General features: G+C 44.5%; 6 protein-coding genes across 15 annotated transcripts; 5 read left to right on the top strand and 1 right to left on the bottom strand.

Moving 5' to 3' along the window:
* Positions 1-26,190: 26,190 nt before the first annotated feature.
* On the bottom strand, positions 26,191-47,039 carry RASSF6 (Ras association domain family member 6). 5 transcript variants are annotated; one of them, XM_053940133.1, is made up of 13 exons: positions 46,617-47,039; positions 45,317-45,421; positions 39,839-40,022; positions 39,006-39,095; positions 34,877-34,955; positions 34,363-34,514; positions 32,469-32,560; positions 31,850-32,034; positions 31,645-31,746; positions 30,347-30,398; positions 29,699-29,817; positions 29,515-29,612; positions 26,191-28,786 (listed from the first exon to the last, which is right to left on the bottom strand). In XM_053940133.1, the coding sequence occupies exons 4-13, from the start codon at positions 39,074-39,076 to the stop codon at positions 28,711-28,713; spliced, it is 1,026 nt and encodes a 341-aa protein (XP_053796108.1). In that variant the 5' UTR covers positions 39,077-39,095; positions 39,839-40,022; positions 45,317-45,421; positions 46,617-47,039; the 3' UTR covers positions 26,191-28,710. The 5 variants fall into 5 exon arrangements, 3 of the variants coding, with proteins under 3 accessions (XP_053796108.1, XP_053796109.1, XP_053796107.1); XR_008430429.1 differs by lacking the exons at positions 39,839-40,022; positions 45,317-45,421; positions 46,617-47,039 and adding an exon at positions 43,471-43,624 and having other exon boundaries at positions 26,191-26,999; positions 27,086-28,786; XR_008430430.1 differs by lacking the exons at positions 39,839-40,022; positions 45,317-45,421; positions 46,617-47,039 and adding an exon at positions 43,471-43,624 and having other exon boundaries at positions 26,191-26,581; positions 27,086-28,786.
* A 17,041-nt stretch (positions 47,040-64,080) lies between these two features.
* Positions 64,081-66,180, top strand: LOC128786916 (interleukin-8-like). Its single transcript, XM_053940650.1, has 4 exons — positions 64,081-64,302; positions 64,478-64,613; positions 65,387-65,470; positions 66,067-66,180. Exons 1-4 carry the CDS (start codon positions 64,095-64,097, stop codon positions 66,095-66,097), a joined length of 459 nt encoding a protein of 152 aa, XP_053796625.1. The 5' UTR covers positions 64,081-64,094; the 3' UTR covers positions 66,098-66,180.
* Positions 66,181-69,098: 2,918 nt separating this feature from the next.
* LOC128786917 (interleukin-8-like) lies at positions 69,099-71,997 on the top strand. Its single transcript, XM_053940651.1, has 4 exons — positions 69,099-69,162; positions 69,814-69,952; positions 70,894-70,977; positions 71,552-71,997. The coding sequence occupies exons 1-4, from the start codon at positions 69,099-69,101 to the stop codon at positions 71,625-71,627; spliced, it is 363 nt and encodes a 120-aa protein (XP_053796626.1). The 3' UTR covers positions 71,628-71,997.
* Positions 71,998-77,596: 5,599 nt separating this feature from the next.
* On the top strand, positions 77,597-80,779 carry LOC128787004 (interleukin-8). 2 transcript variants are annotated; one of them, XM_053940831.1, is made up of 4 exons: positions 77,597-77,713; positions 78,482-78,617; positions 79,370-79,453; positions 80,002-80,779. In XM_053940831.1, the coding sequence occupies exons 1-4, from the start codon at positions 77,653-77,655 to the stop codon at positions 80,030-80,032; spliced, it is 312 nt and encodes a 103-aa protein (XP_053796806.1). In that variant the 5' UTR covers positions 77,597-77,652; the 3' UTR covers positions 80,033-80,779. The 2 variants fall into 2 exon arrangements, with proteins under 2 accessions (XP_053796806.1, XP_053796807.1); XM_053940832.1 differs by lacking the exon at positions 80,002-80,779 and having other exon boundaries at positions 79,370-79,457.
* A 9,606-nt stretch (positions 80,780-90,385) lies between these two features.
* LOC128787229 (alveolar macrophage chemotactic factor-like) lies at positions 90,386-92,242 on the top strand. Its single transcript, XM_053941227.1, has 4 exons — positions 90,386-90,458; positions 90,590-90,716; positions 90,799-90,882; positions 91,238-92,242. The coding sequence occupies exons 1-4, from the start codon at positions 90,404-90,406 to the stop codon at positions 91,254-91,256; spliced, it is 285 nt and encodes a 94-aa protein (XP_053797202.1). The 5' UTR covers positions 90,386-90,403; the 3' UTR covers positions 91,257-92,242.
* Positions 92,243-95,133: 2,891 nt separating this feature from the next.
* On the top strand, positions 95,134-133,303 carry LOC128786853 (bifunctional methylenetetrahydrofolate dehydrogenase/cyclohydrolase 2, mitochondrial). 5 transcript variants are annotated; one of them, XM_053940531.1, is made up of 11 exons: positions 97,654-97,910; positions 99,764-99,948; positions 100,263-100,385; positions 104,815-104,967; positions 105,686-105,793; positions 109,484-109,576; positions 113,572-113,697; positions 125,312-125,401; positions 130,437-130,557; positions 131,276-131,428; positions 131,724-133,303. In XM_053940531.1, exons 1-11 carry the CDS (start codon positions 97,771-97,773, stop codon positions 131,776-131,778), a joined length of 1,347 nt encoding a protein of 448 aa, XP_053796506.1. In that variant the 5' UTR covers positions 97,654-97,770; the 3' UTR covers positions 131,779-133,303. The 5 variants fall into 5 exon arrangements, with proteins under 5 accessions (XP_053796505.1, XP_053796503.1, XP_053796504.1 ...); XM_053940530.1 differs by lacking the exons at positions 97,654-97,910; positions 125,312-125,401; positions 130,437-130,557; positions 131,276-131,428; positions 131,724-133,303 and adding exons at positions 95,134-95,206; positions 120,982-122,640; XM_053940528.1 differs by lacking the exons at positions 97,654-97,910; positions 125,312-125,401; positions 130,437-130,557; positions 131,276-131,428; positions 131,724-133,303 and adding exons at positions 96,716-96,970; positions 120,982-122,640.
* Positions 133,304-140,829: the final 7,526 nt, after the last annotated feature.

The following is a 140,829-nucleotide window of genomic DNA, read 5'->3' as shown; positions in this document are numbered from 1 at the left end:
TTTTCACATGGGCTCTGCTCAGTCATCCTTTCTTTTGCTCAAGTAGGAAGTCTGAGGGCAATTGATAGCACCTTCCATATCAGGCTGCCAAGCCCTCAATATTTGTCAAAATTATATTTTTGACAGATGGCTTCTGTGACAGTAAAGCTCACAATGACCATCTCTAGGCATTAAGTGGCAACATCTCCAAGCTACAAAGGTAGATAGTATCTCCTAGTTTCAGCTGCTAAGCAGCTGAATTTAGAGGGAATAAAAAAAAAAAAAAAAGAGTAAAGCCTTCAAGCCTTCCAGTGGTTATCTGCCCATTAAATACTTCTTCCTGGGAGGGCTGTAACAAGCAAACAGATGTAAGGGCTCCTGCCTCCCGAAACCCCAAGATAAGCTTCCCTGTACTGAAAAGGTGCTTTGCTGAATTTCAGCTTAGTATAATGCAGGCAGGCAGCCCCAGAGCTGGCTCTTCTGTAGGAACTGAAGCAAGTGGATTCAGGATCTTGTTTACAAAGAACAGCCACTTGAGTTTGGAGATAGTGACATTGAACCTCAGAAGCTGGGAGGACTTGAAATATCTCCAAGGATGCAACACGTTGTGTGTATCCCAAGCCTTGGTTCCCTCTGCTTGTGTCTGCTGCTTTATGGGGGGGTTACAGTTCATAGTTTGCAACGTCATTTTAATTTTTTATTGTTCTAGGATTAAAGTCCCGTGAGACTTACTCACCTTAGGGAACCAAGGCCCATCGACTCAGTGTTTACACAACTAAAAATGTACCACTTGGCCAGCCTCTCAGAGACCTTATATCTGCATATCCTGATAAGATAAGGATACATCAAAGGTGTGATTGACTCTCCAATTGCCTCTCTCAGCTCCTTTAGCTTTGTCCCTGAAGCATTGTTACTTTGAAGTGCGAGTCATTTGCTCCCCACTTACACAAGTCCTTCAGGGAAATCTCTGCCTTGTGTTAGGTGCAGTCTGGCTGTCCCTCTGCCAAAGAAAAGTTACAGCAAAGCCCTACATGGAGCCTGGAGGGAACAGCATGCCATAATCTCTTCTAAGCATGAACAGCCACCCTGCTAGGAAGTACAAATCGCCCAGCCCACGTCACCTCGTGGTGCAGTGCGCCCCCAGCAGAGTTCTTCTCTGGAGAATAGCATTCTTTGTAATGGTTTAGAACAGATCTGAACTTAATCACATCACTGAGCCCCCCTAGTGCAACACACCTGTATAACTGGTAGTCCCAGCTGCTCTCATTCCTGGAGCTCTTGGCTCTCAGTACAAAATTGTTATCTTTCATCCCTTCATAGCAGTTTGTCGGATGTCCCAGGTGCTGTTGTGTACAGATTACTGGGTACAGAGTGCTTGGGCTAAAGAACAGGCAGCTGTAGCCAAAGTTAAGTGATTCCTCCCCAGAACTGGGGCTCTGTCCCATAGGTAGCCACCTTTCTTGAGCCATAGAGTTGATCAGAGCAGCAAAGCTTCTTTGTGACTGTGATACAGTCTTCCCTTCTAAGGTCTTGATATGCTTTCTGGACAGGGCATGGCTAAACAGTGACTAGCACAACCTCTGTGGCAGTGTCCTGGTCACACAGGTTAGCATGTTACATCTCATCCAGTGGTATTTTAACTTGTTCTAAAAGCCAAGTTGCACAGTTAAGCATGGGTGAAGGATGTTTCATGCTTTCTGAACTCAAAATCTCTCTGTACATGTGCACCAAGAGACAAAAACATCTGCTTGTCTCAGTGAGTCCTCTTCATAATTATACATTTCTCATATCTAATCAAATATCTGGAAAAAATGGCTTGACAACCAAATCTTAAAATCCACTGGAAGCCACACAAAAAATTTATTTTCATCCTTTGAAACCACCTTGATATTCAACCATGCAGAGAATTCAGTGTTTGAGAGAGGGTTTTTTTTTTGGGATGACAGAGAGGAAGTTGCATTTCCCTTCATGCACTGAGCACATGGGCACCAGAGGTGAAAAAAGCAAGATCCATTCAAGACAAGAAAGGGAAAGGAGGGGGCAGCGAGAAGCATGGAGACAGACCATGTAGGCAAAACAGGAAGTTCCAGCTGAAGAGGAAATGCTTCAATGCTATCTTAAAAACATTTTGCTATGAAACTCCATGCAGCTATCGAGAGGTGAAAGAAAAGCAGCTTTCTGCAGATTCAGCAGTCTGAAGCTCACATGCTGCCACACACGGGCTGTTCTCCCCCGTCCCTGAAGAGGGGCCGCAGCTTGTGCTGCCCCTGATACGAGCAGCTGGAGAGAGGAACCAGGCTCCTGACAAGCAGCCTGGACACAGACACTTCCATTTTGTGTGTGCAGGCTGCTTGTGTCCTTTCAGGTGGTTTCTAGAAGTAGATGAGGCACGCTTATAATCCTTCAGTAGCATGTGCTCTTCTACTTTAGAAGCAGGTTGTCCAGTAACCAGGCAGCTACATCACACAGCATCATTCCCAGTCTGTTTTAGGTTGTCAGGATCCCACACAGGGGAGTGTGGTTCAGCAGCAGCCTCAAAAGCCTCAGCAACACTTCACTTCGTCAGCAGGTTGGTTTACCCAGAACTCTCAGAAAGTCTTCTGTTGTATAGGTTTTAAGAGAAAATGGATTGACAGAATCACAGTGAACTTATCTGAACAGTCCCATTTACAAGTTATGTACTGCTCATCTGCTTTATCTTATTTTAGTGCCTGTGTAACTAGGGAGGAAGCAGACTCCTTTGTAAGGGCTAGGAGATGAAAAGTGTGAGCAGTAAGAAAAGGCCAGAAGTGGCAAGTGTCTAGAGACAAGAACAGTGCTTGTGTATCAGGTTGTGATGTCAGGTAAGTCACAGATATTACTAATGCCCTGCATGGTCGCAGCCACACAGCTCCTTCCTTCTGTGAATTATAATCATTATAGGCATTTATGCCTTCAGACAGCCTTTCTCTGAGCGTTCGAGGGTACTCCCCCATGAATGAATGACAGGGTGAGAATCAATGAGCACTGTTCTTCCTAATTCTGACATCTCAAGAAATAATTGAAACCTCATGGACCTCAGTTGTAACTTCCCATTGAGTTTGTTAAATGCCAGGACGCCTCTTGTGCAAAAGCAAGTCAGCCTCTTAAAGCCAATTTAGATAATCCCATGATCCATGGCACAACAAACAGGCAGAATTTCCGAGTACAAAGATAGCCCTGTAGTCAACATCTCTGAAGCTGAAAGACTCTTTGTGTTGTGCAACCAGCATAATCTCTGAGTTTTCTCAGAAGCCAGTGTAAAGAGGCTCCCTCCAGCCTCCGTTCTGTAGAGGGTAAAGCTTTCTTGCCTCCTGCACAGTGCTCCTCCAGCACAGAGGGCAGCTGCTGCAAGGCTCACACATGCCCAGACACACACGTACACTCACGCATCATCTACCCAAACTGCTTTTGTTGCTCTGGGGCTTCAGCAAAGCCTGTTATCCATTTTGCTGAGTAGTCTTCTTTTTCTTTCTAATAATGGTGAAAGGCAGTTTTCAGTTCGCTGTCAGCGGTGATCTCAAAATGACAGGCCAGCGAAACATTGCGTAGACCACAAAGGAGTGCTTTCTTTGGCAGCACGCCCACCTCTGTCATATTAATGCTCAGCCAAGAGCTATTGTCCTTGACAAGTGACTCTGCACTGGCAGAACAGGATCCACTGCAAAAGAGTTCTTCCCATGTGCTAGCTACACTGCTGGTGATTTCTGAGCCTTTAGGAAGGCTGAAATATCTGCCAGTGCTGGAAAACTCACATCCCCTAAACCCAGTTATTTATTTCACAGAGCTATGGGGCAGCGATTTGGTATTAGAGAAGAGAACCATTGCCAGAAGTTGGCTACAGAACAGCACTAAATGCACCCAGAAGACACCCAGGCCCAACAGAACCAAGCAGGCTGGGAGACAAGTGAGGAAAGGGCACTCACACTGCAAGAATAGACAGCCAAGGGAGCAGAGCAGGCAGTGCACAGCTGGCTTCTTTAGCAGCTGGCTTAGGGCAGGGGGTAAAAAGCACTTTGACGATTACTAAAACCCCATGTTTTATCAACACTGAAATATCCTGCCCATGCTCTGCTTTGTTAATGACCTCTCATTTGTGATCAAAGAAAGTGCAGGATCCCAAATACAAGATCGAAACACTTTCTTTTGGTGATGAACAAATCCTTCTCGTCACAGAGACTCTCCCACACAAAATTTTCCTTCCATTAATCTGTGACTACCTATTAATAAATGCTTTGTTGTAAAGTTGTCAGCCCTCCTGTGTGGAGCAGGGCACTATCAAACTGCTTAAATATTGACAGTAAGGATTTCCTTTTGAAAAAAGGAAATGAAAGAACACGATGTGAGTCACAGAAAACCTCCCCCATGTAAGAACAGATCTGAAGGAGATTCTGGGGAACCGGTGAGACCCAAGAGCACAGCACTGGCACCTTGGGCACTTAAATTTCAGATAGCTTTTAGCTTCTGTCCAGGGCCTGCATGTCAACAAGGCCTAGAGGAAGTCTGTACGCACTAACTTTCACCAAGAAACAGAACTACCTGAGTGTGCCCAGCTTGTGTTTAAAAGAGATTACTTTCCCCAGAAAAAGTTAGACCTTGGTTATGGCTGCTGCCTTTCAATACACTAAGCTGCTGAGCCCAAAAGAGAGGTGCCCCCAGCCAGCATGGTGCATAGAACCCCACTCACCCTTGGGTGGCCCTGTAGGCAGTTCCTGGAGCCACCTGGAAGATGTTCCCATCCTCAGGGAGTTATTTGTGCTCCCTGCTACTGAGAGTGTGGTTAGCTTTAGGTCATAACATGTTCTAGTCAGAGAAATGCAGGAGCTAAAAGGACACCCATCCATGCTATGCTGGCTGCTTCTGAGGGGAGAGATCTCAGGGCCTGAAAAGTCAAATCATTCCAGCCTCCACTTATTTGTCTTTCAGCTGAAAACTTTCTGGTGCCTTGTCTCATTCACAGGGGAATCTCACCCCTGTCACTTTCATTTTGCTTTTAAGACAGAAGAGGAAAGGAGACATTCTTTTCATTCTTTTTCATTCTGTAATTCTTGGAACAGAACACTGTGTGTCTGTTGTATTTAATTGTTGATATTATTATCACTTTTTTATTTGGGATATTAGGCAAACCTTCCTTTCCCTGGTGAAAAAGCGAGAACACCCACTTCATGTCTAAGGCGAGAATATAAAAGAGAAGCTCCATAAATGGTTTTGCTCTGTGTTTGAGACAGAATCTGAAGAGGAGGTTCATGAATGAAGTCTGAGCTGTATGGAAATGCATTACACTTGTGGACTTTAAAGAGAAATCTATGATTGCTGTGCTCTGCCACTTGTAGTTTTTTTGTATTCTTTACACAGACCTTTTCTCTTTTCATATTTAGATAAGGTTGTGCTTCCTTTGTCATCCCAGGGGATTGCCAGTGAGGTTTGAATAGAGTAATTTCTTTTCCTGTGTTCAGAAAGTGTTACCATTTCTTTAACTGAGTCACCTATGCATGATCGAAGCTTTAAAGACACAATTTTCAAAGGTGGCTGGGGATTTGACTACTCAATTAAACCAAGAGAAACTGTATCTCCCAATCCTCTGATGTGCTTTAGGAAAATCTCTTGCTAAATGTAGCAGCTTAATGATGATCTAAAGATACATAAAGATATTTTCATCTCTTTTTTACTGAAAAATGAAAAGGGCTACTCCCACACAGTGAAAACTTGACAGGCATTAAAGAACATCACAAACTCCACAGAGGCAAATATTACTCCATTCTTCTGGACTGCAGCTCAGTTAGTAACCCTGTTGTTTCTTTCCCGAAGCATGGCTAAATTATAGGGCTAGGGCAGTATATCTGCTGTACTTTGGGGCTGCCTTCCCACAGGAAACATAGAGGATGGCACATCAGAGGTCTGCAGCACAGTTAGGATGCAGGAAGTGCTCATCTGGGTCAGGTGGTTTGATTCAAGTTCACGTCTCCATATTTCCTTCCTATTCATAAGTAAAATGAGAATTGGCATTAGAACACTGACATGAAAGCTGTCAGAGCAATGAGGGCACCAGGTGCCCATAGTTGCCCTAACCACCCTCTGCCCATTGCTCCAGCAGTCCTGCTTTGGCTCAGGCATTGGCTTCTTCTGTAAGTGCTATGCAGTTTGTTCAGTTTTATTAGTTTATGTCCTGCTGTCCTGACTGTGTTTCTGGGTTGTCTTACTGCTGCAGAATGGCCTGGTGCAGTCTGGGTGCCGCAGTTGCCTTCATGAGGCCTGCTGTGCCCTGGGCCTGCTCTCTGGAAGCAGTGTGGGCTGTGCCCCGTGCCTGGGGGCACAGCCATGCCTGCAGATAGGGAGCTGGACATCCCAGCTCGCCTGCTCCTGCTGCTCCTTTGGGCAGGTATGCTGAGTGCTGACCTGCCACCCATCCCTGGCAAGGGTTAACAGTGGAAGGGCTTCAGTAAAACCCCTGATTTTCAGTAAAACCTACTGTATTTATGCAGCATACTGCAAGCTTAGGTGCAGCTCCAAGTGAGGTTTTTATTGCTCTGTAAATTGTCATCACACTTTGTTGACTGGTACGTCCAACATGAGTCTGTAATCACTCCAGAGGACTTAGCTATCCTATTGCTGCTTGCATATTGAAAGCTTTTTAGTTCCCAGTTCTGTTTGGTGCAATAAATTTTTTTCACTTAGTCCCTTGATTTATTTCATTTAAAGCTGTACACATGATCTTGATGAGTCATGTGATTGAGAAACATGGTGAGAATCAGAGCAGTAGCTGGTGGGTTGTTCTGTTTATTGACAGGCTATATTTCCCTTAGCGTGAGCTATAAACAACAGATGACTTATGGAAAGAAAATTTGTGGGAAATGATGGATAATATCTATGTAAAGATTGTCTGTGACATTCAGAAAACGTGATTTGCACAAATTCTGAAGCTGACACCATAGCAGAGGATTGCAAAACACGTCCATCTGGAAGCTCCCTTATGTTTTTCTAGGCTGAATCTGTGAAGTGGTTTGGCTTAAGTGGTAATACAATCCAGATGTTGGACTACAGGGAGCAAAAGTTTTACTAAGCAGAATAATTCCCCTTCTTTTTTCAGTGATAAATTCACTAGATTCCCCTCACCTTGTGAGAATAGAATGCACTATGCTGAACAGTAGCAGGAAGCTCTGCATCTTACTAAAGGGCTCACTTATACAAGTTGCTGACAGGCACCCAATAATGCCATCAAGCTTTGTTTTTGCCAAGTATTCATGGTATGGGAAAGGGGAAATTTGTATTCATTTTACCTTACAGGCCAAAGTTTCATGAAATCTGGTGTACTGACTAAGCAGGACACAAATTGGGGTGATTTGCTGTGACAGAGCATGCAATCTGTCAGCAGTCAAGTGCTTAAGGGAAGGGGGAAGATTTGGGATTTATTTGCTTGGAGAATATCATATCTAATTGTTAAGGAAGCTCCTTTTTCCCCCAGAGCGGACTAGCTAGCATGATTCTGCATCTGTAAGCTTTCTATAGCACTTGGCTTTTGCTCTAGGTCATTCCATGAGTGCATGCATTCTGCTGATGTTTACACAGTTGTAAGTGCTGTAACCCTGAGTATGTTCAGGAGTGAAACTGGGAGCTGCATCCTGGTGCCTCGATAATCCAGGTAACTGCTTCTTTGACAGTGGATTGCAATTGGTTGTAAGTGGAGCTTGCTATAGAAAATATGGAACTATATAGACCTGCGTTGCTGGAAGGACACTGCTAAAAAGACAGCTGCTGGCAAACATTTAGGGGGATAGGCAGTAAAGCAGCAGGAGTGGAAGGTTTTTTAAATAGTCTGCGACTTGCTGTAGACCTCTTGGTTTCTGTGCAGCTCAGTGCATACTGCCTTTCATGGCTCTTTTATGAGCATTGATATCTTGAATTCTGCAAGCTGAAGTTAATTGACAATACTGGTAGCCAAAGCTATTGCCCCAACAGAGAATGCAGAGAAATCCAAATCACACTCAAGTCGTGGAAAGGATATCCCTGTTGCTCTACAACCAACAAGTTGCCCCAGGAAAATGCAGGCAGTGTGTTAATCTGTCTTCCCAGCCTGTTGTTTACAGATTTCAGCCAGTTTCTAGCCAGTGGTTACTTTTAATCTATTCCCTGTATAGAAGGAAGGATTTTTGTCAAGGTGGAAGCCAGACCATTTTTCAAGAGGCTTATTTTGTTTTATTAAATCTTGTGCAGAGTTAAATACAGGTGGCTTGGTACAAGGAAAGGTAATAATTTCACCCACCTGGTCTGTAGGGAACTTAGTGGAGATGGCTTTTAATGAAACGCATCTGGAAGGATACCATGATTTAATTGAAAGGCTACCCCACCGAGCAAGGCACCTGCTGAAACAGGAGGGTGTGGATTAAGCCCTGCACTGGCCAGTGTGGCCATGACCATGTCATCCTGCGACAGCAGTTTTCTGGCCCAAATGGGTACCTGCCCCAGCAAGTCTTTCCCGGCTCCTGCTGGGAATATTTTCTGGAATGCTGTGAGGGGCTTCCCAGCTGTGTGCCTGCGGGCAGACCTGCCCTTCTATGAGCTCCACATATCTGAAATGAGACTCACTGCTGGTGCCTTGCTGCTCTTTATGTTCAAGAGGAGCTTACAGGACCTGCCAGCAGCACTCTGGGGGCACATCAGAGAAACCTGAGTAACATTAGTGTAATCCTGAGTACCCCAGCTCTGCTGGAAAACCACCAAAAGCAGGAAAACTCTGTTGCCTAGGTGGAGCTGGGAAGATGATGGAAGTTCCCTAAGCAGTCTTTCATTGAGAAAATGGCTAGACAAGCTTCTCCTGCCCTTGTTTCTAAGTAAGTGCTTTGGTTTGACATTGATGTAGGAGTCACAGCAATGCTGATCCCTTTCCTTATCTGGTGTGGTAGGCATGACTTCTGTAACTGACTTCCTATGGTCAACAGTGGGCACATGTTCGTGGCAGCAGCTCTCCTGGGAGAAACTGGAGCCTGGATCTAGGAGTATTGTGGAGCTTGGCAGACAGCTGTTTCTCCCAGTTCAATGTAGTGCCTCGTGTTCCATTCCCAGCATGTTTCTTCTAGGGAGGTGACACCACCTGGTGCCAGCCTGCAAAGCTGCCTCTTTCTCTCCCTGGATACAGCCACCTGCTAAGAGCCTGTGCTAAGAGTAGTGCACTAAATCTCGGGCAGGGAAATTCAGGCATCAAGGACTCGAGTTTCTCTTAGCAGTATTCCCATGGCTGGGTGGCAAGGCTGCACACAGGGTATGGGTTTATGTAGATATGCTGAGTGCCTTCATGAAATCCTGACCAGATTTGGCAACTGGGAGATGAGAAAGCAAGTAGTTCTCTGCTCTGCACCTGGTCTGGTATTTTGTAGAAGGTCATAAGATCACCAGCAAATGGGAGACAACTGTCTCCAAATCCCAGAGATACAAAATCATGCTGGGGGGGGCGGGGGAAAGAAAGTGGGAAAGTGTAGAGGACTTCATGACTTCTTATTGCAGCTGTAATAGATTTTAAAAAAATTAAATAAATCCCCCAAAACCAAACACAAACAAAAAACCAAACAGAAAAGCCCACTATCAAAAACAAAACAAAGCAAACAAAACAAGAAAAAACCCCATAACAAGACAAAACAACAACAAAAACCCCACAACTCTCATGCCCTCCCACCAAAGTAGCAGGTATTTCCCTTTTGTGGTAGCCTGGTAGATTTAGGGGTTTTCTGGAACACATTATTGGAAAGGGCTCCTTTACAGCCTACATCCTTAACTGCTGGAGAAAACAATCAGTGTAGCAGCAACTTAAATAACAGTGAGGCATAAAATCAGAAACAGACCCTCAAGTTTGCTATAAAAAGGGGCAACAAAGAAGCTCTGAAAAACTATCATTATTTCTAGAGAATTTTTGTGAGCATAAACACCCAAGCTGAAGTAGAAGTGACCATACAGAATCTTCAGCTGTGAGAGGACAGGTCCACATGAGAGAAACAAAAACCTGCTCTCATCATCAGCTGGGTCCTGGGGAGCTGCTCTGTGAGCAAGGACAGAATTGTGGGCAGTTTTACTTTATCTCCATGGTCTTTGATTTATGTTGGATAGAGCAATGCATTGCCATTTGCTTGCCAGTTTGTTATGACTTCTACCTGCAGTTTCACAATCTCTCTGTAAGGTTTTCCATCTGTTTTTGCTCTGATCATGATATTGGAACAATCTGGAAACTTGTCTTTAAATGTCCAGCTGGGTCTCCAGGACTGGTGAAATGTGACTGGCACTTCCTAGCATGAAGCAAACACATAAGCAAGCAGAAGCAAAATGTCATACTCAGGTATCAGTGGATTTATTGGAGAAGAATCCAAGCTCTAGGCAGTTTGCTGGCAAAACTCAGCTAGAAAATTGGGATTGGAGGAAGCTTTACCATTTCAGTGGCTCGAAAGTTGTCACATTTTGTTAATGCCATACAGCTGCTGTACGGCTGGTAGAGCTTTCAAAGATACTTTTACCTTGCAGGCAGCCACAGACTGTATTTGGCAGAGCCAGCCTCTGATAATATTTAAGCACAGACCACAGCATGTGGCAAAAGAACTGTTAGCAACTGCCTGAAGAAACCCATTAAAATAAGCAGCTGTTTATTCTGATGCTTAATGAGACAGCACTTAGAGTGTTGCAATTTTACACTTACTGAAACATTTAAGAGCTCTTCAAGGCAAATGACAGTAAACTGGGGTAATGTAAGTCTTGTGTTTATTTAAAGCTTGCCTTCAGGTACCTCCTTAGAGCTTCTCAGCACTGGGGCCATGTAGAGCTCAGAAGTGTGAGACTGCCCCAGAGGGAGAACAAGTGGAACACAAGACAGTAAAGTTTGGGGGGGTATCTCTGTCAGGTACTGGAACAACAGCTGTTGTTCTAAACATCAAGTTTTGCTGCTGTTAACCTGGTACCCCTCGGTTTTTGGATTTTTTTTGACCTAAAAATTGATGTGTGGAGGTAGAGATCCTTGCTTAAAAAAAACCCAACAAAGTTCTTGGGTTTGGGGGATGAGAGCTGGGTAGAAGATGATTGTAATTAGTTCAATGGAATTGGTAAAAATGAAAGATGGTGCTCTAGAATGAACCTGCTCAGACTCACCTATTGGAGGGTGGGTGGTTTTTTTTTGTTTTGTTTATTTGATTGTTAGGGTTTTTTTGTTTTGACTGTTTGTTTGTGTAGGGTTTTTTGGTTGTTTTTTGGGTTTTGTTTTGGTGGTTTTTTTTTTTTCTAATTTACTAAAGGACTAAATTTTTAGGAAGCTTGCTAGAGTTAATTGCTTGTTAGAAACTTAATGTCAGTGACCCCTGTTATGGTTTGATTGGCAGTGGTTTAAACAGATCCTAGCAAAATGAAGCAGTGCTTTAATTGTGGCTGATGCTTTTAAGTTTAAATGAAGCTTTGTTTCCTAAGGTCATTATGGTACCAAGTGCAATTTCTTTTCTAAGGAAGTCAGGTCCAGGGATATTTTAGATTACCCTGAAAAGATTCTCATTTAGACTACAGGAATGAAAACACATATCTGCCAAAGGGTTTGCCCCAGGCTACCTGAATTTAGCTTCATTATCTTAGCAGAGCCAGCTTCCTTAAGGAAACATGACTCATGATGGAGAGTTTCATTGGAGGATATATGTAGCTAACATAAAAGCTGCTTATGTACATATGTACATATATTTGTAGAATATCCAAATAAATCCTGATGTGAGGGTACAGCACTTGGAATAAATTGCAGTGATGCCAAACTCTTGAGTGAAGAAGGAGACTTGGAAGATCCCAGAGGATACTTCATCAGTGTATGAAGTGGGTCTGCAGCATCTGTGTATACGTGGGGACTACATCACTCTGTCTTGATCACAACAGTCAGTGAGCCAAGGCTGGAAACCAGCACCATTCTGAGCAGTTAATGGGAACATGAAAAGGAGTGAGGTGTAGGACACAGCCACAACAGATACCTGATCTTGCTGCTTCTTGAGGCCTCAGGTTAGCACCACTTGAGAGAACCCAGGCAGTGCGTGAGCTGTGACCATGACAGTGATGGCACTTGAGTACTTCTGAAGGGAAGGGTTGCATCCAGTGAAAATTTTGTATTGAGAGGCATCTTTTGGTCAGAATAGTGTGTTTTGAGCAGTGTTTTCATGAGCTGTGGTGGTGCCCAGCACAAATCCTGTTGCCTAGCCAGAGGTTTAGCCAGCATCTGGTCTGTAACGCTCTGTGTTGACACCACTGTGTTAGAACTGTGCTGCAATCCAGGGTGTCTTTGAGAATGAGGGGAAAAAAGCCTTGGCTGTGGGATTTGAGACCGGGCATCCAGTCTTTTCTCAGCAAAGGTGAAGAAGAGACCTATGCCATTCTATGGCGCATAGTAACTGTGAATTCAGAAGCACTCAGCTGGGGCAAATGTGCTCTGGAGCAATTATTTCAGTTTGCAGTTGTATTAAGGGCTTCCTTAAAGAAACTGATGTGGTGTCATCCATGTCATAAGTAATGGTCAAAATTTTAGGACTTAATATGAAAGGGTTTGAAATCTTCAAAAACTCAGACAGTGATGCCACAACAGTGTTCCTGCCTTTATCAGCTCATCTCTAGATTCAACACGTCACAAGAAGGTGTGCAGAAACATCTCAACAAAAATTTCACAAAGCAGTCTGAGTAAAAGTGTGCTTCATTTCAGATGTGCACCAGCACCACTCCCGCTGGCCTCTGTAGTGGGTTGGACAGAAGCTAACATTCCTTCTGGGAACGTGCTGATACCTGCTCAGGATGAAGCTGATACACCTAACTTACTGCCTGAAGTAAAAAATACTACCCAGAGTAATTACTCCAACAAATGTGTCAGAAATAGATACTTGGAAATAATAATTTTGTTACTTTAAACATTCTGTCACTCCCCCCAGAATTTTCCTAGCAAGGTAGGCCAGCCCAGGCTAGCCAGCCCCCTGCTGTATTGAACAGCAGCATAAGAAGAAGTGACAGCCACCGTTCCCTCCCACATTGTTCAGTATAGCAACACACCCAACGTGAGCTGGGAATATATATATTCACTGGATAATGTCTGTATCGCATTAACAGGCTTTGACACTAATGCTAATGCTTCCCTAGAAGAAACATGACAAGTAGGCTGGTTCAATGTGCATTTAGCACTGAAAGATTTCTAGCACACACAGTGAGACTTTTGTTGGTGCCCGACAGCTTTGGCTATCTCAAATCTCTGCTCAATCACAGGGGTGGAGCAGCTAGCAGTGCTGCCTTCCGTCCCTTGGCTGTACTGGGGTCCAGGTGCAGAGACCGATTCTTTGTGTACAAGCACGGACATTTAATCCTCAGGCCTGTTTCCTTCGGGCTCAGACGCTGCAGAGGAGCGCAGAAACGGGGGACTCTGGCTTTGCCGGGCTGTTGAATGGGACAACAAAGCCAACACTCCTGACGCTGCAGAGCTTGCGGGAGTTTGGAGCGGGGAAAGTTGTTGCCGTCTCGTACGTGGCAACCCGACCTAATGACCGAAACTTAGCATCACCGAGATGAAGCGGCGAGAGCACCGGTTTTAATAGCAGCAAAACCCGCCCGAGCCGGGGTGTCTCGGAGCGATGGCGCTTCGGGAGGGAGGGCGCGCTGCAGCCGGACGGACCCCTCCCACTGGGCGCAGGTGCTCGACAGCGAGCCGACAGCGAAGAACGGGAGCCGGCAGCGAAGGAAGGGAGCCGGCAGCGAAGAACGAGAGCCGGCACGGAAGGAAAGGGGTGAGCCGGAGACGGACACTTGTCCTTGGGCGGCGAAGCGGGGCTGCACGGAGCAGGGATCGCTGGGGACAGCGACTCCCCGGCCGCGGCGTGCGCAGGACTCGCGTGGCCAGCGGGACGGTCCTGCCGCGCTCCGGGGACTGAAATAAAGCTCAGGCTGGGGTCAGCAGGGAGCTCTTTTGTTGGTGCACCTTTGTGTTTTCAGAGCCTGGGGGAGCTGATGCAGACCTGGCTGATAGCTTACGGCACGCCCGGCCAGAAGATGCTTCTCAGCTCTCTGGCAGACTGGGAGAGGGGGAAACACAGACACCGCCCGCGGCCACTGGGCCTTGGCAGCTCCTTCCCAGCCTGTGCTTTCTGACTGCCAGAGATTTTAGGGACTGTCAGAGGATGGTCAGAGAAACAGAGATTTCCTGTGACTGGGTTCAACACACCACCTTGGAAAGACGAAAAAAACACCCTGGTTTCAGGAAACTGTGTCCAATTTCATATCGAGGTTTTTTAACATCAACAACAGCTTCTTGCCAACAAGTTCATAATATCCCTCAGCACTACATCCATCAGCCCAAACTGTTCCACAGCTGCAGCTGTCATTAGAAGAGTGGATTTCTGTTTTGTAGTGCCCGTGGTGAGTGGTGAGGAGGCTGGTGCTCCAGCTGATGCCCAGGCACAGGCCTCATTACCTATGGCAGGGATGTGGCAGGGATGTGTGCCTGCTTCCTGCGTCCAGCTGGACTCTGGGGCTGAGCCAGGGAGAAACACTCAGGTCTCAGCTACACAGAATACTAAAGCCTTATGTCCATAGCTGGAATTAAAGCACTTGCACAGTCCAGGACTGACTGGCTGTCCCTCAATCACATGACTGAGTTTCCTTTCTTTTTGAAGGGCCGGAATTGTGATATGTTCTCTCCTGTTTCTGATTTCTTTCCAGGCTGTGGAGATGCACATACAACCCCTGGCACATCCCCGCCGAGTTCCTTTCTGCTGCACTGGCTGGGAAGCTATCCAACAGAGCCACGGGTGCTCAGGCAGCTGATGAGTGGCTGTGACCTTCCTGGAGATGTGCGGGGCACACAGTCCTTCACAGAGGTAAAGGAGACTTTTTCCCTTTGGCTCTGAGCTTCCACTCTCAGTTGTTGCAGTGTACCATGGGCAGCTGCTGTGGACAGCAGGGCTTTGTCAGCCACGTTTGTATCTCTGTCTGTGGCACCGCCACTGCCAGGACAAACCCCGCTCCCTCCCATGACCGGGGCAGGAGTTGACACACACAGACTTCCCACTTGCTCCCCATTTCCCATGTGAGTGCCCACTCTTCCTTATCTCCTGGAGAAACAGATTGCTCTGGATTACTTCCATTTTTTTTCCAGAGAAACTTTGATCCTCCAGGAGGAAGGTGAAGGTTTTGCCCAGCTCATAACTGTTGCCTGCTGGGGCCTGGCTTCCCACATCTTCACAATGCCAAGTGCCCTGCCTGCCCCTCTCTCCAGGTGCCCGCTGCAGAAGGCTCCTTACAGGCGGCCCTGGCACACCGCCCTCCCTGTGAACCTGGGGAAGCTGGCACAGCCCGGGACACTGTGATGAGGGAAACTGTCTTGTCACTTTGGTCTGTGCCTGCCAGCAGATTTGGGGTTTCCTCCAGCCGTTTTTTATTTCGGTTTGGGTTTGTCTGTTTGCTTGTATTTCTAGGTTTGCTAGTGTTAGCTTGATGATTGCTTTGGTTTCTGTTGCAGTTTCTGCAGTGCAGGCCCCTAGGGGATCCCCATTCTGGGAATTTAGGGGAGGAGGTCCATCCTGGTGTCCCCAGACATGCTGTGGTCAAGCTCCCTCACCCCCGGGGCGTGACTGAGGCTTTGCCTGGGGTAATTCTTGTCCCCACAAGATATAACCACTCCGGTGTGGTGGTTCTTGCTCCTGGCACCCGATGACCATCTCAGGGGGACACTTCCTCATGAGGCTTTTTCCAAGGCTTGTGCCCGGCTGGTGCTCCATTCCCGGGGCAGCAGGGAAGAGCAGTGATGCCTCTCATAGGGAATTGTGAGTGAACCGAGCACAGCAGAACCGAACCGAATTCAGCCGAACCGAGCTTGGCCGAACCCGGCAAGTGGCACCGAGCTCGGCCGAACCCGGCCTGCTGCTCTCGTGCCCATTAATTAGTGCGTCTGCAGTCACTGCCTAATGAGCTCCTGCCCGACCCCGCGCTCCCGTTCGTGTCCGTGCGCTGGCCGGGCCGCCCGCGGGCCGCGGCAGCAGGAGAGCCCCGGGCTGCGCGTGTTCAACGTGAGGCGGCGCCGCTTTCCCGCGCGGCGCCTCGGCCCCGCCCGCGCCGCCCTCAGGGAGCCGAGCCGAGCCGAGCCGAGCCGAGCCTGAGTCGAGCTCGGCCGAACGCAGCGAGCGGCTCCGAGTTCAGCCGAACCGAGACCGGTTCCGCCGAACCTAGACGAAGTGAGCTGAACCTAGCAGAATCTAACCGAAAACAAAGCTTACGGGTCAGGGATGGTTTGTTTAAGTTAAGTTAAGGAATATAGCAAAGAGAGGGACATGAGAGAATTGGATTTACTGGAGGGTAAAGAGGAGCCAAGGCAGGTTTGGGGTATGAAGTTCAGCGGGCTGAGAGCACAGGAAAGGGAAGAGGGAAACAGAGGCAGGGAATTCAACAGGGAAAATGCTTTGGTCTAAAAGCCCATCATCAGACGCGCTCATTAATAGTCACGAGAGCAGGAGGCTGGGTTCGGCTGAACTCGAATCGGTTCGGCCGAGCTCGATTCGGTTCGGTCCGTTCGGCCGAGCAGGGCTCGATTCGGCTCAGCTTCGGACCACGAACTGGTCTCGTGTGAAATGCGACTCGGCCACCCCCTCTCCACGCCGGGCAGCTCTGACAGCAGCAGCCGTTCGGGAACGGGGAAGAGCCGGGATCGCTTCTCACCGGGAATGATCGGGGACCAAACCTGGCTGTCAGTGTGGGGTGACACGGGTCCCATTCCGGGAGCGGGCAGGGCCCTACAGGGACACGGGGGGTGGCAGGGGCTGTTTCACTCTGCCCGCGCAGTGTCGGGCCCGTCACAGGCACATGTGCCACGGGCAGCGAGCAGCAAGGAGCCGCCTGCAGCGGGGTGCAGGCGGGGCCGCGCCCGGCGTTTGAGCAGTGCAGCGAGCGCCAGAGCGATCCGGCACCGCTGGAACTCGGGAAGCGCCGCTGCGGGGCCGCAGCACCGGCTCGGCTCCGGCAGGGTGCGCGCTGGGGGCTCCCCGCAGTACCGGCGTGAGTCCCGCAGGGGGCGCCTCGGCGGGAGCCGCGCCGCGGGCGCGGGGGCGGAGCGCCGGGAAAGAGGCCCCGCCCGGGGCCTGCGCCGTGCGCGCCCCGCGGTCCTTTCTGGGGGGCCGGCAGGGCCCTGACGGGAGCTGCGGTTTAGCGGGGCCTCGGGAGAGACGGGCGCGGTCCTCGCGGCGGGGACTGGGCTGTAACGGGGAGCCGGACTCTGCCCGGCCGCGTGGTCGGGACTGGCTGCTGCTTGGGGCAAAGGGGCCGGGGTCCCCCGCCCTTCCAGGCTGCGCTGTGCGCGTGGAGAGGCCTTTGGATGTGTGCGGGGATGGACGAGGCGTTCCGGAGCTGGGATCCGAGGTGAGTACCTGTGCTCTCCCACCTCGGGGCTATCCCGGCCTGCGGTTCTCAGCCGGGGGCCAGGAGCAGCCGTGCCGAGGCTGTGCCGGGAGCTCAGGGCTGCCCCCGGCCTGGGGCCTCTCCCGCAGCAAAGTGTGACACGGTAGAGAAGGGAGCGAGGCGGTGCTCTGGAACTTGGAACCTACGCAAGTGTTTTCCATATTCGCAGAGATTCAGCTGCGGGGAAGCTGCAGAGAAGGCTGCCGGGCACTGCTCCCCAAAATGGGCCTCCCCCGACTGGGGTCTCGCAGAGGATGGGGCAATTGCAGCCACCGGGTCATTCCTGTGAAATTCGGTAAGTGTGGGGAAGGGTTTCCTGACTGTCCCTGTCTCCAAGCCAGCTGTGCCTTGTCCAGAGGCCCTGCCTGGGCAGCCCGGCTCGTCACGGCTGGGTCCCTGCTCCCAGGCTCGCCGGAGGGAGGCAGAGCCACCACAGTGCGGGTCAGGCTGGAGGGGGCAGGTGGGGCCTGCAGCCACGGCAGGGGGAAGGAGAGGAGGCAAAGCCTCTACAGCAGCCCTGGGCCCAGCCTGCCCAGCAGACGCCTCTGAGAGGCACCGGGGGCTCTTGTTTGCCCAGAAAACTGCAGCTCTCAGGGGGGGTGACCCGGCCCCTGCAGCACTGCAAGAAAAGGGGCAGGTAAGGGCCCACAGGGGTCGGCTGCAGTCCTTAGAAGCAGGGTCTGCTTTCACCAGTGCGTTTTGCTGCCTGCAGGGACCTGTGCTGTGGATTGGGAGCTCCTGCTGGGGCAAGAGCTTTGTCTTCCAAGAGGCAAAGCTGCAGCCTCTTTCTCACTAGGGACTGTCTCCATGCAGGAAACAGCACAGGGGACTGGCTGAGGGGCTCAGCCTTGGACACGGCCCCAACAGGAGCAGCCCTGGGCACACTGGCACGGGAGGATGAGCCCAGGTGAGGAGCACGGCCCCAGCATGGCACCAAGAGAGGCTGACATGGGAGGATGGGCCCAGGTGAGTGCTCTGACCCAGGCAGCTCTGGGGAAGGTGGCAGGATAAGGTAGGAGTGCCCCAGAGGCACATGACCTGAGGAAGTTGTGCCAGGCTATGGCTGAGGAGAACATGCTGTGCTGGTGGCTTCTGGTGCTGGCCCTGCTGCAGGCTGCTTTGGGGCTGGCAGCAGGCTGCAGCAGGGCCATGGTCGTGGCTGTGGCCTGCCTCTGCATTGTGCTTGGTTGTTCCTTGGGAAGAAAATGGTTGTGCTTGTGGTTTCTGGTTGTGTGGCCTATCCTGTTGTGGTGTGGTTTGGGGCTGCACTGGCAGTGCTCCTAGACAGGGCCCTGGCTGCAGGGGGGTCAGGACAGGAACTCGGGCTGGGATTCAGCTGTGCCCGTTGCTGTGAAGGGAGCTGAGAGCAGGTGCTGCACCACAGCTGCCCGAGGGTGGCTTCTCCCCACACCATCAGCAGCCACCCAGTGCTGCTGCTGGTTTGGCTTCTGGTCAGAGATGGGCTGGGACAATCCTGCCCTATTTCCCCTCCCAGGGGCCTTCTCATTGTTCTGGGCCCTTTGTGGCCTGTTTTGTTTGATTCTCCCAAGTGTTGGGCTTGGCTGAGCGTTTGGTGGCTGGTTCCCACAGTGCCCCTCACTGAGCAGAGGGCCTGCAGCAATCTGTGCCTCCTCCTCTGCTCTTCTGGGCAGAAACGTGCATTTTTTGGGCTGAGCCCTGAGCTCTCCCATTGTAATTTCTCCCTCCCCTCCCCATCCTCAGTGTGCAGCGCTGGGCAGTCTGTGCCCAAAGCGGGGGGCAGCAGGGAGGGAAGGGCTGCCCCTGCCTGGGAGGGGGCAGGCATCTCCTGTGGGTTTTGTGGGGCCGTGCTGTGCACCCTGGGATGCTGACTGACCCCCTTTTTGCAGAGACAGAAGACACGCTGCTGCACCACGTCCCCAGGAGAGCCCCTGCCTCGCTTCTGCTCTCAGCAATGGGACTGGGAGACACCTCCACACAGAGAGTGGGCCTGGCTTCACTGCCTGGTGGAAGAGGCTGGGCTTCCTGCTGCTCAGAGCTCCTGATTAGGGACATCCACGCCTGCACCTGGCTAGGAATCCGGGGTGCACTGATTCCAGATCCAACCTCGAGACGTTTGTGCTGCAGCTGCAGGTGAGCTCAGCTCTCCCTCAGGGACACCTATGCCTGTTACAGTTCCAGCTGATGCACACTCTGGGCAAGAGCTCTTCCTGGTGCTCCCAGCTCCTGCTGATGGACCCCTGCTGACTTATTGCTCAGGATATTTGAGGACCCAGGTGATTTCTGTTCCTTCTGCTTGTTTCACTTGCAGGTGTTACCCAGTCCAGCTTGCTGAACCTCCAGCTCTGGCTGTGGCGTGTTCTTCATGCCAGCTCTGGCTCTGAGATGCTGCAGTTGATGGCTGCTCCAGTTCCTTCCAGCTCTGGCTTAGTAACTGCAGCTTTTTGTTACAAGCAAATTTAAAGCTCCAGCTAATTGCAGTTACCTGGGCTTTTGCCAGGTAAGTTGTAAATCACTCACTGTCATCAATTGCACATAACTATTAACTGTCATGAAGTTATTGTTTAAATAGAAGTCATAACTTTTGTAGTGGTTGCACACAATAAACAGACGTGGAAAAGGGGCTGGAAAGTGCTTTTCTTTCCTGAGACTATCTCAGACCCTTGAAACAGCCTGGGGCATGCCAGCATCCCTACGTTTGGGGACCAAGGCAACAGGACCCTCTCCTCCAGAGTGGGTCCTCATCCCCAGCCCTCACACCCAAAGGCCCACCCCCAGCCTCTGTTCTGGGGGCTGAAAACAGCTGAGCTGCTGTTTCCAAGTCTCTGGGAAGTGGCACTTGAGTCATTTTTCTGAGTCCCAGAAACACTGGACTAGACCTGCATTTTCAAGAAAAGAAAATGCAGGACTTGGTGTTTTTCTGAGTTTCAGAAAGGCATTGCCCACCCTCTGCTTCTGAGCCCCAAAAGCACTGGGTGGGATAGGAATGACTGCTGCCAGTAAGGAATTTCTATATAAATGCAGCTCCTTTTCTTCTCTTAATGCTGCTTTACACACCAGCCCCTGCACTGGCTGTAGGGCAGAACTAGCTAGCACCTAATATGACAACACCAAACTCTTCCCCATAACCCTGATTTTTCTGCCCTTTCCAGGATTTACCCAACAGCTGTAAATGTGCTCATGCAATGTCCCTTTGCAGGGAGAAGGGAACAAAACAAGTCCTGAGGGTTACCTTGCTCCATGGCCAAAGTTCTGGAGAGTGGCAGGGGGCATTTCCTGCAGGTGAGTGTTGTCAGGTCAAAATAATGGTGGCTGCTGAGGCCAGGGCTGCTTTTCTGGCCCAGAGGCCTCAGTGTCTCCCTCTCGCTGCCAGCAATGTTCCTTGGTGTTCCCTCTGTGTGTCCCAGCTGGCTGGGAGCGCAGGGCAGGAGGTGGCCAGAAACCCCTGGAAGGGAAGCAGCAGCTCTCATCCTTGGGATCTGCAGGGGAGAAGCTGTGCCTGCACCGTGGCTCCTCAGCCAGGGGCTGCTCTGACCAGGCATGGGGAGATGCTTCAGCCTGGACAGAGGCCACCAACAGCCCAGGAGCCCAAGGAGCAGCTGGCATTACCTGGGAATGGCAGCAAGGGCCGTTTGCAGTGTGGCTCAGACAGCAATTCCTGGTTCAGAGATCCTACACAGCTGCCAGCTATGTCCTGGCCACCCTGAATCCCTTCCCTCCTCTCCAGCTTGAGGCCATCCTCCATCAGCAACATTAAAGCCAAGGCAATCTTCCCTCACAGATATTAAATCCCAAGCAATAGCCCTTGGAGATACCTTAAAGTCAGCGGTTAGAGTGGGATGAAGTTTGGAGTTTTCCAGGGAGCCAGCTGGAAGTCCAGAAGTGATGGAAAGCTTTCACAGGCGGGTCCCACTGGAGGTGGGGATGTGCATCCCTTTCCTGAGGGAAAAGAACATGTAGAGGCTACTGCTGAGGCTCAGAAAGGAGCTGAGCTTCTGCAGGGAGAGATGTCCTCCCATGGGCACAGGGGCTGCCTCAGCACAGGCCAGAAGTGCATCCAGCCACCGCCTTCTCCTACTTTAAAACATCAACTGGAGCCTGAGCTGAGGGGTGGGTGAGAATCAGCTGAATTCCAGGCAACTCTGTCAAGTGATCCCAGGGACATCATTGGTGTGAGGGTTATAAATAGCTATTTCCATGGAATACAAACCTGTCCTCATCCCAGTGCTGCTGAGCTTCCTTGGAAGCTCTGCCAGTTCCTGACACAGCTGGTGTCCAAGGCAGCAGCTCTGCATGGGAGTATCCACGCTCCATGAGGCACTGTGAGGTTACTGCAGCAGGAACTGAGCAGGGAATTCAGGGCTATGGGTATAATTCATCCGAACTAACAAAGCTGACAGAGAACCCCAAATCTGGGCACCACAAAGAGGACAATCTTTGTCCTGCCCTGTCAGCTCAAGCTCCTGGGCTGGAAAGTTTTGGGAATTAAATTATACAAATTGGAATTATACAAATCATAGCAAGTGGCATCACCCAGAGAGACAATCCAGGTCTCAGACAATTCCTCCACAATCCAGTCTGGGGGAAAACACCCTGTGCCTGCCAGGAGTTCTGACTCTACTTTTCCTACCAGCTCCTGAGCAGTGTCAGGGCTACCATGAGGGCTTTAAAATCCAAATAAACCCCATATCCCACAGAGTGAATAATCCAAATAAAGAAATGCATTGTTGTCATCAAAAGCTCAAAACTATGTTGAGTTCCATGACAGCAAGGTAATGGATTCCCAGGAATCTCATTAATGCTCTTGGTTTCATTTTTATGTATTTTTAATCCCTCAGTGGGCAGCCTGTAAAACTTATCGTGGCATTTAGAGGTTGAGCAGGGCTGGCTTTGGATTGACCTTCACCTCTGGCCCTAGTCTGTGCAAACACAACTTGTGCCAAGGTGGGTGAACTCATCACCTCAGCTTTTCCCTCCAAAATATCCCTACTTATTTCACTGGAGACTAACTCACATTTTGCCCCAAACCATCCACTCCTCACCTCCATTTGGCCTCCAAGTGTCCGTTCTGTTCCTCACAGGTGCCCTGGTGACACCACGGTGGTTCCTTTGCCCACAGGGAGGTCCCTTTGCCTTTCTCCAGCCTGAGGCCGCTCCTCTGCTCGCTCTCTCCAGTCTCATCCCACAGGAATCCTCTTCTCCCTTCCCTGCCAGCTGCTGCCAAGGAAGGAGGACACAGTGAGTCCCAAGGGATGACCCCTCAGTCCTGGAGAGCCCTGGCTGCAGTCCTGAAGTTCGGTTATTCCAATTCTGTTTTGGTAGTGTCACTTTGAGGACATACCAAAATCCACAGCAATACTTAAAAAAATGAAAAGCAACTTTCCTCCCCCATACCACTTTCAATTTTGCAGTTTCAGGGTCCTCTTAAGAACATGTTAAAGGAAAGAAGAAGAAAAGCCCAAGACTTAACTATCAGCTAGTGTACCAGCCACCTGTTTGCCATAGATCTTCATTACACCTGATGGCTTTTCTAAGAAAATTTCAGTTCAACCTTATAATAATCACCTATCAACACTAACTATTAACCCCGAAGTCCAGTGCATCACCTGTGTGCTACCTCAGGAAGTTCAGTCAGTCTGAACCTGTTTTGGGCCCAAGAGCTGACTTTAATCCCTGCTAGCTGAACTATCCAGCTGTAGGATCAATGTTCAAAATAAACAGTGGATCCTGAAGGGCAGAGTTTGTAACCCTCTGTAAAACCTCAGGGGAGAGCCGGGCTCAAAAGGTAGCCCTTGGTGCCTCCAGCAGCTGCTGCTGGAAATGCTGGCAGGACTTGGTAGAGATGGGATCAAACCTTCACACAGCTCTGTCCTGTGGGACCGAGGGTGTCAAAGACTGATGGAAATAAAACAAACACTTGATTTAAATGCACACTGATGAGACTGAAAGGCCTACCCCAGAACTGTTCCCTGCCCAGCACAGGAGCTGTAAGTGCTGTTGCAGGGCACAAGGTCTGAAGGAACACTGCAGCCATGACATTAAAGCCAGCAACAACAATTACCAAGCAGAAAGAGACCCTCGCCCGGTCCAACAACTGAACCTCTGTGGCTCATCCTCACAGCATGACCCTGCTCCAGGGAGGAATCTCCACACAGCTCCCGAGACCTAGGGTCAGACACTGCCCTATCAGCAGAAGACAAGGAGTTAATGAAGCTTTTGGGACACATTCTGTCCCCAGAGTGGTTTGACAAAACATCCATCAATGTGGATCTTTATTAAAGACAGCTTGTACCTATGCTTACAACAGACTTACATATGTTATTTCCTCAAAGTCTCTGTTTTAAAATATTTTGATATTAAAAGTGTTTAAACAAGATTTAACATGAGCTCTGCACCCTGCCACGCTCCAAGCCCTCAGGAAGAGCTGGATATCCTCACAGTCATCCAAGCTGAGGCAGCTCTCATGCAGGGAGGGAGCTGCTGCAGCATTTAAAATACTTAAAAACCACCCCTGCCTTGAGGGTGTCCAGACCTGGGAGGTGACTTGGTGCCAGCACAGCATTAGATATGGGACATCAGGAGACTGACCAGACAACATCCACTGCAGACTCTCCATTCTCAGCACTCCAGCTGCAGTATTCTCATTTCTCAGACCCTCAGTTCTGTTTCCAGATGCAAATCCCCAAAATCTCACTGGTCCCAACCACTGTTCCTATCTCTCCCCACCCTCTTGCTCCACCTTTTACCCCTTTTATAGCCAGGACCCCACCCAGGACACAAAAGGAGGTTCTCAGGTGCCTCCTGAGATCCAAATCATTCCACGTGGGTCAGGAAATAAATACAAATAAACTTTTCCCTTCTGGGATAACAAAATCTCTTTGTCACCAGCTCCTGTTTCCTAAGGCAAAACACCCGGATCAGGTGGGGTCAGGAGGACAACATCAAGTCCAAAACCAAACAAAACCTGTTTTCCCATCAGTTTCCATCAGGACTGTTCTGTTTTTCCCACTGACCCTCAGCTGTAGCCACAGGAGCAGCTTCTCTCTGTGACCCATGGGGGTGGGCACAGGGACACCCATCCCGCTGCCTCCCAGAAAACAGAGCTCAGCCCACCCCAGTACTGTAAATAACAAATATAGTTATTGCCTTTGGCATTTATGTATTAGCTCTGGCAAGTTATTACTGACCACAAGAATGCTGAGAGAGTACAATTTGTAATTACTGCTCTTGATCAAGCATAATCTGTCAGTTTATGTATGCACCGTATAGCTTCTATGAACAGTAGTGTCATATATACCATCCTACACCGTAGCACAATAAGAGACTAACGTTAAAATGCTTTTTACACGTAACTAACTCAGAAAATGGTGTAAAATAATTAGGTGATTTCCCACATTCGGGGACTGTCTTATCTGAAACACAAGATAACAAAAATAGAAACCAGAGCACCGAAAAGAAGAATTTATTGACCCTCGTTATCGGGGAGTGAAAATACAGCAGGATGGCATCACAGGAAGAAATAAAATGCATTGGTTTAATCTACAAGGTGGCACGAAGACAAGCCAAACCAAGCAAAAGAACATCTAAACTCAAAGGAATCTTTGGAATATGTATAAATTCTTATGAATATACATGCAAGCCTGCAATGTAACAGAATACAGAGAACACGTTTTAAGGTAACCGGGTGCTCTTGGCAAACAGCCAAGCACCCCAGCGCCGGCTTTTACCCCTTAACAAACTTTTAAAAATTCTGAAGAGTGAAGTCCCGGGACAAACTCGTCCCACGCAGCAGTTTTTTAGCACTTTTAGCAGTGCTAAAAGGACACACGTCCCCCTGTGGATCCCACCCGAGCCAGGTGACCCCTGCACACCTCCGTCCCCTCACCTGAAGGCACCATTCGCTCGTTCCCGCCGCTGCAGCCCGAGCCAAGGGGATTTTCCCCATCCCTGCCTCAGGGCAAATCGCTCCCGCCGCAGCTGCCGCTGGCACGGCAGGAACAGGGAGGCCGGAGGAGAGCGACGGCCGCGTTCTGCGCTGCAGGGCGCGCTCCGTGGGACGCGGGGGTGGGCAGGGACGGGGACACCCGGTGTGAGGCGGCTGTTCCAGCCCGCTGTCCCCTCACGGCGCTCAGGCTGGGGACCGGCGTCCCGCCAGCGGCCGCCATTGCACTGCGGAGCAACGTCGGGTTTGGCCGAGTGTAGCCGAAAGTGGCCGAGTGTGGCCGAGATTTGCCGAATCGACCCGAGTTGATCCAAAAAGCTGAATCGACCCGAGTTCAGCTGAGGTGAGCTGAACGGAACGGAGCCGCGTTCAGCCGAACCAACGCGAAATCAACCGAACCGAGGTGACCGTTACGAGGTCGGCCGAACCGAGCCGAACGCACGAGCAGCTCCGATTATGGCCTGGCCGAAGCGAGCCGAGCTTAGCCGAACGCAGAGAGCGGTTCCGAGTTCTACCGGACAGAGCCGAGCTCGGCCGAACCGATTCGAGTTCAGCCGAACCCAGCCTCCTGCTCTCGTGACTATTAATGAGCTCGTCTGATGATGGGCTTTTAGACCAAAGCATTTTCCCTGTTGAATTCCCTGTTTCCCTCTTCCCTTCCCTGTGCTGTCTCAGCCCGCTGAACTTCATACCCCAAACCTGCTTTGGCTCCTCTTTACCCTCCAGTAAATCCAATCTTCCCTACTTCTCTCATGTCCCTCTCTTTGCTATATTCCTTAACTTAACTTAAACAAACCATCCCTGACCCGTAAGCTTTTATTATCTCTTTTCCCAAATCTTGGCTTAAAATGTTACAATAGAAAGCACTCTCTTTTATTAATAAAAAAAAATTTCACCTCTGGAAATGCTTGAACAGCACGTCCCCAAAAGATTATACTGATTCTTCCTACCAGAACTGTATTTCAGTATTTTTTCTGACCAATACCAAGTGTAAGGCCAGCTCAGCTGAAGAACAAAACCAAATGTGCACTCACAGTGATAAATGTGTCCAAGTTGTGTACACCGTGCCAAGGTCACAGGACAGGTCCTGCTGCTGCCACCTCACTGATCATGTCACAAACACATCGGGCACCCTCCTGACACTATTGAGCCCAGAGATTTTCCTTTTTCCAGCGTCCAGAACTCATCAAAAGGAGTGAGAAAATGCTGTCCGCATAAGGCACTGTACAGTTCATGGGAAGGTCCTCGCTGGAAAAGTGACACAAGGGAGCATTTAAAGCAAAGCAAGTGACAAAAAGGCACATTTAGTTCAGAGGGAGGCTGAATCCCCCTATGGAAATCCACTGAAACAATAAGCTAAGTGACAGAAATTCAGGGTATGGCTGTGGTCACCATCTTCTGGTATGAAATATTATTATATTATCCCAAATAGTCACAGAACAAAACAAAGGAAGGCATTTTAAATCCTAAGCTTATGAAGTGAAAGTGCAAATGAGATCAAATGTACAAATTCAGGTAAGATATACACTGTAATCACTGTTTCTTTGGTTAATGGCTTTGTGTCCGAACCCGAGCGACCCCCATTTTCTCTATCACCTGTGTGTTCTTGCTGTGTTTCCTTGAATGTCCCAGAATACCTTGGAAGAAATTCTTCCCCTGCTCTTGCCTGTGTTTGTCAGAAATGGTTCATTTAGACAGCACAGCACTCACAAAGAACCAACCCCACAAGAGTCACAGCATGATTTCACTCACCCTGAAATCCTGGCCAACAGCATCAGGTCTGTGTCCTATCCCAGAACTGTCTTCCAGAGCTTTTCAGTCCCAATTCAGCAAGATAAGAGAATTGAAAAGGATTCAAGTCTTGAACATCAGATGGTGGCAAAAATGGCCTATTTTAGGAAGAGTGGACATACACAGGGGATTGGAGAACCTGCTGGGAAACACCTCTTTTCCACTCTGCTGTGCAATAAATTATTTAATATTCCAATACTTCCACTTGGAGGCACACCCTGCTGCTTCAAGGAACTTTCACATGCAGCTGCAAGCCAACTGTCATTTAATTCCTGCCTCTTAACTGTGAATTATTTTTATTATTATTCTTTTCTACCCTCTGGACTCCCTTGTCCCTAACCATTTTCCTGGGCAGGATTAGAAACTGTACTTTGAAATAACACACTTGCTCCAACCTGAGGAGCTTCATTCAGCACCTTCACTTTCACTTGCTGAATTCACATCTCAGTAACAGGATTTCAGGCAGCACAAAGTTTTACAATTTGATTTACTCCATCCAATTTCTAGGCAACAAGTTCTGCACATCCCTTTCTTCCCTCACAACTATTTGTTACCCACATGAGACAAAGGCAGCCGAGGTAAGGCGCAGACACCAGGTAAAAACAACCAGCTGCTGCAGGAGGACAATGAGCTGGGCACAGATTTGTTTTATTTACCTCTCTGCAACTGGAGCTCTAACACTGAACACAACTCAGCCAGGAAGGACCTGGCAGCTGTGCCCTGTGTGGGGCTGGGCTGGAGCCAAATTGCATCCCTGGGGAGGCCGTGGGCCCAGCCCCCCCGTGGCTGTAACACGCAGCCTCTCACTGAGCACTTCTCAATTCCCTTTCAAACAGAAAGCACAGGAAGGAACACAACCACTTATTCCAGCTACAAAAACCACTGAGATGCCTTTCAGGACCCAACAGTGTTTTGTCAGTTCTTACTTTGCAGTTCACGAGGTATTTCACCGATAAATTCCCTGTCATTGCTAAGAGCTGAGCAGCTCCTAAGTGGGAGGGTTTCCAGTTATGTTTTTCTAACAGTAGCTCCAAGCTTAAGCAGTTTCAGCATCCACCAGCTTGAAGCCAGTGGATTTCAGGCATCTTGCATGGATATTTTGTAACTTAAATGAAAATTCTACCTGCAGTCTTAAATACATAAATATCTTCTGCCACTTGGCTCTACTGAGAAGCTTTCTGCTAATATAATACAATATTTCTTTAACAGAGGGATAAACATATTCCTAGTTTGCATATTTTCTATCAGCACATTGGTTATTGCAGTATTTTTCTACGCCAGCCTCTTGATGGCAGGTCACACATCAGCAGGATTTAAAGCCTTGGGCTTTCCGGGGGAGTTTTTGCCTAAGTTCCAAGTCAGATCCAGCATCTGCTGTTTTGGTGATGTAGTGCATCTCCGTGGGTGCTTCCAGCCTGCACCCCGGCGCTGCAGGAGTTAATGGTGAGCAGAGACTGCTCCCACCTGGTGCTCTCCAAGGCTGAAGCACTCCTCAGTCCCAGCCCCAGAAGGCAGCAGTGAGGACTGCCCTTCAGCAGCCCAGGTGTTCCTGAGGGGCCGTTCCAGTGTTCCCCAGGGCCATCCCATCACACCGTGGTCTCTGTTTTTTTAACACTTCGACTGCGAAGGTGTTGCTGGATCAGCCTCTTCTCTCTTACGTACCTGAGAGGGAGAAGGCATTTAAATAACCTCTGCAAACTTTCAGCCCAAATTCCAACTAACTGTCACATGTGTGACATTCCCAATTTTTCATTCCATTCCCAGCTTTTGTCTCCGTGCCCAACTTTCCCAACGCAGGCAAAGTCTATTATTTTCTAAACGTTTCCTGGACACTTTGATTCAACATGATTATCAGCCCATCATCCAGTAACAGATCTGTGCTGCTGTAGCCTCTTAGTGCTCATGGACTCAGAGGCTCACAAATATGGGAGCTCCCCTGGCTTGTATCTGTGGAGCATTTTGAGCTACTGCCAGGGGGATTCCTGTCACTCACCTCCAGTTTTAAGGGGAACATCTGGCACTGATGTGGCCTAAATGCTACAGAACTGAAATAGTACCATGTGTGGAACTGCATTTACCCCTTCCAAGGGAATAGCAGCAAGTACAAACCAAGCCAGTCAAAGGCTCAGAGAGCAAACAGCAAACAAAATAAAGAGGAGTTACCCTGAGGGTCCAGATTTTCTGAAAACCCCTCTCTGTGTGTAGTCAGTATTAATTATGGAATCTTTAAGAGCAACAGGATAGGGAAAGGATTATAAGCCCTCCCAATCCCTTCAGCCTTCCCATCACAGTGTTCTACTCTGCTACATCCCCATGGTCTCCTCATGAGCCAGGCCACAATTGTACAGATTGCCCTGGACTCTCTGACACCTCCCTTTGTGTCTGTTTACCTTGCAGTGGTCTGTTGAATCTCCTGCTCCTCCTCTTCATTTATTCTGTGCAGAATGGATTCCAAAAAGGGAAGATGAAATGAAATGTACTGAGCAACCTAACAAGGAGAAGACAAGAAAGGCTCTACTAACTGTGCTCATTGAGAAAAACTCCATGAACTACGAGAAGTGAGGATATACATACATCGCTGCTGATCTCTTCCACATCCCCATCCATGAGAAAGAACTTGGCAACCTTCTCAGAGGGCCCCTGCAGCAGCCTGTGCAGCAAGGGAACATCTCTACTCCTCAACTGCTTCTTTTCTGGAATTTATAAACAGTGTCATAAAACACAGAACGTGCCGCAGGGGCTCCATCTACCACCCGCAGTCATGAGCCTTTTTTCCTGACACAGATCCCATACTGACTCGAGTGCAATTACCTGATACCTATCAGGTCTCTAATATTGTTCTATTTAAAATACCTACTCCCCCAGTTCCATCCTATTCTCTCAGGTGTTCCCATTAAATAATAAAGATCAAATCTCCCTTTTCCTGGAAAAGTAAGCTGCTATGGAAGTAAACTTTTCCCACTGAACATTGAGTACTTTGAACTCAGCATATGCAATCCAAAGCTGTCAGCAGAAAGGGCCCACAATACACTGATTCAGCTCTTCCTCTTCAGAGGAGACATCTCTGAAGGCTCCCTGAGAAGGCAAAATGCCACACCACACACACAGTGCACAAAAAAGGACAGGGGCCTGACATGAGTCCTGCTACTCCAAGGGACACATTCCATACATACACAGAGAATGATTAGAGCTGAAGTGATCAGGCAGCAGTGGCTGGCTTACCTCCAGACGCATGGATAACGTAAAGTGCAAACTCATGGGGGCTGTTTTCTATCTGGGAGAAAAAAAAAAAAAAGAAAATCCATTCAGACTCACAGATCTTCCCAGCACTTCCCTCTCAGCCCATTTTCCCTGTGTGTCTCAGCTCAGAGATTTGGATCAAAATCTGAGGCAGGGATCCTGTCTGTAGAAGAGTTAGAAGATACTGGATCTGGATAAGACAGAAAGCTGTGCTGCCATGTTCACTGTCCCTGTGCCAGCCCTAACCCTTGTGTTCCCATGCTGCCCAAATCAGTAACACACTGGGAACCCAGATCTTTCCTGCCTGCTGTCCCTGCAGCATCTTTAACTACTTCCTACAGCTTACTTCTCTTAGATCACACGTAGACCTGCTATCTGTGTTGCCATCAAGGTAAACCTCTGTGACCTACTCTCGTGCCTGACAGCCACATTCAGAAAACAGCAGAGCTTTTGAACACTTACTTTGCACACTTACTTAATTTATTCCCTACAACTGTACAACCTGCTCTCTAATTCCCTCCGTTATTACTCCTATAAGTTCTCCTTCCAAGACACTCACAAGTCTTACTAACCACACAAAGTAATTCTGCAATAGTGAAGTCTCTAGACAAGTTAAATGGGAAGTTTAAGACTATTAAAGTATAAATTAAACACTAAGCAGCCATGCAAAATAAAGATATTTGAGAAATATGCAGCAGTAAGGGCAAAGCTACTTCTGACCACACACAACGTTGTCGGTGGGAGATGGTTGCGAGGAAATTCCAAGGGGGGAAAAAAAAAGTTGCTTCAGACAGCATGGCACTGATGTTGAGCAGTGCTTTTAGCTCTAACCTTCCTCATCTTTCCATACGCCCGGCTCTAAGAGAAAGCCCGTCCCAGACAGACGCTGGGGATCATTGCTGCTGTTTTCCGCGAGCCGCAGTTCCCGGGGCTGTCCCGCGGGAGGGCAGCACCGCCAGCGATAACGCGCAGCCTTTGCCTGGGAATGCCGCAAGCAGGCGGCGTTCGCCCCACTGAGCGGGAGGTGACAGAAGCGCTTCTGCACTTCTCCGGTGGCCACACCCAGTCAAACCTTTCCGGCCTCTGAGAGTCATGAAACGCTGGTAAAATTAACCCAACCCATGCATTTAAAATTGTCCATCTGGGTTTTTTTTTTTTTCCACTCTGCTCCATGCACTATCCTCGCTCAGTTATTCCCCATCCTTCCCACAGTGCTGGAGTGCACATCGGAATGAATGTTTCCAGAACACGGCCACACTTCCTCCTGCCAGCAGACTTACCTTAAACTTACGAAGCAACTGTTCTATCACTTGTCTGGTCCTCATCTGGCTGTTGATTCTTATTTTGGTTTCTGACCCAAAAGCCGGAGTGAAAACTGATGTCTGGGGACAAGAACAGCCGCACCATGGTGTGAGCATGAGGCACAACTCACTGGACAGGGTTCCCCGTCCCTCAGGTGACAAAGCCAAGCCTAAAATTTCCTACCTCGTGGTTGTAGAAGTGGCCATTGATAGAGAACCTGTGAGTTTCTACTTCTGTCCTGGTTATCGTGGGGAGCTTGGTCCTCCTGCGCACGACCGTGGCATCGCTGCTGGCCCGGGGCAGGGTGGCACAGTCGAGCTCCTGCTCCCTCCTGGACTTAAGAGTGTGACTTTCATAGCATGGATAACCTGGACAGAATAGAACCACATGTCGTGTGCAGCTGCTTGCCACTCCCTGCCAGCACCCCCAGAGGAAGGAGGCTCTCGGTGAAGGGCTTCATTTACTATTTACTATTTATTATTTTCTGGGGGGGTGGAGCAGGAAAGGAACAAGGCATAGGCATATGATGAAGAACAGGCTGATTGCAGTGGTTGCAGTTTGCTGTTTTGCTCCCTTGGGAATGATTTCTTGGATAAAAGCACAGCTCATTCCTACTGGCTGTTCACCAAGTCACCTGCACAGCCTAACCAGCCCTAGGTCGGTGTTTCCCCAGCTTGCAGTACTTGTTACACAGAGCAAAGAGATTTCCCTTCACTGGTAGGGAAGGCCTGATGTGTGAGATGCCTTTTGCACTGTCACAGAACACAGAATTTTTGGTTAACCTGAGAGCACCGACACTAACTTTGCTCGAGGTCTGGCTGTTCCTCAGTAGATTTCAGTGTATCCCCGCTAATGTGATGGAGGTCATCAAATTCTCCCCAGCGAGTCATTCCCCTGAAAGACCAAACACGTAGTTATCATTGAGTGCTCCTTGTTAACTCAGTCATTTCAGTCTATCCTGTGGCCAGGGCTCATGTCATACATTCCTGTCCCTGCTCAACTTACAGACTTCAGCATGGTAATTTTAGTTTAAGTCATAACAAAATCAGGTATTAAAATATGGTATGACCAGAGATCCCAAATGTAACACATCCAATTTAAAATTTGTTGAACATCAATCAGGACATAACCTAAACAACTTGTAGTAATTCCTGATCTGTTTTACAGCAACACCCTGGATTAATCACACTCAGACTACCAGGCAGGCACACCAAACACACATGTTGTTGTTGAATAGTGACAGAACACAGGTCTGTTACACAGGTTAAATTACACACAGGCCCTCGTGCTGTCCAAACCGGCTGTGTATGAGAGCAGGAAGTTCCATCCAGCCTTTCAGAAAACCTGTATTATTCATGTCAATATTTCCATAAATCATTGCCCAAACTCTTCAGCATGAGGTCTTCAGCCAGTTACTGCTCTGAGAATAAACCAATTTGTAGTGCAATATTAAAAATGAATTTCATATGTGTATATATATATGTATTCCCAACAATATTCAGCTACCCCCAATTTACATCTACAAACAACATCTTGGTTGTATTCCACACATTTACCAAGTTCATTTAAGACCAGACAGCCAAGCTGCATACCTTAAAGCATGTCAGGGCAGCCCCACATTTCTGGGATCATGAGTGAATGTTTACTTTAGCATACAGATTTCCACCACTCAGAAGTTTTTTAAGAACTGCCCTGCAGGCCATGTGCACCCCACACCAGCAGACCTGGTCAACATAAACAGAAAGCCAGAGCTGCCTAAAACTCAGGTTCTTTCCTAGTTACTCCTGTCAAAATTCATCCCTGAATTTCAACAGCCAGAGATGGGGAAGAAGACTTTACTGGGACTCCACAGCTGTAAAGGTGGCATAATTAAATCCCCAGTTCTGTTCCAACATGTCCCACATACAACCTAAGACAATAAGTCATTAGAAAAATAAACTCTGCAATACTCAATTTATCAGGGAGTCATTCAGGGTGAACATTGGCTCTGCCTCTGTATTACAAGATTCAGATTCAGCTCATCAGATTCATCAACCAAGGCTGGGGAAACAGCGCTCAGAACGAAGAAAAAGTGCACTGAGTACCTGCATCAGCTGAGCACAACACACTGGGATATAAAATGCCATTGGCAGCAGCTGGAACAGCTGCTCTGTGGGCATTTTAAGAGGTTTTTACACCAAATGTTGCACAGACAAAGCCAGTATTCATTCCCTGACTTGAACTTCACCTGAGCAGCAATGGTTCCAGACCTCACATACCTGGGAATGTAAGCTGGGACAGACAATCCCTCAGCACTTACCTACCAGATTTTGGCTTCATGCTCTAGTGTGTGCACCAACACGAGGCCTTTCAGGGGCTACCAGTATCAGGTGTACATGGAAACATGGGGGGGGCAGGGGTTTGTTTGGGTCTTTTCTGATATTTTTATATACACCCATTTCCCAGTCCTTGTACAGGAATAGCCAGTTCCCATGTAAAAGAGCAGCCTCCTCCAGCTCCTCAGCCTGAGGGCCAAACACAGGTGCTACAAACACACACCTTCCTGCCCAGAAGAAGCTGTTGAAAGGCTCTGCTGTCCAGCAACCACCACAACCTATGGGGAATCTGGGATATCCAGTGCAGCCAGCCATATCCATTGAAGCCACAGCACGAGCTATCTTGCAATGCTAGCCTCCCTAGGGAAGTTCATACAGTACCTTTTACTAGGGAAAACCCCCACATTCTCTGTTGACTTCAGGGTTACAAAAGAGGGTATCTGCTTCTCATCCTGAATTTTTAATCGGATAGGATGTCGCACTCCCCAGAATATCGAGAGGATTCCTTCAATGAACGGCGTGCTTCCTTCTCGCTGGAGAAAAACAGGGAAATAGTTAGTGCTGCATAATAATAATAATATATAGTGCTGCTACTAATAATATATCTCCCCTCAAAGGAACAGGAATACAATGAAATCGCTGAGGCTGACACAGCCCTGGAACAGATTACTTGGAAGAACATGTAACCTCAGTTTTGAGCAATTTCCAAAACAGCCAAAGCTGCAGGCTGACCTGATCAGTTCAGGAAACCAGTTTTGGTTTATTGTATTAGATGGAACATGTTGTGCAATAAAAACACCACAGCAAGTGGAGCTGGAGTCCAGTGCAGTGAGGAGAAGAGAGCACTAATTTGTGATATCCATATTAGTGGAGTTTCTCACCCCTAAATCCTTACCTGATTATATGTCAGTTGCAGATTCTCTTGATCTGAATAGTAAGAGTTATAATTCTTCAGAAGAGAACTGAGCTGCTCTCTAGAATAAAGATCATAATGAAAAAAAAAAAAATTAACATCTCTGTAAAATGCAGGTGGTATGTTGCAGGGTAACACCCCATAACTGTGCTACCCACTGCATCCTTGTATAGGTTTATTAATGATCCATACATCATTTTCTGAGAGTAAAGTTTTGTCAAGTTACTGGGTTGCTCATAAGCTGCTTCTTTAAAGAAGAAATTAATTTAAAGAGGAAATTAATTAGTCAGTCTCACATGACCTTAATAACACTGTCCCAGCACAGCTCGTACTTTGCACCTCTGTAGCAGTCATGGGGAGGAAGCAAACAGAACAACATCCCCATGCACCAATGCTGCAGGTTACTTGAACTAGGCTACACTTGGCTTTCCCTGTGTGATGGCTTCCATTCAAGTTTTCATACTGCTTCAGATACTTTTTCTATCTCCAAACACCTATGGGATGTCTAACATTTCTATTTCCTTCAGCCTGAAACAAAACAGCTTTGCACCACATCTTTGCTGAGAGGAGAAAGGAAGGAGATGAAGAGAGAGAACCTCTGCCAACAAGCAAGGAGCCATGGAGACAAAGCCAGCTGTAGCTCAGGCTATGGAGGGCTGAACAATGACAGAATTAATTGAAATGCATTTCAAGGCCATCAAGAATGAAACACTCTTGCCCACACCATTTAAAGACAACTCAGACTGTAATTCAAGCAAGCAATTCCCACCAGCAGAGGTGGTTAACCATGGGGAACAACTGCATGGAAGTGTAGAAATTCTTCCTTGCGGACTAACGATTACAAAGGTTTCATGTCCTGCCTCGCGGTGATGTGCGAGGACACCGAGTTTGTTTCCAAACAGTGCCTGTTATTTCCACGTTTGGGGGAGCTGTTGGAACAGCGGGCGCACAGATCGAACACACGGCACCTGCAAGCTCTGCAGCACACGTTCCTCAGAGAGCTGCTGAAGCTACTCGGAACTCACGTACCATCAGAAACACTATTACAACTCCTCCACCTATTTTAAATAAAGAAGTGCCCCAGAGGAGCTGACAGCCTAACATGGGGACAGGCCCCAGGAACGTGGCTTTCCCCTGGGCCCAGGTGTCCACACACCAGACAGGAACCAGGGCCAGCCAGGAGGGCAGGTAACATGTCCAGGCTGAGCTTGGGGCAGAGGGCCGTGCAGAGTATGAACATGGAAAGCTTTCCCTGGCGTACCTATCCCTCCCTCTCCACTTAATGAACAGGACAGTGTCCTGTTGCTTTAGAGAGCCTCTTACTATGGTGAGAAGGGAGAAGATCAACTGGGTTTTTACCTAGGAGGTAACATGAGGACAGGGGCTGCAGCACTAAACTCAAGGTTCATTGCATTCCCTGCTAATTCTGTGGATGTAAATTATTTACTTTACATTACTGCAATCCCACACACAAAAAAATATTTTTAACTAGCTTTATCATCTGGATTCTAAACAAGGATTTTCAACATCTACTTCAACTTACTTTGGTCTTCAATCCTCAGAATACTGGTGGCAAAAGCACTGGGTTGAAATAACTCATTCCAGGTTCTTTGTGTCTCATGAGCTGTGAGGGACCGGATTCAGGTCATCCCACCAAAAGGGAATGCAAATAGATTTGGATATGAATCAGATGCAAGCCCAGTTCTGATCACGCTGGCTACAGGCAAGCAAGATGAAGCACGCCTTGGCCTCGTACACAGGCAAGCTCCAGATGCAACTCAGGATTACCAGGCAAGCAGGAGATAGGCAGTTCTGTCTGACAGATGTTGTGACAGACCTGCTGATCCTGCTCAAGAGGTGCTTCAAACTCAAGTCTCTGTACTTCACAGCATTTGGCAATCATTTTATTGACAGCTGTTATCTCACAAGGTTTTTCCAAGTAGGAAGTTGGGCAGGTGAGCTCCCTGAAGGTGGATTAGAAATACATAAGGACTTGGGTAACACTCTGAGGCCCACCTATTACTCTTAGTCCATGTTGACTGCAAAGGCAAATAAAATCACGGACTAACAGCAATAAGTGGTCTGGTAAGGGTCATCTCTGAAGCAGATTCTGTTTCTCAGAGCAATCTCTCAAGATTTCCACACAGTTTCTTGCCTTGTCTAGAAAAACTTGCCATTACCTTCCTCAGAAGTTTGCGTAAGTAAATCTTTCAGGTTTCAGCCTTGCATTAGTGCAACCAAGAGTGACAAACCACACAAGCAATTAGAAAAGCCCTGAGGGAGAGATTAACAGCAGCTCACTCTGACTTGTTTGTCCTTGTGTAGAAGAAACAGAAGAGGAAAAAACCATTTTCCTTTTTTTAGCTCCAGAAGGGAATATGTGCACCAGCCTAGTTCCAGGAGTAGTCTTACTGTAACACATCTTCCTGCTGCCCTAAGCTAGAGACAGATGCCATCTCTGCTGAGTTTGGCATCTGGAAAATCAGCAGCTGTTGTGACAACAGCCAAACACAGCCATTAACAAAAACCAAAGCCAAGTAACTGGCAGAACAACTCACCCCAAAAACATAACGTGCACTGCAGATTCACTACTTTGCTCAGTAGCAAAAGTGGGACACAAAGGAGCAGCAAGATCAGGTGCCCCAGTGGTAAACCACAACAGAGCCCAGGCTGCTCTCTGGAAGCACTAACCCAGGACAGCTCACCTGTGCTCTCTCCTGCCCAAGCCTGACACACAATCCCTGAATATTTATGGTGGTTATGCTGGAGACGCAGCAGTTCAGCCAGCCAAATCATCCCACAACCTTTGGTCAGCCTTTTGATCCAGCCATTGTGCAATTCCCAAACAGCAAGCTTGCCCCATCAGCAAGATTGCAGGATAGAACTGGAAGAAAAGTAGTGTAACAGCAGATTCAATGTACAGATGAGGGATGACAGAGGGAAATTGCATTGGAAGCAAGCCTGAGTGCATATGGAATGTCAGTGGTTCTTGAAACACTTATTTCCCTTGATGCAAGGTGAAGAAAGTTTAAACCATGGCTGTCATGCAGAAAGGTCTCAACTGGGATGCACATTTCACCACATGAACAGGCAAGTACATAGAGGAATAAAGCCCCAGAGACACTGGTTCACCTGGTACATTTCCAAATGCTCTTGCATGCCGAGTTCACACACATTAATTACCTCTGACACAAAAGCACTGCATCCCAAATTAGCAGCAGTAAAAAGGGAACAACTCTTGAAGAGAAAGGGAGTGATGCATCTGCTGCCTGGGTGCTCTGAGCAAAGCCCTGCCACCCTTCCTTGAAAAGGGAGAAAACAGCGTTGCCCAGGCCACACAGGAAAGTATCAGGAGTCAGGAACAAATCTCTCCTGCAGCACGATAAATTTCATTCCAGACCCATCCCTGGTTGAGTCCACAGGTAGTTTCTTTCCCATGGGAAGACCAAGAGCGATGGAGATGAAGAGAGAAGAGAGGCTCTCCTTCCAGCTCCTGCTCTCTTGTCAACAGTGGAAAAACAATCCCATAAGAAAGGAGATGGAGTTAAATGCCAGGTGGCTCAGAGTTTGGGGCAGCAGTAGGAAAAATTCCTCCCAAGGAGACTGAACTGTGGAAAAGCATCCCACAAATGACAGTTAGACTTCAATTCCAATCTTTTTCTACAAGTAGGTGAAAGAGACACTTCCTCTGTCCACAGCAGAGAGAGCTAGCAGCCCAAAAGTCTTTCTGCACAGATACCCTGCAATCTGGGGCTGCCAAACCCCAAGCTGCAGACAAGCTGAGCTCAACTCTGGAATTTATGGTCAATTCCAACTGATTTCCAAGACAGGAAGGTCTTCTTTCCTAACCTGTAATTTTATTTCAGAATCGTCTAGAAGGGTTGCTCTCCTTAAGGAACAAAAACCACAGACCCAAAGGCTTAATGCTCTGTTCTTTTAATTCCATGTCAAGGCCAACTCTGTTCTGTAGACAGGTTAAACTAACTAAGTCGTAGAGATTGCTGTGGCTACAGGCTCAGCTGTCTACAGAATCCCCTGTCAAGGAATAAAGGTGGAATAACTTGAGAGAAAGCAGCAAACTCATTAAATAGTCAGAGTTTTAATGATTTACCTGGTTACGAACTTCTCTTCATTGATGAAAACAGAAGGCAGATGCTGTGCCTTCATAGTCACTTTCTTCATTTACTCAGAAGAGATGAATCTAAGCAAAAGGTAAAAGAAGTAAATACATCTGCTACTGCTACTACAAAAGATGGAATAGTAATCAAGCACAAAGCTTAAGTTTGCTAAGTGACACAGGCTGGGACACTGAAGCTGAGGGCTCACTATACCATATTTTGACTACTTCATACTTGGCCTTAATACCCAAGTATTTCCCACTCCTAATAAAAAAAGCCATAAGCCATTCCCATAAAGTGTATAACAGTACCTTAAATCCTAAGCACTACATCTACCAGGATTTTCTCAAGCAGTTTTAGGACTACTTCAACTCCAGGATTATGCTCGAGCTGTTAGCAGTCTGAGACAGCAGCCCATGTACTGGCCAGGATCCCTGTGTCCACCATGGACACAGCATTACCTAGTGTCAGCTAAACACACTGTGACTCTGCCAACCCCCCTCATCCAGATTCCTAAAACTAGGCAAGGGAAGGAGTGGTGATGGTTAGCACTGTCCTGCAGCACACCCAGAAAGCAAGTAGAATAGCAAAGAGAGAACAAGATGGTAATTTCAGGGAGGTAGCAATACAATTGACAGATCTCCACATTGGGATTCAAGCCTATTATGCAGGCAATGAGCCAGAGCCACGAGACTTCAACAATGCATTCCTCAATAAACTTAATTATGGAGTCTAGGCTCTTGCCTTCACCTCCAGGTACTAGAATAAAAGGCAGACTGAGGAGTTAACTGAACAAGTGGCATCACACATGGCTGGGAAAAAATACCTCAAAGAATCCCATGAAAAGCAGTAACATCTCCAAAGACTGCACTGGAAGCTGATCATTCCACTTCCATTTCTCTTATGTGGGCATGATGACAGAGGAATTTGGCTCACAGCACTCAATGTCCATTGTCCCTTAATGCCAGGGGATTGACTTGAATCTGATTTCAGACTGCATTGGACAGGGCCTGGTCAAAGATATTTGCAAAGTAGTTGATTGTCTATAGTCCCCATGACAAGCAGCCTTCCAAAAACTGATTTAGGGAACATTCAACCTTGAACAGATCATGGCTGGGCAAAGAGTAAACGCCTCACCTCTGTGTACTGCACTACTGAGCTGCTTTTTTAGATGTCACCAATTTTCCATAATCATAGATAAATAGCTTCTAAAAAACAACATATGTGGACAAATGAGAAGTTTTGCATATAAAAACCATCATCTTCACCCTATAAAATATACAGGAAGTTATTTCATAACCCCTAAAACCAGAGTGCCCTACCAAAATGAACTTTACCCGAGCAGCTGGTGTTTCTAGCAGTGCTCTATCAGGAGCTCACTGAAAAGAGCAGCACTCCCTTTGTCCTTTGGGTGACATCCATCAGGACAAAAACATACCTGCAAGCCAAACAAGCCCAGGGGCTTCTGTACAGACAAGAGTTTGTGTGTGAAGAATACACTGCTGTATACCACTGCTTGGGTTTTCCCTCTGAAATGACTTCAGTAAACACTGGCCACACCTTGAAATCTGATTTTATGTGATTTACTTAGGACCTCTAAGTGAAGCAGCTGCCTGTGTCAGTGTAATTTCAAGCCATTTCTACGAGATGCAGAGGAGTTTATGTACTTTGGCACCTGAATAACTGAACGCACACTTCAGCTTCCTCGCACCTCTCAGGAAACAACATGTTAAGAGCAGTGGATAGCCAAGTCACCTCTATTAACTGTAGAGCAGCAACACTGGCAAGCTCCAGCACCGCTTCACTGCTTGTGGGTGCACTCTTTTCTACATTATTTGGCCTTAAAATTATTCATCTGAAAGAAAAAGCTGATCTCTGCACATGGAGAGAAGTGACCTTTACACACACACAAAAGAGATGAACACTGTGTTTTCATACGCAGTGGATGGCTCCTAGTAAATTATTTGCCTTAAACACTTTGAACGGATTTTAAATCAGCTGGGTGCCATGAAGATGCTGAAAATAAAGCTAACTGGAAGAGTGGGTGGTGATGGGGATAATTCTTCACCAACACCTTTCTCTTTCTCTCCCTCACAGCTGCACCATCCAGGACAAAGCCTTCTCTCCTATGGCTGGGGGAGAAGCACAGCTCTCACTGTGTTCTCCCCAGTTATGTGATCTGCTGTGCTTATCAGCCTTGTACCAAACACTTCCACACCACCAGCTCACTCCAGAGGTGATCCTCTTCTCCCTGGACCCTTCCCATGGGCACATTCTGGCTTATTTTTAGCCAAGACCTAAACCTGTGGGTTGCCACCACGCAGTGACTTCCCCAGCACCAGTACCTGACACAACAGATGCCAGGATGTTTGCACTGGCACTCCCTAAATCCACAAAGCTGTTAGATTTCCCGTCACCTCTTGCTATCTTGCTGCTTTCCATGCCACTTCCCTGTAGGCCTTTTGAGGAAGCAAACAGAAGTGAAATGCCTTTTCCACTGCTCCCTTTGATTTGAACTAACCAAACCATACTAATTTTCCAGCCACTCCAACCATATCTGCCTGTGTCATTTATTCAAAGCCATCTCCTGATTTACTTGGTATTGCACAGGTGTCTTTATCATTTTGTTAAACTGGACTAGAGGGGCAGAATTTCCTCAGATAGGTTTACACCTGGAAAGTGGGATCTTGGCTGGACTAAACTGCTGGCCTGAGACTTAACCAAGTAGAAACCTAATGCTTGGAGGAAGACTGACAGAAGCCTGAAATACATTGTGAAGGAAAGCAAAGGGAAAGTCAAGGGAAAGTCGTGAGGAAATGAAAACTGAGGGAGCTGCAAACTGAGCACTTCTAGAGGAAAAGTGCAACTATTGGAGGAGTCTAGGAAAAGCAAAGGGAAAACAGACCAGTGCACATTTCAAAGCTGCAAGAGCATCAACACGTCAGGGCACAAGACAAATTTCACAAAGGTAATGAGCTGTACTTGTCTGTAAGATTCATATCTTACCTGAAATGTGGGGTTTTTTTTCACAAAGAAAAAGTCCAAGTGTCCGTGCAGAGGCAGATAAGAGGACTTGCTCCCTTTTATTCAGGACAGTGATATTTAAGTCACTTACTTAAGGGGACAGACCAGAGTGCAGGAATGACAAAGCAGAAGTTAAGAGCAAATGGCTAAACAGATTTTTAGACAAGGACAGGCAGCTGCAGAGGAGGACTGGAAGGAGAGGGACACCTGGGATCCAGAACTGAGCCAAGCAGGAGCAGCAAGGCAGCACCTCAGTTCGTGTCACAGCCTGGATGTGCTCTCTGGTGCATCCATATATTAAGACTGGGCCCGCAGAGCGCAGTGTGCTACGCAGAGCTTCTGCCAGTGCTAGAGAAACTAAAACCCCAAACCTCAGCAAAGACCCCTAGGTATTTTAACCCAGCACCCCCCAAAGCTCTTCCAAACCCACAGAAAGTCAGGATAGGGCAAACCTCTTCCATTTCTTTTACAGAAAGCACAAGGCTCAGCTGCCTTTTAACTCAGCTATCAACTACACACACATGGAATATTTTGTACATAGGCACAATACCATGTCCAGCTGAGTCATCTTCTAAACTCACAAGTGTCTGGTATTTAGCAAATTTTTCGATCCTGATTGGTTTCTATAAAGATGAATTTAAGATTTATTCAAATAGATAAACTCAGTATCAGCAGAATAATTTTACTTGTCACATACTCTAGTTATGGGACTTCACATTCTCCTTTTTTCTTATTTTTATTTAAGTTAGATGTCCCTACCAGCAGAGAAAAAGGTGGTACTTACTCTGAAAAAAAAAAAAAAGGGGCTTTGTTTTTTTTCTTGAGCTCTCAGATTTCTTCACACCTCATTTTAATAATTAGCTGTTCAGTACAGAGCATTAAGAGCACTCCTTGAGTACAAATCACAGCATAAGCCCTCGGCTCAGGCAGGCTCGGAATGGGATTTGACAAAAACAGCAGTAAATTGGATTATGTGAATATGGCCCCTTAACTTTCCCAGGCACAAGGCAGGAGAGGCAGACACGCTCCCTCCCCTCGGGCATTGCTAGAGCGGGGCTCGCACACATCCCTTTCAAACACTGTTACCCCATTTTGGGAGGAGAGGTGACTTTCTGCTCGCAGCCGACCGGCACGGGCCGTTTTTAGGCGCCGAAAAGAGCGCACAAGGTCACTGATGTCGCTCCCAAATCACTCCCGTACCGAAGGAAGGGCACGCCGAGGAGCGGCACTACCTGTGACCCGCCCGCCCCAACCTCAGCTGGCTCTCAACAAAGCCTTTAGGAACTTCTGTCGAGCATTTCTCCTCCTCCCCGGCACCCGAATGACCCCAGAGGAGTGTGCCTGGAGTTCCGGGTGGCTGCGAGGGACCTCGCTTCCCCCGACAGCGCAGCTTACACAGCGAGCAGAGCAGCTCCAGCCGTCCTTGGCACTCACCTGGCCGGGCGATCCGAGCAGGAGAAGCGCGGGAGGAGTTTCACATGCCTTGCCCTGAGCCCCGAAAGAGGCATGGCAGCATGGCCAGGGCGGCCAGCCGCCTCTGCTGCTGCTCGGGACCCACCGAGCTGTTAATGACTACTTCGCTCAACAAACTGAGAACGCTGGAAGCCCAGGACACTCCCCGCACCTCGGTGCACGTCGGGAATATTTACCTACCACTTTCCTTTCTCCAAGCGCTGACAGGAGCCCGCCCTTAGTCACGGTTCCACCTCCAGGAGGCTCCGGTTAACGCTTTAATCACTCGCTTGGCCAAGGGAGGCAACCTGCCGGCTCCCTGGAATCGTCTGGTGACACGCCGTGAAACATCCTGTGCCCAAAGCACTTTAACCTCTAAAGTTATCAAGTTAACCTTTAAAGTTATAAAGTATGCTTTCCCTCAGAGACATCAGTGTCTGGGGGAATAACTGGTACAATCCATCAGATCATTACACAGATTTAGAACATTATGACAAATTGTGACAGCACAGCTTGATCCCTTAACCCCACAGAGTTATTTTTGCTGAACTCTGTAATACCCTTATGAATATTACTGGGCAAGAGCTGCATCTGTAAGAAGGAAAGCATGGCCTCTTACTTTAATTGCTCAGCAGTAAATTACATAAGCAGATGCTTAAGCTAGAAAAAAGAATTGAACCAAGACACACCTTCACCATTCCTACAGTTTGCCCATCTGTTTCCAGCAAATAATTTATTCACCAGATCAACCCCAAAACAAGAAGTTATTGGGCCACAGAGAAGAGCATGAAAAACGCCAAACCCGAATTTGCCTTCACACCCATCCTCTCTTTTCCCATTTACAATGACTTTTCTTCAGTGCATCCTATTGCACTGATTCATATCAAGTTCCTTTTGCTTCATATCATTTGATGTTAGGGAGAGGCAGAACAGACTCAAATACTCAAATGTTTGATTCCTGATCACATACTATCCTGTGGTATACTTCTCTGCAGAGACAGACACACTGCCAAACACACACCACAGCAAGCCTGGTGTTTGGGATTAAAGTTTGTATTGCAGTTTCTGGCTTTGCACCTTGAAAAAAACCTTGACACAAGGATTTAATTGGTATTTACAACATCAAGAGTCACTCAAAACAGGAGAGAAGCAACATGCAAGGTTTTTTTACTCAGTTCACAAGAGCATAGCAGCTCTGTGCTGGGCCTTGGAGCTTCATGCCAAGCTCAGTCTCTGGAGCTGCTCCATCTCAAGTGGGACAGTTTAGCACAAACCCACACAGCTTGCCAACTGCTGTAAAACCAGAGGTTTGATTTTTCCTGTCCCAGCTTCAGATACTTGAGCACGCTGCCTGGTGCTCTGGGATCAGAGAGCTGGAGCAGAGAGCAAGAGCAGCCTGACTCCTTCAAGTCTCTAACCCAAGGTAATGTATCTGTTTTTGCCAAGTCTGCCACCCTGCTGGACACGCACACCGTGAAGCTGTTGGGCACCAGGAGGTACTCGAGTATTTTTACGACTGAAGACCACACTATTGGCTTGCAACAGCAAAATGTGATGTTAAACCTCCCCCCACAAGGATAAATCAGGCTTCATCCTGACCCCAAACTTTTCAGCTTAAAAAGCAAACAAAACCTCTGATTTCTAGGGATAGCTTTTTTCTTTTTCCTTTAAGTTTATAACCAAGTTTTGAAAACCCAATGCTTACAGTTCTTAGATTCATGCAAAGATGTCTCAGTAAGAAATTAATAACATAAAACAAAGAAACCTCTAATTGTAACAAGAAACTACAGTTTCCATTTATAGTAAAATCAGGTGTGTTGGTCCTTACCTTGGCCTGGGCAACGTGGCTCTGGTTTGTTTCTCTCTCTCACCCTTGAACTCTTCCTACCACTGGGCAAGTTTTGACCTCATCTGAGTCACAGAAAATTACCTGCTGAGTAGTTGGGAAGGACTGGTCAGTGCAGGCTGGGAACAGGTGTGGGGAGGGGAATCAGGTCCTCGGGGCCACAGAGCAGAAACTACTTTACTGTCAGCTCCAAGAAACAGGAGGCTTTGATCCCTTTCATAGAAATTAAATAATCAATGCACAGAGACAATTATTTTTTTGTCTTTCATAATCAGCATAGTTTGCATGGCCTGGAAATCTATGAACAAGTCACAACTTGGTAATACTGTTTCACCTCTTGAGTGAAAGGGTAACAACAATTTCTTTAGAACAGGCAGGGAATGTGGTGATCCTGGAGTCTTTACAGACTGTGTTACACTTCTGCTCCTTGCATGATTAATAACGAAGTAATTTTAGGTTAATAAGTAATTGGAAATTGGGGTTAAGCTACTTCATAACTTGGCCTCAAACCATTAACAAACACACTGCTAAAGATAGGAGAGAACCTCTAACGGGAAAAACAGAGATTCCTGTTCTATTTTTGTAGTAGACAATCACAATAAGCAGGCTGCCATGGCAGCATCACACACACGTGCTGCACTTCAGTGGAAGGACTTTGATAAACACAAAATATTCCTTTGTTTCACAGTAAGAAGGAAAATCCCTAATCCTGTTTGCAAACACCTATTTCTAGACAACTCATTAACTTCAAGCACAGAAAATTCTTGCAGGATTTTCTGAGCTAGCTACTCTAACGCAAAAGGAGAGCCTCATCTGCAAAGACCTGAATTTAACTCAAAAAACAAGTGATCAATTCTTTCATTCTCATTACAAATGCTACCAGAGGGGTGGCATGATCGTAGGAACAAATCAAGAAATTAAAACCTGAATTTAGGCTGCAGAGGGCCTCCCACTCCTTAGCAAGATTATTTTCTGTCATCACAACCAAGTGCCAAGAGCAGTACTTGTGTGCCAGGACATGTTCTGGAGCCACAACTGATAAGCACAGAAACTAGAAACTGGGTAACAGATACTAGCTCAGATGTTGAAATATATCACAAAAATGAAAAGCACACAAAGGCTTATGCACTGTCATAGGCCATAATCCCTCACACACACACCATTTGGTGGATTTGAGGGCCACGAGTTTTTAAGGAATAGAAAAGAAACAGAGCTGAAGTTGGCAGCAGCAGATGTACTAAAGTCTATGGTTTTAAATGTCACATCAAGAACTGGAACTTACCAAACACTGACCTTTGCCTACATGGAAAGCAGCTGGCAGGTCTCTGTTATTATCCTCATGAGCCACTGCTGGATGGGCAGGTCTGACCTAAGCAACTGAAACACCTTTAGTCATGCCTCGTGGCTGTCATTGCCTGTGCACACCCATGAAGTCATCCATTTAATATTACAGGACTTCACAGAGGTACACGAGGATTTTTACTGCCTGGAGCTACAAAATAGCATAGTGGGCAGAACCAGAGGGGACTTCCCTGTCCCAAAGAGCTACAGTAATACAGCTTTTCACTCCCACTAGTGCTCAGGCAGGAGTAAAATCACTGCCTCATCACACCCAGCCGCCTTGCGCAGCCCTTAAAAACTGTAACTTGGTCACACTCAAGATTTTCAGATGTGCAATTTTCTTAAGTCCACAAAACATAATTTCTCTCTCTCTCTCTTCTTTCTTTCTTTTTTTTTTTTTTTTTTTTTTTTTTTTTTTCCCTGTAGGTCATGGTATATATCTGGATTATTCTGTCTTCAAGATACAAAACCCTTGGTCTCCCTTACTTTTGACAGCTGCTATTAAGACCCTCCCAATCCCACATAACAACCACCCACCAATGCATTACAGGATCCTTTTATGCTCAGTCACTCCTCTGAAATGACCAGTTGAGGCCATGTGACTGTATCATCTGACTCTCCCATTTACAATTACTTTTCTTCAATTTTTTCTTAAGGCAGGTGAGTCATCATGTGGACTGTCTCCTATTTTCTATTTCTTTAAAAAATATCTGTCCAGAACTCCCCTCAATTGAACAGTCACTTCCTAGAGTTCTGGGGAAGATTCAGATTCCTGAACTGAAATTGTTACCATCATTCCTGGAAGGACAGACTCACCTGCTACAGCTGGAACATCCTTCCAAAATAACCTGTCATTTTTTCTCATTTAGGTGAGGTATAAATATGCATTTTCAATTTGAAAGGTCTTACACATCAAAGCTTCTGTACAGAGAAGAGGACAGTTTGTCCCTGCAGCAAAACACGCTGAAATAAGCACCAGTGATCCTTACATTTGTAACAATTAGTGCAATAAAAGGGTGATGAACAGCTCTCTCTTGTTGTAGCTCTGCCTGTGCAGCAGGGGATCAGAGGCTGGTGGGCACTGGGGAATGGCAGCAGTGGCAGGGTGCCTGAGCAGCCCACGCTCCTGTGCTCACAGCCCCTGCGCCCTGCAGGAATTCACATCGTGTGTGCTGGCTCTGCAGGGCACACAGCTCTGCATTGTGTGCTGCTGAGCACAAATCCCTCCACTGATACCTCAGACTGCCGGGAAGCTGTGAAACCAGCCACATCTGAGACCTAAAAAAAAGTTCCTGTAGTGAATATTGGCAAGCAACAGGCCTGAAACATTAAAAAAATTGTTCATGGAGAGAACTATGTAATATCTGTGCATTAGAGATCTATACAGACAGTAGAGCAGAAGATCCAGAAGCATCCATGGCACTTATTTATTAATTTGGTCATGAAAACATGAGCCCAGAGGGCACTGGGAAGGAGAAAGTGCGAAGCAGAACAGATCAGGCTGATTCACTGAGGTTCTGCCCTCAGCTGGGTGTGTTGAGGGGACCATTGTGACTCCCCTCTAAGCAAGTTCATGCTCTGACACAGACACCCCTCAACTCAGCTCAGTCTTACTGGAAATCACCCCGCAGACACTGTGGTTGCCTGCTCTGTGTCGCTCCTGGCCTTCCATAATGCTGCTTTTCCCTTACAGGATCAAATAACCCCTTGGAGCAATGCGCTGTTGAGCACATTTTACCAAAAATAAATTAATTTATATACTTACTGCATCACATTCATGTCCTTCTCCCGAGTGTCTGATTGTCTGGATCACATTTTTCTTCTCATTCAGATATTCAAGGCCCAAATTCTTAGGGTCCTAGAGCTTATGGTGGCATTTATATGTCCCCTCCAGGGCAGAGGCGGTGGCATTTCAGCAGCATTGAAGGAAACAATAGAGTCTCTAATTTGAAGGGCCAAACCCTCTTTCATGTTTGGCTCACACATTTACCAAACTATGCTAGGCTTTATTGGAATTAAGGGGGCTAAACTTTAATTTGATTGTTGAGGACATCTGAATGTCTTTCTGGCATAGAGATGCTTTGGAAAAATGAATCCAGATGAGAGGTCCATGGAACGTGGTGGAGTATCAAACCACTATCTGATTTGGACTACGAGCTCTGTCTGTGCCTGTGTAAGGCAATATAAACAAGTCAATAGATGTTCAGGAGATGCTGAAATTCTGGAAAGATTCTTCCCTGTGCAGTTTTTTGGAGGGTGTGTCTTCTAATTTGGAATTTGATCCATCTGAATCTGTCATTCTCAGCCCCATGGGTAAAACCTTGATTCTAACCGGTACGCATGTCCTTACAAGTGAAGAATCTGAACGCACTGGGAATACAGAGTCAGCCTCCGAGATGATGTTTAAATTATGATGATGCTTTTAAAAAGCACACAGGAAACCACAGGATGCTGGGGTAACAGAGCCCACCTCCAACAAGAGGATGGTCAATCAGCTAAAAAGCTGCAGAGTGTCTTTAGGACTGTTACCTGGAAGCTGTGCTCGCCCCTGGTCTGTGCAGAGAGCACAGGTTGTAACAGGTGCAGGAACGGACACAGTTTCAGGCATGAAATGTTATGCCTAAGTTATTGCAGAAACATGAACTGCATTGAGCAGTAAATGTCAGAGGTAGCTCCCAGGTGAGAGCAAAACCTTCTCGTACGCAAGTACGTACATAGCCCGGGCGGCGTGAACTCGGCGCTCATGACCGGGGCCAGCCAGACAGGCAGATTTTGGCTCTGCTGTTGGACCGTCTGTACCACGGCGGGGCGCGGTGCCGTGGCTGACCGCGGGCACGAGGGGGTGCTGCTCACCCGCGTATCGCGGAGCGGTCCCGTCGTTCCTGCGGGATGAGCCTCGGTGTTCCCGGGAGAAGCGTGTTCCGAGCACTGCTTTACAGGTCTGTCGTACACCTTCTCGCTCAAACACACACGGGGAAAACTTGACTTCCCAACTAGCCCGCCCTAAGAAGCGCTGCTGTTACATTTTATTGCGCTGCGCTTTATACAGTGACCCGCGGCAGAACAGAGAAAGAAGGACGGACGTGCAAGCTGCCCTCGACACGCTGTGTGGCACAGGGTGAGCACCCACACCAGTGCTTCCCTGCCAAAGGGACCCTGTAGGGTCTGAGGCTGCAAGAGTGGATGTGGAACTTAAAAAGAGGAGTCTATCCTCAGGGATACTGGTACATCTTCCTGCACAGAAGAGCAGGAAGAGCAGGAAAAGGGAATGAAAGATTCAGTTTTGGTTACAAACTCTACAGTCGGTCACTGACAGGAAAGATAACTGGTCCTGGACAATATGATACTACAGGCTCCTGCTTGATTGAAGGTGCTAAAGAAGCACATGGAAGAGAAATCCCAGTATTCCTAGAAATCCAAATACTATTAAAGGAAAAAATCTGTACCAAAAGTGCTGAGTCCTGGACAAAACAAGAAATGGACATGGCCAGTGTAGCCTGTTCTGTTCTAAGGGCAAGATGCTGCTTCTGCCCTTGCTGTGAACAGGAAAATATCCTTTCTTTTAGCTTGCAGATTTGTGAGTTCCTAGACAGGAAACAGTGTCCCCTCCCATCAATCACTGCAATCACATAAACAGGGATCCTGTCAACTGGATCTAAAATGTTTGAGATACTGGTATTGGGAGGTGTACCAGCATTGGGTCACCTGCAGGAAGTGCAGGAACTGTTTTTTATCCCAGCTGTTACCTCTCCCTGTCTGTTGGACACTGTGTGCATTGGCTGCTGAATGGCACCTCATTAAAAATTGGAAGCTTCTCATCAGTTATGACCCACCAGGATAACCTGACAATTTCTGGATTCAGGCTGATGTGTCTGAAACTGACACACCAAAATGTTATGAGCACAAACCTCAAAACAGACTAACAATACAATGCAGCATTTGTCTTCAAGAGAAAAGGCTCACTTGGGCAGTCAGCAGCTTGCTATTTCCTGGGTGGTTTGTGTATGCACGTAGGGACTTGCTGCTGCAGGTTACTTCCAGGGTAGCTTCAGAAATTAATCTGTTTCTCATAAAATAAAACATGAGTATCTCTTTGTCATCATTTCTGAAAGTCACATGGGCACCAGTTTGTACTATTTCTGTAAAACGCAATCCTCAAGACCACAATTCAAGACCAGGTTTGGACACTGTTGTGGCAGAACCCAAAAATAAATAGGAAAGCTTTTAAATGTGCAGTTCAATGCCTTTACAAGATGCAACCGTTTTATTTTTGGTGTTTTTATACACGTCTCGTGCATTTCACTGACAACACTTCTGGTGGTTATCAATGTGCCCTGCTATTGTATTGTACCTTGTTCAAAAACAAATACCAGGCCAAAATGTAAGGGAAAATACTCAATCTCATTGTGTGTGATGTCAGGAGGAACTACTTCTTCAATCTTTTTTTGCTAGAGTAGTAAAAGCAATTTCCCAGGGAAAGAATATGCAGTAGCTATTAATAGTAAGGAGCTGCCTCTATGTAACACCTCTCACTTGGGAACATGAATAAATTTAATCTAAAACTTCTCCATTAGTGACTGAAGTATTAATATTAAAAACCTAAAAAATAGTGAAATCCATGGACAAGGATTTTTCCAAACGTTGACATGCCTTTGAGTACCCCAGATTCAAATACACATGGTTTACAAAAAGAAGAGAAGGTTCACTCTAAAAATCACACCACATCCAGGCTTTCAGAAAAATCAAAAGCATTTGCAGCCTACAAGTGGACCAGGAAGAACACTAGGTAATTTCTGCCACCATTGCTAAGGGACAGAAGATCAAACCTAAAGCAAGCACATGTGATTTTAAATTGTTCAATTTCTCACACTGAGCAAGGAAACTCACATAGGAAAGTAGTAAAGGCTGGTTTACAGGTTTACATTGAGGCATGTATTCAAGACAAAAAAAAAAAAAGAAATCAGAGATATATGTCTAAAACTCAGCTGTCATTTAAAGAAGGAAGGCCAAGAGATCCAGAAAAGGGTTTTCTGCTGTGCTGTAACTTGAAGGAAAGCTTCTATATTTTACCTTTGCTGTTTCAGAAATGATTAAGATTTGAGTTTTATTTCTGCTCAGAGGATTTAGGAAAAAATTAGACATGCAGAAAGGTCACAGAAGGTATCACAAGCTGAAATTTGTTTGCAGTCTGTAGCTGAAGGAAGCTGAAGGAGGAAAGTCCACTGCATCTTTTCCTCATTCAGTATTTCCAGCTAAATGCTTTCATGACTCCTCAAACTCCTCTAGCAACTTGCCTTCATAGTCCTGGGACCTCTCCATGCATTCCCTGTTGCCCATGGGCCAACAAGTTCATTAAACTTGGGCTTTGGCAATTTTCCTGCTTTTGAACTTTGTTGGAGGAGTGCTTGTGTCGGGTTCAGCCTCAGCTTTGAGTTTTCCTGGTCATGGATGGCACTGATGCCGGATGCCTGCCCTGTCATTTGGTTTTCTGGCTTGACATGGGACTTGCCTCATTGCCCTGAACTTTGCTGGTGATGTAGGCTCTTGGTTGAACCCAGCTGTGTTCTCTGGGCCTGCCAGGATCTCCTTGCTCAGGCTTTCTGGGAAGGAGTCTAGGCAGTGAGGTGCCTGCCCAGCCTGCTGGGTTCGGGTGCTTGGCTCCCAGTGCCAAGCTGGGAGCAGCTGGTCTTTCCTGGGCCCCAATATCCACCTGCCGAACTTGCTCACTTGCTGCAAACTTGAGCACTGACTCCTGGTAGTATTTCCTGGGTGCTCTCTCACTGAAGGTGTAAAATCAATTGAAAAAAAAAGTGGAAAATTTTAAATATTGTGATTCATGTAAGAGCAGGGGAGACACATAAAGATGCTTTCAAGTGGATGCTCTGAGTTCAGTTCTGCTGCAAGTAGCAACATTCTCAGTTGGTACCCTGCAATAGCATCCCCTTCTTACTGGTGTCTGGTCATCTGGTGCTTCATCCTGGACTTTTTGAAGTGAAATATTAAATGATCAGATGCTTATTATATTCACCTCTTTCACACCTTCTGAAACAGAGCCATTAAACCTTTGAAGCCCAAAGAATGGTGAATGATGCCCACAAGAAATGAATGCATCACATGCCAACAGGAAGTCTTGACAGTGTTTTTTACTTTGGGGATCTTGTTAATGCATGTGAGATGGGAGGAAAATTATCAGATTACAGAAGAGGAAAGTGGGTCAGGGAAATCACCTCAGTGACTTCAGTGAGGTGAATAAGACCCTTGCAATCCCCAACAATGCGTTAGGACAAATAATGCAGAAGAGAAGAGAAATAAATTATGCAAATCCTTCATTAAAAGATTGATACCTGTGTCAGCTTCAAGCAGGAAGTTCAGCTTTCAGGTGGTGTCTGTAAGAGGCACTACTAGAAAAACAAAATGGGCTGAATTGAAACCAGTGTGTCACTGGTGGCTGAATTTCCTGGCTGTAAGGTGTGGAACGAAATGATAATCCACCTCAAATCCTTTATCCTGTGATAGTTTATTTGTTTATGAAATGTGTTGAGGGTGAAATATATTGCTTGAATCCTTTCCAAAGGATTATAAGGTAGATCTGTCCCAGAAACAAAGAAAGCAAGACACTTTTTCTGAGTCACAGATTTACATGATTTCTTTTTAAAGGGTTAAAGATTACACATTAAAGATAAGATTATGTACCCATAATTTGTATTGTTTCACACAAAACATACAGAATAAAGTTGATGTTTCTTTCAAAGGTCTTCTAAATCCATACTTCTAAGTATGCTTGGTAACTCCCAAACCCTACTTTTGAAAGAAAGAAAATCCAGTATCACTTACATTGTCCAAGGTCTGTACTACTTGTGTTTGAAAATTGTGCCAATTCCTTATTTAATTCAAGTAATCCTTGACAATCCTCTACTCCTGTTTTCTTTTTTTAAGGCATATATATGTATATAAATATTAAAATATTAATAATGAAGTTCTCAAGGCCGCTAACCTTTCTCCATACTGTATATTTTAGTGTTTCTTTTTCTGAACCTCTAGAAATGATTCTGAAAGCCTCAGTAACTCCAAGTCATCTCCTGGGAGACAGGCACCTTCAATCTGTGCAGCCATGTAATTGTGTTGAGGAGAAGTCAGGCACAAGGAAATAAAACTTCAATCTTCAGCAGTAATTAATTTGTTCTGGCAGGACCTTTGAGGATGACAGTCTCATCTTTGATGAGGACTTGGCAAATCCTGGCTTAGTCAACTATCCCAACGTCACAAACCTCTGCTCCAAAGCCAAGAGCTGCACTGCAATCTCCATGGTTCCAGTCTCCATGGTTAACACTTTAGGCACGTGGTTGTCTTTTCTCTGAATCTATCCATCTTCCAAATCACATGCATGCAATAAATATAATTTACTTGTTGCATTTGTCTTGGGTAGTCCTTATAATTTTCTTTCACAATGGACTTGCCTAAAGCTGAAAATTCCTAATGGGTCCATGCATCCACTGCAGTCCTTTCACAGGTGAACTTGGAAAGCAAAACACTGAAATTGTCTTGACTATTGCTTTCCCAGATACCCAATGACTTCAACTGTGATTAAAAATGTGAAAATCAGGCCATTTATTCAATGGTACAACTTTAAATGTGAAAGGCCAGACTGTTAACTTGCCTGAGGAAATTTGCATCACATGCCACACCAGAAAATAAGCATATCACAAAGTGATTTCATATCCTTGGGTTGAGCCTTAGGGAAAATTCCTGCTCCCAGGCAGGATGGTGCCCTGCTCTCCTGCGAGAGGGACCACCACATCTCTTCCAAAATGACACTGTCCTTGCGTGCGTGCCATCAGTGCAGAGGTGACACTGCACACAGGGCTCCTGGGATGACACTGCAATACCAGGACATTGCAACATGACGCAGGGAGGATTTGATTGTCTTGCTGGAAGTCATTACCAAGTTCCTCCTTCCAAGAACAGGAATGACATGAAAATACCCTTTGGACACCCCAGCAGTTAGTCACTTCGAAATGGGTGATGGCTGGCTCACAGGTTTGAGGATGAGGCCCTGAAAAGCAGCCAAGGTGCAAGGTACTGGCCTTTTGCAATTCCCCTGGGCAACAACTGCTTCTGGGCCTCCAGCCTGCTTGTTCTCCCTCTGTACCATGACAGTCGCATGCAGCACCATGCTGTAGCTGCAGTGCTCCAGCTGGGATAGAAGATGTGCACTGGAAGTCATGCAAGTATGGTCTGACTTCTTCCTGAGCAGCACTGAGTGCTTCATACCCTTGTTAACTGCTGCTGAGGTTCAAGGATCCAGCATGCTATCAGAGATATCCAGCACTTCTTTAATGTACACCCACTGCTCTTAGCAGGAAGAGCAAATATGACCGAACTTATCATGAAATGAAGTGACCTATATGTTAGTAAGGTTAGTTCTGTGATAAAAATGGCATAATGTGTTGAAATTCCATTGTGTTGTATAATTTAAATTCATGGTGCCTTGGTTCATAAAGGCGGTAGAGCCATTGCCACTAATCCTTCGGATATTTTCTGCCACCTAATACAGTGTGTCTGATGCTCCATGCGATGGATCACAGTAAATAGTTTTCCAGGCTGTGCTGTGTACACTAATTGAGACACACAGTTTTGGGGAAGTCACTCAAATGTTTTTATTTCTTTTCCAGTCCTGACCTCTTCTTTCCACCTTTGCAGTCTAGCTTTTGCACCATCTCCTCAGTTATTTCACCACCAGTGTCTATTTCCAGATTATAAAATGGACGCCCGCAAAAGAAGAAGAAGAACCACACTAAAAGCAAAATGACCAGCACTGAAATGAAGAAACCCTGTCTGTAATGATGAGCACCTCAGGAATCTCAGCCCATCCTATTTCCAGGTCTCAAAGTCAGTCCCAAAAGTCCTCCACTGAAAATCCACTGTGATTGCATATTAAGGAGAACCACTATTCCTTTCTGGGTTAATCTGTCGAAAACATAGCAAAACAGCACAACAGCTGTAGATTGGGAATTATCTTTGATTCAGAGAAGAAATAAAGACAAGCAAATAAAAGAGGTTTCAGAGGAACATAACTTCCCTTAATGTTCTGCTTAAAGAATAAAATGATTTTTGGTATCTTCAGAAGGAAGGCAATTAGTTGTCTGAACTTCTGCCACTTGGCTTATGTTTCTTACTGAGAAAAACATCACATAATTACTCAAAAATGTGTTTAAAAATCAAATTGCTTTCCTCTCATGCCTTCTGCTCCAGTCACACGCTTTTCATCTGGAATTTGTTTTGGTAAATGATTACCATGATGTTTGGCATTTCCTTTAGGAATGGGCTGTGAAAAGGATAGGACATGCAGTGGCTTATACAGAATTACAAGGATTACTTTCAGAGTTCTCTGGGATGAGTTCAGACCATGACACACAACTTTGTGAAAAGGGATCACAAAACACCCAATCCAGAAAGTGCATGATGAAAAATTCTACTCTGACAGAAAGCTTTGGACAGGATCTGACTGTCCATCATGGCAAGATTGCTTACACCAGGGCAACAAAGAATACATCAGCTTTGTCATTGTGAGTGTATTTTTCAGGGCTTTGAAGGTCAATAAATTGAGCCTATCTTGAAAGCAGACATAAAAGACAAAAAAATTTAATGAGGTTGCACAAACACACTCCAGAACTCATTTTCTGTTTCCTGTCCAATTCCGTACCTTAAAATTGAAGCTTTATTACTTGAAGTTTATAATAAGTAGGGCTGCAAGTTCAAGTGTGATCTGTAGCTATTCCCTTTCCCACACATCTATAATGTACTTCAGGAACTTGTGTGAAAGGTGAACAGTGACGTTCAAGTCAACAAGTGAACATCCTGCTCATCTTGCAACATTAGGTGGAAGGAAATTGTTTTCAAACTGTAGTTAAGTAACTGTTCTTCGATCAAAACCACTGTCACGTCACTGTCACTAAAGTGCAAACCAAATCCTGATGTACCAATAATTGTGCACCACCACTGCTACAGGCCTGGTAATTGCTGTTTAAGACACTATTGCCTGAAAACTGTTTGTGTCCCAGCTGTAGGAGCTTCCTAGGCCTGCTATGCTCATGCAGACTTTTGTCATTCGTCACACTCCACGTGCAATCAGCGCCAAAGGTGCACTCAACACGAGAGTAACAATAAAGCTCCTGTGCAGTAGGAGAAGAGTTGGAGCTGCCAAATGCCTGAGGTTGAAGAGTAAAACTAGAATACATGGGGAAAACCTTTTCAGGAGAGAATCTTGAAAACCTCATACAAGCCAAAAAGTAGATGAAGCATGAAGTCTAACCAAGAAGAAATGCTCCTAGGTGTCTTGCATTTCATATTTACTCCCTGACAGTCTATGAGAAACTTGTCTAGAGGACATCTTACCCACCAAGGAGTTTCTGTCCTCTAAAGCTGCTGAAATCGTGGGGGTTTTCCAGGAGAAATAGAAATGTCTTCTGAAGAATGTGTGTGATTGATGGCACGAACCTTATGAAAGGCTGCCAGCTGGTATGCAGTCACACATGTCGCTTCAGAAATGAAAATGATAAAACGGTGTCTGGAATCAAAGCTCATAATGACTCTTAGCAGTTTCCAAGCTCTTAGGTGGTTATTGCACTTCAGAGGAATGGGGAAGGATATGGTTTTCTGTGGGTGATTAAACATTCGGCTCCATGCCCTGTGCTCATAATGGATAGTTTCCTGATTAATTGTACTGGGATTGGATACCTCCACTGGTTGGACCTAACAAACAGGTATTGCCAGACCTTCGGGAAAAAGGTGCTGGGGAAAATCAAACTCCCTGCTGTGGGTTTATATCCGTGATCTACATTAGATATTCAGATATTTGAGTTTGGTACCGACCACTGATGTTCTGTGTCACACAGCAATGCAGCTGGTTATGCTAAATAAGTGTGTCAGTTCCTGAGTTCTAATCATATTCCTTCCTCTAAAAAGAAATTAGGTCTGTGCTGAAAGTAGGAGAAACAGTGACATACACGAGTAATTTCCACATTTCATTGAATCCAAATGACAAATACTTTTCATCAAATGAAGAGAAGGATATGCCTTTAATGCAAAAAGAGTCCAAGCCCAGAAATAACAACCACTGAACCCTAATACTGAAGAGACAGTAAAGTGGGAATGGCAGAAGGAGAGTAGAACTTTTTGAAGTTCAGAACACACCCTAGGAATTGCTGAAGGTATAAACATACTTGCAGTTCTAACTGTGACTGTCCAAGCCAGCTCAGATCTTGGCTGATGATGGTTTGGTAAACATCAGGCCCAGAGACATAAGTCAGTCATACAGAGATAGGATCTACCTCTAATGAAGAAGATTGATCTGGGTGGGAAGTGATTACAAATCACTACTTTAAAATGTCCAGTCACTTTCTTCTGAAGGTTAATGATTAGTTTCGTCCTTTTCTCCCAAAGCAGCAGGGTGAATTGCAAGTGCACTAGGAAGTTAGTGTGCAGAGGAGATATGATTCAGTGTATAAATACCAAGCTAGTTAGGCAGAGATTTACACTCCTGAACAATGGTATTTTAAATGCTAAGTTCACAAATCCAAGATACTTTATACCCACATAGTGTTGCTTTCCAAAAGTGCTGTAATTCTTCAGGCAGTCTACCGAGACTTAAAACAATATGAATTCTGTGTTTGTACCACTGCGGGCCTTTAAAAATCTAGAGAGCTACTTGTGAGTGCTTGGAAAAAATCCAAAGTGCAAACTCTCCCTGTCCCACAAGTATTCTGGTTTGCTGTTACATACCTGTGAGGAATGGGAGAAGGCAAACAGGTCATGCCTGAAGCATTTGTTTGACCTGCTGCTAACTCATGATCGGTGTTACAAAATTTACTGGAGATAAAAGAAGTTCTCTACGGCAGGAATTCCCAACAAATCAATATAATGTAAATTATTCCCTGGGGCTTTCCATTTCATATGGGAATGAAACAACATGAAATGAAAGAAAGAAGAGGAAAATCCAGTGACAAGAAAAATCAGTTGGATCTCCTTGAAAATCATTATCTTCCAGCACAGTGTTCCCAAGTAGGGAAAGTAGATGTTGGAATTTGAGGCCAAGGCACCCTCTTTTTCTCATAGCTCATAGCTCATAGCTGTTGTGCTTTGCACCATCTCAGTTCCTCTGAGTTCAGGACCTTGTTCTCTTCAGATCTACATCCAGTGCTGAAGCGTGACTCCATTGATTTTAATTTCTTCCTGATTTACACCAGTAAGGGGGTGATTAGTGTGGAATGAACCATAGAGTTTTTAATTCTGCTTTGATAAAATGCTTGAAAATACTATGTCTTTGGAAAAGCTGTCATTATTTTATCCTTCCCTCCCAGGTAGGTAAACCCTAGAATACAGGCTTCTCGTTTTGAGACAGCTGAGGGGATATAGGCTGGCAAAGAGGAGGCCAGGGAGTAAGGAAGGGAGCATAAGCAAGTGCTACTCCCAAGGATCTTCTCCAGTCCTTTCCATATTCTCAACTACTCTTCCTGCTCAGTCCTGGAAGTCTTGGCTTTGTCACACTGAATAAAGTATTTTTCTGAGTAACTCTTTTATTCATGTATTGTAATAGGTTTTCAGTTGCATGTGATGATTAATGAAAAAAGGTATCTATCTAATAGGAAAGACAATACATGATGATACCATATATTGCAATACTGCAATGCTGGAAAGTCCCTGAGTAATCCTATTGCAATTTTTTTTTTTCTTAAAAATGCAATTAATGCAATTAAGCTGGTCTCTTTTGTTCTTTGAAGAAGTCGCTGCATGCTGAGTAGCCCGAATATCCTGACAATGTTTCAGGCAGCATCCTGTCCATTTCTTCTTTTTTTTTTTCTTTCTTTTTTTTTTTTTTTTTCCTTCCAATACTACTTCCTTTTCTGGAGATGATTTCATTTCCTATGCAGTTACTACATACATGGGGAAAACCCAGGAATACATAAAGACAGATATTTTCCACCAAACTCGATCAGTAAATGGCTTTTGTTGTATCGTGAATCTGCCAAGGGGCACAGAAAGGAAGAACTGCAATTCTGGAGTCCTTCAAAGTGCTGAAAAATGTGAATCAAGTTCTGAGTCAACCACAAATACTCTTATGGAAGCTCAGGGAGTGCTGAAGCGAAGCTCAGGGAGTGCTGAAGCAAAGCTCAGCATCGCCATTAGTGAATTTTAGATGTGCAGCTGCAAGCGTGGAGAATTAAATGCACAGCACCAGGACCTAGAAGAGCCAGCAGGATGAACACTGGAAAATCAAGCTGGCTAACTGAAAATTCAGGAGAGAGAGAAAGAAGTGCTAGCAATGACTGTAGGTGTGTGATATAATTGTGTATTCCTGGAGCAGCTGCTTGTGCAGCAGGGACATCCATGTGCCATGTGCTCTCGAGACAGAACTCCAAGGCGCTTCACCTGCCTCTGAACCAGAGATCTCATCAGCAGGGCAGGTGGAAAAAAACATTCACCAGCAGAGATGTTGCAACTGTGCTTCTCTGCAGCAAGAATCACGGGCTGCACGGAAAATACAGGAACAGGGATCATCATCTCCTGTGCTCTGAGGAAGTAGTGCTGTGGTCCTGCAGAGCTCTGCCTCTCATCCTTGTTCTTCGAAGACTGTGCAATTTTGTGACTAATTAACACTCCTTTCTTAAACCACTTGCACAGTGACCTTTGTAACACCTGCCCAGTGCAGGACTGATTTGGCAAAGACCCTCCACTCCATACCCAGCACTTCTAAAAATGATCAAATGCTATTTTAATTTTTTAAATGAGGGCAAATATCAGGCACAAGCAGTTTCAGCAAGAGGGGAGAAGGCAGCCACACAAATTTCAGCGAGCCTCTCCTCAGATGGTGGGCTCAGCAAAACAAGTTGGGCTTGCAGAATTGCACATTAACTAAACAAAAGAGAATTAATATTTTTGCACAGGACTGATCAGACATTGCAGAAGGTCATCAGAAGGCAGATACTAAAAGTGAATCTCATGGTTGCATTTCTAATTACAACCCTTTATTCTATATTTTTTCATGTAAAAGTCATTCAGTGTGAAAGCTGGCAAACTTAAAATCTTGTGGAGTTTCTTGATATCTAATTAAGGAATAGTAGTGAGGAAAGACATAGAGTTATGGCATTTGTAACTATAATTAATTCTTTGTTTGGCCCTCTCAAGTCAGCCAACTTTCCTCAGGAAAGGTTCACAGAAAAGACCATCTCACCACTAAAACACAGATGAAACTAAAGACATCAACTGCCAGGAAAAAAACACCAAGATGTTGAAGTATTTTCCTATTGCAGATCAAAAATATGGAGAGATTTTGCATACAGGGTCACAGAAGTGTAAGAAATTAAGACGAAGAGTTTGCCTAAAGGAAATCTAAAGCAAAACAGGACTACCCTTTCCTGTGGAACCTAACACCCTTTCAAAAAACCACGTCAGGTCACATGGACTGACTCAGCTGCTCAGCAATTTTTAAATCATCTTTTACATGTTTGGATGCAAAATTCCAGGCATGAAGCAGAATTACTAAAGATAGTAGTGAACAGTCATTGAGGGAAATGAGGACAGGGCACTGCAAGGATCCCCACAGGGGAAAGAAATTCCTCATTGCTGATGTGGGCATAAGGAAATGTAAATTTCCTGGGCATTCAAGTCAGAGAAGGGCAGGAGCACACATAAAATTATCTGAGAAACTGCAGTGTTTTCACTTGGGTATCTCAGCCTCTCTCCTGCCCTTTGTTTTCTGTGGTATAAGCCTATAGTATAGATGTGGAAACCTTGATTAGTGGAATTACTGAATCCTATGCCTACTGTAGCACCTCCAGGTTGATCTGGACTAACCCTGCATGTACCAGTTTGCCATGTGATTTGGACAGGGACTGTTGGACCGCACAGCAGTGTCAGAAGTTGGACTCATTCCTGTGTGTCATATACTGCTGATACACATCAGTACTCAGAAATCTTATCGCTTGGTAGCTGTTAAGGCACATTCCTGCCAAGAAAATGGAAGCTTCTCAATAACTGTGTTCATGACCCTTATGACAAAAAGGTGTTTATACAGCTGAAGGATACCAGATATCGTTTATGACACTCATATTTAAGGCTTAGCAATAGCTCTCTTCAGTCAGAGTGTGTGTGAACTAGGATTCCAGCAGTGCTTAATTCACCTGCCTCACATTGCCAAAACAAGGTCCTTTTAAATCAATTGGAACAGCAGCTGCTCTCTTTGGCCCAAATCACAGAGTTTACAATAAAACATGTGACCTTTTCATTCTGAGTTCATCTCTTCTGACTTCTCTCTGTAATCACAGGAGAGATTTTATCTTTGTGGACTGTGAGTTTTTTGCAGGGCACTCCTGAACACTCTGCTCCCTATACCATGGATTACAAGTCAAAGCACAGCCTCCAGAACAGTACTCAGTTGTCCCACTGCTCCATATCAGGATTTGTTATGCTGTAATCCTTATGTTGTCTCTGATAGATGTACAACACCCAAGCCCTTTCTTTATATTTGAGTAGAGATACACAGAGCCACAAACATCTGGTCTGTCTGGACCAAGAAAGCAGAAATGACGTGTCCTTAAAACTGAACAGGCAGAAGATTTTGCACAAAAAGGACAAAGGATAAAAGCTTCATTGCATATAGAGCTCAGAAAGAATAACTTTTTACTTGAGATACTGCAAATAATTTGTGAAATTAAAGAGGAATAACAGTTTATTGGAAATGTTTGGGGAAAAAATCCACACTCATTAGGCCCTGCAATTCATCCTCCCATTTTTTCCTTGTATGTAGGCCAGAAGACTTTTCCACTGATGCTCTAGCTTGCATTTCTGTAAACAGCTTGCTGTGCATGGAAGTAGTGTGTGAGGGGAAAATAAAAAGTCCAGAGTTAGGAACAAACAACCCAGTCTGTTGGACAGGACAGCACTTGGCAAAAAGAGGTTGACCTGGAGACATGATAAAGGCCTACAGAATTCTGAAGCCAGTGGAAATCAGGGGTAAGGATCAATATCTGCTTCTTGCTGTCCTGTAAAAGAATCAGGAGGCAGCAAAAGAAACCAGAATCAGACTACTAGGGATAAGTCTCAAAGACACTTAGTCTTTTCTTACACACTCCTAGACACCTGCTGATTGCCATGGTTGAAGAGGACAATCCCTAGGCAGATCCCAGGTCAGACAAGCAAGGGCTGGGATTAGGGGTCTATCTGTTTATCTGTTAGTTAATCTAGCTGTATTTGCTGCAAACTGTAAAGTGACAGGGAAACCAGGTGCTTAATTCCATAGCTTCTGGAATAGCTCCTGTTCAGATCATGTGCTCTAAGGCAATTTATAAACTGCAGACATGATAGATATGGTAACAGTAACTGGCATTCAGTCTGGCCTATGTAAATCTCTGAGACCTTCATGATCAGTCAGCGAAAAATAACCTACATTCATGCATATCTGGCCCTGTGCTTTGTTCTTTTGACTTCTCCACTACCTGGCAGAGGAACAGTAATGGGAGTCCTTAATGTTTAACCCAAATAAGGCCAGCTTGTATTATAGATTTCTCTCTACTGTTAAAAGAAATGCTTGAACACTTATGACTTCGTCTGAATAATCCTTCTTCATGATTCCACCTTCAGTTTTCTTTATTTTCATCATAATGGGAAGAAATCTTCTATTTACAGGGTAAAATTTAGATTTGCAAAAGTGCCTCATTTTATTTCAGAAGCAGAATCCTACAGCAGCTTTTAGAATTTTCCTTTGGCCAAATTCAAAGCAGCAAATAACTAAGAAATTTTTGCTTCAGAAGAAGCAGTCATCCTCAAGAAAAAAAATCCACCTTAGGTTAGGCAAAGCAATATTGTATCATATTAACATATTCTATGTGTTCTCAATGGAACTGCAGAGTCTCAGTGGTACTGTTGCTTATTTCAGTGAAGCTAGATTTGAATTCATCAAAAGAATACTGTAAGTATTTCTGTTAAAGTTGTGCTAAAGTCAGCATATAAAAATGGTTTTCTTTAATGTACATGAATATAAGGACAAGGAGAGCTAGTCTCTATAATTTCTAGAATTATTGGCTCCTACTTCTATCATGTCTTAAACCAGAAAAAAGTAAAATTGAAGTCCAAAGACACAGAGATGGAAAATCACAGAGCAAATGCCTTTGAGCTCTGGTGGAAAGTCACAAGGAGGACACAAGTACAGATTAAAACAATTCCAAGAAATTACAAACTCTCTACAGACTCCACACAGCTCAGTACCGGGCAACTCCATATGTCTTTTTTTCATAAAGTGCTTTCTCTTAATGAGAAGTAATTTTGTGGTCATGAAGGGAAAGGGGCTTACCCACTCACCTGTGACTCAGTGCTCAGCAGCATCTCGCAGGTTCGGAGTTTCCATGGGTATGACCTTCCTGTGATGCTGGAATGCCCCGGCTGGCCCAGGCAGGATATAAACACGGCCTGTCCCAGAGCACAGGCACTTACCACCCCGGGATCTGCCAGAGCTCACTCCACCACAGAACCAGGCCCAGGCCACACGAGGAAGACACGCTCTTGCATCATGATTGGCAAGACTGTGGCTGCTGTCCTGATCCTGCTCCTGATCTCAGCACCTGCAACACAAGGTAAGGAAACCCTTCCTCAAATTCTGCTGACTAATGGCCAGAGCAAATGCTGGTGGGGAGACACTGTGCTGTCTCACCAGTGCAGCAAAGAACTCTCCCAATGCTGTCAGCAAAAAACCCATGTTGTGCTTCCTGTGAAAATAGTGAACCACTCTACCGTTTTTTTGTTTTCCAGGTGAAGCAATGCCACGCTCGGCCATTGAACTCCGGTGCCAGTGCATAAACACCCATTCCAGGTTCATCCATCCCAAATTCATCCAAAATGTGAACCTCACCCCCAGCGGACCTCACTGCAAGAATGTTGAAGTCATGTAAGTGTCTTGCAAAAGCTTCCTGACTACTTAACAAGAAGGAAGCAGATCTTGCTCTCGATCGGGTGTAAGTGTTCTGTGTTCTGGCAGAAGCAGCTGCTCAGAAAGCAGAACAGCAACATTCCCTGCTCCTACAGATGACATGCTACGTGTTGGAAACTGAGTGTTGTTTTGTCAATCTCTACTTTTTAAACACATGCAATATTTTGACCTAAATTCACAGTCATCAGGCAGCAAATAACTTTCAAAAACTCTGAATTCCGCTGGCTTGTGAAAATGCGTGGAGCCATGCTGATCAAGAGATAAAAACAAAAATTTTAAGGTCTAGGTCAAAAAAATGATTACACTTCTGTTCAAGTCAATGAAAAAAAATTCCATTAGCATACAAATAATTCCAGCTGCATTCCAGAACTTTTACTGTAAGTAACCAAGTTCCTATGGACTGGTAGTTCGTCTGGGCTGGACAGTACAATTTCTGAATCGAGACGGAAAGATTTAACTCTTCAGTGAAAGACTGACACCAATACAAAGCCAGTTGGGGGAAAAAAGCAGTTTTGAAAAGAGGGAGAGTCCGGCAGATGGTTTAATGCATCAAACAAACAGATGTGAGAAGACACTAAACCAGTGAAAAAGTTCCCTTTATGTTAGGCTACAGCCTCAGTTTATACAGCTTCAAGTGGAACATGTCTATGTATGCCTAGAATGAGAAAAAGGTGACATTGCCTTGGATTTCACTGAACAGCCCTTTTCCTTTCCTTTCTTCCCTGTTGCAGAGCTACCCTGAGAGATGGCAGAGAAGTGTGTCTGGAGCCCAGTGCTCCCTGGGTGAAGCTGATCATCAAAACAATTCTGGACAAGTGAGTCATTTCTCCTCAATAAGCACAGTTATTGAAAACCGGTATTTTAATTGAACTACCAAACACAGACAGGTGTGAAGCACTCCAAAATTCTGTCTCCTCAGGGAGTTATTACCTTTTGTGTTCACTAATTGTGACAAACACTGTGATTGCTTTGAGCCTTAATTATAGCATTAGCTACTGAAGCCTTACTGTGCCACACATCTCTGGGAAGGTTACCTTCCTCTCCCCTAAGGCACAAGCGTTTTGAAAACTTGCAGCACAGCTGCTCAGAAAATCCAAGCATTAACTGGCTGGTTTTCTCATGCTTGCAGTGGCAGAAAGCAGCAATCAGTTTTTCAAACTACTGGCACATAGATAAGTGGGGGGAAAATCAGGCTCCATTTGTCAAGTGAAGCATTAAATGATAGAAATTCACTGCTGTTGAATCGTTTTGGGAATATTATGATGTACCAGTGTCCATTGGGTTCTGTCACAGCTTTTCAGGGTCTTGGGCACAGAAGCACAAAGTGGTGGATTTCAGCTGACACCAGCAAGTCTTACCTGTTGAATGGTTGATTTTTAATAGCTTCCTTTTCCATCTTCTTTCTTTCTAGGGCCAACACCAAACCTGAGACAGTGTCCTAAAACAAAGAAGAAAAATGTCCTAACTGCTCCAGCGAGGCAAAAATAGGGAAGACAGTCACCGAGCTTCTGACAGGTCACCTCCTCCTGCCTCCTACATTCACAATGTCACAGCATTTAGAATATGCATTCCCTGGTGTGTAGTTAGTCGACAACAATACTTTTAGTCTTTTAAACTGGTCTCATTATATAGGAAAGAAACCACTACCACCTCAACAAGAAGGCAGGAAAAATGGCTTGTGAAGGAAGATGGAGATGATTGTGGAATAATTTTTGCTAAACACAGCTGGAACAGTGCAGTGCATGCCCAGTAGAGTTTTCACTAAATGACTCATTCCCTTTTTGCTAACAGTTTAGGAAAAGACCAGTAACAGCTTCTCCCCAGCAAAGCATAGACAGGTAGCTTCAACTGTATCTGGATCACTGCCACTCACAGTGGGCTACTGGCTGAAGAGCGGAGCTTCTAGAATGAACACATCAAAATTCTGATGCATCAGGTTTTGTGTCATAATTTTCAAGATATTATTTATTGTGAATGGGTGTTGTGAAGGTATAAACATATATTTTAATGCCATCTTTTGGCTAGAAAAAAACCCCACTTTATTTATTTATATAATATTTATTTATTTATTTATTTATTTATTTAAGATTTTTGTGTTTACCTACCTAATAAATGCTTGTTGAAATATTTTCACTTCAATATTGTTTGTTATTAACTTCCTTGTTGGAACAGAGAACTGAAAAAAAAGAGGAAGCATTTTCTTTCAGGTTATATCACATAAGGGGTTCCAAGAAGGGCAAGGGGGGGCGGGTCTGAGTTGTGGGGGCCAGCAAATTGAAACAGCATATTGCTGCCTCTGTAAAATGTAGATAATTAGAGGAATTATGAAAGTTATCCACTTTCTTCCTCTTTCATGTGAGAGACAGTGTTTTCAGAAGTCTGGATGATAAAATTCCCAGATAGTAATGAACAAATACTGGTTAGTCACAGAAATCACAAGGTAATAGCAGTTTGCTGCTCTGACAGCACAGCACCTGAGAACATGACAATGAACAAGTGTTTTCATCAGCTTAAAGAAACAGGGAAATCTGATAAACATTAGGGAAGTCACTGAGCATCCTCCCTAATTCCAGTTAGGAGGGAGGACTATATCAGGGGAAATCCTAAGAAACAGAGCTCCAATTATATGGCCTTACATCTACCTGTAGTAGAGCAATTTACAGAGGAATGTTGAAATTCAAGCAGCTCACACTTGGAAAAGTAGAATAAATATTTTGCTATTTGTTTAGGTTTGATCTTTTCCAACAAGGAGCCACTCCATATTCTGCACAATCAGCTCATGTTTGGTCATGGTGCAAGACGTAAAGGGAGTTTTTGGCAGTGTTTGAGCAAGTTCTTGTGCAAGAGGACAACTATTCTGACCACACTTTCCTCCCTCTCCCCATATTTGCCTCTATCCCACTGCACAGCATTGTACAGCCTGCTAGACCTCAGAATGGGAAGGAGTCAAGGTTTCTCAAGAAGAGAGGTTTTGTTCAGACTTGTCTTACAAGTCTAAGTCTTCCTGTTAATAATCCTGAGGGATTTGTATAAGATATCTTCTTTCAGAGATGTAATTTGGAGATAAGGATGTCGCAAGTATCAGCCAAGAATGGGGAGAGGTTGGGAAAGACCATTTGATCTGCACAGCCATAAAAATCTGGGTGTATCTTAAAGGACTGGCATCAGTTTTAGTGTAATACAGATACACATAACCTTTGCCACTAGCAATATCCCAGTCAAGTTACTGGGAGCTGAACCACAGCTGAGAAAGGGCTTTTCTCATCAGTTCTTCTGTCCAAAATGTCAGCAATGGCTGCACTTCTAAGACCCTGGGCGGGGCATCTGCACCTTCCTACATAGGCTCATTGGTGGGATGCAATTCCAAGGGTAGAAATGACAACATATCACATCTCTGTTCTGTGTGCAGTCACAGAATACCTTCCTTAGAAGCACAACAACCACTCTCATGCTTCCAAAAATGTGTTGCGGTGCTCTTGGAGACTGCTAAGTGAGGCACTGTGGCTCTTCTGACTTGGTGTCTACCTTCACCAGACTGGGCTGCTCTTCCTTGTAAGAAGAAGCCACTTATGACATGTGTTTATCTGCTGTCTTAAACACCTATGATTATTCTAAATGCAGGAGGTTAGAAAGACAAACAAGCAACTTCCTAAGTGTTTATTTTAACCAGGTATCATTAAAGCCCTTACTGCTAGATACTTTCTCCTTTCATATTCTGATTGGATGAAAGTTTCAGAAGAGCTTAAGTGACTTTGGTGACAATGCCTCAGTCATTTTAAGCTCATAATTTCCTGGTTAATGACTAGGGAGACTTCTCAGTACAGAATAAATAATCTAAATCCCTTTAGCCAAATTGAAAAAGACAAAATCCTTTCAGAGAACAAGAGAAACTAGTTGTGTCTTGTCTTCATAAAACACTGACTAAATAACTTCATTGGATTCATACCAAAATATAGTGTGTAAGATTGAGATGAAAAGTTCTTGTAATTATGCTGGGTGAATGTTTTTGCACAAGGCACTTAAGCATGATGCAAAGAGATGAACAGAAGTTCTATATTCACAGAGGGGGAAAAAAGTCTCTTTATTTTGGCTTGGAGAGATGTCTGGTAATGTTGTATTGATTTCCAAGTGCAAGCTCAGTGTTGCTGGCTAAAGCAAATATCCCATGAAGAAGTGCAAACAGAAAGTGATGGATAACAATAACCATTTAAAGAATAATTGAAAATATACAGCAGCAAAAGCTAGGGAAGTTTGAAGTGCCACTGAATGGAAGTGCATAGAGGTTTGGGTTTCTTATGCAACACTCTCATGTGTTAGGAAACCTGCATGTGCAGAACCCACCTCTCAGCACTCAGGCTGCTGGGAGCACACCTTTCAGGTATAAAACCTGATGGGAAACACCGCCAGAACAGTACCGCTGCCAAGAAGAAAACGTGCACAGCAATGGATGGCAAATCTGTTGCTGTCACTTTGGTTCTCTACTTGGTCTCAATGGCAGGGTCAGAAGGTAAGAAAATTGTTTCTTAAAAATCACGTAAGCAATTAATAAGTATGCGCATGCAAATGCAAGTGGGCTTACGCTATGTCCATGATGACTTTTTGCAAGGGAAGTGCATCCTCAGTAAACTGTCATTCAAAAGTAAAAACAATCATTTGTACCTGTTAGGATGCTGTGGATGGTTCCAGGAGTAAAATATGCTTCTGTCTGCAAATGAATTTATTCCTATGCCACAATATATACTTGTCTCTAGATTTTAATTAGTGCTTGAATTAAAACAGGACCTTTTTCCCTAAATATGTCCATATAGATCTTCTTTTACAAATAATAATTTTATCTTTTTTTGTGATTTTATTCTTGGTAGGCAGGTTGATGACAGAGCAAGAATTATCCTGTTTGTAAGCACGAATAAGGAATATGAGCAGATGATCATGGCAGAAACGTAGCAATCCAAGTTTAAATTCAAATGCACCTGCACGCCAACAGCTCTGAAAATGCAGCTGCTGTCTTGTCCAGATGCAGTTACTTTTATCTCAGTATCCAGCAAATCAGACTGTCCAAGGAACACTAATGAGGTTACAGGAAGGAATACAGTTTGCTTCAGGGAGTGAATAAAGACACTGTTCATGTACCTAGAGATAACAGAATTTTGTTCCACAGGTAAGGTCCTGGAGAAGATAGATGAAAGAGGCTCCCAATGCCAGTGTATAAGCACTCATTCCAAGTTCATCCCTCCCAAGACTATTCAGGATGTTAGATTAAGCCGAAGAGGACCTCACTGCAAAAATGTGGAAATCATGTGAGCACATTTCCTAAATAGCACCTTGCTGCCTACAGGAGGAACCGACCCAACATTTCTCATCCTATTTACCCATGTACTTTGAGTGGCAGGATGTTTCCCTAGCAAAGCCTCAGAGACATCAAGTATCAGGAATGAGGCCTTAGGTCCAAAGGAATAAGCTAATTCCTAGCTAGTGCTACAAGCAGCTTCCAGACAGTATTTTAAATCTCTTTCTGCTATTATCTTACTTAGGAACAACATCAGAGGGGAGAATCAGATTCCCACAACACAGAGCACAATTAATAACTTAGACATTGAAAAATCAATCAAAGATACAAATTTGATCCTCCTGACATGAATTAAAACAATTTCCTCTGACTTTGCCTGCATGTGGCAAAGTTTGAAAGGCCCCAAGTTATTTCCTGTGTCAGAATTTCACATGGAGTATTTCCCTGTTTGAGGAGTGGGGAATTTGGATTATACTCCATGTGGGTACGAAACAAAAGATCCAGTAATCTTCATTTAAAACCACTCCTGGAACTAGTCACAGGAACCAGGGCAGTGCAGTCAGTAAACAGAAGGGCACTATCAGGCTTTTATTCTTTCACTATGGTTTCTTAAGCAAATAATGGTTTGTGCAGCACTGCATGGCATACCATTCCACCTCACTAGGAATTGGTAATTTAAGCCAGACTTGGTTAAAAAAACACTTTTCAAGATAATTAAGTTCCTGAAAGATCTGCTAAAATACAGCCAGATAAAGAACTGAAACCAAATAGAAAATGCATTAGGCTTATTATAAGCATAAACACCTGTACTGAAATCATGCATAAAAACCCCATAACACATAAACCAAAACCAAACAGGTCCTTTATCTACTGGCTAAGAGAAATTTCCAGCCATTAGGAGAAGTGTGAGGGACACACCTGGCCTTAACTTCTCTGCTCCTTTCTCGGCAGAGCTACGCTGAGAGATGGCAGGGAAGTGTGCGTGGAGCCCACTGCGCCCTGGATCCAGCTGACTGTAAAGGCCCTGCTGGCCAGGTGAGCTGTTCCCTTTCCTAGAACACCTGCACTTAAAAGCTCATTTTAGAAGGCTACTTAAATTTTTGGCATGCAAATGTTCACCCTCTTCAGGCATAGATAATGCTTTCCATCAGCTCTCTCTAAAGCAATATTTCTACATGCCTGAGGAGTCAAATAGTTTCCTTTGATATCTTCCTGGTGTGTTAAACCACCCAAAAGACCTCTGCTGAGAGACAGCACATTTTGTGTGTTTGACATTTCCAAAACTCAAGGTCTCAAAAACTCACTTCCTCTTTATGGGTATAATTCAGACATGCAGCTGGCATTTCCAACAGCTTTCACTGCTGTAGACAGGGACAATCAAATCCCTACTTTGTACACAGGCAGATGGAAGTTCTTTCTGTTGGACCAGTTCATGCAGGAACAGTTTTGGTTTTGTTTTTTTTTTTTTCTTTGCACAAATGTCAATTGGTTGGTACAGTAAAAATAAGTAATTAATGATTGGTGAGCACTTACTGCTCTCCCTTAGCTTGTATTAATAGTAATTGTTTCTTTAATTTCTGAATTTATTTTATACTTAATCTAATTACAGGGCCAGGGACAATGTTGAGTCACCAGTCAAAGAAAAGTCAAGGAAGAATAAACCTTGGATTTCTGCAAGGATATGAAATAAGATAAAACATTGCTGCTGAGAATGCCATAATTTCTGATGAGAATGCCCCCTCTGCTATATTACTACCGTTGATTATTTTTCTTTCCCTGAGATGGTTGCTGATTCATCTTATTTTCTTTGCTGTCACTCTCTCTAAACTTCTGTCTGTGATAGATCAAGGAGTTCAAAGTTAATCAAAGTGTTTAAGTGTTGTAAGGATGAGAATAAAAAAGATGAAATTAGTTACCCCTAAATGGCCTTACTTAAAGCAGAAACAGAATGGATACAATTAGCAAACACATGAATAAACATAATAAGGAAGCATCTGTGTAGCTTTGAAGGAAGTCATCTCTCATGCCCTTGTTGCAGCTGTTTGAAGGTGAAAACAAGACATGGATGTGGCAGGTCTCACAGGTAGAGTCAAACTGCCTTTCTGAAATCCTTTCACAGCTCTCGCTAAACATTGGAAATAATGAGGCTAAGAAACATGTCTTGGAAATGGATAAGCAACAGGTGAATACGCAGAGATGAAGGGCAGAATGAAAAGATCAATTTTCATTGATAAAGGGACATCACCCATGGATTCTTACACCACCTTGTGTGAGGTCCTGTCAGGTTTGGCTGTCCCACACGGGATCTGGGAAGGTCATTTGCCATGACATGAAGTACTCTGGCGATGCTAAATGATGATGTGAAAACAAGGCTCATCTATAAAGAACTGAAGAAGGACCTTGGGAGGGTCACTGATTAGGCAACAAACTACCAGGTGAAATTCCCTGCAGGAAGTAGCCAAAGTGATTGACATAGGAAAAAAATTACAAAGCTCCTATAGAAGTAAAACATTCTAGGCTGACCATCAGCACACAGGAGAGAGATCTCGGGGTGATGCTGGGTGTATGATAAGAATATCAGATCAGGAATGAGGAGTGTTCCCGTTTATAAGTTCCTCAGCTAAACGGGATTTGACTGGGTGTAAGGAAGGTGCAAGCAAGCACCGACTGATACCTAAAATACCTCCTGTCTCATCAACAGTTCCAAGTCACTGTAAGCCTCAGGGTAAAGACTGGGCGCTCAGGGCTTTCAGAAGGGAGCAGCTAAAAATAGAGAGACTACATCACCCTTCTTACTTCTATTTGTTGTGCTGCAGTTTCCACTCACAGACAGGAAGATCCAGGCAGAGAGACACACATACACATAGAAGAGAAGTTTAGAGTCATATTTCCAAAGAAAATAACACATTATTTATGTCAATATAACAGAAAATATTAGGTCAATTTTTTTCTCTCATGTTAGTTCACAGATTAGTCTGAGTTGGAAGGGATCCAGAAAGTCCAACTCTTAATGAAAGGCCAATATGGAGATTGAGCCTGTGACCTTGGCATTATGAACACCATGTTCTATCTGACACCCTAATAAACCACATCTTTGTTTAAATAAAAGGATTTTGCAGCTTACATATTTATTACATGTTGTTTTTCCAGGGTCATGCTTATATGGCTAAAAACTAATGTGTAAATCCCATTGATTTATTGTTAATTTCTTTCTATAGTCAAAAAGATGTTTTGTCTTAGTGATTTGCTTCACACTGTTTATGGCTGGCCATATAAATCTAATTTCTGAGGTAGAAGGCGCTGAAGTGCAGATTCTAGCAGCACTCATCAGACTAGACACACATGGTGAGAGTGATGGGGGACTCAAAAATGCCATGAGTGCCCTGTGGGGTTCAGTCTTGTGAGCCCCAGGGTGGGAGATGGAGTTTGAAGCTGGACCCCCAGCAGCCCACTCACCAAAGCAGCTTTGGACTCAGACCTGAATCCATGAGCTGACTCAATATATCCAGTGTTCCTTCTTGCTGCTGCACCATCAGGTTTTGGTGAGCAGCAAGGTTTGACCTGTCCATCAGTTTGAGATCCACTGGATCATCAAATTTACATATTACAGCTGTTACACCAAACAGATCTCACTTATGAGAGTCAGAGATGAAGGTGGTCTGTATCTTATGGCCACTGACAACTTCTAATTTAATCAAAAGTTCCTGGCACAAACTTCTTAAAACTTACCATGTGCTTCCTCCTGACACTTCCAGGTCTTACTTGCGTAGTCAGAAAATGCCTCTGGCCGAGCTGATGAGAGGAAATGCAAGTAAGCAATAAATGTAGCATTATAGGGCAGGTAAAGCCCAGGTGCTGGTGCCTAACAATTCTCTAGGTGGACTTAGTATCTCTTCTGTTTGTACCAGGTAGATAAATTTTATTTGTAGTATGTATGTAGATAAATTTTATTTGTAGTATGTATTTAATTTGTTAATATTTTCTAGTGTTTTATGCTAACACTACAGGTGATATTAATGCATCCTTTTCTTATATTAATTTATACCTTATATTAATATTTTCAATACATTTTCATGCTGAGCTGGAGCAAATTAAACATTTCATTTAATCCACAACCATTTTTAAGTGGAAGTACAATACAGAATTGAGTCTTTTCAAGCAGAGCTGAAATACATATCTAAAAGAAATATGCAGTAACATACTACTGTTTTTATAAATACATGTATTAAAAGGCAAATCAACCTAAAACTATACTGCTACTTGTGATTCCAGAGGGATTCAGGAAAGTCCAGCACTTACTGTGATCTGACTAAGGCTACATAACCATCTATATTTAAACACTGAAGTTTGAAAAAACCCCACAAGCTGACTAAGCCTTTCTCCTTTCCTTGCTATCACTTCCTCCTATAGCAATTCTGATGTCTAGCAGATATTTTGCTTTTTACGTGTCTGTTCCCTAACCTTTGCCTAATTGCAGACTTCCACAAGTGTTTGCACAACTTTGGGCACAGCTTCTGAGCAGCAGAAGCGATTATTTCCCAGCTTCTGTATTTGTTCCTTCAGTCTTCTGCAGCTCAAGTAGAATGGCAGCTGAATGCCAAGACCCTTGTGAGGAAAAGGAGGTGGTTTCAGAAGGCAGAGTGAGATTTTCCCTGAGTACAAGAGTAGCTGGAACAGAGGACACACAGGAGGCAGGAGTTGACAGACAGGCTGAGCCCTCATTCCAGCAAAGGCTTTGCCTCCTGGGCCTCTGGGTCTTGTGTGCACAAGTTCTCAAGGGAGAGGATGGAATTTGTCTCAAACAAGACAGATTGTTAATTTTGTCAGAGTAACTTTATCAGCCCAGGAGCTGGAGCATTCCTCTGGACCTGGAACGACTCAAACCAATAATGGACTGAAGCTCAGCCTCAGTACACCTGAATCCCCCTTAGTGTGTCCCTTATGCAGGGGCATCCTTTGCTACATGCAAAGATTAACGGATCCAAGTCAAGATCCTAAAAGATGCCCTTTTGACTTTTGTGCTTATTAGACAAGCTGATGAGTCATGACAAACCACTAGTTTCCATCCTGCAACATGGGGAACACAAGCTATATCCTGCCTTAGAACACAGGCACGGGCGGTATTTGCTTCCTTTTCAGCAGTCTTTCTGTAGTCAGACTGTTGCGTAAGCGTTGTTTTGTTCACTGCCAGCGTGGTTTTTACAGGGTTTAGCATGGAAGGTCTCTGCTCGCGGCAGTATCAGCTCACTCAGTGATGCGATCCTTCCAAAGGAGCAGCAATTCCATTTGCACAAGTCATCTCTGATGGCTGGCAGGGAAACAAGCTGCCAGAATTCCATAATGGATTTGCAGTTCCCATGACAAAAGCCTGGACGAGATCCTGGGCACAGTGCTGAAGGGATGTAAGGAGAACTTGGGCAAAACATGGCACTCCCAGAAACACAGCTTAGGAGTGCCTGTCCTTTGGGCTTGATCTCATGCCTCGACATTTTCACGCCTCAATTTGTCTCTCTTACTCCCCCTTCACACAGTCCCAATGAAACTGTAAGTTTGGTGAAAAAGTGCAGGGGTTTATATTCCATTACAAACATCCTGCTCATTTGGACAGATACTCACTCTTAGTTCAGATCAGGGCTCATCATAGGTTGAGCAGGCTCTTAGCTTCACTTCTGCCCTGGGGATTTCTGCAGATCCGTTACTGCCACACGCAGGAAATAGCTGAGCCTGGTGGTCACGAGCACAAGCATTCACTGATTTCACTTGGGGATTTGAAGGGGAATTCTCTTTTATTTCCTCTGATATTAATAACATTTCAGCACACACCAAAATGATATAATAAAGCTGCAAATATTAACTAAGAAAAGTGTGATCTCTAATCAAATGTTAATTTAACCTCTGTGTGTGTGCATGCATATATGGAGACACAGAGAGAAATCAAAAGAAAAAAAACCAGCAAAACCTTCCAAGTAAACTGGTTAAAACTCCAACATCTACAACCTGGCATCAGTGAAACCACACATTAATATAACACAACATATACATCATAATAGAACATAAGCAATAAAACATAACCCTGAGTTCCTAGCAAAACACTCTCCTGGTTCACACCTTCAGAGAAGTAAATGCGTTTTTCATTAAAGTTCTCTAAGAGACACAGCTAAGGAGCAGCACCATCAGGAGTCAGAATCAGTACCTTTTGTCAGCTTAATACTCATGAAGAGGTAGGAGAGACAAAGCTGCTGGATCTTTTCCTGGGACAGCCCACACAGCGATAGGAAACAAATTAATTTTTAACACAAAGTTCCTTTTATCAAGTTAATGACAATAAAGTTTATCAAGTTAACTACAATAAATTATGGGCACACTATTCCATTCTTATTGTAAACAAATTGCAATGCTTTACATGCTAAAGATGATCGAGTTTTTATTAAATCCCCAGATTTGGGGAGAAGTACCTCATTCAACCCACAGATCCCAAAACCACAAATCTTTGAGTTTGAAGATAACAAGCAGCAAAATTCATCATGTCAAAACTATGATGTTTTTACTGCACTGAAAAAGAAGGCTTTCTCCTAATCACACATATTCTATCTGGATTTGAAAATACAGATCTTAAATTAAGCGAAAGTTTAGCATTTGAGCCTGTCTTCCCTTGGAATTGTCTCCCTTGCAAGGCATTATCCACAGCCACAGCAAATGAAAGCTCAGCATTCGTACAACAAGGTTCTCTAACAGAAAAGTCTGTATAGAGCCATAACTCTCACTCTTGTGTCCTTTTGCTAGGACCTAGAGTTGCTGTCACTGAAAAAGATTTCAGAAAATACTTATTAAAAATATCTGGACTTACAGAGAAAACAAAATCAGTTGTGTTCAGCAGGTCATGCTGTTTAGTTTGCATATAAAGCTTCCTCTGTTTATCATTCATTAACATATGTAAAATGAAAAGTACAGGCATGATTTTCAAATTCATTCAGAATTCAGTACCTGCTTCCCGCAGAAAGCTTGGAATACTGCAGCCTCTATTCCTTGTTAGCCACAAAGAATTAGTGATGAATTTACTTTGTATCATTCCCCTTGAACAGAGGAAAAAAATAACTAAAATGAAAATGTTTTACGTCAAAATAATGCCGAGGTAAAATCCTGACCCAGTAAAGAGCTTCTCAGTAATTTCAGCACTGCCTGAATTCCACTCTGGTGGCTTGTATCGGGTAATTCCCACTTATTCCCCGTAAGTGGGAATAAGAAATTCAGTATCTCAAGTATAGACCTGATACATCTACAAAGAACAGTTATAACCCTGAAGAAAATAATAATGTGACAACATAAATGTAACTGAAACCATTCTAAAGTTGTATTATTAAATAAGGATATGCTTTAGAAAAAGCACAAAATTTACAAATCTGCCAAAATAATTGGAATGTGTGACTATTATAGACATATTTTAATAAATTAATGCATTGTATCATTATCTGCAAAATAATTCCTCGTCATCTAGGAAGAAGTTTCACAACAGTCATGTGACTCATTTTTACTGCATCTGGGAAATTCCTCTAACGCAATCTCCATGCCAGCAGAGTACAGAGGCTGGGCACAAAACAGTATATAAGCAGGAGTCAACAATCCTCACACACAGCAGGAATCAACAATCCTTTGGGACTCCAGCTCGCAGAACTAGACCTAAACAAGCCAGCAAAAAACTCCTGTCCAACCATGAATGGCAAACTCGTAGCTATCCTGGCTCTTTTCCTGATCTCAGCAGCTGTGTCTCAAGGTAAGCAAAGCCTCCCTAAGTCCCCTTGGCTGCAGTTTTACCGAGGCATCAACTGAGATGCTTGTCCTTGCAGAGTAGCTTTCTATTTGTCTCACTGAATTAGTCTCTTTTGAGAGATTTTCAGCACCTCTCTTCAGTCATAAATCTACTATGTAGACCTTGGACTGAAGAGTTACTGACATCTTGTGGGAAAGATTTTAAGGATGCAACTTGCATTTGCTTTGTTTCTGTTTCTATTGAGGTGTATGTGTCTAGAGACAGATTTTTGTTCTGGGGTGTTTTAATGTTTCTCTCTCTTCCCACACAAATAACAGTTTATCATCTTGTATTTGTTGCTTAGTGGCCATGCCGCCTCAAGCAAGTAATACACAGTTGGAAAGGGAGAGCAAACAATTTGAACACAGAAACATGGGCAAACCTCCAATTAATGAACAAATCTAGAGCTCTGTCTTCCGCAGAGCGGCCAAGTTTTTTGATCCAGATATTAAAACAATGCAGTTAAACATACTGTGTAGTCAGTATGGTTACCAACCGCAAAATACGTGGGTTCATTTTTAAAAGATTTATTAATTTGGTTTCCAACATACTTGGGCATCAGTTCCCCTGAAACCTAAGTAACCCTCCCTTATAACATGAGGATTTAGATAGCTTGGACAAATGCAATGTTTTAAATGAGAATGCTGTTACAATAGAGCAGCTGTGCTTTGTGTCTGGTACATGGCCCATAAGACCACCTTTCAAACCACAATCTGCCTTTTCTGCTCACAGGTAGGACCCTGGCAAGGATGGGAACCGAGCTCCGGTGCCAGTGCATAGCCACTCATTCCAGGTTAATTCCCCCGAAGTCCATTCAAGATGTGAAGCTGACACAGAGCGGCCCCCACTGCAAGAATGTTGAAGTCATGTAAGTAGCTCTGCAAGAGGTTCCTTCCTCTTCCCCTGCACTGCTGACACTGCTGCTGGGCTTTTAGGCTTCACAAGTACCACAGTCAGCTGCTGACCTCATGCAGCCAGACTTGGCCTTTATTTTGAGAGGGATGGTTTTAAGTGAAACACCCTGGTTTTCACCGTCTCTATGACCTTACATATTCCTGAATTGACCATTGTTTCTCAGTCAGGGGACATATTAAATGTTTCTAGTAGTAGGACGTGAATTTCATGGACTTATCAGGTCTTAGTACACAAGGTAATGATGTAGTTTGAATCCTGCATTTATGAGGCAGGCAGACTCCAGGAGAAAAACTAAGTTCCAACAAACAGATTTAGGGAAACAATGAACCAACCTAACCTGGTCTGAACAGCACAAAGGCACTAAAACGTTAAAATCCTTATTCTGCTCAAACACCTTTTCACCACTGGAGATTTCAATCGTTGTGTAAGAAAGCTTTAGTAATATAAACATATCCAAAATAACTATTCATATATAGAGGGAAAGATTTTTGGGAATGTGTGACTGCTTTGAGAGCAGACACAGAGACTCACACAATTCTGGATGGTCTCCTCAGTTGTTCAACATATAAAGCAAAAGAGCCAAGTCTAACCTAGAGTAGCTGGGATGAATTTCTACTATCTGATCTCAAAGTGCAAGATTACATTCTGTGAGTAAAACAAATCCATGTAGTAGTTCCTGACTTTTCTTTATTCCCTGCTTTGCAGAGCTACTCTGAAGGATGGCAGAGAGGTGTGCTTGGAGCCCACTGCTCCCTGGGTACAGCTGATTGTAAAGGCAATTTTGGCCAGGTAAGTCCCGTTCCCTGTCTGTCTGGGCAGCTGAGTGGCAAACCTCCCAGTAAAAGCCAGTTTGTAGGATTCCACAGTGATACTTCCCATTCTTTCTTAATCAGATTTAAAGAACAGGGAAGCTTCCTGCTTAACTATAGAATCAGTTTTTCTGGCTGTGCTTCAGGGTACTTGTTCAAGCTGGTATGTCAGTACTAAATCTCTGAGTACCAGCAACTCCGTCTGCAGGGAAGCACAGAAGTGTTTTACTCCCTTTGAAAAATAAGGCTTTAAAAAAGTCATCTTCCCCTTACTTAGTTGCTATTTTTGAGCTAACAAGGCTCTTGCTGTGAGAAGCTTGTGCTGCAGAGGTTTCCCAGCTGGACACCAGGCATGCACACACTGGCATTTCAGCAGTTGCTTTCAAATCATCAACTTTATTCTCCCTGTGCTTCAAGATAACACAAAGAATTAGAAAGAGACCTCACATCCTAAATTGTTTGAGCAATGCTAAGCAGTGGTAACTTGAACCTCCTTTTAAATTATTCTCTTCCCTCACCTCCTAACAGGGCTCAACACAATTCTGATTCTCCTCTCTAAGAAACACTGGGACAGAAAAAATCTGGGAACTCCTTCTGCTCCTCTGTCAAGAGAAACATTTGGGAAAAGCATCATTCAAGCAGTGCACCATCTTCCACATCCTGCATCAGTGTGATGATGTTAATTATGGGTGGTTTTATTTATTTATCTATTTATTTAACTGTGTGTATTTAAGGAAGTCTTTTGCTATGGTCAGTGTTGTCCACGGGGACATGCTGCCCGTGACACTGAAGGAAAAGTGGTTTGCTGAAGGATATTGAGAACCTTTGGCAGCCACTTTAGCCAAACATATGCAGTGAGGTGCAATGCACCTGCAGCACAGCTTATTTACACTAAGCCTGATAATTTTGCTATTTCACCAGCAAACTGATGAATCCTCCTGCTCCCCTGGAGCGCGCCAGTATGTTGTGTCAACAACAGCTTCCTGAACCACAGTCAGCCTGTGGCCAGACTGTGAACTGTAATGTCTAACTTGAAAAACCTATCCTACAGAATGTGTAACGCTGTATTTGGTATTTATGTGTTGTGATTTCCAGGGTATTTATAAATGTATTTATTGAGCAGTTGCTATGTAAGAAAGCAAACAATTATAATTTATTTAATTTCTACTGGATTTTTTCATTCCTGCTATTCATTTCTGGAGAAATATTCGCAATCTCATTACTCTGTACTTGATTGTATGTCTAATTAGCTACTCCATCAGCTAATGGAAAAAAATGTATTTTACATACTTAGAGTTTGATTATGAGAGTGTAATTATTCCTAAAAATATACTATTAAAAGTTTTATATATAAAAAAACCCATTTGTTTTCTGTTTGATCTTTTAAATTAATTTTCTTTATTTGAAAATTCTGCTTTATTTTTGCCAGCCTGATTTCTGGAACTGAAATGAAAATTTTTAAGTCCATGGTGCCATAACTACCTCTCTTATGGTAACCTGGCACTCCTGACTACACTGACAGACTCTTTGGATGGGCTAAGTGGCTCACTATCCTCTCTTCAGGTTGTTCCCAATCCATGGGGACTGGTGGGCTCTAGGGCGAGGCCCCTTCTTTAATTCCCTTTAAATCCCTTTAATTCCAGATAAAAGGGTTTTACCCTCAGATGCCTAAACACTGCTAAGTGTCCACTTCAGCCTCGCAGTTGTAAATCTTTGCTACAGCAAAAGGCCACTATCTGACCATCAAAATGGGAATTTGTGACCCTTACTTTGGGTACCCAAAGAGCAAACACTTGTCCTGGTGTAACAACTGCTTCCTATTCTGATCCCTGAAATGCATTTTGCTGAGCACATGATGCCTGCCTCTCTTAAAAACCTTCCAGAAGGAAACAGGAAAAGAGAGAAAGGGCATAAGTTTAAAGAGTATTGTTTGAAACTAGACTATAACTGTTTACTTGAGGGATGCACACTCTTACATCACTTTTATCTACAATCTAGATAGTAATGAAACAACGGAGGGATTTTTGCTGGGTAACTTCATGATCATAAACTAAGACAGCTGTCTCTGGCTTGTTTTTCTTGAAGACCCTTCTCAGTAAACTCGATGCCAGTCCTCTCCTTCACCATTGCTATTTCGGCATCAGCTGGAAGACTTCTGGCACTTTAAACCCTGTGGGTCTCCAGCTATCAGGCCATGCAGAAGCCACAGAGGAGAAGTGCACACTTTGGAAACATGCAGACCGTGCAGTCAGTGTCTGTGTGGGTACACGTGCACCTCTGTGGAACACAGCAGGCAGCTGGCCAGCGGGTGATTAAGGGTCAGGACATCAGCACCACAGGGAAAGGATGGAACCTGAGATTTCACTGCAGCTAACTACGTGTTCTTGTCCATCTCCTCCTTTTCCCAATCTCATGAAAGTTTCTGCTCCCCTCAATCACTTCATCTAGCATCTAAACTGTCTTTCTACAAGACTGTCAGAAGACCATTCCACTTTACAGCTGCCGTGTGCATTCATCACTTCCCTTTCATTTCAGTGCCTTCCATGTAATGAAATGCAGCAGAGGTGTATACATATCCTTTCTGTCCTTTGCTATTCTCTTGGCCCCTTACTTTACCTTCCCTTCAAACCACTTTTATTTCCTTCTTTCATTTGTGGGGCAAGAGAATTGGCAACTATCAATTGACCAAGCAATGACTTCCTCTCATTTCCCTATCCTCAAACTCCCCTTCCCATGCCTGGTTGCTGGAGTTCTGCTCTTGTATGGAGAACTGCAAGTTGTCCCCTCGAGTGTCTGTGGTTGCTGTCCTTGTAATAATGAAAGTATATTTCTCTCTGATGTATAAACACTGCAGACTATAGAGGAAGTCATGGGGAGAAATACTGGAAAGTCCCTGAAAAATACTTCTAACTCTTCCTTAGAAGTACAGGGAATGCAAGCATGAGTTTCTCGGCCTCGATTTCTCTGTCTGTGCTGAATATTGGCTAACATAAACATAATGTTGGCTAACATAAACATCCTGGTTTTGTCTTAGGTGACAAATGCATGATCTGTACTTTACTTGCTTTTGATTATGGACTGCTTCCCATTCTAAAATGATTGATTGCTTTTCTTATACTCTTATCACATAACAAGGGAAAAATCCCATTTCCCCCAGGAAAATTACACATGGGACAGACTTTATATCACAGATGTGTTTCAAGCATTTATTTTGTTTATAACAAGATATCATAAGCAACTGTACAGGAAGTGGATCCTTTGGAAATGACACAAATTGCCATGGAAACTTTGGGGTCAGCAAACAGGCATTTTGTTTCTATGTGCACAAGTGAAACAAGAATTTTGCCACCTACAAAAATAAGCCTGAGAACTGTGCTGTTGAAAACTGTCATGAAAATTGACTTTCATATTACCTGCAGTTAAATTACTTCTAGTAACAACCACTGGTGCCAGTCAGTGCAAAGACTACTTCACAATTCCTGTGGAGTTCTGGAGAGGTGGAAGAATCTGGAAGGTTATAGGTATAACCAGGCTCACTGATACTGTTTCCTCTGCCCTTTCATGAAATAAACAGCAATGTGACATCTCTACAATCTTCTGTGGGCAGATTTCAACATAGCTATGCTGAATAACTTTTCATCACTAAAAAATATTATTTGTTTTAACAAGCATCAACCTCTGATACACCCATCTGATACACTATCTTATTCCACGGAAGTTCAAATTAATGAGAAATGTGATCAATATTTTTTGAAAGAAAAGGGTTGCACAAGCTTTCCCAGAACACTTCTCCACTGACTCAGGCAAGGACACTAGCAGAAGTGTGAAGTAAGACTGCACCACCCAAAGTGCACATTGGCAACTGCAGTATCAGTCTGTCAATTTCTCCCACTCCTTACTAGAGGACAGGTGAACTGGGGGAAATCTAATCTTTTTATCTTTACAGAAAACTTTTTCATACATAGACGCCCTATAAAAATCTATGGAAATAAGAAGTCATTAGACAAGTGGCTTGAGAACATATTTGGACCCAGTTAATCAACCTCCAAAGGAGCCTTCAGTTTTTGAGAAGGTGAATTAAACAGCATTTTCAACTCAGCTAAATACAAAAATAATTTTTAAGCTCTGAAGTAGCATTCTCACTGCACTCCTAAGATTCAAAATTTCTAGCTTTTTCCTTGAAGTAATTTTCCAGAATGATGAAAGCTTCATAGCTCCAAAGAGAAGCAAATGAATAAGTCCACCCTCTTAGCCTGATTCTTTTATTAAAGACATGTATTACATGTTTACACTGAAATAAGGAGACTCCCAAGACACTGACAATTCTTCTTTTCCTCTTTCTGTTTTCAAGGTCACACTTTTTACAAGTTTGCAAGCAGACGGGAGAATCAGAATTTGACTGTTGTGCTAAAGCCAAAATGTCAATAAAATTGCAAAAGCTTGAAATACCATTTCTGTGTGAAGTATATCTAAAGCATCAGTGGCAGATTTCATGAATAGTGAGACATGACATGCGAATGAGAGCATGGACCACGTGGACTTCTTTTTTGCTTGATGCAGAACTTCTTGAAGGAATAAGAATGTGTGAGAATGCGTGTGGGGGGAAAGCACAGGCACAGATGAAGCAATTACAGTGCAGTTAAAAGGCAAGGTTTCTAGCTGAAAGCCAGTAGCTATTCACAGATACTCAGAAAAGCACAGCCACCTGCCATAGCAGCAGATAATCATAAGCAACAGACGAGTGACTCCTGTTCTCCCTTTGGTCAGGCTTTTGCAAAAGTAGAAAGTAAAGGAGGAGCAAGATATACTAAGCCCAGAAAAGGACCAAAGAGCAGAACTTGAAACACCCCCTGCCATCTATTGCTCTTACTGGATAGTAAGAGTTTGTCCATGCAGGTGTCAGAACTTTGTGTGAAAGGCACTTAGTCACTCAATACAAACAGTGAAGAGCAAGTGACTTGTCATAAAGCCTGACTCTTTGAAAGCTTTGTGTTTTACTTATCAATAACCAATAAAGGAATGCACAGCCACCCAGCTGGTTCATTGCTGAGCCAGCCATTACCAGCAGAAGATTAATAATTAAGCAAATAAACCTAGGTTTGCTAACTTACTTCATCCCTGTAGTAAAAAATTCCATCAGCTCCTCATTTTCTGCTTTCTTCTCTGTTTGGTACTTCACCTCTGACAGCAAAGCCCCTCATCCTGCGAAAGAGAAGCAATTGACGTAAGCACTGCTCACCGTGAGCACAGTCTCAACAAGAAAAGCCAAAGAAAACAGGCTTTGTTGTAGCTGGTTCATGTTCAACACTGCAGCTTCACCCATTCCTTGATACCACCGAGGAAAACCCAAGTGGTTTTTGCATACACAAATCTTTCACCGAAGCCAGCAGGAGACTCAGCTGAGGAAGAAACATGGGAAAGAGCTGTCAATCTACCTGACCTGTTGGCAGGCCAAATGCTGGAATCATTTCCATGCCAAAAAGTTCTCACAATACTATTCCTGCTTGGAGGAAAGGATGAGGGAGAGCATGCAATGTCTTCTGATACTAAAATGACTATTAAAAAAACAAGAAGGAAATGCGTGAAAAGTACCCTGTACACTTTGTTTCAAATGGTGTAACCAGGTACCAGGAATGCAAGCCAGAGCCCTCCAGATGGAAAGGCTGCTGGTGGACCAGTGCTTCCTAGAAAAAATGAGGATTTCAACAAACCAAAAAAACCTCATTAGAAAGCAATCATTTTGTCAAATTCAAGCTTGTATTCAAGCGCTAAGGGCAAAGTTCATCTAAATTAAAATAATCTTAGCTCGCAACAAAACAGTATTTGGAGCTAAGTGAAATTATTCTTTTCAATCAATGTCCTGATCAATTTCATTTTCATTTTCATTTCACTGTTTAGAAGAAAACCAAAGTTAGCTGAATTTCTATTAAATCAAGTGGTGCTTTTTTTTCAGTAGCCTGTTTTCCATGGAATGCTCCTAGCTTGCTTACTCTCCTGCCACCTCAGTTTACTCCTGACAGCAGTACTCACTAGCAATTTCAATTTCTTAGTTCTTAAGAAAGAAAAAATGCTTTGCTCCTGTTTGCTGCCATAGCATTTAGCGCAATGTGTTGACATAGTCCTGTACCCTGTGTGTATTGAAGCAATTTGGAGTCACACTGACTGGAAATTTTTAAAAAAGGAAGGGAAAAAAGACAGAAATACAAGATAATAGGGAAGAAAACCATTGACAGTAAACTCAGTGGTGATCACATTTACCAAAAATGTTATCAGTGTGTTTCCTCCAAACACCTCCCTATAACAAGCTGAAAGGATACGTGTCCCTCTTGCTGCTTTGTAGGTTATTTTGGATAATTCAGTGACAAGTAGGCAAATTAATTGCTATTATTTTTCCTTCCTTCCAACAAATAGCAGCCATTTTTTGTTGCCAGGAACAATCCAATTCATTTTACTGCAGAGTACAAATACACTGGAGACTGAATCTGCACATGGCACTCAAAGGGCTGTAAGAAACTGCTCCCTGAGATGGCAGCTTCAGTGTCTCCTAGGCTGTAAGTCAAGTATGATTTCTTGGTTTTTCCTTCATTGCAACACAAGCAATGAAAGTAACAGACAGGATTGAAGTCTGAGTGTCATGATAGACTTCAAAGATATTGTGATTATTCCAAAGAGCATTCCCGTTTTCTTGTGGTCAGATGTCTCGTGTCACTGTTTTCCCAAGTGACGCCATCACTTTAACCAAAAGACCACAACTATCCAAAGCACACTCCCAGAAATTACTCAGCTCCACTGAGTCTGAAAACTGCAATTGCCTTAAGCCATGTTAGGGGGAATGCTGGTTTTGGGGCCTTGGATTGGGTTTTTTGGGGGTGAAGAGTTAATTTTTTAAGAGATTCATATTTTCTTTACTTCCAGCTCTCTGCAGATGGAACAAATTTTGTTGTATTTATTTCCAAATGGATCATTTACAAGTTGACTGAAATCTTTGTTACAAAGAAGTTCACACAAAAGTTCGAACAAAAGCTTGCAGGCAACTCATAGGATGAAGAGCATTTTCTGCTGCTGCTAAGGCCAAGAGTAGCCCTTTCTGCCTTTCAGAAGCTGTGATGACCTCAAAGGCTTATCAAGTGAACTACTATGTGGGGCTGGAAGGAGTCACACAGTTGTAATCTTTGTCCAGGATCTGCAACTAAAACGCTGGGAGATTCTTCCCCCTCAGCAGAGGTAATTGTTTAAACAATTGCTTAAACAATTGGGTCCCAAACTCAAAATAAAGCCTCTCCTGTCCTCATATGTTAGGTGTAAAATACCAGAACCAGTGAGTCCACCACCAGCCACTCACTTTTTGGGAATTGTTGTGTACGCAGGAGTCCCATTTAGTAAGGTGACAGTGAAACCACAGTCTCTGCAGTTCCATCAATGATCTTAGAAAAGGTCAGTTGGCACCTGAAACTGAAAAACAGAGAAACAATGGCCAAACACACGGATTTCAGAGCCAACACGTTCTATTTGCCAAGATAATGCCTGAGTAATACAAACACATTCCTTTCAGCTATCAACGGTGTGTGTGTGTTTTCACGCTCTGATTCCCAGCAGTGGGCACAGGTGAAGAGACTCTAATGGGGAAGGGAAACAAAAAAACCTAAGGGCTCCTGAATGTTAAAGTTAGGTGAAGACGCAGGAAGGAGGGTGGGAAGATACTGGGCATCATTTGCTATAGATCATTACTTTAAATGTGAATTTTCACATCTCAAAAGGTATTACAGAAATGAGCACACAACAATGTGTGACGTGTGCCACGATGCAGATGGCAAAACGGAGTTGGGATTCTCCATGACACAAGGTGAACAGCAGGACACTTCAATCTCTTACATATTCTGGTACTATTTTCAAGGGCATATGGACTGGAAACATTTCAAAACTTGAGAAACACACAAGAAAATTGAAGGAAACAAAATTACTGATAGATATAAAGCTTACATTGCATGAAACTGTAGCTTGAAATTTGGTTTCTGCCTCCAGCAAATATGTTTGTACTTCATGACAGAGCTGGATCCACAGGAAGAATCATAGGTGCTAGGGAACAGCACCTCATCATAGCCAAGGAATACTATGAAGCATACTGGTATAGGTAAGAAAGGTAACATGATGAAGATGAGAGGATATCAGCAGTCCATACCCTCTGACTTTAGTCTGTACTGGGTAGCAGTGACTCGACATTTCACAGATCAGAACATAAATCATTCCTAATCAAAACCCTGGAGGAAATAAGACTCCTCCTTCAGACATTGCCCATGTTAAATGGTTTCTAGGCCATGATGAAAGTTCACCTTACACCAGTATATGGGACACATCCTCCAAAGTAATTCTCGTGCACGTAGGAGAAGTCTTCACTTGTTGAAGTGAGACATCTCTTATTTAATTGTCTTGTAGCTCTCCTGGGTCTGCTGCCAGTGAATGGCTCCCACTACAGATGCCAAGCCAAATAAATAGCTGCTGTGGAAAGGCACGCAGCCGTCTGCAACAAAGCAGCCAAATCACGTCCTGCATGTAATCAATTAAGGACTGGACAATGTGAAGGCAATTGAACCATGAGGTTTATTCTCTTTACATACCTATTCAGGGCCTGCCTGAGCTGGGACTGCTTTCTGTGTCCTGGTAACCCCAAGACCCATGCTAAGAACACTGACAAATTTCACAGAATCACTGAATCCTGGCATATCTTCACACAGCAGCTTCTGCTAAAGAGGTGGGTAATTTGAACGAGAACTTCAGTGAGGCAGATACAAAACTTGTGGTGAGTTCTGTCCCAGCTACACTGACACCACCACTCACAATAACTAATTTAAACTTAATTCAAGATGATCTTCAAGGTCCCCTTCCAATCCAAACCATTCCATGATTCTATCTGTACCACCTGCACTCAGTGCATGGCAAACTTAGCTATAATGAAAGAGATAGGGCAGCAGGCAGGGAAAAACTCAGCTTTCTAAAGTGATGCTGTCTGCTCCCTATCTTTTCCGTACTTGCTAAAGAAACTTTGCCAAAGGTGGTGAAGGGAGACAGGGCAAGGGTATAATTCAAGAGAGTTCGTCCACAGCTCATCCTTGTTGCTGCTGTCATCTGGACTGAAGAGACCTTACTCACATTCCCACAGAAGGGATCTAGAAGCAATCTGAAGTCTGCAGGTACAAAGCCTTGCTCAGGCAGATGGTCTTGCATGTTGAAATAGTCCCAGAAGACACCCATTTCCCTTTTTCCAGGCCTGTTTGTGCAAGCACTGACTCAGAAGACCAAGCTCTGTACCATCTGCTGCACTGCAGCATGTCCATGACCTGATTGCTGCTCCTCTTGGCACACGGCTCTGAGGGAGAGCTGGCTGCAGAGTTTCACACATTGCTGCTCCATATCTGAAAATAGCCTCACACTCCAGACCCCAGGAGACATCTGGAATTTCCTCAGTAATAACCACTGTGGAATGAGTCTCATGGGTCAGTTCTTGTGAGCAGTCATGCAAGCATAAAACCAAGTGCTGTCCCGTAAACTGTCCTTACTCATGTGTACTGTCCAAGAACAATGTGTAATCTGACTGCGCACGAGTGACAATGAATGATCTGCCCCCCACATCTGCTCAGAGCTGGATCTGCCAACAATAGCTGCACTGACCTGAAGCAGATTGTCTGTGCACCATCCTACCTGCTCATTGCCTCAGTTTGCTACAGCTGGGCAAATCCTTCTTCCTGCAAAGAACATGGCTCTTCCTTGGGACAACCACATGGGGAACTCGTAGTCCAAGGCTTGTGTGGCTATAACATGGAGGGAATGGTGATTCCACCTCCATCATCTCAAGGGATCTCAGTGAAGGTTTCTAATTAGTGGCTTCCCCTAAGCTGACCATGGAGCTTCCTTCTAAGACCAAGCTAAAAGCCAGATGCTTCCAAGGATATCATTACCAAGCTGCATCTGGAAAGGGGTCCAAATTAGTCATTAGATATTTCCTGATAACATGGGGCAATCAGTATTTGCTTGTGACATACAATATTCCCACAAGGCTGATCTCCTGAAGGACTCAGCCAGCAGCAGTATGAAGCAGCTGAACTGTAGATGATGGAGCCCAGGAATTAGAGTCTTTGTCCCATCAGCTTCCTATCTACTTAATCCCTTTTTTAGGACTGCTTTACATGCTGTATCTTATCTGTTTTGGATCCTGACTCGGTTTTGTACTCTGTAGATTAGTACATCTAATCTAAGGCATTCAGGCAGATGGGGCAAGACACACGACAGCCTGAACCTGCATCTCATTTTCATTTTGTTTCTTTATAACTGAACTTAACAAAATGCCTTGACAGGAATGAAGAAAAAGAGTGACCTGTGTGTGCAGAGGAGTGGAAGTGTAGGTATGTTTCAGTAGTGGAGTGTAGGTATGGAAACCTGAGGGTCTCCTAGTGGCAGGAAAAAAAGATTTCCGGTTTTCAAAAGCTAGGTAAATAAAGGGGTGCTCAGGGGAGCAATGCCCACTGAATAAGAGTGCGTGGTTGCACACGGTTCGCAGCAAGGCAAGCTCCAGAACCCAAATTCCCCTTTGGCTCAGCACCGTGCACCCTGAAAGCTAACGGAGAACCCCCGCAGAAAACCCGCCGCTCCTTTCGGAGAATGGGGTCCGAGCAGACGCTGGGCGATTCTCGGGACGATGCAGTGCGGCGCTTCCCTCTCTCCTAAACCTGAAGGAGCCGCTGTGCCGGCCGCTCTTCTCTCTCCGCCTCGCTCCTTTAGTGGTACACACCCACCGGTGGAAAGGAGCCAACGAGGCGCTGCCCCCCGGCTCCACTCCGGGAAATTCCCCGGCAGCTCTCTGCAGGGAATAAAAGCACGGGAGGGAAAGGGGGCCGCCTCGCCGGCTCCTGCACCCATTCCGCCGCCAGCACCAGCCATGAACTCGCACCTCCGCCTCCTCCTCCTCCTGGCCGTCGCCGCTCTATGCCAAGGTAAACGGCTTGGCCATCCGTCCGCGGCCGGGCCTCGGCAGGGGATGCGCGGGGGGCCGGACCCGTCAGGGGGCCGGGGGGTTTCGGGAGACCGCGGAGCCGAGGCTCAGAAGGCTCCTCCCGCCTGCCAGGTGCGCCGCTGGCCGGGGAGCTGCGCTGCCGCTGCGTGCGGACCGTGTCCGACGTGATCCCGCCGCGGCGCCTGGCCCGCCTGGAGTTCCTCGCCGAGGGGCCGCACTGCGCCGTGCCCGAGGTCATGTAAGTGCCCGGCCCCGGCCCCATCCCGGGCCCGGCCCGCCGAACCGGCCCCGGCCTCACCCCCTCCCTGCCTCGCCCGCAGAGCCACGACGAAGCAGGGACAGATTATCTGCCTGGACCCCGCCGCACCCTGGGTCAAGCTCCTGGTCACCAGGATCCTCCGCAGGTACCTGCCGGGCCAGCTGTCGCCGGCACTTGGGGCCAAACTTATCTTTTGGAGGGGCTTTAACCCAAGAGTAACGAGCCACATTCTGATATTGATTCCTGTAGAGAAATCTGGTTAGTTACAGCAAAAATGTGTCCAGAAAGGGCTTCTTTGTTGGGGAAGAGAGAGCCCAGCAGGTTGTCAGGGAGAGTATTCATAACAAATGCCTGATTAATTGGAAATCTAGCCACAGTACATTCGCCACCATCAGGCATCTTTTCCACACCTCCTATGGGATTTATTATCTGGTGTATGCAAGAAAACTTATGGAAATTTTTCCTGGCTGGCTTTACAATTTGAATTCTGCCTATTGCAGTTCATCCAACAAGCTCTGAGTGAGGGAAGGAGCACCTCGGAATGAAGTTACCTGTTTGCCACAAGATACCAGGAAACAGATGCTATGAGACCACAATAGCTCAGCTCTCTAGTTTTGATGGGTTTGTAGATCAGATGTTCTATTCTTTATTCGCTCGCCTCATATTTGTTATTGCCTAATCCTATGCATGGTTTTATTGACTGAGATAAAGTGATTGAATCCATTTGATAAGACAGTGGAAGCTTTGCTGGACACCTCTCAGCAACCTTCCCAGAACTTGCTCCGCCATTGTGCAAACTCCTTCTTGCCAAATACTGCTTCCCAATAGGTTCCTATAAAACAGCATTAATATCTGCAAAGAAGATGGGCCCATCGCGAGGATGATTTTGCAAATGTCCACAGAGAGTGTGACAGGAGAGGTTTGAATGGATTGCGCCGATGACTTGGGGTAACCCTTCCATCAGGAATAACAAGAGTGCTGTCTGGCACTTAACATTTCAGTGCCTGTTCAGGATTACATGGGAATAAAATCTGGTTCGGGCAAGAATGTTTTGCTGAATCTCTTTTTCCTACTCCAACTCTCCAGCCTTTAATGCAGAATGCCTCAGACCTTTTTGCACAATGTACTGTCTAATGCAATCACAGATTTTCCCCCTGAGGTCTTTTTGCCCCTATTCAATACTTAGAAGAGTTTAATAATTTCTATGAAATTGTGGGGGTTTGTGCCATGACTGGTTTGGTTTTTAACCAGATAATGTTGAGTTTGGTTAGCTGGTTTGTTTTTAAATGAGTTTACATTACAATATTTGGTCTTTATGCACAAGATGTAAAGGAACAGTAAATGTTCCGGAGAGACTTAGACATTTTATGTCTACTTGTATGACATAATGTCATAACTCATAAAAAAGAACTAATTTTCATTATTCTGCTGTGGAAAATTGTATGTAAAGAGGTGTATTTCTCATGATAATGTAATGAAATATACGATGCAATAAAAATGTTTTCCTGTTGAAAAATATCCTGTGTTTTTGTGAATTCCATGTTAAATGGAGCTGTGTACCTGTGTCAGTTGGGCTAGTGGGACTCAGGGAAGCAGTGACCTCTGTATACCCAGGGATTCCTGGACAGACCTGCAGATCAGTTCTCTCTGAAGTGTCAGGGGCACTTTGTGCCAAGCAAACGTGTTTCTATATTCAGAGGAACATTACTTAAACACTCTGATGTGAAGTTGATCTGAGCTGCTGATATGAAGAGAGATTAAGCCCAGGATGGATGTATGGAACTCAGGCACACACCTGCAATCTGCAGGAATTGATATTCTTTCTATTTTTCAGCCCACCTTGAAGTGGGCTGTGTTTAAAGTTAAATGCATTTTGCTAGGTGGGAAGGAGTAACAGTGTTTGCTATGGTAAGAAACAGTAAAAGTTTGCAACACTAAATTTTTTTCCAGAAGAAAAATAGTTCAGGCCCCAGCTGTAACTAGGATCTCTGGCACTTCTGAAAGCCAAGAATCCCCTTGTCTGGATTCCTCAGGGCACATTTCTAGGAAAAACAATTTCTTCTGTCACTAGGTACATGGTACTTGTTTAGTGACAGACAAATCTACTGAAATGAAATGAAATCCACATGGAATCCAACAAAATCTCATCTGAAAGCACATCCACATCTTGGCCTTGCTGACATGGGGGAGTCATGAGTGTTCTCCTGTGACACCTGAGGAAAGCTGGCTCATCCCCAGAACATGGGACAGACAAATGAAGGTAATATGGAAATCTGTCTCCTTTACACACCCAGGGGTAGAGAGCATGAAAAGTTCTTCCGTTTCCTTGTGAATTTCCTTGTAAATTCTTTTGCTTGTAAAAAAAAAAGGTGATTTTTTTCCTTGCCATTTAAAGGTGACCTGAGACTGTTGCTCCCTCTTCAGAACCTTGAGAAAGTCCTGTCTGCACTAGCCACCTCTCAACAAACTCCAGTGTGTCTGCACACATAATGGCTTTCCTCCTGGGAATGATGTCTGTCTGAAATGACCACACTGTCCTGTTACACCATGTCTTTCTCAGGAACAGCCCAGAGAGAGCTACATCCAGCTTCACTTTACCAGAGCAGCAGATATTTGCAAAATCCCAAGGCAGATTTTTCACTTTCCCTGCCTAGTACACACCAAAGGCCGTGACTAAAACACCGACAATGACCGGCTTCTTTCAAAAGCTGAAAAGTATAACTTACCAACAGGAATAGATGCCTATTTTAATATGCCATTTTTGAAAACTATGGCTCAGTAAAAACTTCTACAGTCCTTCCTTTTTGCTCTATGTCATATGTTTTTCTTCAAATGCAAGTTAATAGACTAAAACAGCAATGGAAATATCTTGTGCAACTCTGGATTTTTGCCTCCCACCCAGTTTTCAGCAGGAAAGTACATTGCCCAAGGAAAAAATGCTAGTAAAACAGGACACATCAAAAGCCTCTCAGGTTTTTAAAGTCCTCATAGGGGGTCAGGAATTGTTATCATCTGTTCTTTGAAATTCTGAAGGTATTAAGCATGAAAAAGGTTAATCTTCACAGCATCCTAAGAGATTCACTTAAGTGCCTGTAGATAAGTCAAATGTACAAAGTCACAGTAAGCCTATCACTGCAACTTAAAACTACATATAACAATTGAAATAGTTTAGGGTTTTTTTGCTTGTTTGGTTTTTGTTGTTTTTTTTTTTTTTTAATATTTGTTTTATTTGTTTGTTTTGTTTGTGGTTGTTTGTTTGTTTGTTTGTGTTTTTTTGGTTGGTTGGTTGGTTGGTTGGTTGGGTTTTTGTTTGTTTTTTCCCCATGGAATTCAAAAGAGCTGCTGGTTTCCATGTAAAGTTCCAGCTTTGAGTAAATGGCATGTTTTGTGCTATATTGTAATGAACTTGATGAACTGAGAACGTTTATAAAATATTTGGAGGAATGACTGGGAAAGTGCTTAGTTCTCCTTAGCTGCAGACCATGGAACCAAATGCTTTCATGGAGAAAATAAACATGCTTACTCTGCAAGAGTCCTCAAAAATTATGATTGCCACCATCTGAATAACACATCAGCCGTTTGTAAAGACCTGTCTAGGAAGGCAGGAAAAGTCCTTGAAAAATACATTCCATTTAACATCAAAAATAGGGGAACACCTGCTTCTGCAAAAACCCAGCCAAACACCTTGCTCCCTGGACCTGAGCTCACTATCCTCTTCCCCACAGAAAGAGTACACTGAGAAGCTCTCACCTGCCAAGACAGTAAGAATTATTATAGAGTCTGGGGATTTTCACCACCGCTATTTGATTAAAGTAGCTGAGCACACTGCAAGTGATGGCGCTACATCAAAAGGGGTTTCCACAGTCAGGATAAATAAAAAGCAGGTTCTTATGCCCCCTGCAGAAACGGCTTGGGGCAAAAAAGAAATGGCATACAGGTTTTCTTAAAGCTCCCCTACGGACTGCCGAGATTTACCTTAAGGATGAGCTTCTCCCGCCCCTCAGCTCCGCCTGCCCCGCCGCGACCTGGATCTCGCTATCTGTCCCGGCTCTTCCTCTCGTCGCTTCCTTGCGACGCCCATTCCACCCTGTGGGGTTCGACAAGGCTGCAGCCACCACAGGCTTCTTCTTCTCCCGCTCCGCGCCGCTGTTCCCGGGCTGGGCAACGCTGAGGCGCTGGCGAACCTTCCTTCTCCTTCCTCCCGGCGCCCCGGGCCGGCTGCAGCGCCAGCAGCGCCCTTCGCAGCGCCGCCAGGTACGCGGCGCCCGTCGGGGAGTTCTCCTCCTCGCTCCTTCCTCCTCACCCTCCTCACCCTCCTCGTCGCCCTCACGCTGCGGCGGGAAGCGCGCGGCGGGCGAAAAGGGCGCGAAACGCCTGAGGGGACGGCGAGGAACATTTGATCAGTGTTTGGTGGGAGACCCACCGTGGCACAAAGGTTCTGGTATTACTTTTTTTAGAAAGGAAATGCAGTAAGTATCAGTAAAAGCAGTGATAAGCATTTATAATGCCATTCGCAAATATTACTGGATCATTTAGATGCATGTTTTCATGGAGAAACAAGGAAATAATTTAGATGTGATTTATCTGAAATAGCAGTTTCTGTGTTACAAAAAAAGTGATAGACAATAATAACTATTCCTACTAGAAGTAGTTACAACTCTTTCTATATAGTGACAGTCTTCAAATTCCATCAGATACTTGCAGAAGTGCATGCTATTTTGACCTTTTCACTGATTTTCATCATTAGGCAAGAGAACAGGGATTTTCAGCTTCTCTTAAAGTGGATTGAATATCTTTATTTGGTTTAACTTGTCTTTTGGGTTATTCTAAAATAATCATTAAGAATTACAGATGTTGTCAAGAATTATAGCGTGTAGTCTAACCACACATCACAAATTCTGCGTGTTAAGGGGATCTTCCTGGGGCTCTTACATTAAAGCTTATTCTATTAAAGGGGGGAAAAAGAAAATCACAAATTAATTTTTTTCTGATAACAAATCATCAAAATAAACACAGCATTTTATGCTGCTTTTACTTGGGTATGCAGATAAAATTAGCACTGCTACTGAAGTCAACAAAAGATGTCTTTATGAATTTAAAACAAATCAAACTCACACTGCATTTCCCAGCAATCCCCATACCCGTTATGTCCCTCCTCTTGTCACTTGCCAAACCGTTCCTCAGCTGACTTTGGTTTTGATAGATCTACTCACCAGATGACTTAAAGATTTGGGATAACACTCAATTATAGATAGTCCCAGAAACTAACTTCACTCAGTGTCAGTCACATAACTAAAAAAAGCCTCAGAAATTTATGCCAGGTCACAATTTTCAATGTGCTTTTCACATTAAAAGTTAAGCACAGATGTTGCATTGTCATCACAATTGGAGTCGTATCAATGGAAATGTGACATCTTGGTGCAATTTCACAACAGTGATGGTCACATTGCATTGCTGATGTTATCTATATAAGCCTCTCTAAGATCGTGGCATTATCTTTATTGAAAGTGTATTGTTCCAAAGCATCTTGAAAATTGTATAGACTCCAAAGAGTTATGCCAGTACTAGTTGTTATTCGCTTCTATATCTTCACCATATGTGGTGTTACCACGGAATGTTACCATATTCTTCCTGGGGAATTAGACACACTGTAGCAGTAATGTCCCACAGCTTCAGAGTTCCCGACTCTTCACATGTTTGATTTTTTGGTTTTTGTTTTTGGGGTTTTTTTTTAACAGCAGAAAGTTTGTGTACGAAATTCGAAAGTCTCTACCTTTCCCTTGCTGAACTTGTGTGTTTTCTAAAAGTAATACCAGAACCTTTGTGCCACGGTGGGTCTCCCACCAAACACTGATCAAATGTTCCTCGCCGTCCCCTCAGGCGTTTCGCGCCCTTTTCGCCCGCCGCGCGCTTCCCGCCGCAGCGTGAGGGCGACGAGGAGGGTGAGGAGGGTGAGGAGGAAGGAGCGAGGAGGAGAACTCCCCGACGGGCGCCGCGTACCTGGCGGCGCTGCGAAGGGCGCTGCTGGCGCTGCAGCCGGCCCGGGGCGCCGGGAGGAAGGAGAAGGAAGGTTCGCCAGCGCCTCAGCGTTGCCCAGCCCGGGAACAGCGGCGCGGAGCAGGAGAAGAAGAAGCCTGTGGTGGCCGCAGCCTTGTCGGTCGGACCCCACAGGGTGGAATGGGCGTCGCAAGGAAGCGACGAGAGGAAGAGCCGGGACAGATAGCGAGATCCAGGTCGCGGCGGGGCAGGCGGAGCTGAGGGGCGGCCGGATAATGGGGTGTTTTTATTTAGGGTATAATTTGATAAGAATAATATTTTAGAAAGTGCAAGCCACTAAAACCCAGCATGCACGCTGTCCCTGGAAGCACCTGAGTCACATTCCTTTTGGAAACATTTAACTCGTCAGCATCCTTGCCAGGACCATAGCAGACCATGAAGCCTCACTAAATTGACGCATCTTTCCAAAGCTTTTCCCAACTTTATAAAGGAATTTTCCCGCTGTCAGTAGGCTGGTGAGCGTGGTGTTGTTATTTTGGTATGCTTTTTATATGCTATTTCAGATCTTGGTTTGTTTTCTTCTTCCACTCTGCACAGGCGATTTTTTACTATAAAATCTGCAATTGAACGTGACAGAAGTCACGAATATGCAAGATGCCAGCGAATCCATGAGGCTTCCTCCTTAGAAAACGCGGGCGTGCAGGGAATAACTATGAGGGGCAGCGATGCTTGCCCGTGGAGCTCTGTGTCTGCCCACTCCAAACTGCGACGGGAACAGCAGCTCACGGGAGCCAAAGGGTGCAGCCGAAGCCCGTGTTTGGGGCACCGTTTGCGCGGCTCCTGCTGTACCCTGAAGCTCCGAGTCCCTGTCACGCCGACCGTGCCTCAGCATCTCCCCTCCCTCAGGTCCGCCCTTCCCTCAGCTCCACCCGTCCCAGAGCTCCGCCCGCTCTGGCCGCGATCCCGCCGCCGGCAGTGGCCCCGCCTGCCTGTCGCTTGGTTGCGGCGGCGCTTCCGTCCGTGGGGACCGACCGAAATGGCGGCGGCCACCACAGCCTTCTCCCTCTCCTCCGCCTCCTCCTCCTCTGCCGCGCTGCTGCGCCCGGGCTGGGCGCCCCTGAGGCGGTGGCGAACCCTCACTCGCAGCGCCAGCAGCTCCCCTCGCAGCGCCGCCAGGTACCTTGCGCCGATCGGATCTTTTTCCTCTTCATTCTGCTCCTCCCACCTTCTCATCCTCCTCCTCATCCTCATACCACTCCTGGCACGGCGGGTCCAAAGGGCGCGAAACGCCTGAGGGATCAGCGGGTTCGGGCCTCCCGCGATCCCCCTTCGGGGTGGATGCCCTCCGATCCCCGCTGAGTTCGCGGTTCTTCCCGGGGAAACGGGGAAGAACCAGCGGGAGAACGCGGGGCGAGCGGGCCGTGGCCCTGGCCTTGGTGATCCATCGGGGATTTAAGCGGTGCCCTTGAAATTGAAGAAGCCCTTGCAATGTGACCTTCCTGCCCCCTCCCTGAGGGGAATCTGCGAGTTTGCTTACTCCTGGTACCTTAAAGGGCCTGTCAGGGGATTTATACAGAATTACTGTATATATTCATCCTTTGGTGGCAAACAGGGCATGCTTTGGTGCACTGGGGATGAGTGTCCTGACAATAATCACCCCCTGCCTTTAATTTATTGCGGTGTCTGCAAAGGGGTTCTGGTTTTGGTTTTGCAGCACTGCAGCTCTGAGCTCTTGCCTGGGTGTGCATGGGAGGATCTCTCTGAGCTCCTGCTTGTGAACCTTTTCATTTATATGTAATTGTGTTAAGACCTGGCTGAAAGCTGACTAAAGAGATTCAGCACATCACAAGTGCCAATGCTGAGAGCACTATCTTTGTGATTTCAAGAATGAAAAGAGGAGTGAGCTGAACAGTCATTGAAATAAGCATCTGACCCCTTGGATGTTCTGTGTATTGAGAATTGGTTCTGTCAGTTTTGGGAGAAGCAGCTGTATTTCTGGACCAGTGCATATCCTACTTCTGTTCTGTGCTGCTAGTAACTGTTCTTTTCCAGTTCTGCAAAACGCAGATGTTCCTGCACTAATAATTTACTTGAGGTTTTTATGGGGTGTGGGACATGTCCTGCTGTGATGCTGGATGTTATCTCAGGGTTTTCGAGTACAAATTGATCTAAAATAGCAGTGCAGATCTTAGTTTGTGTCGTGGCATGAAAGTCACTGGGTCCATAGACAAGAAGAATTTTTGTCAAATCAATTAAATTACGTCAAATCAATTTTTAAGGAAATTTGAGGAAGGGAGTTGGTAACTTTCCTTAAACCAGTAAAACCTAAGGGCATAAGAACATTCTCATGTTTCATTCCAAAATGCAGGAGTTCACGTACGTTTACGTGGCTGGCTGTGTGTGTTGGGAAGGTGAGTTGTGGCTCCTCTGGTGAGCTCCTCTTCCAAGTGCACTGATGGCACATCCACACTTTTCAGATAAGAAAGTTGGTGTAGGTACACAGTTTGTGGAATTGCGAGTGGGGCTGCGGTGGAGCCTCATCCCCAGCGGGCTACAGCTGTGACAGGCAGGTGAGCAGCATTGCAGGTAACGAGGCAGGGAGTGCCCAGGTGTGCTGCCCAGTCACCAAAGGGAACAGAGGGCACGCAGGTGTGATGTGTGAACCATGAGGGGTATGGAAGGTTGAATAAGAAAGAGCAGACACGTGCAGCTTTCTGAAGTGGTGTAGTGGTCCTCTGTCTGGGTAGGTGCTTGGAGTCTTCTGAAGAGGTATGGTGTTGCTCTGTATGGGTGAATGCTGAAAGCATTCTGAAGTTGTATGGTGGCACTCTATGTGTTGTGGCTGTCTCAACTGTGACAAGTGGGAAAGTGAAAGCATTTTTTTTCCCATGTAGATTTGTAGTGTGTTAATGTTTTTTGAATAGTATTTGAAATTTATCAAAATGATTAAAAGATTACACACTTAAAGGTGTCTTCTTCCCAGTGAAAAATTTTATGCGTAAATGTTGTGTGCCTTTTTATCATTACAGTGACGAAGCAACTGTTATCTCAGGGACGAAGCTTGCACACCAGGTTTTGAGAGAAGTTCGAAGGGATGTGGAATCGTGGATATCTGCTGGGAACCAGAGGCCTCACCTCACTGTCATATTGGTAGGAGACAATCCAGCCAGTCACATCTATGTCAGGAACAAGATAAAAGCAGCTGCTGCTGTGGGTATGTCATATAAGTGTTCTGTTGGTAAGCGCAAGATACTCTTGTTTAAAAGGAAAAAATAAAGCAGGAGGAGTCCCCTTAATTAAATTTTGCAATTTCTTCCCCCTTTTCTTTGATGGACCTAAGGAATTGCATGGTTGTATGAAGAAAGTAATTTTAATGTGTTTTGAATGGGAGCTGTGAGTTTCATTTTGCATCTTAAAGTAGTGTTTGGGAACAGTTCTTAAGAATCAGACAGATTCTTGGACTAAAAGACTAAGCTGATCCCTCTGTATCCTTATTCTGACGTGTCTTCTATCTTTTGTTTTTATCAGGCATTTCTAGTGAGATCATACTGAGGCCTAAAGAAATTTCACAGGAAGAGCTCTTGGATATGACAGTAAAACTCAACAAGGATTCCAGAGTTAGTGGTTTATTAGTTCAGCTACCTCTCCCAGGTGTGTGATGTCTTTGTCCCACTCCTCATACCTAGTCCATGTAAGAGGAAAGTGTTTAATAGGTCTGGGCTGCGAGTGTCCCTTAGGGCTATAAAACACTCTTGAAAGAGAGGACCTGCGCAATGAAGGGTTAGCTGAGGTGTTTTTTTTTTTTTTTTTGTTGAATATGCAGTTCATTTTCAAGAAGAAAACAAATTCTGCAAATAATTTCATATGTAAAACTTGCCTTTTTTAATGATAAGTTAGACTGATGTTTCAAGGCATTTCACGTAATTTATCCAGTTTAATTATTTTTTGAGTGTGTTGCACTGGTTTGCCTTGAGTTCCATGCTTTCATCCCCTATATCATGCAGAAATATGCTATGTAGCAGGTCATGCTATAGCCTTTGTTATAGTGATTCCAGGTTTTGCCTTGAACATTAAACATTTGTTTTCTTTGTTGGCCATGATGTTCCAGGTGAACTTTGTGGGAAGGTCCTAAAAGCTTTGACTAAATTTTGGGGTTTTTTTATTTACCTTCTCCTAATTTGTACTGAAATTTCACTGAAATATCACTGGGGAGTAGCTGGCAAAGTGGTATTTTTGGTGTGATAAAACTTGCAGAGAAATAAAAAACTAAACTGAAAATGTTTTTTATCTATAAACCAGCAAAACTGGGGCAGGTGCTGAGAGTTATGGAGGAAAAAATGCTTTGGTGGTATTTCTAATAAACAGCGGTGTTCCTGATGAGGAGGGTTTGCACTTGGTGTTACATGAAAGCTGCCCGAAATGGGCCATGTACTGAAATAAATTTGCCACAAGGTGGAAGTGTAACACAAGTAAAGAGCCACATCCTGGCCTTCAAGGTAGGAGCTGATGGAATGTGGTCAGTTTCCTTTGGAGGAACATCTCTCCCACTGACAGATATTCACAGCAGCAGGTGATGTAAATAATAATGTTTCATTGCAGTGATGAGAACTGCAAAAGATGGAGCATTGGTGGCCTGGGGATGGGAATCATCCTGTCTGAAGCCTGTAGCAAAGGAAGCAGGCTTGTACACTGGACTCCCAGTCCAGTGCTGTGCTCCCCAAAAGTGGGAAGTGTCACGTGTCACTTGTCTAGTGAGGGTACTCAGGGGAATGGTTAGGTATCACTTGTAGTAATGCATTTATGAGGAGGATATCAGGTCACTGCAGTCTACTTTCATCAGTGCACAGTTCAGAACTTCTTTTAGTCTCAAGATGTAGTGAATTTAAACCTGGTCAATGTGAGAAAAGAAAAAAAGCCTGATGATAATTCTAGCTGTGTCAGATGAAATGTTTGACGGTTTTGCACTGAAATGCTCAAGTCCTTAAATTAGGGTTGGTTCTAAACTTGGTTGAAAATTCCTCCCAAGAACTGTGATACACCTGTCATAATAACTACATGACTAATTAGCCTCCATCCAACCTATCAGACAGGCACAGCTGTTGCTTGTGCTAGGAAAAGCCTTAGAACATTTTAATCAATAGCAGAACTTGGTCACTCTTGTGATGTCTGCATAAAAGAGTAAAATGTACAACTTGTCATGAACTGGAAATATTCAGTAAGCTCTTTCCGTGAGTTTTGTTGTTACTCTCCATAACAATGTAACTCAGATAATTGATTTTTTTTTTTTTTTCCCTCAAATGAGCTTAATAAACCAAAGGGCCAAAAGCTAAGTTAGCTCGATTTCCAAATTTTATTTGCCTTGTAATGGAATGAGACAAAGCCCCAGGAGTTGTGAGAACTCTTATTAGTGGAGGCCCCTTATTCCAGAATTGAGGTTGTGGTATTGGGTTTGGAGCTTTTTTTGCTGTAAACCAGATAGAGTGTGGGTTTTGATCAACACTGGGTTAAAAATGGAATCAGAAGTAGCTCTGTTCTGTTGCACTATTGTAAGCCGGGGGAACTTAATTTTGAGGATTGTCGTCTTTGCTTGAGGACAACTTTTTTTTTCTGTGCCCCTTTTGAGTGCGTTACTTGTGATAGTTTTCTGGAGATTTTTCTGTATCTTAGTTTGAATTGCCTGGGAGATGACCCTGAAATGTTAATCTATTTGAGAGAGAAGATGAAAATCCATACAGTATTTTTTCAAATCTGTTTTGCTATGATATTATTTTCATTAGTCTTCCCTTCTGAAACCAGTCTTTATTTTTCATGTGCCAGCACCAGAGGCAGTTATTGTGTAAATATGAGTCTCTCTGTGTGTAGATGCTTGGCCAGTGATGCCCAGTGTAGTCCTGCAAGTTTTGCCGAAAAGGGAGAGGAGGAGTGGCTTGTAATGACAGCAAGGAAATTTGTTTGGGTATCAGCTCATGTTTTATGAGACTGACATTAAGAGAATTAAGAAATTTTGTTCCTCTGGAAATAAAAAAGGCATGTGGAATCCTCTTCTCTGGCCCATAGCTCACTTGTCCCCAACTGTGCAGCTGCATTTCTTCCCAGTACTTTAAACCCTGTTCTGGAATTGTGCAAATCAGTTTTGAATATGGAAAATATCCATGTAAAGCGTGATTTTTTTTTTTCCCTTTTACATAAGTGTGTCTATTATCTGTCTGGTTTTGGGAAGCTAAAGACAGTGTGGAGGAGGTGTTTTTCAGAGCAGTGTTCTGCTCATCCCAGGCACAAGGAAAAGCATGGCTGCCAAGTTTGTGTTGGAAGAACTGACTTGCCTAAGGGGAACAAGTTCTCTTTGGCAAAAGCCATTTAATAGGTTACTCCAAATTTCTTTCTTGGTTTTGTTTTCTTTTTTAATTCCCAAGTTGACATAAAAACAGGGTTATGGTTGCTTTCAGTCTCTGTGAGGCAAGTCTCAGTTCTAAGAGACTTTCATCAATGTACTTAATATCTTAATTTCCACAGTCTTTCCTCATTAGGATTCAAAAGGAAACTTGCTCTCCTCAAAAAATGGAGAATTAAATTATAAATCATAGCAGCCTGGTTTAACTCTAGGGGGTTTTCTAATTGGAAATCTTAATAGGAGATTACCATGGTTTAAGTTCTACAATGTGCTTATCTTTTATTATCTAGCTCCTTTTAATGGAAAACCACAAAAACCTACTAAATTAAACCATCCTATTTATGTGTCTAAAATATTTTACTGGCAACATCTGAATTTCCTTATTGATGCTTATTTTCCTTGGTTTTTTTTTTTTAAACCTCCTGTAGTACCCTCTGACTTGGACACTGGGACATCTTGTCACACAGTTGCAGGATTCTGTTCAGGTTGTGGGTAGAATGGGTGATGTAAGGGATGCAAAAAGCAATTGCTCTGAGATGGAAATTGTAAACCCCCAGCCTACTTGTTAGGGTTAGGGGAAGATCCTTTGATTCACTCTTACTGGTGCTTGGGAGGAACACCCAAATTCCCAGGAGGTTCAATAACAAACTGGTCATTAAGCCGCAGAGGGTCAGTGGCTTTCTCCCCATCTACCTACTCTGGTGGTCAGCTTGACTTTCTCCCAGACAAAACCTTTCAACAGGTCTAGGTTACTGCAGGCTGTGGGTCGGTCAGTGCCATTTTGGGTGAGGACATGGGTCAGTCAGTGCCACTTTGGGGCTCTCAGCAGGCCTTGGGTCAGTCATTAAACACAGATTGCTTTTTGGGTTAGCATGGGATTTTTGTGGAGTTCCTCTGGGGTGTTATGTATTACAGGTTGAGGCTTGGGTTTGTAACTCTGCAGGGAGAGGTCCGGCAAACACCTTTTTTCATAATCAGCACTAATGTTTATGCAGTATAAGCTTTAAGCAGTTGCAGAACTGTCCTGTATCATTAATGCATATGAAAAATATTCAATATGAGTACATATGAATACAAAATTATGTGCTGGCAATGCCATTCAAGCCATATTCAGTGTTTTGAGATCACAACTATCAAACAGTTTAGTGTATTCTCACTTCTTTAATGAAGTAGGATATGTTTTGGTTCTACTGATTAGCAGTTGACTAAAAATATAGTATTGTTGGAAAAGGAAAGCTAGACCTTCAAAGTTACTTCAGCTTGAGGTTTCCATGAATTTGTTTAAAAATGAGCTCATGTATCCTCTGTGTGCTTAGAAACCAGAGAAATGCATATAACTGTTCTGTGGTTTGTTGGGGTTTTTGAGCTCCTTCATGTTTAAAGTATTCTACATTGCAGAAGTGACTTCCTTAAACATTTCTTCTTATCTTCTTACTGTCCTCATTCTCAGCTGAGTACTGGGCTCTCATATTTTGACAGAATCTGTTGTATCAACACTGTGACAAATGCCTTAACCTAATCTTCAGTAAACTCTTTGAAAAGGTGAAATTGCCTTTAGGGGGAGTATAGTTCATTTGATCAAGAGCAGTAATTAATGACCCTGGCTAGATCCAGGCTTGTCTGTGTTATGATGTATTGAGGGCACCTGACAAGTGAAGGAGCTGTAGCTGAGGGCTGTGTGTCTCCTAGATCACATAGATGAACGGACAGTCTGTAACGCCATCGCCCCTGAAAAAGATGTGGATGGATTCCATATCATGAATGTTGGACGGCTGTGTCTCGATCAGCCTTCCATAATCCCTGCCACAGCTGCTGCCGTCTGGGAGATCATAAAACGGACGGGTAAGAGACTCACGTGTCCTGGAACTCTTCTTATCCTGGGAGATGAACAAGGCATGACCTCAGGTGTGAGGTAGAAGGTCACGGTTATCTAAATGCATTGGGCTGATTGAAGAACAAATGTTTAGGGTATTAATCTGAATAAGGAGCTGCCAAGTAGATGGGCTCTTGTGCCATTAGCACAACTGTTAAGTGTAGACAGTAGTATTTGCTGAAACACTTCAGTAACTTTCTGAATTTCATAGTTTTGCAGGAAATTTTCTGTGCTGTTGTTCTATTTGTCAAATAGAAGATTGGATGCATGAGTTCTTGTCGAGAAGGGGGAAAAACAAGTAAGAAAAATGGGAGCACTTAATTCAGTACTGGAAGGGGAAAAATGCCTATGTGTTGAATAGTTGTAATTTTTTATTTAGAATGTACATGTTCTTACTGGTAGACGTAAATGCTTCCCTTTGTGGCTGGAGCAAGGAAATTAAGTCCTTACTAAGAGTGATTCAGGTAACCTGAATGAGTTGCCAGTTCTCTTTCTCCAGGGTGAAAGGTGAAAGCTGTTTTGTGGGCTCATACCTCAAATTCAGCCTTGTGCATTTTCAAGTCAGCAGTGTTGATGTCAGCAGTCCACAACAACAAAATAATTGTTGTGGGGATTGAGAAGAAGGGTTTAGATGTATCAAAATAGTGGGGTATCATTTTTTAATCCTTTTTTTTTTTTCCCTGCAAGGAATACAAACATTTGGAAAAAATGTTCTTGTAGCTGGAAGATCCAAAAATGTTGGAATGCCTATTTCAATGCTTTTACATACTGATGGAGAGCACGAAAGGCCTGGAGGTAAGTCCAGGAATGTTGTTCCAATGTTTCCATTTGTGAAGGCCTGAAAATAAAGCTGACTAGAGAACTCAGATTAAAGAGAAAGCTTTCCACTCTTGTCAGTACTTGCAACCAGACCAAGGAAATAAGTTTCCTAACACGTTTCCTGACTTATTCTCAGGAGAGCAGTTTCTGAACTTGACTTCTTCTGCTGTTCAGTCATCACTTCCTCCTCTGTTTGAAACAGCTGCTATTTCAACTGGTCCTTGAGGGTAGTACTGGCAGTGAGGCCATGAGGAGCTGCAGAGGCTACTGTGGTGTTTATACAATGTAGCTGTTTAAATGACTTGTCCTCCTGCTTGTTCAATATTGATTTCATTGGTCATACACAGATGAGCATGCAGATACACATATGGATACATGTGCACACACACACGTTTATCTAGGAATAAACAAAAAGGTGTGTCATGACCCTTGTGTTGTGCTATGTCAGTGAGGTGTTGCTTATGAAAATACCCGAATGACCAACCGAGGAACTCTTCAGCGTGAGTACCATGATTACTTTTTGGCCTGGGGGATATTTCTGCAGTGCAGTTTATATCCCCCTGGAAATTGAGTGCTGTGGTGGAAATATTTTAAAGTGATTCTAATTACAGAATCCTACATGTGCTGCTATAATTGTGCTGTAGAAATTAAAACAAATATAATTTAGATAGAATGCTGCCCTTTTGTGACTCCATTTTGATGTTAGAAACTGCTGTGGTGGTGTGTACAAATGAGGTAAACATGGACATTTAATCCCAGGCCTATTTAATTGGAGCAGAGTGAAATCTGTTATTAATATAATAAAACACTAAAAGCTTTATACTAATCACAGAGTTGGTTTATCCATTCAGCCTGTGTGGGAAAGTTGCTATTTGGATCTTCTCTCAGTGCCTGGATTGTAATTACCATTGGTGCATAGTTATGGTCTCATCCTCATTCCCATGAAAATTAGTAGCATTTTTGCCATTTGCTGCAAATACTGGATGACATTTGTTATTGGCAGTGCAGCTGATGCTTGAAGTAGGCTTGGTAGAGCACAAAGTCATGTTACAAACTACTTACATGTTTCTCACTTGGCAATGAGAAGACCTAGTGACCTGTGATGCTTTCAGCAGCTTGTTGCAAGACCCTCACCAGCTGCATGGGCAGTTTTTAGCTGTTATTAAATACTGTTTGCAGCTTCCAGCTTTTGAGTGGATTGGATCCATGGCTCAGGTTTTGTCTTGTATCCTGGGTTTCTAGTTTCTCTTTGACTGTCTGGTAGTGCGGCTTGTTTTGGGGGCCGGTCCATGAGATTTTTATGGTGCTTCATGGTGATCTGCCAATATTTTTGTTCCTGCCATGTCAGAAGACTTCGCTTGCAACCCTGCTTGCTGGCATTGCCAGTCGTTCTAAGTATGTCACATATGTGGTGTAGGGACAGAAGAATGTTCAGATAGTCTCTTACTGACACTGGAGCCTAGATACAGAAAGAATTAATGCACTGGAGTTATCTTTGACTAATCTGAAGAACTGGATTTATTTCTCAGGTAGTTTTCTAGTTTTTCAGTCTGCTGAGTGTTGGCACACAGTATAAAGCAGCTGGCAATGAGAAAACAAGGGGACGTGTACTTCTCTGATAATGAGCTACCATTGTGTGTATGCTGTGCACATGAGAAATACTTCTGTATTTGGGGTGATCTGGTGGAGTTTTCCTCCTTGATTCACAGATGGGGCTCTCCTTGAATATCAGGTTCATCTTCTGCACTTGGGTTTAATTTCTGCTTCTGCTGTAGGCAGCAAGAGACTGGCCTGGATGGCGTGTGGAAAGGAAGGGAGGCCAGGCCACGGTTTCAGCTTTCTTTTTTTTTTAAACTTAAACTCAGGAGTATAGGGAGCAGAGAAAACCTACAATGGAATGCTGAAAAAGAACTTTCTCAGGTTATCAGTCAAGAAAGAGTTTTTTTCAGTGACTGGGTTGATTTTATTTTTTTTTTTAATTGAAAATTGATGCAAGAGGTGGGTGTGTATGGTACTATCTTTGTTGTGCATTTTGGTTTATTTTCTTTCTAGATCATGATCAAAAATTCGAAGTTGGGGACTGTCTTAATTTGTGATATTTCATATGTAGGTACACTCATGTCCTGCAGGTGGCAATATCTGATCAGATGGGAAAGCTATGTGAACCCCTTCCAAAATAAATAATGTTCTGTGTAGGCAGGTCAAGGGACTATCTCTGTTTTGTAAGCTAGGGAATTGACTTGGGAGTATCATGTGGGATCTTAATTGTTAAATATATTCCTCTTCTTTCAGCAGAAGTAGCAGTATAAAAATATTTGTTTATTTTCTGTTTGGGCATGATCACAAATAAATGGAAAACCTCCCCTGAGGTGTCTGTAAGCTTCTGGACTGCTGTTGTCAAGGTAGGGGCTTTTTTTTCCCCCCGTTCTCCTTTCCTTTTTGGTAGTGAAAGCAATTGCTTGGTTTCAGGAGTTGACTGCAGACACATTCCTCACTAAAATCTTAGAGGCAAATTAGCACCAATTTTATTCTTCAGAGGTAACCTTGTAACTTTGGATTTTATCCATTGGTTTTTCTCAACCTTTCTGCTGAGTAATGATTGTGATTTTGGGCAAGACCTAGTTCTTTGGCTTACAGCAGGTATTGGTAGACTCCTCTAAAAGCCTGTACTTTTCTGTTTTTGTTATTTGCAAATGTTTTGATCTGCTTGTCTTGGGGAGATGATGTGCACTGCACAGCCTGAAGAAGAGGGATAAAAAGTGAGGGGAAAGAGCAGAGAAGCCAGAGGCCAGAAAGGTTGAAGATGAGATGCCTGAGAGAGTTAATAAGATGAGAGACACAGATTAGACCAGCCAGACACATTCCTTAGGAAGTAGATGTGATGGTAATGTCTGAGAAGGCAAAAGGTTTTCATTTAACTGCAAGTAACATGGCCTAGGTGTCTGTGATGAGTGGAAGGCAGAGATGAGGGTATGTAACACCTGAACACTGTATAGTACAAATAATTGCAGAGAGGCTTGGAAGGAATCTTCTTTGAGAGCCATTCTCTTTGCTGCTTGCTTGGGCAGTCTTTGAGGGAGTACCACTCCTGCTGTTGGATGCAGTAGGAGACTTCGGACCATCTCCCTGTGACTCTTCATGTTGTGGTCTCTTCTCAGTGTCTCCATCAAACAGCACAAGGCTTTTTCATGTCTAACCAGGGGAGTTTATTCTGCAGGAGCAGAAGAATGTGTGCTTCTTATGCTTCTACTGGTGGTCTTGTATTGAAGCTTTCGTGTGTGGCAGACAGCTGAGTCTTGTGGCACCCTCTACAAACTGGGCTTGATAAAACAGACACTGGATTCTGTGCTGGGTTTGCTTTGTGGAGTTCCACTGAATGTAATGAAGCCGTGCAAGGGCTTACCTTCCTGTGGAAGGGAATTCAGTCCACAGTATATGAATGGATTTGTTCTGGGAGAATTTTTAAGAGAAGTGTTTTTTCATATGTGTGAGCAGCAAGTGTTGTGAGTGCTCTGCCTATGATTTAAAAGTCATGTCCCAAGACAAATCTGATAATCTGTTCTGTTGTTAATGTACGAAAGTAAGTAATTTGTGCCTGAAGGTAAATGCTGTACTTTTTATAGGATTTCATATTTAACAATTAATTGTTTTTCTCTTCTGTTTCAGGTGATGCTACAGTGACCATTACTCACAGATACACCCCAAAAGAGCAGCTCAAGATCCATACGCAGCTTGCTGACATAGTAATAGTTGCTGCAGGTAATACTGGTTGGTTGGTGTCAATACTCCAATTGCAGCATTTCAAACCTAAAAAGAGGACTTTTGCAGTCTATGTCTGTGGCACTTACTCTTTCATGTTTCTCTGAATAATCAGTGCTCATGCTCGCTGATGGTGTTGCACTGGGTAGGATTTCTCACTGTAGGAAGGGCAAGTGATTTGGCTCTTTGTTCTTGCCCTTCACGTTTGCAGACTCATAAACTGTTTCTCATCACATGCGACACCTTTCCCTTAGGGAGACTTCGGAGTGAACTCAAGATTGGGAACCAGTCAGTGCATAGTTTATACAGGTATAATTATGTAAATTAAAACATTCTCTGTGCCATGGAAAAATCATGAGTCATTTAAATTTTGACAGGAGGGTTTCTTTAAATCAGCTGGAGCCTGCATTCATAAAACCCACGGTATTATTCCCCTGCTGTTAGAATTAAGGCCAACCTTGCCGAATTAACTGGATGTTTGGTTAACCTATGTTACTTACTAATGGCTGGGGCTTTTTCTCTTTTACAATTACCATGTCAAGAGAAAGACAATGGTAATTGCCTAGAGGAAGGGGACTGAAAGATCAGTGTCTGTACTCTTAAAGCAATGTAAACTGATACACTTAGAGTTGTCCCAAATCTGTCCCAAAGAAACAGGCAGAACTCTGCTTCTAAGCAGCCTTGGTTATTTGTTTACAGGTATTAGAGGTAGAACTACAAATTAATTTTTAAAAATTGAACGACCCAACTTAGTATAACCTTGGTAAAATTCTGGGTCCCTTTGCAGCTCAGGGATATCATCCTTGTACCCTTTTGTAGGACTACAAGAGGATTGTGTCTTTGCTCTCTTCTGCTCCCTTTCCCCCCTCTTTCTCATCCTCAAGACCCAAGACTTCCTTATGTATTTTCTAGATGAACACAGACAGGTAGCTGTCTAAAGCTTGTCACTTCCTGGTGAAGTGAGATGCCCTTTCCTTCAGGGTTTAACTTCACTGCCTCTTTCCTAAGGCAGGCCAGGAGTAAAAAACAGCTTATTTGTCCCCCATCTAATTGTTCAACTGTGGACCTGACCAGAATTCACCACTATGAATAAAAGATAGCAATGGTGTGCTAACTGGAAATAAATCACTAACTTTTCATCCAAATTCACTGCTTCCAATTTAGTCATTGCTTCAGATTTTTGTGCTGAACCTGGTTTGTCATTGTTTATGCTTGGAGTTAAATGGTCCAGTAGCAATTCAGCCGTGTTTACCTTTCACATTATTTTCCTGTGTCATTTGTAACAGGAGCATGATACAACACTTGTTACACAATTTGAGATATACTTGGAAAAACCTAGGGCTAGGTTATGCAAACAGCATGCAGCCCTGCCCTGGTGGGTGCTCTGGGGAAAGTTGTGCTTTAGAAAGGTGGAATCACTCCAAGCTTCCTTTTGTTACATGAGAACTGTGCACATTTTACCTCTGGGATCACACACTCCCCGGAAATGGGTGATCTATTCATTGAGTGTTACCTTTCTTGCAACTTGTACCTTGCCAGGTTGGAACAGGTGCTTTTACATGCCATTGCAGAAGATATGCAAATGGAAAAGAGCTTTTTTTGCATGTGCCTGCATGGAAGACCAAGGTTCCTTTTCCTGTGAAGTACTTTTACAGGAGCCATCTGCATCCTGACTCCTGTTTGGTGACTTGTCCCAGTGAGTCTCTTCTGATCTGGTGCTCCACCTCAAAGTGCTTTCCTGTTCACTTGCGTTCATGGTTTTGGTAATACTTCAAATCAGGTGCTTCTTTTCTCTGTTACTCCTGAATGTGAGAAGATTTGTTTCTGCTGGCTCTCATTTGCCCCTAGGCTTGGGGCACCAGTTTTCCTGCTTATTTGGATTGTAACTATCCACGCAGTTTATTCCTTCCTTTCTGTTCCTAGCCAACTCCTTGCATCTTAAGTTCCACCAACACTGTTCTTGTCCAGCCTACCCCTCCCTAAAATCTCTTTCAATACTGCACAGTTTTTGGATTTCTATCCAAGGCATTGTGTTTCCTGTTAAGCACACCTGACACGTTGTATCTCACCACAGGGGTTACCCACCTTGGCCTGCTATCCTTGCCTATACAGACATCCCATGGTGTCTGTTCTTTTTGCCATTAGCCCAGCCCCATGGCAGAAGTGTAAGTGCAGCTTCATCCAGCGGTGCTCCTAGGGCCACCTCAGGACAGGTGAGGCAGTGATGGAAACAGCAGGACTTTTGAACCAGTGAGCTTGCTGCTCCTGCTCTCTGGGCTTTCCAGTCTGCTGAGAGAAACAGGGCTCATCTGCCTGCTACGTCTGGGGAGGAGGTAAAGAGAAAAAGTAATGGCTGTGCCAAATGCCAGGTGAACTTCTGCTTGGACTACTTGTGCCATCCCTTGGGACATGATCTGTGGTGGTCTTGTGTAGGAAGTGCTGGTTGATTAGACCCTTTATTCTGCTTAGCATTCTTAGAAATTGGCTGTTTAACAGTCCTTGCACCTAAACTCGGATTAGATAGGGCCTTGTTTTTCCTTTGTTTAAAATGTGATTCATAATTTTCTACAAAAATTACCCATGAATGCTTTCCCATATTCTTCAGCCAGTGCATTTTAGGAAAAGGTACTCTTATGTTTATCCTTTCCTACTTGGTATGTAAAGTAGGCTTAAGTAGGTACATACGCTCATTTGGTTTGGGGGTTAGTTCATTTGTTGCTATTAAGTATTTGGCTTATTATCAAACCATTTTACAAAGGGTGTAACTGTGCAGCTTCCATTAATATGCATCCAGCCCTATCACACACAGATCATTTACCCCCATAAGGCTGAGGCATTATCCAATTACCAGCCGGGTTGCCATGGATGACATCAGAGGGGGATGAAGGAGATGCAGTCAGATGTTATCAAATGGGGCTAGGAAAGAATGTGAGATCTTGGCTTGCTCAACATGAGAAGCAGAGTTTCAAGCGGATATCTTATGGGTGACTGAGAAATGGAGAGCCAAGAATGTTGTAGTATTGTCTGTATCCAAATGACTAAGTGCTCTAGCACTGCACATGGAGCCAGAGCCTTGTACACCAGTGTTTCCCTCCCAAAAAAATGCAGTTTCAAACTGTATGGATTTGGTTTCTTTTCCTTTTTGCCTTCTCCCCACCTGAGAGAAAGCTGCTTTGATGGGGAGAGGGGAGTTTAGACTCCCTTTTTGAAGGTACTCTAACGTTCCTCTCAAAACAAAAAACTGGTGGAAATGCTCAAGAAGCAAGGTGAATTGTAATGTTTAGTTTGGAAATTCCCATTACTGAAAGCTGGAGGTTGCATGGTGGGGAAGAAATTCCTGACTGGAGTCATACAGCTGTGGATATATTTCATTATCTAGACTTTGAAGTGACCTTTTAGGTTTTCTGGGTCCTGACTGAGGCACGTATTCGTGATGAATATCAAGATGCTTCACATTTAAATGTGCTGAAGGAATATGTTGCATATGAAAAAGCTGAGGTGGCTTGTTGTGGTTGTTTCAGCTGGAATTTCTTAATAGCAAAAAACTCCTACCCCAGGATGCCTCAGAAATGCAGCCCACAAGGTGTGCAGGAGCCCAGGCTGGGTCTCCCAGGTCAAGTACAGAGGTCACACAAATTGCTGTAAAGAGCAAGAAATGGTGTATTGTCCCTGTGGAAGATCAGTGTTGTCTGCTGGGGTTACTGTAACAGCTCAAATTGCCTCATGGTTGTATGTTTTTTGATCCAAAACCAATCCCATAGCACAATTTCTGGTGGGATGTTTTTTGTGTTTTTTTTTCCTCTTTCCTGTAGTAGTTACAAACTGTGTGCAGTTGAGGAATAGTTGTGTTCAGTGTGGCCTGTATGAAGAAATATTCAATGGAAAGAATTCTATTTTGTGCATGCATAGCTATGCATGTACACCCCTTGATATAATTCAAAACTGATAACCTCAGTCTACCTGGCCAGGCTAATTAAATGTGTTGCTGATTCCAGGTATCCCAAAGTTGATTACAACTGATATGGTCAAAGAAGGTGCTGCTGTGATTGACGTAGGCATCAACCATATCCATGATCCTCTTACAGGAAAAACCAAGTTAGTTGGGGATGTGGACTTTGAAGGTCAGTGAAACTCTCTTTATACAAATCACTTGGATAAATATATTAAAGTTTGTAGAATTCACTCGTGGTAAACTTTTGGGCTAGGCAGTGTCTCAAATGAGACAATGTTTTCAGCAACTTTTTATAATTTATTTACTTAAATAAGAACACAAATCTATCTGCTATCAAGAAATTTTATGTTAGGATATAAAGTGTTGCTTTCAATTATAGGTACCAGCAACCCTTAAGAGATACAGATGTGCTCTTCTGGCAGTGGTGTAGAAGGTGCTTGTGTCCAGTTACTTTAATCCTTTGAGTTTAAGAAAAGTTTGGAAAATAATCACTGAAAACAGTTTCTGCTCTTTGTCAAGCTTAGGGTCTCCTGCTGTTCATAGCAATTATAATTAAACCACAGCTTCTCAAAGCCTCCTTTTGCACTCTTTCTCTACACTTGTCTGTGTACATGTTAACTTGGCTTTAGAAATACCCTTTATGCTAAAGTTTAATGTGGGTTCATCTAAAAGGGCTTAACATCTTGGTCCAGGCAAGCCTAACATAAAAATTGTTGCTACATATTGATCTTCTTATGTTTAACTTGTTGCAGAGCAAGTTCACAATGTAACTTGATTAAATGTCTCTGCTCTGGAGGAGCTCCAGACTGGAATAGCAGGATTGTTGCACTTATTGGCAGGGTTGAGTGTGGGAAGCTTAGACAGCATTTACCCACATTATTAATGGTTCTCAACAGTTCCTTATTTTGATAAGTATGAAAATCACCCACATATTTTTTTCACAGCTATTAACATCTTGGCTGGCATAATGTTTCAAAGCTTAATTATATTCAGAATGGTTTTAGCCAGCTTGTGTGTATTTGTAATTACATCACTCACTTAGTTCCCTGCTGCTTTTACTCATCATGCATGTTACCTGTCTGTTAAAGTCTGTGAAATTACCTGAGTGAGTGTAGCTGAGCGACTGTCTTGGAATGTGTTTGGAAATGTGTAACTGGATATGTGCAACAGAGCACCAGGAAAAGGAATCTTTGGAGGGCAGGTTGAAAAGTGTTTTTTTTTTTTTATTTTATCCTGCCTGGATTTGTGGTATCACAAATAAAAGGTTCTATTTTCTGTTTTCAGAGCTGAACTACAGTACAGAGCATTTTTGGGTGTTTAGTTAGCTTTAGCAGGTATGGGAATACAAAAGCTGTAACTTTGAGGAATGTGAACCTGCATCCTTCTTGTTTGTTTCTCTTCAAACACGGGACCTTATGCCTGCAATAAAGGTGTAGATTCAGTGGCAAGGCTGTGATTCAGAGTTTCAGCAATGTGCTGTATCTGTCTCATCATGTCTGCTGTGGGTTGTTCTCGAGATTTTACCTGGGGGGAGGGAAGATCCAAAAAAGAGGGAGGAACTTTAGCTTGGATTATGCCACTGCAGTTACAAGTAGCATTTCACTGTGCATTGCCAAAGGGAAGTTGTTGTTGGTTCATTGGTATCGGTGAAAGTTTCACTAAATCTTTAACAGCAACAAAAAACATCCCAGTGTATACAGTTCTGAACTCTAGCAAGTAAACCACCCTTGCCAAGTACTTGATCTGGCAGTTAGGAAATGGAAGAAGCCAGCATGTTTGTGTAGCAAATAATTTTATCCTTTTCCCCCATTTGATCACTTGGCTGAATCTGTATTTAAACCTAAATCAAAATAGTTTTTGCAGATTGAGGCCAGGCACATAAATGGCTAGCTTGACATGTGGTGCATGTGTAACATCACATAGCCCACCAGTATCTATTGTCTCTTCGTCCACTTCTTTAGGAGAAAAATTCAGCTGTGGGCAATCAGAGTTCAAATGTCATTTACCAAAATAGATGGAAATGGCTTCCTTCACCAGGTCATCTGGCTGAAATGTTCCTGTAGTGGAAATTAATTTTATTAGGTGGGTGGAAGGTGTTTTGATTCAGTTGCTTATCTTGCCAGTACTTGGATCCCATCTTCTAATCTCTGCAAGGTAGGTGAGAGGGTGAAAGTTATTTTTATATCTTTAACAATAAAAGGATGCATTTCAGCTCTTCTTTTTCATGTCTTTGTTAAATTCAGCATACACATTTGCAAAAATTATGGAATGCCTTTAAACAGCATTTGCCATTTCCTGTGTCTCTACATGTCCTCTTTATTTTGGCGTTCCAAACTGTGTGCATGTCAAAAACCAATAGTGGTTTGGTCAGGAATAGTTGACTGCACAGTTCCAAGGTATCTAAAAGAGCAAGACAGGAGAACACTGTGCATGTGGAGGTCAGCTGTAAAGCACTGAGATACCCAGCCTGCAGCGATATATTCAACTGCACGTGCAGGTCTCCATGTAAAACCACCACAGCACATGGAGAGTACCTGTTTATGTTAAGAATTTGCCAAAATTTCTACTCCAGCTGTATTGGCTTCTGGGAGCCTCAGGAGGAAGAGTGAAGTGCCAGGAAGGAGGACAAGTGGTGGCATCCGTATGTGATCCCCAGCACCATTTTAGCTGCTTTTGGGCAGCAAGTTTCAGTGACAGAAAGGGAGATCTGTTTCTGTGAGCCATGTAGTGCATGTGTGGGTGAGCTTGGCCCTGTTATATATGCTTTTGTTGCTGCAGCTGTAATGCCAAGGGAGGAGGAGGGCTACAAGGACCAGGAACGTGGAATAAAGCAACAACTTACCCAGAACATTTAGCTGAAACAGCTCTTTTGGGTGGAGCATCGTTTCCAGGAGTAACTGGTAGAGCAGGGTAGTAACACACCACAGTAGTAGCTCACCTTAGCAAGTGGAACTGGAAATACCAATGAAACCAAAGTTGCTTGTATTTCTTTACAATTCATTCCTTATTTTTGATAAACAGCAATGCTGGTTGTTGAGTCTTCATTAGATGCCTATGTAGAAAATAAATCCTTTGTGTAATATCTTGGTTTGGTGATACCATTGTGATATGAGTGGAGGGCTTTGCACAGGAGAACTCTTCTTTCTGACTTGGCAGTATGACAGAGATTTTGGAAAATTGGTGCCACCATGAGCAGGGAGGGATTTGCAGTGCTGAAGAGCAGAAGAGAGAGCCCCAACAAGTAATTGATGTGGGTCCAAGGTGATGGGCCTATATTATGCATTTTCTCTGAATGAGATTGCCCACCACAATCTTCAAATCCAATTAATTGATGGAAGCGGTGTACCTTTGCAGCAGTATGCAGGAAGCCTGGGCTCTGTGACTGCCGCTGCAGCTGATGGTGTTTGCTGCCTCTCTGCGTTTGCTGTGGTACCTGGCTGGCTATAAGCTGCACCTTACTCATTGAATCCTTTCCAGATTAGCTTCCTGTGCAGTTTTCCCAAACAGTGGTCACGAAAACAGAATGTGGATGTTCCAGGTGCTTTTGCTATAACTTTAGTTACTTCCTTTCTCAGTTGATTTTGAAGATCTGGTATTTATTTTGTCATGAAGAAGAGCCCAGTCTGTGTGATCCCTTTTCCATATTGCTGCCCTGCTGACCTTAGAGGAGCTGTTGCCTGTAGTGCTCCATGACTGCAAGGAATCAATCAGAAGGTTGGTGTTAGGCTATGACAGAAGCCGGAAGGCTGCTGGCTAACTGGAGTCAGTGAGCGGCTGCATGGCCAGTCAAGGTTCTCCTGCACAGAAGAGGCTGTTGTTCAGGGGTGTTACCGATACACACTGTTTGAATTACAGCACTGTGCCTTAATTCCTTGGTTTTCCTTTAGATTGCAGTTAAAATAGCTGCAATAAGAGAAACAAGGATAAGAAAAAGAAGGAATTGTGAGCAATGGGGTAAGTGCTTGCTGGTTGGTATCCTACAGTGTGCAGTGAGACGAATCCCAGAACGTGTGGAGCAGAACATGGGATATTTAGTGTGGCTGCTGAGCATGTGATTTCACACTTGGGCAGTGCTGCAGGGATCTGGTGTAGCTTTACAGGGACTCGTAAAGCTGTGTGGAAACTTAGGTAGTGCTTAGGCAGGAATTACTCTGCATCACTTAATGCAGATGCAGAAGACCCAGAACTGCCTTCAGGTTGAGACTTGCCGTTGGCTTGTGTGATTAACCCTATTAGGTGTCTGATGTCCTCAGCTTTAAAGGAACCTAGGAATGAAGGGCTGTTTCCCAAGCAGTGGATCCTGTTTTTCAAGGAAACAATCTACATTACATTTCTTCTGAAGAATCAAAGGAAGATTTCAAGGTTCTACAGAAGCTGCAAAATAGCAGCTCCTCCCCCATAGGCATCTAATTTGCGTTTTCCAGACTGTCAGGGGAAGGCCTGGGAGACCAGCACCCATCTGGAGAAAGCAGGAGTGAAGCTGTGAAAAAAGTTACTTCATTCCCGAGAAGCAGGACCTGATGGAACTGACAGCACAACCCCTCACCTGCCTACATGAGATCAGTCACACATTTACGTGGTGTCTGAGAACTGTGCTTTGGCCTATTTCACTTGATCAGGAAAGTCTATTGACGTTTTTGAGGCCAAGCTATCTTCCCCCTTTGGTTGCTGGCATTCATCTTGGAAAGTTGCACTTACCATATCTGTATTTACTCTTACCAATGGAAACATATCAGATGCTAATTTCCCCAGCACAGACACCTGTTGTGTGTTCAAAACTTGGGATCAGCTTTTGTGCATAAGCTGTCTGGGTGGTTTTATGCTAACTGATACAAAATTTGGCCTCTGCCATGCCTACCTGCAGGGATTTCCATAGTGGTAGAATATGGGCAGAGGAATTCACCAACAACTTGGGAAAACAGTGCTCTGTGTGTTTCCTGCTGGGTACGGTTACTAACACCACAGGCAATGCATGTTGTGCCTGACAGGCAATGGAAGGCTTTCTTGAGGAAAGGCACGGTCTGGTTGTGGGTTGTCCTCTTTGTAGGTAAGGTTGGAGTAGTTTGAATAACACCACAAAAAGAGGTAGGTAACAGTGCCATGGAAACAAACATATTTCAGTTTAAAGTGCCTACAGTGTTTTCTGTGTTAATGGCTGTGTTTTCTTCAGATGTGGATACATTTCAATAATTATGACATTAATCCAAGAATTCATAGTAACTGTATTAACTGTAAGCACCATTCTAAAATGGGAGGTACTTCAAAATAGTATGACTATTAAAAAGGTTAATTGTTTGTGTTTGAGAATATTGAGAGTAACTGTCATATGACATCTTAATTAATTTGTTGAATTTTACATCTGAAAAACCACATTGTAACCCGACTTCCTTTGCATATATTTTAAGAGTGTATCTGGTGGTGCCAGTCAGCAGAGTAATTAAAAACCTCCTGGTTGAGTTTACCAGCTCTCCTCAATGAGGGTTGATCTTCTGTTCTTCAGTTTAGTGAGATATTTGCTGTTATCTTTGCAAATGCTCTTGTGAGTTCCCTGCCATGGGGGAGGTTCACACAGCATTTTATTAATTTCATTTACCTTCGGCTCCTTAAATCATTTCCCAAAACCTCCAATGTCTAATTTTTCAAATTCTTTTGTAATAGTTCTTTTTGTGAGACCTTCTTATTCCTGCCAGTTAAGCACCACATAGATTCCAGAGATTCAAGATAAATATAATTCAAGTGGTAGCAAGTGATCTTGTTTGTTTCAAAGCCAGGTGCCTAGTTTTCCATCTCTTAATCTCTTCTCATAGCCAGGCAGAGTCTGCTCTGTAGGGATTTCAGTAGAATTGACTGTGTTTGTGTCAGTTATGCTCGCTTAGTTGTCTCCTGTGTGTGCTTTTGGAAAAACAAAGCTTCTGAAAGTGGGGAATAAGTTACCGAGAAGTTATTACTGAGCAAGACAAAAAAACCCCAAACTAACAAACAAAAAAACTTCTTATGGCGGTGCCCTAAAAAAACCCTGACTGTCAGTACTAACAAGGTGAGTTCCTACAAAGTTGAGCAGAATTCCTTTGCAAATAGCCTGCAATTCCAGTCGATGGCATTTTGCACAGTAGATAACAAGATCCAGCCAGAATTTATTGCTGTGTTATATGAATTCCTCATAGAAACAGGTTAACTTAAATGCACTTATGGTGTACACTGGATTTGAGTGGTCTAACCTGGCTAATGGTTGGAACTAATTCATCAGTAAGATTTTCTGTTGTGATACTTTGCAAAAAAACTGCCCCTTGGCATCCTGGTTTAAAGTAGGCATTCTAGTAAAACTGATTTTGAAAAAAATAACAAGTCTTTTCTGGAGGAACTGTGTGTTTATGGCTGAAATTGCACTGGGAAATTTGCCACTATAAATGTATTTTTTCTTGAAGGAAACTTGTCTTTGTCTGTAGTGTGAAGCAGAAAAAGAAATCAAACAGAAAATTGTACTCTCTCCCTGTCCAGTTTTAAGTTTCTTTCTATGATCTCAGGGTGTCTTTTTAGGATGTGTTGTAGGAGAACAGATTATTGGACGTACGGAATGGGGCTGTGGCTGAGCCTCATCCCTAACGGGGTGCAACTGTGTAAAACAGGTGACCATCGTTAAAGGAAAAGGAGCACGGAATGCTGAGGTGCTTTGACCAATCACAAAAGAGTAAAAGGCCACACAGGTGTCATGCATGTGAGAAGCAGGGTAGAAAAGGTTGTATTGGGGAATAAAAAAATGCTGATGCTTGAAACAGTTCGTGGTATCAGTTGTGTGTCCTCTGTCATGTGTGGGACAGGGACTATCTAGGTGACTTGGCTACAGCTGGTGCTCTGCTGTTGATGGCAGTAGTTGCTCTGCATGCTGTTCTTCAGGAACACAGAGTTGCAGGGTGTCACCTCCTTACCTAGAGAATGACATCCTCAGCTTCCGTAGCTCTCCTGGATATTGCAGGTGCGGTGTCCCAGCTGACAGATGGGGGTGATGCACATCCGTGCTGCTCTCCTGGGCTCATCCTGACCTCATGTCACCCAGATGTTCCTGGGATAGCTGGTCACCCAGGTCACATGGGCAAAAATTGCCCCTTACCAAAAGAATTCCTTGGGATTAACCTTCCGTCTGTCAGAGCACAGGCTGTGTGAGTGCCTGTGCTGCCATGGGGAAAGGGCAAGGTGCTGCAGGTAGATCAGCTGGAACAGGTTGTGCAGCCCTGGCCCAGAACTAGCCCTGGGTGATACATTCAGATTAGAAGTACCTCGCAGCCCCGGTCCTGGCCAAGTTCCATCCCTGCCGTGGCTGCAGTAACGCTTCTGCCTTGGCTGATCCCTGGCTGATACTTCCCTGCAGTACCTGCCAGTCACAGCCCTTCATGCATATGTGGGAAAAAAGGTTTGGAAACATTCTTAGTCAATGCCTTTTTCTGTTTTCTCTTAGAAGTGAAGAAGAAGGCTGCCTTTATCACTCCAGTGCCGGGAGGGGTAGGACCTATGACTGTTGCAATGCTTCTGAAGAACACACTCCTGGTCGCTAAAAAGCTCATTTACTAGAGCAAATGCGTTACCTTGGAAGAAGAATCTGAGTTGTTCTATTTATTGATGCACAGAACACTTATTTTTTACTACAAATATATTTATTTCTACATTGTATTTATTTTTTTGTGTCAGGTATGTTAAATCTGATGGTTTATAAGATGTTCAAATACTTGGTCTTACCTCCTACTGACTTATTGTGAGCAAAATCAACTTGGAGAATGCAGCCTATGCAGGTATGTTGGTAATAGTGGCCAATTACATGTTTCAGAGCAAAGAGTGAAGAATGAAGCATGAATTACAACTGTACCTATGTACTGGGGCAGTTATCAAGGGCTTGTAAACACCTGGGACCTGTTCAAACAATATAAAGACTAAGACGTGCTAGATATCTTTCAAATACATGGTTGGAGTTCTGAGGTCACTAAGCACTCTGGATGTAGTTCAGAGACCTTAAATACTTTTTTTGAACAAGTAGAGCCAGCAGTGGCCAGGCAGTAATGTTGGCATGAATGCATATGTTCAGTAAATGTTTTAAAACAGTTAAATAAGCTTGAACATGGGTGAAATTCTGACTTGAAACATCTGCAAGAGGTAAATGTGAATAAGTAGCTAGAATTGAGGCTGGAGTCTGGGCAAATTGTTTTGGTGCATAGTACCCCCATCTCACAACAAGTCCTCAAATCTGAGCAGTTGATTGGGCTGAATTTTATTGAAATTAAATGGGATAGAATGAACTTGATTGGGATTGAGTGGAATGTAGTTTAAAGTACTATACACATACGACAAATGTAGTGCAGCAGGAGATGGAAAGAAGGAAAAACTTTATCCCTCAAGAGATATGTGTTGGAACTTTAAGCCATTTACTTATTCTCTTATTTTCCAAAACTGCATGAAGAGGGTTTTTTTTTAGTCCATGTTGTAAGCCTTGGCTTCAATGGCCACAGTATTTTGCTGGTTAGAAAAGAGCATATGGGATAAGATCAGTAGGCTTCTATTCCCGAAGTTCCTTCCTGGATGCATCTAGAACATTCCTATGCAGTGTAAAAGTTGTAGTGGAGTTACTGAGATGCCAGTTCAGCTGAGTGTGTGCACTGGTGACATTTCCACTGAAGGCAGTGGTAGATTGTTTGGGCTTCAACCTGTTTTTATCTGGGCAGGGATTACTGATTTATTTTAATTGAGAGCCTTAGGTGTTTGCTAGTGGGTTATGGCTAACGTGGAAGGGGAAGGAAAAAAGGCTGTGGCTAAGTTCTCTTGCTGTTAAAGGAAAAAATGCACTTACTGTGATAAAAAAGTCAAGGTGGAGCATTGTTTCTGTGCTGACTGTTCTTGTGATGGATTTTGAGAGTTTGCTTTAGCACAGTGTTTGCAGAAGTTTGACAGGATTATTACTAAATATACAGTGCCAATGGTGCAGACATTTGCTTGTCTTTTTAAATGTAGGTGGTAATATAAATTTATGTAGTGATTTAAGTGGTTGGAAGACAAAGGCACCTATGGAGACTGTACTTGGACTCATCAACCCATGACTGAAAGATGGAATAAAACCTGTTCACTGTTACCTTGGTCTTGCTGCAGGGTGTTGATGTGGTTTGGGGCATGGTTGTGTTCTTCCTTTGTTTATTGTGTGTTCAGTCATTGCTGTGCCCATCTGTTTTCTTTGGTTCAACTCTGATCATCTGTGTTTTTTGGCAGAGTAACCGCTTATGGCACTGTGCTTGTGTCCCTTGAGCAAGCCTGCCTGTGTCATGCCCTACAAGCAGGTCATTGTGCATCGCAAGCCTTTTCCCTTTATCCTGTGGTAGCTGGGTTAGCATTACAGCGCAGCCAGTGAGGCCTGGGCTTGCCTCCACTGCTTGCTGTCTGCAGAGCTGCTGGAGGCATCCGTGAGAGTGCTCTCTGCTGGGAGAACTTCCAGAAGGAGCATCCAGAGGGAAGGGCCCATTAGACAACCCAGAAAACACACTGGTGTGCCTGACCTGGTCAAGGTTTGTCCAAGGACAAACGCCCTGCGGCAGACAGAGCCCTGCCTTGCCCACTGCAGCCTTGTCCCAGGCCTACCACGCCCGTTGTGTTGCCTCATGACAAAGCCTGCTCTCGGATTCAGGCCAGATTAAACTGCCATTGTGCAGCTGAGTGTTGAAAGCCAGGCTCACGAACCTCATCCCTGCTTGGGACTGGTAGCAGAGGTTATCCAGGTAGGCATAAACGCTCCTGTCTGTCCAGGGAGTGTGCAAGTTGCACTCAGTGTGCAGGCATGCAGTAATTCAGGATAGCAAAGGAAGGGAAAAGCCTTCTGGAATGCAGTCCATGAGCAGGAAAAGACATAATTAAAATACGCATAACTAGCTTGTGTTTTTCCCTTAACACATGAAGTGGTTAGATGTAATCCTACAGATTACTGAGGAGAATGCAGTGGAGAGGGAGGATGTGAGCCGATCGGAGTTACCAGGGCACTTATTAAAAGACTTTGGGTTTTAAAATCTAAAAATTGTGAAATGTGTTTTTTGCTTGGAGCTCACAGCTGAGGAAGTGAGAGTTGTTGCTGAGATGAACTATGTACCTCTCCTTTGGTCAGTCAGGTTGTTGATGTCTTGATGTGTTACTGAACCGGGTTTTTCCAATTAACTGCTCTAGTCTAGGCACATCAGTAACCTTCAGAGAGACCAGTCCTACCTGTTTCAAGCTGCCTGTGACCAAGGAAGCTGGACAGTGTTTGGAGCTATGGAGAGTGGTTTAGTACAAGAAGCATATTTGACGGGTCTGTTCTGGAGACCCTGCAAACACTATGTAAAAAGCATGAGTGTTCTCATTAAGCATAGTCACTTCTTGGAGAGGCAGAGATGGGCTTTTCTGGCAGAAACGAAGGGATCTTCTGCTAGGGGAGGCAACAGTTTACTTGCTCTTTCAGTCTGTTTCTTCAGTGCCTGTGCCTAGCCAGGTCTGGACTTGTGCCCCGCAGCTCTAGCCAGCAATCCCAGGCCTGGCACCGGCCAGTGGGCTGCCTTGCTTCCCGGGCTGTGCGCAGCCAGGCTGAGTGGAAAGTGATTAGCACAGCCCTCAGGCCTGCAGGGCCGAGGATCAAAGGCCTCCTGCTGGCAGTCACTGAGGAAGAGCACCGTCCATTATCTTCGTGCCTGATCGGTTCCTAATCTCGGCACTAGCTGTTCCCGCAGTTCCTCTTCTGGATGGCAGGGACTGAGGGACAGGGAGGACCGGGGAGGAACATTAGCAGAGCAGGGACTGGTCTCTGCAGTTGACCTCCAGTGTAGCATCCTGAGGGTGAATATCCTCCTGGAAATAATATAAGACCTACATTGTGAAGAGAAGGAAACACCACATTTTCACATCGTGTTTTGTTTGGCAGTTTTTTTTTCTTCTTCTGCTCTGTCAGATTCTGGGTCTCGCTCTAAAACTGTACCTTTATGCCCACAGGTAATAGGAAACCAGAGTTTCAAAAGAAAACCTGATGCCATTGCTAGATAATAGCAGTTTCCTAAATAAATGTGTGGTTGCCCCGAGGGTTAGGTTGTTACCAGATGCACCTTTTCTTGATTGGTGAGAACAGGAGATGACGCTTCCTGGCGTATAAGTGCAAGAGAAAACACAGGAGCACAGATAAGCAGAGCAAGCAAGCCACCTGGAAAGAAGACCGGAGAAGGTGTTAAAGCAGCTGCCTGCCATGGCATTTGGAATGCTAATCTATATTTTACTGAAAGGTAGGTTTGGAAGAGGCTTTTCTGTGTTGTGAGGTGCCAGGCTTTGTTAAACAGAAAAAAAGCCTTCTTCTTAAATAGATGGTGGGGTGGGAGGCATGCAGAGACCTTGTGAAGCAGAGCTACTTCAGCCATTTGAAACCTGGATGAAATTGTAACTGAGAGTATACTTGAGACTCTTTGAAAATAAGCTACTTAAACTGGTAAACAGGTGTAAGGTTGTGCTATGTTACATGTATCTGTGTTGTATATTGTGCAAGATAGTAGAATGGAAAACAGGATGGATTTGTATTTTGGGAAATTTGCAAGCCATCATTTGTTGTCCCACAATCCTAATTAGGCTGTGTCAAAAGGAAGTTTGAGGCAAGAGTGTTTTAAATGAATTGTTATTATATTGCTGCCTTCTCTGGGGTTTGTTTGAAGTGCATCTTGTATGAAGTGCTTTCTGGGTGAAATGAACCTTGAATGGATATACTGAGTTTTCTGTTCCAGTAAGCATCTATTTGCATTACACAGCAATGGGGGCGCTGAGTGAAGAGTCAGCTATTACTGCTTCATCCCTCAGCACTGACTTACAGAATAATTGGACAAAAAACAACGCTGAAGGTACTGGTTTTTTGTTCTGTTTGTCTCTGTTAATCTGTCAATTATGAAAAAAACCCAACCAACAAACCAAAACTTCCACCAAAATCTGTCATGTTAGCCGCCGTGATGCTCCATCCCTTGGATACTGTTGGATTTGTGAGATGAGCCGATTTCTTCATGGAGCCTTTGAAGCCTCTCTGGAGTAAGGGCTGCCACCCAGCTGGGGTAGACTCAGCAATGAGCAGCTGAAGGATCATTTAACTCAAGTTCAGTCATGATTTGAAGGAGACTTTTTAAGGCTGGTGATTGGGGTTTCTGATGGCAATTTCTGTTACTTTCACCTGGTGCTTGGTTTCTGTCTGTCCTCGGCACGCACCTTAATGCGCAGAAGTGAGAACGAACAGCGATGCCTGTCATGAGTTGTTACTCAGTAGTTTCTGTCTTTGTTGCAATTTTGCTTTTGGCTGTCTGGGCTTTCACAGCCCTCTGTGTGCGGGCTCTCTCTTCTTCCTTTCTCTTTCCTGAATGAAATGTGAACCTCGGGCTCTTTCACCTGCCAACCTCTGAGAGCAGAGCTGTGTTTATCCTGCCAGCTGTGTTCTTGATGTTACTTGAGATGCTGGTGATGTCATTGCTTTCGGAGAGCTGTGCCACCTGGGAATGAGGTTTTGGCAGGTCAGTACAGGAGGAGAGGAATCTAACTGCGATAATTTTTAGTGTCTCTGTACTTTGAAAGGCATATAAACAGGCATATAAATAATCCTCTGTTAATTCAAAGTTGCCACAGGACATCTTCCAAGCGTTTTTTAGTAGAGCCATAAGCTTTTTTTTATTTTCTCCTAACACATCCAGCTGTTTTATTTTCATTTCTGATCTCTCATAGTGGCAGAGTGTTATATATATACATTCATCCATACACATACTGTATGTGTGGGTTCCTTATATGTATACACACAAAATATGTATACACACTTTTATGCATGTGAAATTGGTAAGGTGTTGATTTTTGACCGCAGTACTTTGGTTTATCAGTGCAGCACTGTGGTCTGGTTTTGTCTGTGACACGATTGTTGCAGAAGTGCATAGAGCAAACAGGAGGATATGAAATGGAAATACCTTGTGGCTTGTGAAGTGCCCTGTTAGTGTTGTTTCTAGAAAGCAGGAGCAGTGGGTCATGTTTCAACAAAGAGGAGGCTTATTTATAGGGTCACAGCCATGTCTGCAGTAGTCCGTGACCCTTTGTGACAGCTGGAGCTGTGGTAGTCAACTGGACACCAGCACTTTCCTTTGAGAGAATTCCACTCAAAGGTAGAGTCAAATTCACAAACATTCAAGCACGCATTTACACAGGGAGTTAAAATTATATTTTGGTGGACTTCTTACAAAGCCAGTGAAAAGTTAATAAACAGCCTTTCCAGAAAGAAGATTGAAAAGAAATGCTTAAAAAGACACCAAAGGAACTCACTGAATCTCTCCAGTTTCCTGGCAGCTTCTATTCCTGTGCACTGTAAGTTTGTACTAAGATTTGCTGCCAGGGTTCAGTCATACTGGGTTCTAAGGACATGAATTCCTGGTTCAGTATCACTGGAGAAACTGGCAGTTTCTTGTGGGATTCAAGTCCTTTGGCGACTGAGGTGCTGTTCGTGGAAAACATTAATTTCTGCTCAATTTCTTTGCCTGCTATTTACAAGATCTGGTCCTATTTCCTCCTTTTATGTCACATAGGCTTTACTTGTTGCCAGTGCTGAGGCCGGGGAATTTTAGGCTCAGTGATTAGCTGAGAGGTGGAAAGGTTGTGGAGAGGAGCTGGCAAGCATGGACGAAGAACTTGGGGTGATGTTGGGGCTGATGGACAGCCATTGCAGCAAAATAGGCAGCCAGGAGTAGGGAAGGTCTTGGTTGCCCTGGGAGAAAAATGGACTCTCTTGATTGCCATCGGCTGGTTCCAGACAGCCTGTAAAGGTGGCCCTGGACCTGGGACTGAGCCCGTCCCTGCCTCCTCTTTCCTACTGCCTTTCCTCCTCAGTGCACCATACTTGGGGACTGAGCTGTCATGGTCTTACTGGCTGACTCCTTTTGTTGCCAGTCTGTTAGTTTTGGCAAGCCCAGGCTTCCAAGTACCTGTAACCCCGATTTCATGTCAGATCTTGCCAGGTGTATCTGTTTGAATGACTCAGTTGCAGGCAGCTGTCAAGTGCTTACACGGCATGTTTCTCTCTCCTCACGTGACATGAAAGGGCACATGGGCCTGTTTATTAAAAGCTTGTTTAGTATCTAGGCAGGCAGTATGATAGGAATTAACATAATGCTGTGGGGTAGGCTAGCAAATCATCCTTTTTGTTTTCGAGACTCATTCTTTCAGAGGTAATTTGTACTTTTGCAATGTTAAAATAATTAGTGCATGGAATTTTTGTGTGTAGACTTAATAGCTGATCTTGCCCACAATGGACCGAGCTGTTCCTCCTGATGGAAACGAAGGAATGTGTTGGTTTGTCTCAAGTGCTTTCTAGGCAGGTTGCTGCTCTGGGCTGACTTGGGTTTTTAATGACACCAGTACTCAGGGAAGAAGTTCCTGTGCCTGTGCAAAGCTAGGTTTCCTGCAGATGTGGTTCGGTGGAAGTCTGCCACCTTTCGGCAGCGCTGGCGTGGGTAAGGAGGGATTTTGGGATGTGGAAACCCATCTGGTCGAAGTTTGAGTAGAGGTGGCTGGGGATTTTGTGCCTCTGGGGTGTGAATGTACTTTCTTTCTTCCCCTCGTGGAAGAGATGGAAATGAAAAACTAAAACTGTGCAGTAGGCATCTTCTCAGGGCCTAGCAGGAGAGTGGTACTTTGGGAAGTGGGAAATGCTGGCTGAGGTCTCCCATTAAAGGGTGTTTTCAGTGATTTTTTTAGTGGACTTTGTGCTGAAATGGTGATTCAAAACAATTGGTGCCCGAGTGTTTGAGGAGGCTCCTGGGAAAAGTGTAGATGTGTCTGTTTTATGAAACTGTATCTGTAGACATCTGTTTTATGAAACTCTTCCCTGCAGAGCTTAGGTAGCTGTTCTGCAGGTACTTTAGACCTAACCAGAGTGGGCTTTTGTGAGTCCCCAGCATCCTGGATGTCCTTGGCATGCTGAGCCCTGCAGCTCTGCTGATCACATGCTTTCCATTGTGCTTTCCTCATCACAGAGCAGCATACAGTTCTCCTATGCAACCAGTAGGGTCATCCATCTCTTGTCCCAAAATCTGTCTTTTCTTCATGAGAACTGGCCTTCTTAACTTCTTCCTGAAGTCTGTCCCTCTAAGGCCTGGTCCTTTGAGGACTGTGCTCCTAGCCAACAAGCCTGTCTCCAGAGGTTGTCAACAACATTCCCAGAGCCAAAGCTGGATACTAGAGCTCCTACTTAGCCAGCACCAACTTCCTCCCTTGTGTTTCTAGGCCCCACAGTGTGAAGAGAAACTTGTGGGTAACTTTTTCTCCATGGAAGGATGGATAAGATATCCTTTTTTCAGCCACTAGAAGTTCATTTTAAAACAAGACATGCTTCTCCCACTTCTGTAGCTTTTCTGAGGAAGTGCAGTAAGCCAACGTGTCATTTTTCAAGCAGACCTGAATCGTCACTTCTCCCTAAGCCTCTTCCTAAGCTGCAAGTCTGGTTACTCTGTCAGGTTTGAGAGGCACTGTTCTCAAAGGAATTGTTTGATCTGAGTGTCAGTGATAGCATCATGCCTTTTGGGTGTCCAAACCACATCATTCACAGCTGAAGTGGAGAGCTGTTCTAGCAAGAGCAGCTGTTTGCCATTGCTTGTCACCTCTGATAAAGCTGCAGAGAGGAGGAAGGAAAAAAAACCCGAAACTACTTAGAAGAGCACACAAAGGAGGTTCCTGCCATTAAATGTCTCAGACTGGAATTTGATTGGGAATTTAGGGGCTTGATGCTGTTAATTCTGGAAAGTGTGTGATGGGATCACAAGTTGCCCTGAAGGAGGCTTGAGGTTTGTGTCCGTGGCAATGGTTCTGTGATTGTACTATCTCCAGACCTTGATTCAGCACTTAGTCAGAAAGGAAGGGTTCTGCTTGCTCTACCTTTGTTGAGTCACCTTTGTTGAGCAGACCTTGTCACCTTGCTGCAAGATGTTATTTTTCTTGTGGTCATAACTGAAAGCTGCTGTTGACATGCACTCTGTTAGGAAATCACCTTCAGCTGTCCCTGAGGCAGTCCCCTGAAATAGCAAGTCATTGCTTGGACACCCCACCCCACCAGGGATTCCTGGAACTGGGTAGAGACCAGTTGGAACTGATGCCTGCAGTGATGGCAAAGCTTTGGAGCTTTCTCTTCACTGGCTGCACCTGTGTTCCTAGGACTTCTTTATTCCCATTTGAACCACTCTGAATAGGGGAATAAGGTAGCATTTTCTGTTCAAGAAGTGTGCTTGCTGACCTGGTTGTATAGAATTCAGCACCAGTTCAGAGCCTTGCTAGCCATGGACTGTGCTTTTCATAGCAAAAACCATCCACACACTCTTGGCAGCTTAGAACTCTCATGGGACACTCAGCCAACACTGAAACATGGAGAAGGGTGGAAGGAGTCCCACCATTCATCCTCACTCATGGCTGCAGAGCTGGCAGGCAGGAGCACTAGAAATGCAATAGTTTGTCTTGGGACAAGGAAAAGAAAACATTAACTATTAATTGAATTCAGACTGGGAAGGATACCGAGAATAATGCAGTGCTTGCCTTGTGTCCTAAACCCCTGCTATTGCTGGGATAGTTTTTCTGATTGGATTGCAGATTGGGTAGTGCTGATGTTACCCTGTGTGAATCTCCCATAGTAATTGCTGTACTTGTTCCTCAAGAGCAGGTGATTTATTTACAGTTTGTGTTTTCTCAAAGCTGTGCTGGACTGTCTGGGAAGCTTGCTCTGTTCAGTGCTGACAGAATCAGCTCACGAGACACTGCACAGTAAATTGATATACGGAGTGTTTGCTCCACAGTGTCTGTTCTGCTCCAGGTGTGAAAATAGGTTCAAATGATGTTTTGTCCTAAACATAACATGACTTTGTTCTTTCACAGTAGATTATACAGAGCAGCCAAAGCTCTTGAAGCTGATGCAGACCTGCCTTGAGGAACACCACAGCTATTGTATCAATGGGCTCTGTGCCTTCCACAGCGAACTGAGGAAGCCCATATGCAAGTAAGGAATGCTCCCTTCTTCAAAAATGACACTGGCATTGATTCTTCACGTGCTGCGTGTGCAGCTTCACAGTGTCTGTCAGGTATTTGCAGGATTAAACTTCGGCACAGACCTGAGTGCCGTGGTGCCTCAAGACTGTGAACAAGGCTGTAGTGTTATGCTAGTGTAAAACTAAGGAAGAGAGAGGGGGAATTCACAGCTTTGTAGGTCACTGCCACGGTGCCATCTCAAATCACAGCTGGTGCTGGAGTAAGTAGTAGAGGAATCGGTAGATGTTCACAGTGAGTACTAAGAAGGGAACAGCACCTTCCAACATACCAGCTCCGACTCCCTTATTCCACAACCACATACCAGTCAGGACCATGGTGTCCTTACAATTCTCTAGGATGCATAGTGGGCAGCCTTGGCCTCTGGAGACATTACAACAGCTTAGGATCAGCAGAGCACAGTACTCTTGGTCCACACCGTGCACAACCAGGTGATGTTTAGACTGTGTGCTGCTGTGACTGCAGTACTCAAGCTAGCTTTAACCTAGATAAACTGGGATAACTGGTAGTCTTGGTGGAGGGAAGAGGTTCTGAGTGAGCCCCAGGTTCAGCCCTTCCTTGTTTAGACTTCTTGTGGTCTGTTCAAAACTGATGAAAACTGATGTGTGTTTGAAATAGAAAGCGAAACAAGCTCTGAATAATTTTTTGCATGATGTGTATTTATTTTGTAGGTGCCTTGCAGGTTATAATGGAGAGAGGTGTGAACATTTAACACTAAATTCATATGCACATAATTCTTACGAGCGCTACATTGCTGTGGGGATTGGTATAGGAATACTGACCAGTGGAATACTCGCCATCATCTACTGCTACGTAAGAAAGAGGTATGGGAAATCTGGAGCCTTCTGATCTTACGTTGATCTGAATTTCAGTGGGCAGCGTTTTGAGGGCACTGGGTTTGTGTTTTTGCCTGCTACTCATCTCTGGTGTGATCTTAAAGGAACGAACACTCTATACCTCTGATTTCTGATCTACCGGTGTGGCCAGTGGTGCGGTTGTCTGAACAGTGGGGCTCCTCTGGGCTGCCTAAGTGAGTTAGGGGGTTAGATTTTGGTTCTGTGCAGTCTGCTGCAGTTTCAGGTTTGGCCAATACAAATCACGTGATGGTGTCTGCTTTAGATGCAGGAAACTGAAATCCCCCTACAAGGTGTGTGTGGGTGAGACGGCGTTGTGAAGCCCTGGCGCTGGAACACTCACCAAGTTGCCTGCTGAGGAGGAAGGCCCCCTGCACCATCGGACAGGTACCCCGGCCTCACTGAGGAGATGAGCTCGAGGGAACAGCAGAGGAGCGCCAAGGGAACTCCCGCAGGACAGACAGGCTCTGTGTGTTGTTGAAGAAAGACTTGCTCTCTTGGGTGAGGGTGGATCGTGATCAGGTCTAAGCAGCTGAGGACACTGGCAAGTCTCTGGGCACTGTCACTGTCCCCAGTGTTTGCCATGGGGATGACTGGTTGGTTTTAGCTGTTTTCAGTCATTTCAAGCACTTGTACAGTGTTTTGTTTTGGTCTTTTGTGTGTTTTGTTTGTTTTTTTTTTTTCTTTTTCTTCTCTGGAGGGATAAGCACCATCTCCCTCACAGTGGAGCTGTATTCTGGACATCATGCACTGACCATTTGGGTTCTGATTTTGTCTGCTGGCTGTGTGTGTGGATAAACAGCCCTCTCCCAATCCAATGGTTACCTTTGGTGTGCTGGGCCAAGCATGGGCTTCTGGTGCCATAAAGGACAACAAATGCTTTGAACTGAGGAAAATGTCTGGTTCTCGAAACCATCCTTAAATGAGAATATAGAGAGTAGGCTATTCCTGGAAAATTAGACCATGACACCTCTGGGCATGGCATGTTCTTATTGTTTTCATAAGCAAAGCAACCAGACGCCTTTTTCAAAATGGATTATGGAGTGTGCTTGTGACAAGGAACTCTCCTCTTCCCAAACATCTTAAGGCAACTCCTCAGTTCCATGGAATTTTCTGCACAAGACTTCAATTGCTAGAGAAGCTGGAATTCCATTATGAAACTTCACTACAGTTTTTTTCTCAGGAAACAGACTTTCTCTGTTCCATTTGCACATTATGGGGACAATGTGACCACTCAAATAAGAAAGAAATTATTTTAGGGATTCATTTCCACCATGGACTAACAGATTGCATATCGGATGCTTGGTTCCATTCATCTTATCTACAAAGAATTGGGAAGGTACAAAGATCTGGTTCAAGGAAGAGGGAAGAAAATGGGTTCTGAAGATGGTGGCACTACCTGGGACTTCTCACTGACAGCTGGAGTGTTTGCTAGTGCTGATGTGACTAGAGATGGCTCTCAGAGATTTTCATTTCAGCTGTTGCACATTGTAGACTCGTCTGCTGTGCTCAGCCATCTACCAGAGAAAGGCAATTGGTACTTTGAGGACTTGTGGAGTAATATCAGCTTCTAAATTCAGGTGCCCTGCTGTGAAAGCTCAGTTTCTTTGTTTTGTGAGTTAATTTTCACAACAAGGATGCATGTTGTTCATTGAAAAAAAAGTGTATTTGTGAGACTATGGTGACAATGCTGAAATGTGTATGAAAGGTGGGGTTTGAAAGGATACAGGGGCATGTAGCACTTGAATGGTCTGAAATTAAGGGGGCTTCTCATGTGGGCATCCTGATCAGTTGCTGAGCCATCTTGGCTCTGTGATACCAGTAAATAAAACAGCACATCACACACTGCTTGGAATCCCGTGTGACAGAGGGAGCAAGCAGCGTATGCACACACAAAAAGGATTGCTGGTGAGGAGTGGATGAACACCAGCCCTCTCTTCTGTATATTGACACCACTATTTTCCAACACTCAGCGTTTTTGTCTTCTTCATCTCCAGTCAAACCTTCAAAGCTTTGCACTGTTTGCTTTTTTCCATTCTTATGACCTTTTCTTAGGTTCCACTGCTGGGTAACTTGTGCTCTTCACAGTCTTCAAGTCAGCTTTTGGTAGTGGCCCTACCATTTTCTGTCATAAATGCATGGTGAGAGGGCAATTAGGTATAAATTACAGTCTGCACATCCTGACAAATAAAAAACACCCTTCACCCATCTCACATGGAAATGGAAGATGTGCATGTTACTAGGAAAACACAGGTGAGACATCTTGCTCGTTGGTCTCAGGAGAAAATTGTAGAGCTGAATATCCCAAGGATGAAAAGCCTTAGGGTTTTTGTCACGTGAGTGTATCTTCTCCCCAGTGAGTTGTCTCTTCCTGTGCTCACACTGCCAGTGTTGGATTCACTTCCCAAGGACCAGCCCTTCTCCATTGCAGAGGCTGTCTTGGAGCAGACACACACCCTACACAATTGGCTCAGGGAGTCCGTGCACTTGTCACGCAAGTTCTAAGGGCACGAGTTGGAACAACTGGACTTCACCTTGCCCAGAGAGAACTGTTGGAGAGAGATGTGTTTTGTTTGCATGTCCTCTTACTGATGTTTGTTACACCCTTTGTGTACCAGAGGCCAAACAGGTACTCTGCAGGATATGCAAATGCCTTTTCAGTTGTATTTACTCATTGCAGTGAGCCATTTTGCACCTACAGCAGCATACATTGACTTGATTTTTTTTTTCAATGTTTGGTTACACATAAGTGAAAAGGAAGGTCTGCTTAGGGGTCACAATTTAGCAGGGGACGACATAGTGAAATATGTTTTTTCTAGTTGGCTTTCAGGCCCAAGTTGGCTTTGGAAGCGAGAGGTTGCCGATATTTTTCTGCTAGTGGAAGAAAAACTGGAGAGTGAAGCACCAGATAAGCCTGTGCCATGCAAAATGAGGCTTGATGTCAGGACAGAATGAGAATAAAATGGAAAGATGAAGATAGGAAGAAGGCAAGGCAGGAAGGAAAAGAAGATGCTTGCTTTATTTTTGTTTTCTTTTTCTAAGTGGAGTCATGGTTTCTAGCACAGGGTTCCTCGCCACCTGGGTGCTGTATGCCTGCTCTGCAGAAGCACAGCCTCAGAGCAGGCCCCAGCTGTGTGCTGCATGAACTGACTCACGGAATCTGCACGGCCTCTGATTGCTTCAGGGAGTCAGCCCTGCTGAGCCCTTCCTTGTTAAGTGACAGATGCTGCCAGCCCGGAATGGTGTGTTGCTGCTTACGGTGCTGAATTTCCTGTAGAACTGGCCTGTCAGAGGATCAGGATCATCTTTCCTAGTTCATTTATCAGGCTCAGACTCCTTCTGTAGTGGCATAATTAACAGAGTTGTAAGCTTCTCCTTCCCTTTCCAGCTGCACGTGCCAAAATCTGTCATTTCAAGAGGAGCCTCTGCCTTTGTGTGACTTTTAGGCAGGGCTGTCTCAGCTGTGAGAGGCAGCAGCTCAGCAGGGCCAGACCAGATACATCAAAGACTGGGATATTCCTTTCTGAAGGACAGAGCACTTGCCCTGTCAATGATCCAAGCTGGTGGAACCACACTGGCTTTTCCTGCAGCACATCTCAAGCTGAGTTGCCCTTGAGCCACCCAGCCTTGAACCGGCTTCACTGGCATCTGCAGGTACTGTGCAGGTGTGCTGGGTTGCTGCTGGAACATCTTCCCTGAATTCAACTCCCATTTTCTGCTCAGGTGTGTGGGTGGCCTGCAGTTTCCCTGATCCCAGCAAGGTCTGTTGCAAACAGTGAGATGCAAGCCTGGGGAAAAGATGGCTTTCAAGACACTTGATTTGGTTTTGGAGGGAAGTGTAAGGAGCTGGACTGATGCTCTGAGCGTGCAGTGTCCCTGTCCATGTCGGCTGGGGCACACTGGTGGCTGGCTGGCAGGTAGGAGACAGCTTTTCCTTGGAGATTTTCTCTTATTCCTAGTAACCCACAGTATATTTGGATAATGACACACCAGGGTTTCTTCTCCACCCCACTTACAGTAAAAGCACAAATGTGATTTGTGCTGCTGCAGCAGTGCAGCCCTGCCTTGTGTTTGTGTACTAAGAGCTAGCTGTGAAACTGGTCATTTCCTGGTGACTCTCAGCTTCATGCAAGAAAAGAAACCGAAACAAGACCCCCCCCCCACCTCCAACAAAACCCCAAAACCAAAATCAAACCCAAAAAATCATATTCCTCTCGGCCAAGTTTTAGAGCTTTGTAATTCTTTACACCTGTTATGTGTTTTGCTTCATTTCTGGTCCATGAAATACACTGTAGCATCCCACAAGGAGAAAGCTAATTTGGTAATGTGATTGATTTCATAATTAAGTTCAGAATAATTCCTGTCACCCCTGAAGGCTGCAGTTCTTAAAGGATTGCCTTTAGACCATCCCTAAGAAGCAAGGCTTTAAGAATGATGTTCTGTGGAGAACTAAAGAAAGGAGGGATTAAACCCACGTGATGGAGAGATGTCAGACTTCAAACCTTTTTAAAAAAGTAGATCATTCTTCTGTGAGTTCTTTTAAGAAATGGTGCTTGGGTAGATCGATAACACAGTAAGTGTTGAGGGCAAAGAGGGGTCAGATTTAGTAAGATGCATGTTTGATGGCAAACAGCAAGAGTTTATTTTTGAATATTCATTTCAGTTCTCTCTCGTGTGATATAAGTGCAGATTTACTGTTTGTGTTTTAACTTTTAGAGCTATGCTGAAAAGTATCATGGCAAAGTGTGTTTGAAAGCAGACAATTTGCACGATAAATAATCTGAAGGCTGGATTCAGTCAGCTCCAGCCTTGTCATAGGCAGGGTCTTCATAGCCCTGCTGATTTCAGTGAATGCTGGCATGAACCCAGTGCTGGCTGCTCTGTGGTCTGTGTGTCACAGAGCTCTGGTGCAGCTGCTCTTACCTGTCCCGAGCCTTGTTCTGAACAGGGAAGCGCCTGTAGAGGTCCCTATTGTACTGCAAATCCAGGAAACCACTTGAGACTCCTCCTTTATGACCCAGTTAAGGAACAAACAAAAAAAAGTGCAGGTACTCATTAAAATCTCAGTGTAAGTAGTCATTAATTATCATGACAGCAATAAAATCTTGTACTATGACTAGACCTGGGGCTGTTCCTACTCTCGCTGAACTGAGTGGAAGCGAGAGCAGGTTCTGTGAGCAGCAGACCTGGGCGAGCTGGAGGAGGTGTGCACGAGAGGGAACTGTTCACTGGGCTGCTTTGGGAGCTCTGCTACTCCAGGCCCTTCTGGCTCTTGGCTGCACAGGTGGGAAGAGCTCCCTCTGTGTGGCTGCCGGGGTTGGGCAGCTGTGGCACAGGCTGGTTTTGGTTGAGAGCAGGGCTTGACTTGGTATGAAGCCCATGGCCTGTGGGCAAGCAAACCTCTAAATGAGAAGTTGCTCAAGTCAAATTAAAATTCTAATTCAATTTTTCCTAAGTATAAACATAAAAATAGCCCATGAGACAGAGTTTCACAGACAAATTAGGGTTAAAACTGCTTTAAATGCTTATTCTCTGGAGCAGTTTGGGATGAGCTTAACTTGGTAGTCGAGGCATGTCTTTCATAGCCATTCTGGGGAGTTTTATGTTCGATGGTTTGGGGATTTTGCCCTGTTGTGGAATTAGGGCCATCACCTGCCTTAGCTCTGGGCTCAGTTTTCTAATTCATAAAAAGGTTCCAGATATCCAAAGGTGAGGTTTTGATTCCATATCGAAGGCTGAGTCACTTAAATGCTAATTTTTAATCAAAACTTCATGTTGAATTTATCTGGTGAATATTGGCAAGGAAATTTCCTTGTATAGATTCCCAAATGGCATTTCTTTATGAAGGTATTTTGTCCTTTAATAAGCAGAAATACAGTTTACTACATTTTGAATGCCTGATATTCAAATGCCAGGTGTGTTTCCTGGCCAGGACTGACCAAAATGTGGCATGGCAGCATTGCTCCTGGCTGATGGGAGCCGGGCTGATGGAGAGCCAGCCTGAGGTGCCCAGTATGGGACAGCTTCCTAGGCAGGGTCTGTCTGTGAGCCCAGAGCTGGGTGTCTACACCTGCTGCCTCAGGCCTGACATGCTCCTGGAAGCCCAGTTTTTGGAGCACTATTGCTGCATGCCGGTTCATCTGCCATCACCTTCAGCTTCCCAAGCCAAGGGGAACAATATGATCCAGTTACAGGAGTGTGAGAGCATGGGCCCTGGCACTCCAAATCTGTTGTGCTCTTTGCCTTTTTTTAAAAATTGTTGTTCAGGTTTTTTTTGTTTGGGGGGGCCACAGGAAATGCAAGAACCCTTCCTTTCTCCTCCTTCTCCAAGGCTGTTGTGCAGGGAAGGCTGCTCCACAGCTCCCTCTGGCAAACAGCACAGCCAGGCTTGAGACATGAGAGGACAGGGCCGAGCTTTGCAAGAATGTCTGAGTAACTCGGGCAAAGCTAATTTGTTTGACATCATTTCAGTACGTAAGGCTAAGTCTGTTTGTTTCCCATTGTTACGGCAAATCCCACGATGGACGGAATTTTATTGACTTGTGCCGGCCGTTTGACAGAGCACGGCAGCGGGTTTGGCCGTGAGCACTGTTCCAGGAACTGCCTTAATAGATGCCACCGCTGAATTCAAAGGCTGTGCGGCAACAACTGGGCCTCGAAGGGAGCTGTGGCAGCCTCACCACAGGGAGGACCCGAGCACTTCCCTTGAGTGCATTCCTGATCTGCTACTGCTGGGCGGGGGAAGCAGGGCAGGATGAGTCGGTGACACGGGATGGGAGGGGGGACCTTGAGTTACAGGCCGTGCCAGAGCATGCAAGATTTGGCTGAGAATGTTGTGCTTTTCCCCTTCTTTTTAAGGCTATGGCATTGCATGTTCATGGGTGTTTCTTGGAGGGATGCTCTTAAGGCAGGCAAACTCAAGGAGGGCCTCCAAGTGGCCTTGTCTGTGTTTGTGATTTTTGGAAACTCAGCATCTCAGGTGACGAGTTTTTGGGTATAAGTCTTTGCAGTTCTGACATGGTACTTTGGTAGCTTAATCTGCCTTGTTTCTCAGGATGCATGACTGCTGCAGTGCCCTTTCAGGCCATCCAGGTTTGCCAGAGCAAACCAATGCCCTGAAACACAGTCAGGACTCCCAAGGAGCTGAAAGAGAGGAAATTCTCCTGCCCTTTCCCCTTGCCTTGTTAATGCTTCTCTTGACTTCTTTGGTGGCATGTTCACGACGTCTCTTGTGCAAATAGATATGAAAGTTCTCCCTCAGGCACTTCTCAGCCATCTCCTGAATTCCTTTCTCCATCACTAACGACATTTTCCATCAAGATTACAGCAGGAAAAAAATGTTCTCTATGGGCTAGATGCTCCCCTGTGCGTGAAAAGTGTGTGCAAGAGCCAAGAAACACTAGGAGTTTCTTCCTTATTGTTCCCAAGAAGAATGGAGAGTGACGCAGGGGAAGGGCACGACCTTACACCAACACACACACACTCCAAGACCTGCACAGAAGTGTCCATGACCTCAACATGATGGTGAGGAATTTGGGGGTGGTCTTGACCCAGTTGGGTGTCCCCTTGCATTCCTCCCTGACCTTTTTCCTTTTGGCCCAGCAGAGTTCCTTTCAGACTCATCCTTCCTGGCCTACCCAAAAGAGGTGCCTCCCAGCCAGGAGCAGGTGCCCTTGTGTAATTCAGGTGCCACATTCAAGCTGCAGCCTGAAAGGACTTTAAAAGGGTTTTTAAGATGATGCCAAGTAAGGGTTAGTTTGGTTCCTTTTTAAACCGTTAAGGATTTGTGAAATGTACTGGTGGAATGACTCCACTGAAGGCTTTTCAAGACAATTAATGATAAAGTAGGTCTCTGGGATTTTCCCAATCAGCTCTGGCCTAACTCTAAGCCCTGCTGCAGGCTGTAATAAAGCATTTGTTGTCTTCAGTGGGTGCAGACTCAGGCTGCTTGCACTGCCTTCAGTCTGTGGCTATTTAGGCATTTATGACTTTTGAGTGCTGTGGGATTCTTAAAAATTCCTATTCGTTTGTGGTGGTTTCTTGAGTGAGAAGCACCACGATACATAAGAACAAGGTGAGAGATACAAGCCAATGTGACAACAGTAAGACAACAGTAACAGCATGTGCTTTGAATGCTACTTGAAAGTTAAAAACCCTGGGTGGAGGAGAAAACTCAGGGGCACTAGGCCCTGTGTGTGTGTATAGGCACATTTTGGGTAAAGCCTCTTGAAGTCCTGGGCTGCCACAGGGTTTCTGGGGACTGTGCATTGTCCATAATTTCAATGAATTAGAGTGAGACTGCTTCTCCCTCTCAATACAAATAGTTCTGCATATATGCATTGAAAGAGAATGTGACACAGGTGGGAGATGAATTCTCTCTGTCTTCCAAACATTGGAATACATTTGTTTGAGACTGTGCATTGCTTCATTATTTGCTCATCCTTCCTTCAGTACTTAAGCTGTGTGCTTAATTCCTGTTATGCCAAATCGTATTTTCTGTGATCATTGTCCAGGTGACATGGTCAAATATTGACAGAGGTGCCCTGCATGCATCTGATAAAAAAATCTCAGACTTTAATGTGCATACCATACCTTGTGCTGATGAAGAGCTGAGGCTCTGCCCTAGATAGCAGGTGGTTTGGTAATGTTAAACAGCAAGTTTGTGTTTATTTCTCATAAAAATAATCTTTGTTGACCCAGAGCTTGGGTGCATGCAGATCAGTACATGTGCAAAAAGCCCTGCAGAAAACATTCCAGTATCCTTCAAAGAACTCAGGGAAACCCAAACCCCACCACTGTGGGGGAGAGTTGGACCCCCTGAGTCCCAGGCCATGTCCCTCCTGTGGCCCATGGAGGGTTTGGAGTGGGGGCTTTTCCCCTGGCACAGGGGCAAGTCTATATGCAAAAGGTGCAGATCAGGGCCTGCTCCATCTTATTATTCTGCACCAGAGCTTTAGTCCAGTCCTTTCCACACAGAAATTCCCCCAGGGTCTATGGTCCTGTGCAGAATGCAAAAATTATGATAGAAATGATTGATAGAAATTACAAGTAATAGAAATAAGACAAAATTGCAGTTACATATGATTTAATGCAAGTCACTGCCAAAGAAGTGCAAGCAGAGGTTTCCACATATTGCCAAGAGTGAGATGGTGCAAAAGCAGCTTGATCTGCTTCAGGTGGCCTGTTAGTTCCGAGGCTTGAGCTTGAATGTGGCTCCTGTCTCTTGTAAAGCAACAAGCTATCTGGGTGTCAGGCAGGAGCAAACGTTGATTTAGCCTGTGCTAAGGATGAGCAAAGGGAATAGCATGGATTGCTGGGCTGAGCCTGCTGTGCACAGGGTCTGATGTGTCCTGGGAGAAGGAGCCTCAAGG

The sequence above is a fragment of the Vidua chalybeata genome, chromosome 4, assembly GCF_026979565.1.
Source record: "Vidua chalybeata isolate OUT-0048 chromosome 4, bVidCha1 merged haplotype, whole genome shotgun sequence".
Classification (NCBI taxonomy): domain Eukaryota; kingdom Metazoa; phylum Chordata; class Aves; order Passeriformes; family Viduidae; genus Vidua; species Vidua chalybeata.
Note: the sequence above shows the minus strand (reverse complement) of the source record. Positions and strands in the feature narration are given on the sequence as shown.

Excerpts from the sequence above, each read along its gene's own strand:
- RASSF6 (XM_053940133.1), bottom strand. The coding sequence starts at position 39,076 with ATGAAGAAAGTGACTATGAAGGCACAGCATCTGCCTTCTGTTTTCATC. Across the intron at positions 34,956-39,005 it reads GAAGAGAAGTTCGTAACCAG|AGAGCAGCTCAGTTCTCTTC; the intron begins GTAAATCATTAA and ends TCTTTATTCTAG. Across the intron at positions 29,613-29,698 it reads TGGAAGAGATCAGCAGCGAT|GTTGCTCAGTACATTTCATT; the intron begins GTATGTATATCC and ends TCTCCTTGTTAG.
- LOC128786916 (XM_053940650.1), top strand. The coding sequence starts at position 64,095 with ATGCTGGAATGCCCCGGCTGGCCCAGGCAGGATATAAACACGGCCTGT. Across the intron at positions 64,614-65,386 it reads TGCAAGAATGTTGAAGTCAT|AGCTACCCTGAGAGATGGCA; the intron begins GTAAGTGTCTTG and ends TCCCTGTTGCAG. Across the intron at positions 65,471-66,066 it reads ATCAAAACAATTCTGGACAA|GGCCAACACCAAACCTGAGA; the intron begins GTGAGTCATTTC and ends CTTTCTTTCTAG.
- LOC128786917 (XM_053940651.1), top strand. The coding sequence starts at position 69,099 with ATGGATGGCAAATCTGTTGCTGTCACTTTGGTTCTCTACTTGGTCTCA. Across the intron at positions 69,163-69,813 it reads CTCAATGGCAGGGTCAGAAG|GTAAGGTCCTGGAGAAGATA; the intron begins GTAAGAAAATTG and ends TTTGTTCCACAG. Across the intron at positions 70,978-71,551 it reads GTAAAGGCCCTGCTGGCCAG|GGCCAGGGACAATGTTGAGT; the intron begins GTGAGCTGTTCC and ends ATCTAATTACAG.
- LOC128787004 (XM_053940831.1), top strand. The coding sequence starts at position 77,653 with ATGAATGGCAAACTCGTAGCTATCCTGGCTCTTTTCCTGATCTCAGCA. Across the intron at positions 77,714-78,481 it reads CTCAGCAGCTGTGTCTCAAG|GTAGGACCCTGGCAAGGATG; the intron begins GTAAGCAAAGCC and ends TTCTGCTCACAG. Across the intron at positions 79,454-80,001 it reads GTAAAGGCAATTTTGGCCAG|GGCTCAACACAATTCTGATT; the intron begins GTAAGTCCCGTT and ends ACCTCCTAACAG.
- LOC128787229 (XM_053941227.1), top strand. The coding sequence starts at position 90,404 with ATGAACTCGCACCTCCGCCTCCTCCTCCTCCTGGCCGTCGCCGCTCTA. Across the intron at positions 90,459-90,589 it reads CGTCGCCGCTCTATGCCAAG|GTGCGCCGCTGGCCGGGGAG; the intron begins GTAAACGGCTTG and ends CCCGCCTGCCAG. Across the intron at positions 90,717-90,798 it reads TGCGCCGTGCCCGAGGTCAT|AGCCACGACGAAGCAGGGAC; the intron begins GTAAGTGCCCGG and ends CCTCGCCCGCAG.
- LOC128786853 (XM_053940531.1), top strand. The coding sequence starts at position 97,771 with ATGGCGGCGGCCACCACAGCCTTCTCCCTCTCCTCCGCCTCCTCCTCC. Across the intron at positions 104,968-105,685 it reads GGAGATCATAAAACGGACGG|GAATACAAACATTTGGAAAA; the intron begins GTAAGAGACTCA and ends TTTCCCTGCAAG. Across the intron at positions 105,794-109,483 it reads AGAGCACGAAAGGCCTGGAG|GTGATGCTACAGTGACCATT; the intron begins GTAAGTCCAGGA and ends CTTCTGTTTCAG.